The sequence below is a fragment of the Ahaetulla prasina genome, chromosome 1, assembly GCF_028640845.1.
Source record: "Ahaetulla prasina isolate Xishuangbanna chromosome 1, ASM2864084v1, whole genome shotgun sequence".
In the NCBI taxonomy this organism is placed as follows: Eukaryota; Metazoa; Chordata; class Lepidosauria; order Squamata; family Colubridae; genus Ahaetulla; species Ahaetulla prasina.
Genome location: NC_080539.1, coordinates 114,407,054 through 114,551,232, shown reverse-complemented (window position 1 = coordinate 114,551,232; position 144,179 = coordinate 114,407,054). Strand labels below are relative to the sequence as shown.

At 41.7% G+C, this 144,179-nt stretch overlaps 1 protein-coding gene across 1 annotated transcript; it reads right to left on the bottom strand.

Annotated features, from left to right (window-relative positions):
* Window positions 1-50,464: 50,464 nt before the first annotated feature.
* FRK (fyn related Src family tyrosine kinase) lies at window positions 50,465-143,977 on the bottom strand. Its single transcript, XM_058173623.1, has 8 exons — window positions 143,234-143,977; window positions 90,712-90,833; window positions 87,338-87,501; window positions 79,323-79,491; window positions 66,957-67,115; window positions 63,260-63,441; window positions 53,570-53,735; window positions 50,465-50,852 (listed from the first exon to the last, which is right to left on the bottom strand). Exons 1-8 carry the CDS (start codon window positions 143,614-143,616, stop codon window positions 50,638-50,640), a joined length of 1,560 nt encoding a protein of 519 aa, XP_058029606.1. The 5' UTR covers window positions 143,617-143,977; the 3' UTR covers window positions 50,465-50,637.
* Between the last annotated feature and the right edge of the window lie 202 nt (window positions 143,978-144,179).

The following is a 144,179-nucleotide window of genomic DNA, read 5'->3' as shown; positions in this document are numbered from 1 at the left end:
CCTGTCATTTTCAAACACCTGTAGGATAGGGATTAGGTCAGCCTTCTCGGCGCAGAGCTTTCGTGAAGAGTAGTCGAAACGTCTCTGGAAAATACCAGTTTGGGAATGCTCAACTATATCCTTCCCAATTCCTTCGGAATTAGACTAAAACCAAACGTTCTCCATTATTAAAATAAATTCAAATGTGTGGGAATGATAATAGCCAAAAATTAAAGCTATGATTATAATTGGAGAAAAAAGATTGTACTAATATTGAACTTGTATGGAGTCAGACATCAAACTTTTATTTCCCTCTGCTGTAATTGCTGTTTTTAATCAGCTGGATCCAGGAACAGGTGGACCCGAATATCAATTTATATAGTTCCAGTAATTTGTTATTCTAATCTTGGCTTAAAGAGTTCTAGTCGGTATGTTGTGGTGTCGTGTGGTATGTTTGGATTGCAGATATACTACACTCTAAGCTCTCCCGATGCCTGCAAAGAGAACATTTGTAGGAATGATGGACCACAGTATAAGTCAACAGAGAAAATCGAAAGGTTCAGTTTACAATAGCTCTCTGCAGCTCTCTGACTGAAGGCCTTGGTTTTTTTTATTCAGGTCAGGCCTTACTGCAGTCTCAACACACATGGGAGAACAGAAGCTACACCGAGTGGATATCAAGCATGAGAATTCTGCACAAATAATCGATTGCAGCTAAGCACAAGGGGATGGAGGGGAGAAACACGGCAATAAGAATTGGAGACTAAATTGTTTAAGCATTTTACTAACAAAGCAAGCAGACTTTCCAAAGGCATGCATGAGGTAGCATGCCCATAATATTATTTTCACACTTCTCTGAACTTATTATAATACAGTTCTACGATTATATGAATTATGCAAAAAAGTGTAGATCTGCTGAAACTATTAAAATGCCTGCATACACTATGCCGAATAAACAGTGGTGGGATTCTACCGGTTCGGACCAGTTTGGGCAAACCGTTAGCTCCAAGTTTCAGCCATGAGTGAATTGGTTCGCTCCAACTTTGAAATGGGCCTGGGCCCACCCACCCCTGCATTATATTCACCTATATTTCTGTTTCCGAAGCCCAGCTGATCAGTGCGGCAGAGTGGATTGCCATGCCTCAGCTATTTTCCTTGCTGGCAGCAATGCAGAAGGTGACTGTTTCCCAAACTGCGCACACACACGCTCAGCGAACCAGTTGTTAAACCAGTGGAATCCCACCCCTGCATATAAACCATGTGTGTTTTAGTTAAACTTTCTTATATAACACATTTAACTATTGAGGCTAATCACTTCTTTTCCCACAAAGTTTGATAAACACTAAATGGAAAAGCCCAGGGTCAGTAATTGAACTATGAGCACTTCACAAACTGTTGATTTGCAAATTCCAATGCAAATCTCCCAAAAAGGAAGGGACAAGCTTTCCATAACCTCTGTTTTTTCTCTCATGTTACTCAACTCAGGGTCTTCTCCAAGTGCTTCGCTCTGCTTCTCAGGGTGATAGAAAGAAAGATACTCAATCCATGGGGTAGAGGATCTGAACTTAGAGGCAAGGATGTCATGGCTGGTTTGAAGACATGAATTTCAGATAAATCCTCCCATTCTTTAAACATGTTGTCAATGTTCTTAATAGTCCCATATTAACACACAAGTTAGTAATTGGATAAATAAGAGGCTGAGAGGGATAGCCCATGTCTAGACAACAATGACCTTTAAGAATATTAGAGATAGTGCTCCACTTAACAATCACAGTTGGGACTTTATCTTCCATCGCTAAGCAATACAGTCATTAAGTGAGTCATACTTGGTTTGATTACCTTTTGGCTGCAGTTGTTAACCAAATTACTACGGTCATTAAGTGAATCCAGCTTCTCCCATTGACTTTTGCTTGTTGGAAAACTCATGGGAAGTTTATAAATTGTGATCACATGATCTCTAGATGCTGCAACTATTGTAAATACGTGCTGGTTGCCAAATGCCTAAATTTTGATCATATGACCATGGGGGTACTATGACAGTCTAAGTGGAGGACCAGTCATGTCACTTTTTCAGCACTGTCATAACTTTGAATGATTGTTGGATGAATGGCTGTCAGTCGAGGATTACAAATATCTCTAATGCTAAGCATAACTGCTTTGTGATCTTAAATTTATTGGAACATCCCACTCCCTCACTAAGCATTCAAATGACAACGGTGTTCTTTTTCCCTTATATGGTAGATAAAAATAAATTTGGCTATCATTTCACTGGTCTGAAAGAGCTATTCAGAGTTATTCCTTGTTGTATAGCCATACAGTGTATAAGCCAAGTTAGAGAATTAATTAGCTTTTGGAAGCTAATTAATGTTGTGCATGTGTGTAGCTATTCCATGATTCATCAGAGTCGGCCCTAAAATGAGCAAAATTAATTTCCTAACTTAAAATGTGAATGCCCATAGATTAAATTGTTTTAGTGAATTAATTATTAATGTTTTAATAATTGTTATTAATAACCATTAACATATTCATATTTATTACTGAAAGAATAAACCGGCTTTGGGATTTCAATCTCTTAAGAGTTCTCAATCCATTTCGATCATCAAGATGTAAAGGGAGGGGCAGAGAGAAAAGGAGAAAAAGACATGTAATAATATATAAATAAACTTTATAGTGAAGCCAATTGTGCACCAAAGGAAGAAGATACTTCAGTCCCAAAGTACTTAAAATGTTGCACTCAAACATCTGAAATCCACTTCAAATGCTTATTGGGGTGTATGTTTGTGGGAGGGGGGGGTAGGTGCTTATCAGCTCTCTTTCTCCTCCCCGGAGAATGTTTTTTAGTACAAAACATCTGTTTTGCATTTAGCTTTCTCTCCCCATCCTACCTTCAGTGGCTTCCACCATCTCTGAAGATGAAGGTTAATATTAAACATGGTCTTAATGGTTGTCCAATCAATCATGATTTTTTTCTCTGAGTTAACGCCAGGCAGAGCAACACACTTTATAAGAAATCAGAGACAGGAGTGGATGAGATAATGTAAAATCACTTATGTCGGCACTCTAGAGACATTGCCCGTTAAATATTTAATAAAGTCATTAACCTGATAGAGAGAGGAAGAGGGTAATGGATGGCCTTTGCTTTTAGGGCAAGGCTCGAAAAGTGCACCATTTTCCCCAGGGCAAGTACTGCAAATGCCCCAATTTTATAAAGAGAGTCACAGATAAAAAGACTTAAAACAGTCTTAAAACCTTTAGTTTGGCTCATTTCAAAACTGCAGAAGTGTTTGGGGTGACACAGTAAAGATGCTGTGTAGCATACACAGCCTTCCCAAAGCAATCCAAAGGCTCACTCAAGGTCTTTCTCCACCCACACTTCACTGTGGCATAACACATATTTTTCTGCCGTCTCCATGAAATTGTCTTTATTTTATTCTCACCCATAATGGGATTGGCTTAAGTCATCCTTCTAGCTGCATTAGTGTTAAATAGCATTTGCCCCTTTAAGCCAATGGCATCTTAAGGTCAGCCACAAAGTGTGTCAAAGCTATGAGGTTTTCTCACCCATTTCCTTAGAGTCAGGACTTACAGGAGAGGAGTGACAAGAGAAGAATCAGAAGCAGGACAGGAAATTTCATGCTCAGATATGGTTTTCTGCTTATTGAAAGATGGATGAAAAGAACCAGCTCAGCAGTTCTGAAAGATCTTTAATGTAATAAGGCAACAGCACATGTGTACATAGTGAAATGACAAACATATTCGGAGAAACAATCCCAAATAAACTATTATTGGAGAGTGAGAAAATATTTTCCAAAATAAATGTGAATCCTGCCTCAAACCCCTTCCATATGTTCAAGGATTTATTTGTTTTCAGTTTGGCAAGAAAAGCCCATTCTTAATTGTTACTTTATTGTTTCTTTCTTTCTTTACAGTGAGTGACCACTGATACAATAGAACACAACAAAATAAAGCATTTTACAATGATGTCTTACAATCCAAGAAGTAGTAAATGACACACAGGGGATTCTTTCTCCCTTCCCTCTAACCAGGTCACAAATACACTTTAAAAATTGCCTTTTTAGGTCACATGTTGAGGTTATCTGTAAGCGATCCAGTTTCAATGTAGTATTTTCCCTTTCCCTCTCTTCTAGCACAGTGTTGTGGCTCCAGCCCCTCCCCCCCCCGGGCCTGGTCCCCTGCCAGAGAGTGACTCAGAGAGTGAGGGGGAAGGGCCGTCAGGGCTCACTTCTGCAGGCCGGCTTCCCTGGCTCAGCTCCAGGAGCCAGAGGCAGGCCAGGTGGAAGAGGTGATGAGGCCTCTGTCTCCTGTATCTCCCCCCGCCCAGGAAATGCTTCCAGACCCAGCTGAGGACTATCAGTCCTGGTTAGACCCCAGGTTTCGTAGACAAGAGAGGCAGGAACAACAGAAGCAGGGGTGGGGCAGGCCTAGAAAGTGCTGAGTCACGTAGCCACACCCCACAGGGTATAAAAGCAGGAGGGACTGCTATACTGCTTCGTGACAAACAAATCCAATTGCCTGGAGAAAACTTGAGCTGAAGTGCTGTTTATTTCTGACTTCCTGGTTGACACGACAGCATCAAGAAAGATTACAGAAAAACCTTGGCAGACACTCACTGGGTTGCTGCCAGAGCTGATAGCTGCCATGGACTCAATTGCTGGCTAATTGAGCCATTTCTCCTGCCTCCTGGACTGAGGTGGGGGGACAGAACAGACAGATTTTGGGACAGGTATGATCTAGGACACCTCACAACAGGAGCTGTGTAAGAATATAATTCAGATGGGTGCACTTCAGCAGCAACCCAGAACACCAGAAAAAGGAAACAGATCAACTATACAATACTTTCTAACAAAATGGATACCTACACAACTTTATCAAAAAGTGCCTAACCACTTAACCCACTACAGCACAACCAACACAAGCTATGACAAAGATAACACTACCATAGATCTAAAATATATTAGAAACCACCAAAGACTATTATAACCACATGACAACCTGCTCCACCTGGTCAGGCAAAGAAGGTATGTTACAGACCCCATCTGTTAAAGAATGCCAGCTGACAGGGTCTAAGAAGAAACACTTGTCTACCAGTGCCCTTGTCTTATGGAATTTCTTGTTCCCAAGTGGCAAGGTTGGCACCCACTTTCCCAGCCTTCCAGCAGAATGTGAAGATCTGGCTCTGCCAATTGGCATGGGGTTGATGAGAAGCCTGCAATCTTGATGGTGGTTGGTGGTCTAAGAATACTTCCTCTACCTTTTCACTTATCTTTTAGCCTCATGTGGCATATTGCTTCCCTTTTGCCTTTCAACTCCAAACCCAGGATCCTTCAGGCAGTTGCTTTCACAACAAACTATTTTGTACCAAATTTGTGTTTTGCTGATAAAGATATAAAGGGAGACTAGTATAGATCTATTTCAAGCTATTTAGCTTTCATCAGCTAGCCATACCCTTACTTGGATTCGAACTTGGGCTGACTGCCTATTAGACAGTTGTATTAACCTCTGGACCACAAGTTCTCCTCCCTTTATCAGCTGAGCTAGGGGAGAGATTAAGTATTTTTCTGTTGAAGCACCTAGTCTTCCCCAATATGGGAGGGAGCATACCGCTTCCCTTTTACCTTTCAACTCCAACCCAGGAGCCCTCGGGCTCCTGTTTGCTTCATGACAAACTATTTTGTACCAAATTTGTGTTTTGCTGATAAAGAAATAAAGGGAGACTAGTATAGATCTATTTCAAGTTATTTAGATTTTATATAAAATCTCCAAATCACCCCGAGTCAGTTAGATAGAGGTGGGCAGTGCCTAAATTGGTGCCTATCAGAAAATATTTAATGTCATTAAAGACTGACAGCACTCAAGATATTGTTCCAGGCAAGTTTAGCATTTCTCGGCCAATCTTATGGTAAGCATTGGAGGCATTAAAATGAAATACTAAACTCTCTAAAGAGGTTAGGAGGGGAGCAAGGGCAAAACAATATTTGTAAGCACAGCAAGTCCTGTGGTTTGTTTTATATGCTTTTCAAGTTATACTTGAAATTGATAGCAACTTCAGTGCTGATAAAGCAGCATTGCTTTTTAGCTTGCTATGCTTTTCCTGTCTTTCAGAAATTATGGCCAGCTAAAGTCTAAATGATGCTATGAGCCATTTATAAAATGCAATTCAGTGACAAGAAGTTTTATTATTGTTGCTTGTTTGTTTTGGAGATAACGGCATAAATACTCAGAAAGAAATTCAAAGTACTTCATTTTTAAGTTCAGTTCCCCCCAAGAATAACATCGCAAGATGTCTTTGGGAGTTATCATGCAGTGCATCTTCCAAATGTAGAGGGAAAAATTACCCTGTTAATTTCCTTATAAACAGATTGCATTAAATCTCAGCCAATGGCAGGGCTGCCAAAGAGCTCGGCTATTATAGATTTCAGATATGATTTCAAATAACTGTTGACTGTTATTTGTGTATCTTCAAAACAAATTATTTCCTGGGAAGTAGCTTTCTCTTTGGGGTATTATTGCTCTAATCTGCCCAGACAAGTTGAGAAATTATTTTTAAGAACGTGTGAGAATTTTATTTTTCATAAGAACTTCCTAAAATTGCCAAGAACTTGGAAAGGTTTTTTTAAAAAAACACAGCCATTTTTCATTATTTTTCTGTCAGTTTTCCCAGCTTTGCCCTCTTTCTTGCTCCATTATTAGTGATGCTTCTTCTAATAGCTAAGCATAAGGCAGGACAGTGGACACTCATCGGTATACAATCAAAATATAGCAGAGCTGAAAATGGCATCAGGAGGAAATGCAAGCAGGTGTTGATAGCCTGCTGAGTTAAAATGGTACAAAATTACATCAACATAAAAGAAACAACATAAAACAACAGGACAGCAAGAACTAAAAATGGCATAGACTATAACAACACAGATTCAAACCAATTTTCGATATGTATGAGGCTTTTCAACTGCGCCAACAAGAGAGGGATCTAAATCGATCCTAATTAGATTCTCTGTTATTCCATGAAATCCTGTGTACAGCACCAATGGATTATGAGTTTTTGATTTATCCTATCTGAATGTCCTCCAATTTATAAATTATTAGCATTGTGTCATTCTTTTTAGCACTGCATATTCTTTCAGTCTTTGAAGTACATTCACGACATTCTTAAAATAGATCTAATTACAGATAGTCCTTGACTTATGATCACAACTGGAACCAAAAATTCTACTGTGAGTCAATGCAGTTGTAAGCCGAGTAAGAATCAATTCTGTAACAATTTTTACAGTGGACATTAAGCAAATCACATGGTCGTTAAGCAAATCCAGCTTCCCCAATGGGCATTTTTTTGGTGGTAATTGGAAAAAAAGGGTTGCAAATCACAATTACATAACTCAAGGATGTTGCAACTGGTTGTAAATGTAAGCCAGTATAAACACCCAGATCATTAGCATGTGAACACGATGGGTTGCAACAGTCATGAGTATGAGTACAGGTCATAGGCTGTTGGAACCATTGCTAAATGAAAGATAGTATGTCAGGAACTATCTGCATGTGCGATCAAATCAGTGCTGATTTTTAGTGATGATATAAATTTTCTCCAAGGTGATGTGTCTCTAAAATGGTCTTTCAGGTTTTCCAACTAGGCAACTGTTCACCACTGTTATTGAGTCTTATGATTTCTTCTTCTCTTTCCTTCTACCTTTCCCAGTATTATAGACCTCTTCATAGAGTATCAAAGAGAAGTATTTTCATAATGTCTCCAAAGTATGGTAATTTGACCCTGATCATTTATGCTTCAAGTCAGAACTTTGGTTTGATTTGTTCACTGATCCATCTGTTTGTTTTCTTGGTTATCAACGGTATCCTCAGGAGTCTTCTCCAACACCAAAGTTGAAAAAGTATCAAGTACTCAGAAGCATCAGTACTCTTTCTATCTTGGTTCTTCAAACACTCCCATGGAGGGTTGAAGGGAAAACGTGCCCCAAATTTATTAGCTATATCATACAGTAATGGAGGCTGATTGTACCTTTGAATGTATGCTAACTATACCACTGAATGAATAGTTGCAGCAAATGTTCTGTGGCATAGATGACAAAGTACAGCTATTAAGATGAATCTTTAGGCCAGGCTGCATATGTTACTATGTGATTCAGCCCAAGGGTGGCTTCTACTCAGTGGTGGGTTGCCCCTGGTTCAGACTGGTTCTATAGAACTGGTAATAAAACCGGCGGGAGGCTCCGGCCACTGACCCGAACGTTATCAAAAGTGATCTTCCATGCGCAAAAGCTTCTACTTACCTTTGCATCATGCCCACACAGAAGCTTTTGCGCATGCGCAAATCACTTTTGATGATGTTTGGGTCAGTGGGAGAAGCCTCCTGCCAGTTTTACTACTGGTTCTATAGAACCGGTCCGAACCGGAGGCAACCCACCACTGATTCGGCCCAACAGGAGAGACAAACTTCCACTAACTCTTCTGACACTTTCTCTGGCAGACCCTGCTTCATTTAACCCAATGCCACATCACATCACTTTCAGGGCATAAGAATTTTAACTAACTCCAGTATGTTTGGATAGCCTATGTAGCAAATGCCCTTTCATTTTCTAGTATTTAAAGCAGCATCTTATCTCTTACCGACATATTTCAAAGCGGTTGTTTTAATTTTTTTCAACCCTTTTATGGTTTAAATTGGTTAGTTACATTCTCATATCTGAAATCATTCCTTGTTGCACTGCATTCCTATTCTCTTTCTAAAGACCATCCCATGTTAATAGCATTGACACAGGGAATAGGTTCATCTTGTTGTTATTAAATTTTTCTGCAAAGCACTCATAGTTCAGTGATTTAAAAATAGAGAGGGAAATCTGCTTGCTTTGAATTTTTAATTTTTGCCTGCACTGGAAGGGCCCAAGCAAGGGAGGAGCACCAAGTACCAAAAATTAATGGATTGCCATGACATTTTCTCCTAATGGTATTCAGAGCAACTCTGCAGACCTTTAGATAAAACTTCTGAAAGAGAATTTCAGTAAGATTTCAAGAAGGAAGGAAGGGAGGGAGGGAGGGAGGGAGGGAGGAAGGAAGGAAGGAAGGAGAGGGGCGTGCATAAGAGCACAAAAGTGCCTACCGTTCCTGTCCTATTGTTCCCTTCATCATATCAAATTGATATAGTTGATGCATATTTTTTTACATATATGTATATATTTTCTTCAAAATATGTTGTTTTATCTATGACAATTGTTTGTGTATACTGTTGTGACAAAAAGAAATAAAAAAAAGAGGGAGGGAGGGAGTGGGGGGAGGGAAGTCAGCGCTATATATTCCAAGTCATGAAGTTTAATTTTAGACATAAGTGTAGTTAAAAACAAGTTAAAAACTGACAAAATAGGAAAACAAAAATATTTATGCTTTCTATTATGTCCACGCAGTCGCAAGCAGAGGCTTTTCCTTCTGCTGCACAAGTGTGGGACGTATTTTAAAGTTATTGGTTAAAGGCTGACAGTTTCCTATAAAAAGGGGCTGTCAGTAGAGAACTGCATGTTGGTTTATAATGAATCCTTATCTTAAATAAACATTGCTGCTAGAAGTCTGGTTCCTCATCAGTGTTTCCACCCACAACATTCCACTTCCAACACTAACCTTAAACCTTGACTTATAGTCTTCAAACATGTGCTTTGTAGCTGAACAATAAACATAATCCCAAATCAATGGTATACACTGCTTTGACTGCTATGCAACGCATTCAAATTTTCTGTTTGTTTTTAATTACAGTAAAAAAAGACTTACAAATTTCCATTTCATCTAGTATCATCTTTTGTTCTAGAAGTTAATAAAAGCAGAGAAAAATAAAGTGGTAGTCCAAAGAAATAATTACTCTTAATCCTCTGAACTAATATAATTACTATGTTATAACAAAAGATGGAAGCAATTTTTGTGCATTAAATAACTCTTCATGCAGAAAACATGGAAGCTGGTGTTTACTATCTTTTGAAAATTTTTATACCATACTCTGTAGAGCAGACGAAAAAAATGAATAATATGCATTTCCAATTCATGAAACATATTCATACATGAATAAATGGATGGATGGAGGAATAAATACATCTTAGGAGCAAAATAATATGGTGAAGTGTTTGAATAATTTAAGGTTTTTATTTATTTAGATTTTTTATTTGAATGAATAGCCCACTTCAAATTCAGTTAAAATAATAATGGCTATAAAAATTCAGCCAATGCTGATGTAACCCCATTCTATAAAACTGTTCCAAATGAAAAAAACGTAACTTGCAGTTCACATTGTTTTGAGTAGCACGGTAACTCTGTTAGTTGAATAAATAGAACATGAGAAATGCTTTTCTGTAATTCTTTCCTGACAAGATTATTTAGCAACATTTTCACTTCATTTTTTTTTCTTTTAATCAAAAAGCGAATCAATCAATACCAATCTTGGGTCATTTTTTTTTAAAATGACATCAATAAACTCACATTCCTCTCCAATAAGAATGTGAAGCATTGGATTGACATACTTCTGCCTTTATTTCAAAGAGAAAATGAAAGCTAAAGAAACCAAATGCAGCCCACATCTTGAACTGGACAATAGATGATCCTCGAGTTACAACAGTTCACTTAGTGACTGTTCAAAGTTACGATACTGAAAAAAGTGACTTACAACCATCTTTCACACGTATGATTATGAAGCATCCCCGTGATCATGTGATCAGAATTCAAATGCTTGGCAACTGACTCATATTTATGACAATTGCAGTGTTCCAGGGTCATGTGATCCCCTTTTGTGACCTTCTTATAAGCAAAGTCAGTAGGGAAACCAGATACACAACTGTGTTATTAACTTAACAACTGCGGGAATTAAAAATGGGGCAAGTTCACTTAACCAGTGTTTTGCTTAGCAACAAAAATGTTGGGCTCAACTATGGTCATAAGCCAAGATCTACCTGTATTCGCTCTGCTGTTTCCAGCTCTCCTTTCTTTTCCCTATTGAAATTTAAGAATTTAAGAATGCATTCACCTGAAATGCATTGGGGGTTCTGGCATTGTGGAGAAATAAGTTTCCACACAGCATTCTCTCAAAGTTCCTCAGGGAGTTGAAGTCCACAAGTCTTAAAAGAGCCCCTGTCTCAGACAATGCACCAACATGAGACGGAGCTGGAGGCTCCCACCCAAGGAAGGGTTGGTTGACCACATACTTGGGCAGAAACAGGCAGGCAGACAAAAAAAATCTATTCCAAGAATGTCTTATCCAGGAAATATACTGTAGGTGCAGAAGGTGAGACAATCTTAGCAAGCAGGATAATGAAAAACAGAAAGAGGAGATTACAATACTTACGACAGTTCATTTAGTGACTGCTCAAGTTACGACACTGAAAAAAATGACTTATGACCGTTTTTCAAACTTATGACCTTAATAGAATAGAATAGAATAGAATAGAATAGAATAGAACTTATGACCATTGCAGAAACCCCACAGTCACATGATCAAAATTCAGCCATTTGGCAACTGATTCATATTTATGACGGTCGCAGTACCCCAGATTTGTGTGATCACCTTTTGTGACCTTCAGATAATCAGAGTCAATGGGGAAATTCACTTAACCAACCGTGTTACTAACTTAACAACTGCAGTGGTTCGCTTAACAGCTGTGACAAAGAAGGTTGTAAAATGGGGCAAAACTCGCTTAACCAATGTCTCACTTAGCAACAGAAATTTTGGGCCCCATTGTGGTCATATGTTGAGGACTACCTGTGTTATGTATCTAATTTTGGAGGAAAAATTAAGCGGGAAAAAACTCAATGATCATTGGCTAGCACCCAGGCCAAGAAAGTATAGAAGGAGAGTTTCTCCCCTTGCACAGTTGCTGGATTCTCACCATGTAATAAAGAGCCGTTGTTCACAAAGACCTGGCTCCTGTCTCCTAAATTGCCCAAATTAACAACCTGTACTCGCCTCCAAGATCCAAATCAGACTCCATAGGGTTAGTGGGGAAAAATTAGAAGCAAGCTCCATCTTCCTGTCTGGTCCTTTAAGAAGGAATTGCTGAAATCTCCATCTACAAACTAATTTTCTTCTAATTTGATTCTCATGCCACTCACGGAACATATTGAAACTGCTTTTAAAGTGCCTTGAAAACAGCTTTGTTCTTCTACCTATTGTGAAAAATTAAGCTATCTAGATGAGAGTTACCTCATTTCAAGGCACGCATTTCCATCTTTTAAAATAGTTTCTCAGCTGTTCTTCCTTTGGGCCATAGCACTGCTAGCAGGAACGAAATCTCTTTTTTTAACACTAAACCTAGCAGGAGATTACAGATGGAGTGATAATTTCACCTTTTCAATTTGCAAAGTCAGGGCCACCCTCAAGGTGTCGAACATTGGTGTAAAGTTTCAGAGAGAGATATAAAGCACCTTCGTGGGTTTTAGGCATTGCAATACACAATAACCACATATGTTCACTTCTTGATAAGAACAGCATGGACTACTGTATATGCTTCACGACAGTCCCAATCATAAATTGTGTTACGTTAGCTTCCTACAGTGGTGGGGTCTCTAGAGCCTCTATTCACAACCCTTCTGCACCCCTCTATATTCCTGGGAAGAGACTTTTTTTTTTAATCCCAGAGAAAAATCTGATTCTGAACAGTTTATTAGAAAAAAGGGGGGAAACACTCATACCTTAATCCAGAGGTCCCCAAACGTGAGTCCATGGACCAGTACCAGACCATGGCATCCCAGAAACCAGTCCACACAAGCAAGTGAAGCCCCATCAGTGGGATGCAGGTAGCACAAGAAACCACATCCCCTCCAGTCCATGGAAAAACCTGTCTCTACAGAACCGGTCCCTGATAGCCAAAAGGTTGAGGGCCTCTGCTTTAAGCCCTCTCCCTCCCTCCCTCCCTCCCTCCCTCCTTCCTTCCTTCCTTCCTTTCTTTCTTTCTTTCCTCTACATTGAAAGATTGGCATGTAGGCTAAAAAAAAAAAAATAGGACAGGCTACAAATGCATAGGCCAGGCCAATCTATGAAACAGATCCTAATCAACATGTAACTCTACTACTGCCTGTGGCTATTTTCCTCTGTGTCTTCAGCTCTTCTCTGAGTTGTTTTCTTAATTGGCTGGTGTCAGCCCAAAAGGAGGAACTTTCTTCTCCTGTGATGGAAGACAAAACAATAAAGATAAAATGGATCTGACCCTCTTTCCCTTTTTAAAAACTCACTAGAGTAGGTAGGGGGGGAGTGAATCTTCCCAATCCAAGTTGACAAGTTACCATTTGAGTTTGTCTTGACTATGGTCACCTCTACGGTATCCACTCTCTGGATTGGCAGGTCTAACTTAAGTTTCCTTTAGCTCTTTATTATTAGTATTATAATTAGTATTATAGTTATAGTATATTATACTATATATTTCACTATATTATTATAGCGTATAGTATAATTAGTATTAATAATTAGTATTAATGGAGCTTGGGATTTCACCCCTTTGCTACATAGCATAGACTATATGTGCAACACTTGAGAAGAACTAATTATAGTAGAATGGATATTTCCACAATTCTTCCTTCCCATTGCTTTTAGTGAAATCAGTTCTTTTCTTCAATATTTTGTAAAGCTGAAAACCAGTAACAGGGAACATTCTCAAATTATTTTTTAACTATACTTTTAAAAAACAACAACTTCAGTTTCTCATGTTATTCTTTATTCTCCAAGCTTCTTATAGGGCAGGGAAGAAAGAAGAAATGGTAGGGATTAAATAGGACTTCTACTGAATAGGAGTTATTATCTATTTGTTTCTCTCTTTTTAAAAAAATTGGATCAAATATTAATGCCCAGCCTGTTTGCGACTGTTCCCATATCTCTCATTTTCTGAATGTTCATTTGAGGACACAGACACAAACAAACACACACAGACACATTCTACTAGCAAGTTCCTAAATAAATAGCTGGACTATTGAGAGTTTCCCCCTTAAGCACGAAAGGCCTGTGTGAAAAAGATTCTCATCTGTGGTTTATCACAATAGCCATCAATTGTGACAGAACACAAGCTCATTACCATCAACACAAGAGGCCGTTCTTTGCAGACGTCATCCTGTTATGCTTTTGAGACACTGACATCTGTTGTGCAAAACCAAACAAATGTTTGGGAACTAGCTGGCTCCATCAAGTGATTGTTGATGAACATTGCAAAGCGAAGACATTTTAAGGGTTTACTTTCCAAAAACCAACTTTAGACACAAGGTGGGTTTGTTTAATGATGCTGTTTATTTTTAAAAGGGTCTTGCGTGGGTATGTTAATGATAAAACCCAATGTGAATTGCTATACATGCAAAAGAGACAACACGGACGCTCTCCTCTTTTAATTGTTTAGAAAAAAAAGTGGGAGAAATTTGGTCATATATTTTTTTCCCTATAAATTTATCTTAAAGGAGTTTCCACCCAGCTCTTCAACGTCCAAGATAGTAGGGAGAAATCAGAGATACAAGATTGGAATCAGGAATTAAATCTTGCAAACAAAGGCCATTCTCATGGGCAACAAGACCACATTATTTATCTAGCAAGAATTCAAAAGAGGAGTGGCAGCACAAATGGCTCAGCCACAAAGAAAATAATTTCCAGGAGCAAGATTTATATTATTATTATTATTATTATTATTATTATTATTATTATTATTATTATTATTATTATTATTATTATTATTATTATTATTATTATTTAATTTTTATACCGCCCTTCTCCCGAAGGACTCAGGGCAGTTCACAGCCAGATAAAACCAACAATAAATGGATACAATACAAATAAAAACACTGATAAAAAACTTATTAAATTTGGCCCCTAAATTAAAATACATAAAACCATAAAACCCCATTTAAAATTACAAATAATAGTACTACTTCTATGCCAGTCCTGCGCGGAAGAATAAATACGTCTTCAACTCACGGCAGAAGGTCCGGAGATCAGGAAGTTGACGAAGTCCTGGGGGAAGCTTGTTCCAGAGGGTGGGAGCCCCCACAGAGAAGGCCCTCCCCCTGGGGGTCGCCAGCTGACACTGTTTGGCTGACGGCACCCTGAGGAGGCCCTCCCTATGGGAGCGCACGGGTCGGTGGGAGGCAAACGGTGGCAGAAGGCGATCCCGTAAATAACCCAGTCCTAAGCCATTTAAAAACTTATCTGAAAAATCTCATATTAGATCAATTAGAATCTCTAAACAATGGGTTTTTTTTAAAAAAAATGTTCTTTTCTGATGAGAAGGGAATAAACGTTTTAATGAGAAATCAGTAAACTAGGCAACATTACAACATGTGCCTGTAATGGTGAAACTATGGCACGCATGCCCAAAGTGGCATGTGGAGCCATTTTGCCTGGCACGCACGGCCTTGCCTGTTTGTTTTCTGGATTTCTGGCATGAATGTGGACGTAATGATCAGCTGTCTTTTGCACACGCAGCAGTGCCGAAAACCACTATGTGCATGCGCGCCGGTCAGCTGATCATTGGGCACACATGCGCTCTAGAACCCAGAAGTTCGGCTTTTCCGGAGTGCAGCCCCGACAAGGGCATGCTTGCGTGTGCGCCTTTTCCACACAAACTTTTCGGCACTTGATGCCGAAAAGATTTGCCATCACTGACATATGCCATCTTTGATGAATCTTCCAAAGAAGTCGCAATCATAATGTATGCTCCTACAACAGATGTGAATGGCATTTCACTTTCTGACAGTTAATACCAGTTAATCAAGATGGACAGTTAATACCATCTATATACTACTAAAACTTTTGGCTACAAACGTTCACTGGGCAAAACAGTCCACCATAAGCAACAATTTTTGAACTCAAAATTTACTGAATGCATCCAAAATCTAGGACCTATGATTATCATGGGATTAAAATTTGGCAAATTTTGGCTTGTTTCAGTGCTGTTGTGTTGCCACCTGGATGTTCCATCTTGCCCTACCCTCCAGAGGCCAGGTAGTCTGTCCCTTCCTTTGGCTGCTGGAGATCACATAGATTGGTCCCACCTAGACCTCCAGAGGCTGAGTAGACTGGTCCCACCATTGGCTGCTAGAGGACAGTCAGTTGAGGTCAAGCTAGTAGAAAGTCAGAAGTTGCTCCCGCTTCTTTTTTGCCCTTGGTCATTCCATTTCTCAACTTAGTTAAGAAAATGTCTCTGAAACAGTGACACAATGATCACAGGTTGTCTAGTTTTTTTGTTAAATTTTAGTGTGAAAATGATAATTAAGAATAGATTCCATATGCAAGAATTATATCTGGTATGTAATTTAAGATAATACTAAAATTAGGGGGCTGGAGGCTAAAACATATAAAGAACAGTTGTTGGAATTGGGTATGTCTACTTTAATGAAAAGAAGGACTAGGGGAGACATGATAGCAGTGTTCCAATATCTCAGGAGTTGCCACAAAGAAGAGGGAGTCCAACTATTCTTCAAAGCACCTGTAGGCAGGACAAGAAGCAATGGGTGGAAACTAATCAAGGAGAGAAGTAACCTACTGTAGAACTAAGGAGAAATTTCCTGACAGTTAGAATAATTAATCAGTGGAACAACTTGCCTCCAGAAGTTTTGAATGCTCCAACAGTGGAAGTTTTTAAGAAGAGATTGGATAACCATTTGTCTGAAATGGTACAGGGTTTCCTGCCTAAGCAGGAAGTTGGACTAGAAAACCTCCAAGGTCCCTTCCAACTCTGTTATTCTATTCTATTCAATTTGATTCGATTTAATATACTCTAAAAGGAAGTGTCCATTTTTAGGATGTGTTCATAAAAAGGTCACAGTATTGAAACTTATCTGTGTCCTACTTATATTTAAAATCAAACTATTACAGGTAGTCCTTGACTTACAATAGTTTATTTAGTGACTGTTCAAAGTTACAACAGCACTGAAAAAAAGTGACTTATAACCGTTTTTCACAGTTACAACCTTTGCAGCATCTCCATGGTACACATGATCAACACTCAGATGCTTGGCAACTGGTTCATATTTATGATGGTTCTGGGTCCCAAGGTCATGTGATCACCTTTTGCGACCTTCTCACAAGCAAAGTTAATGGAAAAGCCAGATGTACTTAACAGCTGGGTTACTAATTTATCAACTGCAGTGATTCGCTTAAAACTGTGGCAAGAACAGTCGTAAAATGAGGCAAAAATTCACTTAACAAATGTCTCACTTAACAACAGAAATTCTGGATTCAATTGTGATCACAAGCTGAGGACAACCCGTATTTTATTCCTACCTTCTATTGGTAACCCTCCTTATTCTTACTTACACTTATGGCAATGTGCCATTCCCCAATTATAGAAGAGATCAGAAGATGAGTCTATAATTGCTATGTCATTGTAACATTGTTTTATATTTTTTCAACAAACTTCTTAAATATTCATCTCTCAAAATATAAACACTTTGTACTATGCATGAAAAAAATGTCATTGGTTTTGAGCCTTAGTTCTTATGGGGATCCGTAAATCAAATCCACACACTTTTTAGAGTGTGCAGTAATTGGAGCACTAAGTGATTTGAATGATAGTAATTGGCATGTCATGCTTAACGTGAGTTGAAAGGAATGCATAAATAGGAGTAATCTGTTATTATGCTATATACATTTTGCATATGTAAGGGAACCTGGCTACAGTTACCTTTATTATAATCCCACCTGTCCCAGTTATTTAAGTTTCCCATTACTGGTGCTCCAGTTTCAAGGTTTAACTCCAGATAACCTTTTGTGCGTGGAAATGTTCTGAGCTCTTAGCATTAGCTGGGCTTCCTCTTTCTCACAGTGATCGAAGGGTAGAAGTCAATTGAGGTTTCAAGTTTTGTAGGTGAGAAAGGACTGAAGATCTGAAAAAGTCTGAAACCTGATAACCCCTGTGGTTATTTCTTGGACCCATGGGAAACCGACTAGTCCAAATTATTTCTCTGTCAGAACATGCTTTTAAAGAGCATGGAAAAGATCAAGGAGATGCAATTGTTACTCTGAAATTGATTGGATTTCAGCTTTAAAGAGCACCATGAGGTCAGGCAAAGAGACCATTACATGGGTTAACCTGTGCTCCTCAAGCTTATTTGAATAACTCTGTGATAAATCGAGCAAGTTAGCCTAATTTAATAGAGGGAAGATCCTTATATTAAAATATTAATATAAATTTTATAATAATAAAAATATACTTCAGGAGTGAAGAAGATCCTAAAGTCCAAACTCATTGGAGGAAATGCCATCAAGGCAATTAATACCTGGACAATCCCAGTCATTAGACACACAGCTGGAATAGTGCACGGGGCTCAAGCTGAATGAAAAGCCCTGGTAGGAAGACCAGAAAAATGACAGTGAAAAATGACATGCTCTTCACCCTCACGGTGATGTTGACAGAGTCTACGTATCAAGGAAAATGAGTAGGCATGGAATGTCTCAAGTACATCAGACTGTTGAAGAAGGGGGAAAAAACATTAGAAAAATATCTGAAGGACAGTGAATAATGTGCACTGAAGCTAGTATACCAGGGAGACTTACTGAGTACTGGAGAGACCAAACTGGCCTACAAGGAAGACCAAGTGAAGAATAGAAAAGAGACATAGGAAGACTAAGTATCACATTAAAACAAAATAGCAGACAACACAGATAATAATAAGACCCAGCAATGGTTAAGAGCAGGAAAGTTGAAGAAAGAGACAGAGGGGCCAATTGTGGCTGCATAAGACCAGGGGTCTGCAACCCTAAACACTCAAAGAGCCATTTGGACCCATTTCCCACAGAAAAGAAAATACCGGGAGCCACAAAACCCTTCCCCCCTGCCTGACTATTTCTTGAGCAGCCACAAAACTAGCATATGTAGTTGAATTAAACATTCTGTTTTCTTCTGAAACTTTTATTTTCTTGGATTTATCCACGGTTGGCCTACCGGGGGTTGAAAAGCTCAATAAATCACATGCCGGCAGGTCTCGCACATTGGCGGTTGTGCATATTTTGAGTCACAGGGAGCTGCAGCAGAAGGGTGAAAGAGCCACATGCGGCTCCAGAGCCACAGTTTGCTGACCCCTGCACAAGACAAAGCCTTAAGAAAAAATGCATACAAAACCAGAATTAAGAAGACGGCAACAGTGCTGGCTCTGCAAAAAAGCTGAAGAAATAATGGATCATCTGGTTAGCTGCTGCAAAAAGATGTAGTTGGTACAGACTAATAATCACATGACAACATAGCAACAATAGTACATTGGAAGATCTCCAAGAAATACCATTTGCTTGCAAGCAAGAACTGGTAGAATCATAAAATTAAAAAAAGAAGAAGTAGAAAATGAAGAAGTTAAAGTGCTCTGGGACTTTGGAATTCGAACTGCCAGGCATCTATCACATAATGATAGATCCCAAAACAAGTGGACATTTGAACACTATTGCCATTGACAAATTCAGCACCAGTCAAAGCTATCATTCTCCTCAAATTTGTTCAGTTCAACTTCCAATTGTAAAGTGAGACACAGAATATCAATATTGAATATAATTTAGGTATATAGTTTGGCAGATATCTGATTGCAGACTTCTGGTAGAATGGAATAAGCAGAGGAATAAAAGGTCTGTTCAACGTAAGTAGGTCCACATCTTCCAATAGATGTTCCATTCATTCAGTGAGAAAATTAAGCATATGATTAAATATTTCCCATTTAATTCAATGTAATGTTTAAGACACTAAACTTAAGGTCCCCCATGTTAGGGAATTTAAATGTGAATAAAACAGAAAGAACTAATTATGGTACCTGCATAGTGGATTGAAACTAACAAGAAATATATTGTGCAGGTCATATAGAACTTTATTTGTAGCTGCATACACTTCTCAGATAGAGAAGAGATCAAAAGTTAATTAGGAATATAATTAGTACTGGCCTACATCATCCTAGAAACACATGGTATACTTTCACTCCCTTGCTTCTTCCACTCTCAACCCATTCAATATTCTTTGACAAAGTGACAGAATTAGTGGACCAGAGGAATGCTGTCAATATAATTTACTTGGACTTCAGAAGGCATTAGGTAAAGTAGACCATAACCTACTATTATATAAAATAAAAAAATGTGGGTTAGACAGCATCACCACCAGATAGATTTGTAACTGGCTAACCAACTGCATTCAATGTGTATGGAACTGCATCTACATGGAGGGAAGTATGCAGTGGAGTACCCCAAGGCTCTGTTTTAGGCCCAGTACTCTTCAACATTTTCATCAATGATTTGGATGAGGGGATAGATGGGGAACTCATCAAATTTCCAGACGACACCAAGCTAGCAGGAATAGCCAACACTCTGGAAGATAGGCTTAAGATACAGAAGGCTCTTGACAGGTTTGAACATTGGCCGCTATCTAACAAAATGAAATTCAGTGGTGAAAAAAGTACATTTAGGCAAGAAAAACAAAATGCACAGGTACAGTATATATGGTACCTCACTCAATACTAGTATTTGTGAGAGGGATCTTGGAGTCCTAGTGGACAACCATTTAAATATGAGTCAGCAGTGTGCAGCAGCTGACAAAAAGGCCAACAAAGTTCTAGGCTGCATAAACAGAGGGATAGAATCAAGATCACATGAAGTGTTAATACCACTTTATAATACCTTGGTAGGGTCACACTTGAAATACTGCATTCAGTTTTGGTTGCCACGATGTAAAAAAGATGCCGAGACTCTAGAAAGAGTGCAGGGAAAATTTCCTGACACTTAGAACAATTAATCAGTGGAACAACTTGACTCCAGAAGTTGTGAATGCTGCAACACTGGAAGTTTTTAAGAAGATATTGGAATATTCTCTTCCTGCAAAATTGCTAGCAACATTGATCCAGCAACCAGATCACTGTAAAGACCAACTTAGCAATACCTCTTTAAATCTGTGAGAACCTCCATTCCTTTGCTGAATCTTTTTCTGAACACACGGAGGATGGTGGGCCCAGCACTGTGACCCATGTCTCAATCATTTTACACATGTATCAATGTCTCGTGACCATAACAAAAGGGGAAAGACTATGTGTTCTGACCTGGGCTTCCTGAGTCAGTAAAACACATGACTAGTCCCAAAAACCTGTTTTATTTTAACAGCTGTGAATTCTGTTCATTCACAGATGAGTCCCAAATAGTTGTAAAGAGTCTTTTGGGATAAGGCTGATAATTAACAGAGTTGGAAGGGACCTAATAGGTCATCTAGTCCAACCCCCTACTGAAGCAGGAGACCCTATACCATTTCTGACAAATGGCAGTCCAATCTCTTCTTGAAAGTCTCAAGTGATGAAGCTCTCACATCTTCCAAAGGCAAACTGTTTCATTGGTTGATTGTTCTCATTGTCAGAAAGTCCCTCCTCATTTCTAGGTTAAATTTCTCCTTGATCAGTTTCCATCCATTATTCCTTGTCTGGCCTTCAGGTGCTTTGGAAAATCACCCACCTTATCTTCCTTGACACGCTGCAAAGCCACACAGAGTCCAGAATCAAACAGACTTTAAACTGAACAGAATTAAGAATGTTGCTTCCTGCAAAAGCCCACATGCCTTTGCTCCTCTTTTAAGGCTTATGTATAGTGACCAGACGTCCCGCTTTTGGCGGGACAGTCCCGCTTTTTAATAATTTGTCCCGCGTCCTGCAGCAATTCCAAAAAGTCCCATTTTTTTTTTGTTTCACTTCCATTCTGAAAATGGGAGGCGGCAACGCAAGAGGAGGAGGCGGAGAAGGGGGAGTGGCGGAGAAGGGGGCGCGAGAGGGAGGAGAGACACTGCTTGACTTCACCCGAGAGGAAGAGAAGAGCGGAGAGGAGAGCCGAGGAGAGCCGAGCCTGCCTGGAAGAGCCGAGAGGAGAGCCGAGCCTGCCTGGAAGAGTGGAGAAGCAGCAGCCGCTCCTCCTCCTTCAGGCAGGTGGCAAGACTCAGCGCGCATGCACAGCCCCCCCTCCCCCCCATCAATGGTGTCCCGCTTTGCCATTGCTGAAATCTGGTCACTTTAGGCTTATGGAAGGGGCCAATCATCTCCAAGCCCTACTCCCGAGTTGTTCCTTTTGTTTTAACTGTTCTTAGATCTGGCAGCTCTGTGCATGTGTGCACTGGGAACCCTGTTCCTCTGCCTTGCTGAAGTCTGACTTTGGAGGCTCCAGAGGCAGCACGTACCTCCCAGATGGCCCTTTCTCTGCCTCCGACGCAGAGCCCTCGTCTGAGCCTTCCCCAGACTCTAGGACTGGCCCATGTTCCTTCCCAGCCTCCTTACTTTCCGACTCTGTTGCCAGCTCTGCAGGCTGCTGGCAGACCATAACACTACAGTAAGATCATGCTGCCATTGTGCCATCCGTCTTCCTCCTTAAATATGCCCATGCTTGAATTCCATATGGCAAGCCTCCCAACTGAAGTTCAGTTCCTACAATCCCTGCCCGTTTGGAATTCTGAAAGTTGGAGTCCCAATATATCTCAATGGTACCTAGTTAGAAAAGTTTGGTATAGTAACTTCATGACAATTCTGAGCAAGCCAAACTCTTCCTCCGAACCATATATAAGCAATTTCTGTCAATCTGTAAATTGCTGAACTACATCTCTGAGACTTCCCATGAAAAATGGCTGCTGGGTTAGGTTTCTGGAGTTTTACTGAACTAGCCATCCGGAATGTTGCAATATGTAGGGCTACCACATCTGGCTACAAACATACAGAGGACTATAGAAGTTGGCAAAAAGACACAGGAGCCCCAACTACCTCTAATAGTCTTCCAGATTTATTTATTTTTTCAGTTCATATTTTGTAGCCCTGACATGTTGCTATTCTGGATGCAACAAAACCTGCTTCATCTGATGTGGCATCTCATGTGCAGCCCCAGGAAGAAGTATCCCTGACAGCTTCTGGGTTGACAAGTGGGAAGACCAGTTTCCATATCATAGAAAGCCATAGGCTACCTGGTTCAATCTGTTCAAAAAAAATGATGCACAACCAGAACATAGGGAGGAAATGAAACACCAAGCTTTGCTATGATTTATGTTGCAAACCTCTCAGCAATTACTCCTAAAAAACATCAAGAAGAAAGGGAAGATTTTCCCTGGAGAAAACACTGACCTTGAGAAGGCAAACTAAACTTATTTGGATAAATATATCATCTTAGAAAACTAACATCTGCATTAGATGAAAAGTTATTTATGTGTTGCAAAGACAAAACATCACTGGAGAAGATGAGAAAAGCAAGTCAAGAGACGGCAGTCTTTGTCAGCTTTACCTCTTTATGCAGTCACCTTTCAATAAAGTGCATTAAAATGCAAAATAGTGCATTTTATTTTGCCTGGGGCAAAATATTGCAATATTCCCAAGCTTCTGTTTCTGGATACAGTCACAGCATTTTCCCTTACATGGCATTCCACTACCCTCCATTCAGTGATGGGTTGCAACCGGTTTAACAACTGGTTCTGTGAGACCGCATACATGCGTGCAGCGTTCAAAATACAGCAATTTGAAGCTCAGCTGCTTACCTTCTATGGCAGCCCCGGTAAGTAGAACAGTGGAAGCACAGAAATTACCTGTACCATGCAAATCAGCTGAGCCAGAAAGGAGGAAATATAGGACAGGATAGGGCGGGGGCAGATGGGCAAGGCGAGCTAATCGCCAGAACTACCAGTTCACTAGAACGGGTCCAAACCAGCAACAGCCCACCCCTGCCTCCATTTTTGTTTCTTCTCCCCTGTGTACCGAGTGGCATCTACAGCAAGAAGAGGTGTAGATGGTTCTACCTTGCATATTTTGACTGCTTGTTAGGACACCCCTGAATGTACTGCAATTTATGGTTTTTAGCTGTCAACATTTCATGACCAATGAGCTGAGCCAGAAAGGCCAATAGCAGAAGACAGAAATATGTTGCCCAATGGAGGACTAATTGGAGACAACCCTAGAGAGTAATGGAAATCTCAAGGAATCATCCACATATTATAGAAGGTCTGCTTTTTCACATGAGGTTACTGGAGATTTTGAGGCTACTTCATCTGATGAGATAGGATCATTTGTAAGATCTTAGGTGATTCAGGGGACATTCTATAACAAGATCATATGATAATATATTGCAGTAGGGGGGAAAAATCTGTTCTCCCATAACTCTTTCTTCCATCAGGCCTTCCTTCTCTGACACACATTCACAGATTAACACACAGAAACATTGCTTTTCTTAGGCAGGAGTATAAACTGATTCTACTGGAGATAAAAGTACGGAGAAAAGAGTTCATTGACTGAACTGTAACTTCCCAGTGTTTCTAAGGGTTTCGGTTAATGCTGGTAGAAATCAGTCCAAGAATAATGCAGGTACAAACATCCCACTTAATTCTTCCAGTTACATATGAATTATAAATTAACAAATTAACAAATGCATATGAGGTTTGGCAATGCAGAACATTCTATTATCACCACATCAAATAGTTATAAGTACTTAGCCCTGCCAAAACATTGAAGCCAAGTTTTACCGTGTTCTATATTCTATTTTAATAACTCTTCCCGACGTATATGAATAATTTATTTTTGTTTAAATCCATGGAAAAAAAAATACTTGTAGTCTTCTAGTTCCCAGGCAATAGAAACATATTTCCTTGCAACAATTCCCAGACTCTTTCGTTTCCAATGACAGCCAAAATCCACTTTAAAACTTTTAGTTGCAAGCAACTCACTGGGGAGCAAGCGCAAAGGAACATTTGGACCTGGGTTTTACCATATGGAAGAAAAATGTTTGATAGCAATTTAGAGACAGCTGTTAGTTTCTCATATGTTTAATTGACATCTATTATAGCAATGGATGGTGCAAACCTAAGGTCAGAACTTAGCCCATTAAAAAGAAATGGCTATGGAAAGGAAGACATGTAATATGGGGTGATGTCCTGTTGGTTTTCAAAGGCACAAATGAGCCTTTGTTTATTCTGTCTTACAGTTTCCAAGAGCTTCATTTCTTTTTAACAAGAGATTCCAGCATTACGCTAATCAAAACGTGTGTCCTTCCAGATACTTCCCCCCCCCCCGCAACTTGCTCCCTCCCCCCCCCCCCCAGTATCCAAATCGGGTTTGGCAGGCAATTCCTGCCAAATCGGCCTGATTGGTAGCCATCTTCATGAGTCACAACACAGCAACTCCAGATGGAAGGCAAAGAAAACTGTTCCCTCCAGAGTTATTTCCAATTCAGTTCTATCAATCAACCAGCAGCTGGGAGTGAAGAACCATTCAGTGCTTTAGCCAGCTCACTCATGCCAACAATTCTGCACATTATGGGCTTCCTATGCTCATCCCTTCTGGGAAAGGAGAGGAGAAAAAGGCTTTATTTGCTCATGATGTCCCCAGGAGATGCTACAAGTATCAGGCTAATCTCAGGATGATGTCTGTTCGTGTCTGAATGTGAATATGCTCTGGTGAATCTAATCATGGTGGGTTTCGTCATGCATTTGTTGTAAGCCTTGATCTGTAAGATTTATGGTAAATCAAGAATGGAAATGTCTGTAGAGATGTGCTATTTAAAAATAACTTGGCTCCTTCCAAAAGAAGAATCTGTCTTTTAAAATGGAAAGTAAATGAAAACAAGGGCATCGGAACATGGAACTATACTGGGGACAGCCACTCACTGCATATGCTTATTATGAAATTGGCATTAATAGAGGAATTGGCTTGCCTTCTGCAAACTAGGTCGAAACCAGGTTGTTATCTCTGGAGACAGAAGACATGGCAAGAAGTTCGTCCATCCATGAGCCAGGATTAAAATGGAAAGTAAACAATTACACTATCCAAGCAAAATTGTGAAACACATAGCTATAAAACTAGCACAATGTGCAGCCAGAGAAATCCAGTGGGTATTAGATCTGGCGGGAGTGCAGGAGGTAAGGGATGAGCTTTCAGAAGTCAAGTACTAAAAAAAGGAGCCTTAGGTCACAAGTATTGCATGGTTTAGGGCACTTCAATTTCACCACTGCAGACTTTGATACATTCAGCTAAAAGATCGCACAAAGATCATCATCATCATTGCCTTTTCAGATATTCAAACCAATTCCCATTCATTATAATTATTTGTTAACTTTATATTTCCTTTTTAATAAAGGTCAATATTATTATTTGCCAGAGTGCTGTTGGGGAACACAACAGCAGTGAATTCATGAAAGAGGCAATTGCAAAGGTGCTGGGGGTTTTTTTCAAGAGACAACTGGACTTTCTTGTTTTTCTCTGAAGATGTTTCACTTCTCCTGCAAGAAGCTTCTTCAGCTCTGACTGGATGGTGGGGAATGAAGGATTTATACTCCTTGCAGATAGCTGGTCATTTGCATTCTCTCAGAGAGTCGGTAAGGCCATCTGGAACTTCATCTGTGTCGTCAAGGTCATCTGAGTGGTGCAAATGTGTGTGGAGCCTTCTTGGAACTGTTGAAAGGACTATGTTATAGACTAGCTTAGATGATGTTGTATCCCTCCTCCTCTGTTGAGAGAGGGCTGCTCAATTTTTACATAGATGGCTTCTTTGACCCCTCTTTCAAACCAGTGGTTTGTTCAAAATGTGGACTTTGCTCTCTTCAAAAGAATGGCCTTTGCCTTTTAAATGCAGATGGACTGCTGAATCTAGTCCTGATGGGTTTGTTCTCCTATGTTGTGCCATGCGTTTATGAAGTGGTTGTTTTGTTTCCCCAATGTAAAAGATCTGCACATGCACTGCATTGTACTGCTTATTCCACATTGCTCAGTTTGCATCTGGGTGATTTATTCTTGGGGTGGACAAGCTTCTGCCCTTAGTGTATTCTTGGGTTTGAAATGTGCATGTAGCTTCTGTTGGCTGAAGATCCTCCTGAGCTTTTCCAATATTCCTGCTAAAGAAGATTCTTGGATGAGAAGTGAAACATCTTCAAAGAAAAACAAGAAAGTCCAGTTGCCTCTTGAAAAAGCACCATTGCAGCAATCATGATCTGGATGACTGAGGATTCCATAGACATGAAAGAGGCAAGTTTTAGATCAGGGATTTTGTGGTTCATGGTTTTATTTTAGCTACTAAGCTGACGTAAAGTTGAGAAAATTCTGTCAAAGATTCTGGAAAGTTTCTATTATTGCAAACAGAACTAGATTAGCCGAACTGATTGTTCAGATTTATGACAATATCATTTCAGCATACATTTGAAATTTCATCATGCTAAGTGTATGGGACTGCCTCGAATCTCCTGAATGAACAATAGTTTCAATAGTTGTTTGACATTGGCATGACATCTGTTGCCTGATGTCTTGCTTCCCGTTACAATAGATAATGTCCTCACTAGTTTATTTTAATGAAATCAGTTGACATTCCTTAGCATTGTTACTAACGCTTCAGAAGAACCTTAGAAAACTATTTTTTTCCTTGTGCTGGAATAAAACTAGGGATAAATAGGTTAAAGCTCAGGAAGTGGTTTTAATAGGACCATGACTATTCAACTTCATCTCTCCCACAGGTGGAGTGTGTTAAGAATATGTAAGATGCAACAGGCAAAGTTTGTTTGTTGGTGGGATTTATATAGCTACCATCTCAGCTATGTGATTCTAGGCAAGCCCACAATACAAAACACCACAAAACACAGTATTTCATAAAAACACATTGCAATAAAAATCCCCCCTGTATGTCAGACTCAATTATTAAGGTGGCTCCAGTTCCTGGCGGGGAAAGCCAGGTCTTCAAGGTTTTGTAGAAGGCTAACAGAGCCTTGGAGATCTGGATCTCATGAAAGATGCTTTTCTAGCAAAAGACATGACAGGAAAAGCATTCTTCCTGGGGCTCACTAGATCACAGAAGTGGTGGGTTTCAAATTTTTTTACTACCAATTCTGTGGGTGTGGCTTGGTGGGTGTGACATGGCTCGGTGGGCGTGGCTTGGTGGGCATGGTAGGGGAAGGATACTGTAAAATCTCCATTCCCTCACCACTCCAGGGGAAGGTTACTGCAAAAATCTCCATTTCCTCCCGATCAGCTGGGAATTGGGAGGCAGAGAATAGATGGGGGCGGAGCCAGTCAGAATTTTTACTACCGGTTTTCTGAACTATTCAAAATTTCCACTACCGGTTCTCCAGAACTAGTCAGAACTGCTGAAACCCACCTCTGGATCACGGGTGTCAAACTTGATCATGTCACATGATGTCACGTGATGTAGCGTGATATTTTTGTCTTTGCGGAGCTAAGATGGGCATGGCCTGAACATAATAGAATAGAATAGAATAGAATAGAATAGAATAGAATAGAATAGAATAGAATAGAATAGAATAGAATTTTTATTGGCCAAGTGTGATTGGACACACAAAGAATTTGTCTTGGTGCATATGCTCTCAGTGTACATAAAAGAAAAGATACCTTCATCAAGGTGATGAACATGATGCATCTGGCTCACAGGCCACCAGTTTGACACCCCTGCACTAGATGATACTGCATCGTGAAAGGAGCCCAGAGCATGCTCACTCAGCCAGATCTGATGAAACTAGACTGGGGGTCAGATGGTTCCACAAAATAACCTGGCCCTGTGCCACATAAGGCTTTATAGTTAAGCACCAGATATTCATTAATAATATCCAATAGTATACTAATATTTATGTGCTGTCTTATGCGCTGAGTTCAATAACTCTGGGCTCAGAGTTTGGACAAAATCTTCATCTTCTCTCAAGGCCCATTCATTTTTGGGACCCTATGCACAACATGAAAAGAGAGTCTGAACTAGAACTTCAGATAGTGTGGAATCAAATGCAGGAGCCAAAGTGAATAATCAAGGCTTACTGCAATGTTTATTAGATAGCACAAGCTGGTGGGACTCCCTCCAAAGAATATTGAGAGAAAAACCCATACACAAAAAGGGACGTATTCATATTTATATATGTCAGAAAAGCAGAACAGACTAATGTATAAGCAGCTGGTGATATAAGCATACAGCATATTCGTAGGTAAAGGATCTCAAGTTACTATAAGTAATGGAGCTTAGGGTACTTCCTACAGCTGTTTTCCTTCAGAAACCAAAAGGAAAGTATAAAGCAATAAAACAGAGCGGGAAACCTCTCCCACGAATTAAGAAGAAGGGACAGTTTAGTAATGCCCGACACCAAAAGAAAAATATTTCCCTTTGCAAATCCATTGTTTCATTGTTCTGTGGCTTTATATCTCTATATATGTCAGCCCTGGAGGCCATCTTCTTCTTTGGAACTTCAGGGCTGCCACATTTAGTGCTGTGTGAAACTGGGAGGGGGATTGCATGGAGTTGGGGAGATATCTAGCCATAACAACATTTCTTTCTCTGAGAGTCAAGGACATTCTGCCTGTATATGGAGGGGTGTGACTGGGTGGCATCTCCAGTTGGGATGTTGCATTGATTGGACCATGTGATGGACATGTGGGTGCTGGGCAGGGACTGGCAGGGATGGGTGGGGAAAACCTGGAAGTTTTCAGATTTGGATTTTCCCAGATGTGCCAATATGACATCTCTAATAAAATGGAACTTTGAGGAACTTCTAGCCTCTGAGTCTTCTTTCGTTGGGGGTGTTACTTGGAACCCTGACAATATATCAACTTGATTTAACTGACTCCACTTATCCAAGAACTGATTTTTCTCAAAATGGAAAAGGGGCAGGTATTGTGGAGAGAGGCTCATCCCTGGTTTTCACAGGTTATAAGTGAGTAACATTCAGTTTAACAGCATCAGTTAGTAAACCAAGGTTACCTTAGGATGTTTCAGGGTAAAAGTCACCCTTTTTGAAACCTCTAGATCAAGGGGTTTCAAACTCACGTCGTCAGGGTGGCATCACATGACGTATCGGGACTTTTTTCCCCTTCACTAAACCAGGCGTGGGTGTGGCCAGTGCATGTTGCATCTGGCCCGCAGACCAGGAGTTTGACAGCCCTGCTCTAGATGGTGTAGTACCCTTGGTTTTACCAGTAATTGAAAATGAAATTAAAAAGTATGAAATATAGCAATGAAGGAAAAAGAATGTGAGGTGATACTTAGAAGACCTATTCAATCTTTAGCTCCACGGATCCCAATGGCAACAGATTTCTTTGGCATTGCTCTGAGAGTTTCTTCATGCTATATCCAAAGTAATATTTTAGTTCTAAAAAGCCAGAATGTCATTAAATAGAATGACATTTGACATTGCCTTAAGCTGCCCTTGTGAAAAAAAGTATGCCCAGGGAATTGGGCAAACCTGTATTGTCTAGTGAGGTTAAAAACCAGCCATATCTTCCTTTACATCTGCTCTTTTCAGTGGCACCAGGGAAAATCAGTGAGGGGCACAAATGAACCAGGCCTCCCCCTTTTCAATCAGAACTACTAAACACTATTTAGGATGTTTTATTTCTGAAACAGGACAGACATCTTACCTTTCCAAAGGTGAGAAATGGAAAATAGAAGACCGGCTCTACCTCGGCTTTTAACAGCAGCGTGAAGCTGGACAAAAGTCATCCTTTAACTGACAAGCAAGTTGACCTGAATATTGTTTGTACCCTTATTCCAAAATCAGTAAGGGACTTGTGTGGAAATAAGCAGCCAGGGTGTGTGTATATGTTCACAGCTAAACACAATTCTCTATCCACAGAGCTCAGCTCTCTTCACTCATCAGACGTCTCCCAAACCACCTGTCACTACTTGGAATGTCATGTTAATGTTTTATGGTCAAACCACCTTTCTTGCTTCCAGAAATGGCAGCACCACGTGAATAATTTACAGCACTGCATTTCTGCTCTACTTTTCCCCTCCAAGCTGCTTTAGACAGACGGTGGGGTTCTAATGGGATGCTGGTGATTTGTTCGCTTGCACACTTTCCCAGTGTTTTGCAGAAGGAATGAATTTTAAAAAAAAACATGTTCCCAAACAAAAAGAAATAGATTAGGGCAAAGAGTTGTAGTAGATCTATGAGTTTAGTTTCCATCAGGTGCAGGAAGGTTTAAATATGGTAGAGAGACCTCCAGCAAAAAACGCTTTCTCTCAGGCTCTCACAACTTCTGCTGCAAATTCCCATTGCCCAGCTGCCTCCGAGATCAGATTTGCCCTTTTGGCCAAACACCAAGCTTAAATAATAACTTTATTCTGCTCAACTTTTATATTCATACATCATTCCACCATGTTTCGGTAAAGGGGGTAGTTGTGCAAAAAGTGATTACACCTCCGTCCATAAAAACTCTTTTGCTAGTGCGTCGTCATACTATCCCATTTCTCTTGGTTGCCCCACTGTTGCCCATATAGGCCCATGCAAACTCTTCAAAAATGCTGCTACCCATTATTGCTATCAGAATAACAAAGTTAGAAGGGACCTTGGAAGCCTTCTAGTCCAACCCCCTGCTCAGGCAGGAAGTCCTATGCCATTTCAGACAAATGGTTGTCCAATCTCTTCTTGAAAACTTCCATCGTTGGAGCATTCACAACTTCTGAAGACAGGCTGTTCCATCCCCACAGAAGTTACTACACCAAGTTATTCATCCCCACTAAAGTTGCTGCTTTGTTTCCAACCGTTGGTCCTACGGTGGAATGTCTGTCCTTCAAATTCTTTGTTAGTATCCTGGGAGCCATTGGGTTTCCTGTAGACTAAGACATCCAGGAAGGGAAGTTGGTTGTTAACTTCTGTTTCCATGGTGAACTGTATTTTGGGGTGTAGGCTATTGAGGTGTGTGAGGAAGTTGTCAAGTTTTTCTTTCCCATGTGGCCAGATTATGAAGGTGTCATCTACGTATCTGAGCCAGAGTTTTTCTAGAGCTTGGGTTTCAAAGTGTTCCATGTAGAGGTTGGCAATGACAGGTGAGAGGGGTGATCCCATGGGTGCTCCTTCTATTTATATTTTGGTCCATTATAGATGAAGTATGTGTTGGATAGGCAGTGATTGGTCAGATCTAGGATGTGCTTGGGGGGTTTATATTTGTTTTGGATAGCTGTCAAATCAAAGAAGCCTTGCTCCCAGAAGCACGAAGCTGAAGCCTGAAGATGACGAATGAGACTTCGTTGAAACGTCGCCAAGACACTTCCAATTTTACACGGGAGAAAATCCGAACAACCAAAGACCTACATATATATATAATATGTAGGGACACGAGGAATGACACCAGACCCACACTCACAAGGTCCACACAGGATGTCACCACCACACATCCACCCAGAAAGCAGACCCAAACCCACACTGATCATGAAGCACGACCAAGGACCAGAAGCCAGACTGCAGCTGCAACATTAGCCATTTCAAACCCCTCCGATCCATACATGCAGTAGACTGACACCCACTATGAAGATGTAGCACGACCACAAACACGAAGCCAAACAACAGCAATGCAGCTCACCAGCTCAAATCGCCCTACAACTCAGACTAATCTGAGCACAAACAAGCCTCCACCCAAACAGGACACACCCCCAGCCAATCAGAGCACAAAAAACCCCACCCAATCAGAGCACAGCCAAGCTTCCACCCAATCAGTTCAAACCCCCACTAGCAGTTAAAAAGGAAGAAACAGCTGCAATCACACATTGCTCCCAGAAGCACGAAGCTGAAGCCTGAAGATGACGAATGAGACTTCGTCGAAACGTCGCCAAGACACTTCCAATTTTACGCGGGAGAAAACCCGAATAACCAAAGACCTACATACAAACACCCGCAAAAACCTCAGAAAACATATATATATACATCCAATCAGAGCACAGCCAAGCTCCCACCCAATCAGTTCAAACCCCCACTAGCAGTTAAAAAGGAAGAAACAGCTGCAATCACACATTGCTCCCAGAAGCACGAAGCTGAAGCCTGAAGATGACGAATGAGACTTCACGAAACGTCGCCAAGACACTTCAATTTTACGCGGAGAAAACCCGAATAACCAAAGACCTACATATATATATATATATATATATATATATATATATATATATATATATATATATATATATATATATATATATATATATATGGTGTGTGTGTACACACCATATATATACATACATATGTATATGTACATGTATATATACACATACATATATATGTATATGTCCTCACACATACATGCACATATACATATGAAATATATATACATATATACATACTTTATATATACATACACACATCTATATACATATATATATTAATCTCAGACCATTTAGAATACAGCGGAAGCAGATGCAGCCAAGCAAGGCACCTCCATTTTGAGTATTTTGTTATAGGCAGTCCTCAACTTATAACTGTTTGCTTAACCATGGTTCAAAATTAAGACAACCTCAGAAAAAGTGAGTTATAGGCATGTGATTGTTATGCAGGCACTTGGCAACTGGCTCACATATATGACCAGTTGCAGCATCCTGTAGTCATGTGATCACAATTTTCAATCTTTTATGCTGATTTCCAGAATCAGAATGGTGGCCTAGTGGTGAAAACACTCACCTCCCATTCGGAAGATTGAGAGTTCAATTCTAGGTAGCAGAAGATGTTTCTCTCCTAGGGTGCAAAGAAAAAATATCTGCTGTGAACTCTGTGTGGTGTCAGGAAGGGCATCAGGCCAGTAAATGCTCAGCTCCACCCAGTTGTTCTGACTCTACCCCAAATTTAGGAATTACAGGATTGTAAAAAAGGAATTTGTTATGCCGATTTCCAGAAAACCCACTGGGGAAGCTAGATTCACTTTACACCCAATGATTCACTGAACAGCTGACTTATGATTGTTTTAAAACTGGGTCTGATTTGAACTTACAATCGCAACAACCTACTTCAGAAATCCCAGACCCCATAAGTCAAAGACTACCCTTGATAGGACAACCACTCAATCTGATAGATGCATTGGCACTGCAACTTCGGTCATTCTAGCTCAGTGGTTCTCAACCTTTATAGTGCTGTGACCCCTTTAATACAATTCCCCACGATGTGGCGACCCCCAACCGTAAAATTATTTTCGTTTTGAATTTATCACGCCTGAAGCCATATTGGCTAGCGATCTGAACTGCTTGCGATTGCCTTGAGGACGGAGGCATTAAAGCGGAGACTCCTCCCCTATTAAGTTTATCGTGCCTGAAGCCAGATTAGGCTAGCGATTGAGAGTGATTGCAGCTGGCTTGAGAGGGAGACATCAGAGCAAAGATTTCTCTCTTTTTTAATTGATCACGCCTGAAGCTGAATTCGGCTAGCGATTTGAAGAGCCTGCAGCTGGCTTTTGAAGTCAACCATTGGAGCGCGATTCTTCAACTCGCAAGTATACTTCCCATATTTCTGATGGTCTTAGACGACCCCTGGCAAATCGTCATTCAACCCCCAACGGGGTCCCGACCCACAGGTTGAGAACCGCTGTTCTAGCTGGCTACTGAGGAAACTGCAGTGTCAACACATCTATAGCACAGTGAGGCTTACTGCTTAAGGAAACAATGACTGCATGTGACACAGAATACCTCTGGAGAGAGAACCTGAAAACTTTTCTGAATTCAGGAAAGGAAAGAAAAACACCAATAGCCGGTTGAAGGAAAGGTTTTAATATATATTTTTTCCAGTGGGGAGAAATGCATTTCTAATCACAGGGTATAACTATATACACCTCAATTCTGGGGCTGCAGTTTAATTTTACTCATAAAATATAAAAAACAATAAAGTATAGAGGTCAACACTGCTTAGCTTTAGGAAATATTATCATTAGGTTTTAGACCCCAGTCATAAGTTAACTCAAAATCAATATTTGATGCCCGCACTTTATTTAAATTACCACACTGAAAAGTGCATTAAAATTTTAATGTTTTAAAAAAAGTCCTCGGCTTCTCATATAAAACCAAGAAAAGGCCAGGCAATAAACAATTTATATTTCTTTAACACATTTTTTTTCCAATTCCATTGTGCCCTGTGGGTATATTTCATAGCCTAGCAGATTGCTTAAGATATCTCTCATTTTCCATTCTTTGTAGAATTTATAAGGTTTAGTGGCCTTGAATTAGATCCAAATCGTGCGCTTGCCACTTGTAACCCTCAATGGGAAACATTTTGCCTACTGCTTTAGAAGCCACATCCAGCCATTCCTATGGGATATTGTCATTCAGATGCAACTAAACATCTGGATGTAGTTTATAATTACATATCAGATTGCCGTTTCTTTTTCTGCTGACTTTTGGACAAAAAGCTCTACCAGGTAAGAAATATATATATATATATATATATATATATATTCTGAGGTTTTCACGGGTGTTTGTATATAGGTCTTTGGTTGTTCGGGTTTTCTCCCATGTAAAATTGGAAGTGTCTTGGCGACGTTTCGACGAAGTCTCATTCGTCATCTTCAGGCTTCAGCTTCGTGCTTCTGGGAGCAATGTGTGATGAAACAGCTGCGATCACACATTGCTCCCAGAAGCACGAAGCTGAAGCCTGAAGATGACGAATGAGACTTCGTCGAAACGTCGCCAAGACACTTCCAATTTTACACGGGAGAAAACCCGAACAACCAAAGACCTATACACACACACACACACACACACACACACACACACATATATACACATGTGTGTTTGTACATTTGTTTTATTTGTAATTTTCCTTTAACATCCATACATATTTTGAAGACAGTGTATTGATTGGATCAATACATTTTTACACAATGCTAGCAATAATAATACAATTAATAAATACCGTATTTTTCAGAGTATAAGATGCACCTTTTTACCCCCAAAAAGAGGGTGAAAATCTGACTGTGTCTTATAGTCCGAATGTAGCCCCGCCCCCACCCTTCAGACATTTTCGGGCAGTTCCAGGCGGCCGGAATCTGGGTCGGAGCACAGCCTGAGAAACAAACCTCTTCAGGACAGTCGGGGAGGGGAGAAATCTGCCCGGCAGCTTTGGCAAACAAGGCGGGCCCCATGGTTCGCGGCTGGTCACCCGTCTGGCCGCTCAGCGGGCAGCTCAGGGCAGACAATAGTCGTAATGACTTCACTCCCAAGCAACATGAGGAGCCACTGCCGCCACCGCCTAAGCCCTCTCCACGCCTAGGAGTCGAGCAGAAGCCCCTAAAGTGAAACATCCCTCCTTCCAGCCATCACTGCCCATTGGCCCGATTCCCCAATGCAATTCTCAGAGCCACATTTCAGATGGCGGCCAGTTTCCCTGAAATATGCAGTGGGAAACCGGGAACTGTTTTGGATTCGGGGAGGGGATCGCAGCACTGCCGCCTGACAATGCTTTCCTTCCCATTGCACATTGCAGAGCCACTTGCTTCTCAGCAGACTCACCTTCTCTTTCCTCCTGGCCAGGTCTTTTTTTGCCTCTGCACACCCCATTTTTGGAATCGGTAAGGGGATCGCAGGTCTGCCACCTGAAAATGCTTTTCTTTAGAATCAGGATTTTGCACTGGAACAGCACAACACTGCTTTCCTAGGTTTGATAAAAGCACCACATCTCACAGACATCTCTGTTATCATATAGAACACAAAAATCAAGGCATTGTGTATATGTGTGTGTGCGTTTGTGTGTTTGATCATGCTTTTTCCAGCTTTAAAATTGTATCACACCCATTCAGTTTTTATAGTAATAGTTCTCACTGACCTGAGTAGCACTACTCACCAACTTCAACCCTTGTACAAAATGCTGCCTAGTAATTACAGGAGTTGAAGTCTGACATATTTAAAGGACATCGGTTTGGGAAATGCTGTCTACTGTGCCTCATTCATTGGTTGTTTATTAGTCTCTGGACCTATCATTAAGTACTTTGTTTACTGAAGCAAAAAGCAATTGTGCATAGTTATTTGTTTGTTTGTTTGTTTCCACTGTGGTGGCGCAGTGGTTAGAATGCGGTATTACAGGTAATTCTGCTGACTGCCAGCAGTTCGATCCTGACTGGCTTAAGGTTGACTCAGTCTTCCTTCCAAGGTTGGTAAAATGAGGACTCAAATTGTTGGGGGCAATATGCTGACTCTGTAAACTACTTAGAGAGGGCTGTAAAGTACTGTGAAGCACTATATTAGTCTTAATGCTATTGCTATTTGAACCAATAGATGGGCACCTTTACTTTTTGTTGTCCTTTGTTATTGGCCGAATAGGTTGTAAAAAAACCCTGCTTTTAAAAGTTAAGAAAAAAAGCCTCCGATGATCGTGCGGCTCAGCTGTGATCATCAGAGTCTCTTTTTTAACCTTTTAAAAGCAGTTTTTTACAACCTATTCGGCCGAATGCATTGTAAAAAAAATGCTTTAAAAAGTAAAAAAAAGGCTCTGACGATCAGGCAGCTTAGCTGTGATCATCAGAGCCTTTTTTTTACCTTTTAAAAGAATTTTTTTAAAAGAAGCGGCAAGCGGGCGACCAGACGATAGAGTGGGCATGGGTAGGGGGGCAGGGATTTTTTCTACTGGTTCTCTGAACCACCTGCCGCCATCACTACTGGCTAGGCCAATCCAGTCTAAACCGGGAGCAGTTCACCCCATCTGGAGATCATCCTGATGGGCATGACCACTGTAGGCACAGTAGAGTAATGAGGAGGTTGTTTGCACAGCACCACCCCCGTCCCTGTTTTGGGTCAATGCACGGCATCACCCCCATCCCTGCAGCCTCCTGGGAGCGAACTGGGCCGTGGGGGCCCTCCCCACCCATGCCCCATTTTGGGCCTAGGATGACTCTCTGCACTTACCTGGGAGTCAAAATGGGGCACATGGGGACTCCTGGGAGGGGCAGGGCAGGGAGGGGCATGGCCAGCCAGCAATTTAACTACCTGTTCACGTGAACCAGCCCGAACCAGCTGAATCCCACCACTGCTCCAGAGGCAGAAAATATCAGCCATACCTCAGCTCCAGAGGAAAAGCAGCGTAACTCAACCTCAGTCTCCTGTATCCCTCAAAAATAGAGAACCAGCAACTGTTTCTCCCAGAAAAGCTGAATGTAACATGGCCTATATTTTATGCCATTTAACACCCATCCCAAGGAAGAGTAAACAAGATTAACAACACTTAGATACAAAACATTGTCAGAATCGGGAGTCTTAATTTTCTTTGCACCTTTGCCTCTCACTTCTGCACAGCCTGTCATTTCCCCAGTCATTTGCATCTGGCCTGACCTTGCCAAATATCTAGTTATATGTCAACATGATTGTAATGAATGGGAGTTGTTACATATTTTCCTTTGCTTTGATGTAATTGAATAGCAAGTCAATGTGAACTGGAACCTCATCTACATTACCCATTTTGGTTGTGATTTGATTTTTATATAATATAATTTTTGAATTGGAAAGGCCATTGAGGCCACTGAGTCTACTCCTTGTTCCTTGCAGGAATACAAATTAAACCAAGAAAGATTGTCTAGCTTCTCATTGAGCCTAGCTAGTGAACCTATCCAGTGAAGGCTTCCTATAAATCTTTCTGGGACCACACAGAAAACTGAAGTTTGTTTGTTTGCTTTTGAGGGGGGTATGCTTCAAATCAGCTGTGGACTGAACAAGTCCCTGTTTTGGGAAGTATGTTACCATTACATGCTTCCTAGGACTAATTGAGTGACTGGTCCAAGGTCATTCAGCTGATGCCTAAAGTGGAATTAGAACTCATAGACTCCTAGGCTTCTAGCTTGGTATCTTAATCCTTCCACCAAACTGGTTCTCTGTACATTCTGAGATACTTGGTAGACAACAATGATCAGAATGCATTGCTTCTATGCACCAACTACTGTTGGTCTGAAAGATATAACATGCTGAATCTCTGGTTCCAAACTGGTCTTTCTTCAGAAAAGTATTCTGCATTCAACTCAATTATTATATTCAGCATCTATGGAGATTCTCAGTCATCCAGGTTATGGTTGTCCCAAAGGTACATTTTCTAGAGGGAACTAACTGGACTTTCTTGTTTTTCTTTGAAGACGTTTTGCTTCTCATCCAAGAAGCTTCTTCAGCTCTATTATATTCAACTGTGACTACTTTCCTTCCACCATTCTTACATACAGGACCAATAATTCCTTCATCTCTTTCTCCTCCTAGCCTATGATCATATGCATAGTAAGCTGTGGGATCCATTTTTCTCAGACAGCAAGGATTATGTGGTAGCAAGTGATTCTCTCTCTCTCTCTCTCTCTCTCTTTCTCTCTCTCCTTTCTCATTATCCTACTCCAAGCAAGGTACTTGAGAGAGACACCTACATTCCTTAATCAGCTGCCATTTTCCCAGATTCCTGTTTGCATTATATTTGTCTTTTAACTTTCATTCTGGGTCAAGGAATATAAGATGAGCCTGCCTTTTTAAAGATAACTTATATGGGATTTTTTAAAAAAAGAAAAAAGAAACAAAAAACACTTCACCTTCTTTTCAGAGAAATGCTTCTGTCTTTTCTCTTCCTCTCCACCATCTTTTAAAGCCCAAACTTTTATTTGTATGATTTGATGGATCCCTTTTACTTCTACAAACTTCCTGAGCAAGAAGATTCAACTGGAGTTCCTATTGGCTGGCTTTTCAGCCAATAGATTCCTGAGCTTGACACACATAAGGACAGGACATTTTTAGTTCTTGAACCCACAAGTACAAGGACTCAAGATGGCTTTAGCATTGCTAGTGTAAAGAATGCTTCAGAATGCATGCTTATATTTAGCCCCTACCCTTGTTCATTTGGGGGTGGGGGCTTTGAAGTTTTGTTGTTTTCTCTGTGCTGATATATGTTCATGTGTTCCAAAGTCCTGTAAATTGATGGAATATTTCTTGTAAGGCAAATACATCTTTTCACTCAACAATTAATGAATGAATAAACTTCAGCAAAACAATATATCACATCTATTTGTCCGTCCATCCATCCATCCATCCTAGATATTTAATCTTCACATATTGAAAGACATAGCGATTTCATAACCTTAGGATGAAACCCAGAAATGGGCTTTCATCCTAAGGTTATAAACCTTTCACAAGCAAACGTTGAATCTGATGGTAATCGTACGGATTTGCTTAATTGCAAGTCTGCTATCTGCATCTGGATTCGCCTGGGTAGTCTGTGAAAAAAATGTTTTTATCTGCTACAGTTTATATACAGTGTCATAACACTAGAAATCTATGTAAGCTCTCTAATGTGACTGCTTTCAGGTTCACCTCAAAATCTGCAAGCTACAGCAGACCTATCAATAGGGTGCCTACAAAGGATGTAAGTGTATTCCTTTTAGTTATATTTGAAGGTGTTTTAAGATGAAAATCTTTACCTCCATCTACTGGGGATTTTTAAAATTGTTTAAGAAATGTCAATGGTACTTCACATTATGCTTTGTATAATTGAATTAAAGGTAATGCTGCGGAAAAAAAGCAACCAACTGCATTGCTATTCTCCTTTCTAGAGCAATTGTTCATATTATTAGGTTTTTGAGTGACACTTTATATTGTTATGTTGAATCTATTAAAGGTACTTTGTTTTAATGGAAAAACAAAATCAATGTCATCTGGTATTTTACTTTATTCTTATTTTATTTATGAGATTTAGAGCCTGTCCAACTTCAGAACAAATCTAAGTGACTTACATTAAAAAAAAGATACATTTTAAAAAGCAATAAAAAGAAAAGTCTATGTGTCTAGACAAACCACACTCCCTAAAACATAAAACACAATCAGGCACAGCTCCAAAATTACATGAGTCCAAAGTCTGGGGAAATTGTTATTTCCCTCTCTCTCAGTCCAACAAAGTTGCCATTGGGGAGTTTAGAATAAAGATTCTAAACCCAGGTAAGCCTTGAATTCCTCAAGAAAAAGTGTGACTCTAACCAAGCATTGAACCCAATCTCAGTTGACCAGTTGCTCAGTTGCAAAACTACTTGGAAGATGACCACTTGTTCAAGTGACCTAATGCCATTCTTTCCACCTGCCATAAACATGTCCTTCAAGGTAGACATAGAAAAGTACATTTCATTTGTTTCCAACAGTATGTCAAACATTTGAGGTAAAAAAGCACACCATTATATTTCAGCTTGTATGTGAAATGGCAGGTCAGGGAAGTGGTATTGCTCTAACATATATCAGCTTAGACCAGTGTTTCCCCAACCTTGGCAACTTTAAGATGTGTAGACTTCAACTCCCCAAATTCCCCAGCTAGCCATACTGTTAGAATTTCTTAAATCAAACTGTTGGCTGTTTGATTAGCCATTAAACCAAAGGATCCTTCTCAAACTTTTCAAAATCACTTATGGTTTTTACCATGGTGAATAGTTTCCTACTATCTACCAGCTCACTGCTTAAGAGTCAATATCAGTTTTTAATAACTTAAAAAGCACTGGTTGCAACATGTCTTCTTTTTTTTTTAATTGAAAAAGTTTTACAAAACATTTTCCTCACGTTTCCCCCCCCCAACCCTCTACCCCCTCCCTTCACAAATCCCCCTCCCCCCCCCACTTCCCAGAACAAACACAAGGTGTAGTTAAAAATAAAACAAACATATGCTAAAAAAATTTCCCTCCTAACTCAATTATACTCCTACAATTCTCATCAATTCCTAACCTCCCCCAAAACAATCAAAACTAATACATCCTAATCATTCAAAGGCAGTCTGATAACTCTTAGTCTGATATCTGTTTTGAATATAGTCAATCCATTTTTTCCATTCATTTAAATATCTTTCTTGAGTATTGTCTTTCAAAAAGGCAAGATGTCTTCTTGAAGGGCTCTGGGTTTTTTTCCCCTCCAGTCCTAGTTTGAGCTTTATGTTTTTGAACCCATTAGTAATCCATTAAAGAGCATGTCCTCTTGTTCCATGACCGTTGCATTTACTCAGGAGCTTCTAATGAGGGATTTTGCCAAAGGCTTTTTGAAAATTCCAAGTACAGAAGGTCACATGTGCATCCCCATTCACATTCCTACAAGATACTCTCAAAGTTGGTTAATAAGACAGGATTAGTCTTTGCAAACTCCATGCAGATTTTCCTTTAAAAAGACCTGTACTGCTATTTTTTTCTTTTGATTATTGCTTGCAACAATGTCTAGGAAACAGTCATAAAGCTCATGGATACATCAGTCCCTCAATCTGCCTTGGTCTCCATTTTTTTAAACTGTTGCCACAAATGAAGGTCACTCTTTCCTTTCTTTGGCCCTTTTCTTAATTTGGCTATTTACCAGCCTGCCACGGAGGCCTAATGAAAGACACGGGAATTTTCTTAGAATTTTTCCTGCATTTGGAAGGTGCATTTCATGGAAGCTAAGAAAGCCCCCCTCTATCCTTAAAAGAGAAGTGATGAATCAGATTTGGAATGCCCATGTGAGAAAGTATTCCAGCCCTTTCAGCACTTCTCCATCAGCTGAAGAAATGCTGACAGGCTGTCAAAACAAAACATTTTGAAAAGTTATAATAGGAGACCGGCCTTGTGCATGCTTTCAACTGTTCTACAAATTGAACGGATATCTTTGGGGGTCTCCCATAATCTTCCCACAATGTCTCTAGAAGTCCACTACATTAGCGTTAGAAGCATTGTGGACAAAACAAAAGAGAGAACACAGAAATATATGCACATACATGCATGGATGGACTGAGGCAGAAAAAAAATTATTGAGATTTGGGGAGCATACAAGTTTAATTTTATTATGGTTGGTTGCTTAGTCAGCCAACTGTTTAGACTGGCATTTGGCAATTGTGGCATTTTTATTCACTTATCAAGCCCTTCCCAAGGACCTGGGATAGGCAGGTGTCGTTGTTCGGTGCTGATGAAGGTATTGTCACAGGATGTAAGCTGTTCTGAATAAAGCTGCCTTGTGCAATTGACTGGTGGAGATTTTGTCAATTGCACCCAAGGTGCCTATCACTATTGGTATCCTCTTTGGCAGTGGTGGGTTTCAAACAATTTTTATTACCGATTCTGGGGTGTGGCTTGGTGGGTGTGGCATGGCTTGATGAGTGTTGCTTGGTGGGCGTGGCAGGGGAAAGATACTGTAAAATCTCCATTCCCATCCCACTCCAGGGGAAGGATACTGTAAAAATCTCCATTCCCTCCCCAATCCAGGGGAAGGCTACTGCAAAATTCCCATTTCCTCCCGATCAGCTGGGACTTGGGAGGCAGAGAATAGACGGGAGTGGGGCCAGTCAGAATTTTTACTACCAGTTCTCCGAACTACTCAAAATTTCCACTACCGGTTCTCCAGAACTGGTCAAAACCTGCTGAAACCCACCTCTGCTCTTTGGGTTTTTTGCCACAGTTGTTCTACTTCTATTTGCAAATCTCTGTATTTTTTCCCCCCAGTTCTTTCTCTTTTATTCTGCTGGCTCCCAGTACTACAAAGTCCACTATCCAGATTATTTTTTCTTATCAAGAGTTGTTAAATCTGGCAGGTTGTGTGGCAGGTGCATTGCCAGACTAATACTCCAGATGTCAACTTCAAACTGAACCTGGCTGCAGCCATCTCCCTGTTCCTCAGTTGCCACATGGGGGGGGGAGGAGCGAAGGAGGTTGGAATGCATTACTAGACACAACAAAGATCTTTTTTCATGAGAACTGAGAACCACTGGCAACAGATAAGATTGGGAAAGGAGTGCCTGAAGAGCCCACCAATGAATTCAATTGGCCAATGTGACCTGTGACACTTGGGGATGGGGTTATTTCCTAGTTTAATTATACTGAATCTGCGAGAAAGGTTTAGATTTGGTTTTCCATTGAAGCTGTGTCGATATGATGTACTCATTAAAGAAGACCTTTGAGAAGGAGCCAAGTCTCAGGGTTCTGATTTGCTGGAGTTCATTAGTCAGAGCCTTGACATCAGATTTATTACTATTATTTTGGATCTCTTACATCTTACCTAACTTCATCTTTATTTCTTAATGAAATGTTAAGTTAGTGTCATTTTACTTTCTTTAGTAAGCTAGCTGAGTGACTAACCTAAATGTTATGGATAACTTAAATACTGGGTATTATCTCGAATAGCTTTAGTTACTCGAGATAATTTGCAACCCAAAAAAAGCCATACTCGAACATTCTCTGTAGTGAGTTTCATAGGGTATTTGAGAATAGATCATTGTAATGGATATTATCCATTATTTATTAGGTGTATCCATCAATACTAGAGTATTCTCTTTAATTCAGTATGGTATATATTGGATGGGTTATTTGTGGACTGTGTACTTTGCTTTCACAGCAAAGAAGGGAAGAATTTTCTTTAGAAGCATTAGGCAGTGCAGTAAAACTACTTCTTGTTGTAGTAGTTTTGACTGGTGATTGATCCTCTACTTGTGACCAAAATCATTTCTGTTGTCTCTGGCCAGTTCTATTGCCAATTAAGATTCTGCATTCCTTGGCTCTGCCCCAGGGTACTGTATCAAACTGGAATTTATATTCTATGTATGTAAAACAATAATTGTTTTTCTTCATATGGTAATGCTAAAATGTGCTTCAGAAGAACCATGGGAGGTTACAACAGAAACCTCTGCTGTTTATGCATCCTATTATTTACTTGTTTATATAATTAGCCACTCAACTCCACTGGACTCATATGCTGAATAAATCCTAAAGAATTTGGAATAAAGTTTCTGGGGAAATGAGCCCATTCTTCCAAGTTTGCGCACGTGGAAGCAGGAAGGCTCCTGTCTGGTCAGTCTTATGATCCGTAAATATGAACGTGAACGAACTTTATAAAATCAAGTTAAAACTTAATTAAAGCTGAACCAATGTATTTCAGCTGCTTTTTCTATTCTTGCATAAATCAGACAAATGTAATTTGCCATTACAGGTATAAAATAGCAATGTGAACTTTTTGATGGAACCAAATCCATCAACCAATCTAGGAATTCAAGTACACATTAACTGAGCACAAAATGAAGTGACTTGCTCTTATATGTCCTTCTTTCTTCATGTGTATCTCAAAGAAAAAAGAAAACTACACCAGTAGAATCAAGTACATTAGAGGAGTAGCTATATGAAAAATACATGCAGGTCTCCATTCGGCCTGATCCATATGAAGAGAAATTTGGAGGACTGTTACCTTGACTTTTTTTCAGAAGGAACATAAATTCCCAACAGCAGTTAACAGCAGTCATAGTGACATAATTTGTTTTCTTTCTAAGATCTGTTAGGTTTTAGTTTTGTAGATAGCAGCTGCAACAGATGGGTTTGTGGGAAGCCCCTTCCCCTCCTAGAAGAATGAAATATTTTGAGGAATATTAAAAAGGCAGAATATTATATTTCCCCAAAGGGAGAAAAGAAGAAACATGTTTTGTTAGAGGCAGAAAGCAGCCCCCACTTTTTCTTAATAGCCCACAGCAGATGTCAGCACTTAAGAGATAAAGATCTTACTGAAAGAAGAAGCCAACCATCAAGATGGATCTATTCATAAGCAAAGCAAAGCATACTACAGGCTGAAATCCATTCAAGGCAGGATATTTTGAAACTGCTTGCAGCAAAGTTGCAACAAAAGAAGGTGATAGGATTAGAAGCAGCCCCTCACCCAAGATCCAACACAGGATGAAAGTCATTAGCCACAATTGGAATTGCCCAAGACCCTTTCAGAACATAAGACTCTTCATTGCATCTCGAGGGCAGTCCAAACTTTAAGTCACAGAAACCTTGGAACTGGTAAACAATATGTCAGAGGTTGACCAGATTAGCTCAGACAAACACCTAGGATTAGCATTTCCTCTTTTGCCTATAAAGCCAGCTATGACCCCTACATGACCCCATAGGAATCTGGCAACAGCCAATAGAAGACATGTTCTTGCACAGAAAGAGGGAATTCAAGTGCAAAGCCCAAAGAAGGTACTTAAAAAAACCACACTCTTAACTCCATTTTGTCAGCTGCACCAGAACCATAAACACTGGTGGCTCTGTTCATCATTAAACCATCTTTCCAATCAGCCTCCATGTTTCCAATGTCTTTCTCCCAGTTTGGAACTGAACCAGATGGATACTTCTTCCAACAAGTTCATACACCTCATTAAGATTAAATCATAATGTGGGTTATTTAGGTGTCCTTTAGCATGTTTTATGAACTAAATCTCTGTGGCTTTTCAATCAACCAAGGTTAAAAAAAAACAAACCACAGCTTAGAATGGTCAAAGAGCCAGGTAACTTTGTTGACAGCCTGGCCACTCAAATTCACTTAATGCTAGAAATTTAGCTTCATTCCAGGACCATTTGGGTGGGAAATACAAAACTGAGACAGAATATTTGGAGAAAAATCTGGAAAGCTTTTTTCTCCAACGGGAAATATATAATAGAAGTCTTGTTTTGTTATATTTTTTTTAGAAATGTCGACCTATCTTTAGATTTTTATTAGAATCCCTTTACCTCTCCTGCATCATTCATTCACCATCCGTTACACAATTGTGTTGGTTAATGGTGCTTACATCTTTTCATTTACATATGTTCTAGCCCATCAAGGACAGAAACAAAGCGTTTTGTTTACTCCCGAAATAAAATATAGCACGAGTGCATGCAACTATTTATGTGAGTAAGGCTACATTTTTATAAGCAGTTCCTCACTGCCAAATAAATACATTTCTTTGATACAATATTGAGAATGGATGACAATTTTTTTTTCTTAGAATGGAATAAATCTGAATATGCAGTTGCAGATGGTGGTACCTTTCCTAGCGGAAAAGAAACAAAGCAAATCAGTGACATTTTTTGTTCATAGATAATGGCTTCACTGGTATTATGCCACCTTCTCTGCACTGCCATTGAACTGAATAGTCTCGTCCATCTCCAGATAACTGACTGGTGTAATTTTTTTCCCGGTGACCCCAGTAAAAAAACCTGAAATGTAGAACCTTGGCTTCAGAAATCAAGTTCATTGAATGATATTACACTTAGAGGAGATTTGTGCATCATAAAAGAATCATTTCGTATAAAGTTATTGCAAAAAATAAATGTAACCAATTTGAGACGAAGATTTCAGTCTATACTTTATTTTTACTGCAAATGAATATTTTTAACCATATCAAAGGGGGATGCTTTCAAAATGCAAGTTGATCATTGATAATATCTGCAGAAGTTAAACACGATCTCATTGCATGCTATGCTACGTACAGTATAATATACTTTCTCTTTTAGTGTCAGATAGTAGTTTCATAGTCTCACTGGATTTACCATATATAGAAAATGATTTGCCAAAGATAACTGGCATTGTGGTTCTCAATAAAGCAAACTAAAAGAATACGCAATGAAGAAAAAAATAAGCTAGACGTCTAACCAAACAGTAACTCTATCTGGAGTTTTATTTAACATGCCAACGTTTTACATTAGATTCTTTCCACATTCCTAGAAGTACAATCTAACAACTTCAAGTAGGCATTTCATAAAAAGGATGAGTGGCCCAGGGGTGAAATGCTCCCGGATCAGACCGTCTCGCGCGATCCGGTAGTGATGGCAGCTGCTGGTTCGGAGGACCAGTAGCAAAAATCTCTGGCACCGCCCACCTACCCCCCGCCTCTGCTGAGCTGCACCATCTGCAGAGGGTTGTTTTTTTTTACTTTTAAAAGCCGGTTTTGCTTCAGCCAAAACATGCCTTTAAAAGTAAAAAAAAGCCTTTGAGGATCCCGCCCCTCAGCTGAGATCGGCAGAGAGTTTAAACTTTAAAAAAAAAATTAAAGTCTCCTCTGGGGATCTCACCTGAGTTCCTCATCAGCAGAACCTTACTTGTACTCTTACTTGTAGAAAACATGTTTTCTACAAGTAAGAGTAGAGATTCTAAGGCACTTACCTGATTACTGATGAACGCATGGCTCTTTTTCTAGCCCGAAAGCAGTTTCAGTTTCAGCCAGACAGAATCAATCGCTTAGCTAATCTATTTCCTCTGTGATCAACTGGCTGGCTTTGCTGGCTGAGGAACTCTGGGATTTGAAGTCCACAATAAAATAAAGAGATTTTGAAGAGAATGATCCGACCATGACAAAGGCTCGACAATTTTAAATCATTTAAAATCAGATCATTCGACCACTGGCCAGAGATAAAAATCAGGTCTAGAGTGCCGGCTGGGGAGTTTGGGAGTGGGAGGCACCGTTTATCGGTGGTTCTCCTCCTATCTCTCTGACCGGTCGCAGACAGTGTTGGCAGGGGGGGCAGAGATTGACCCCGAGGCGCCTCATGTGTGGGGTGCCGCAGGGGTCAATTCTCTCGCCTTTCCTGTTCAACATCTATATGAAGCCGCTGGGTGAGATTATCAGTGGTTTTGGGGTGAGGTACCAACTGTACGCTGATGATACGCAGCTGTACTTTTCCACCCCAGGCCACCCCAACGAAGCTATCAAAGTACTGTCCCGGTGTCTGGAAGCCATACGGGTCTGGATGGGGAGGAACAGGCTCAAGCTTAATCCCTCCAAGACGGAGTGGCTGTGGATGCCGGCACCCCGGTACAGTCAGCTGCAGTTGCGGCTGACTGTTGGGGGCGAATCATTGGCCCCGATGGAAAGGGTGCGCAACTTGGGCGTTCTCCTGGATGGACAGTTGTCGTTTGAAGATCACTTGACGACCGTCTCCAGGAGAGCTTTTTATCAGGTTCGCCTGATTCGCCAGTTGCACCCCTTCCTGGACCAGGATGCCCTATGCACAGTCACTCATGCTCTTGTTACCTCTCGCTTGGATTACTGCAATGCTCTCTACATGGGGCTCCCCTTGAAGAGCACTCGGAGGCTCCAGTTAGTCCAGAATGCAGCTGCGTGGGTGATAGAGGGAGCGTTTCGGAGCTCCCATGTAACACCCATCCTGCGCAGACTGCACTGGCTACCTGTTGTCTTCTGGGTGCGCTTCAAGGTATCGGTTACCACCTTTAAAGCGCTCCATGGCTTAGGACCGGGATATTTACGGGACCACCTACTGCCATCTTGTATCTCCCAGCGACCTGTGCGTTCTCACAGAGAGGGACTCCTTAGGGTGCCGTCAGCCAAGCAATGTCGACTGGCGGCCCCCAGGGGAAGAGCCTTCTCTCTGGGGGCTCCTACACTGTGGAACGAGCTTCCCCCTGGACTCTGACAAATACCTGACCTCCGGACCTTTCGCCGCAAACTTAAGACTTATTTATTTCGTCTTGCTGGACTGGCTTGAATTTTAATTTTAATTGTTTAGCTGATTTAGCTGGTTTAAAATTTTTACTAATTTTTAGGGTTACTTGTATTTTAATATTGGGCCAAATTTAATAAGTTTTTTAATGTTTGTTTTTAGTATTGTATGTGTTGCTGTATTTTATTTTGGCTGTAAACCACCCTGAGTCCTTCGAGAGAAGGGCGGTATACAAATTAAAATATTATTATTATTATTATTAATAATAATAAAATAAAATATTTGTGCAGCTTTCTGAGATTTGGTGTGTTTTTGTAGTGTTTCACTCTAACAACACAAACACACAAAATCTCAGAAAGCTGTATATGGCATTTTGTGTGTGTGTGTGTGTGTGTGTGTGTGTGAGTTGTGTGTGTGTAAAGTATGAAAGTTGGTTTTTGAGCTTTTTGTGGCTGTGTGAAGTGTGAAGTGCAGCTGCTTTTACATTGTGTGTGTCAGTTGTGTTGTGTTGTGTGTGTGTGTAAAGTGTGAAAGTTGGTTTTTGGTACCTCTTATTGTTTTTTATACTTTGTTAATTATTGTTATTATTTATTGTTATTGGACACACCCACCCAGTCATCTGACCACAAGCCACACCCACCAATTAAGCCATGCCCTCAGAACTAGTAGGGAAAATTTTTAGATTTCACCCCTGGAGTGGCCCCAATACAATCAGTATTGTGGTCCATGATCAGACAAATAAAAACAGAAATCCACATCAGAAAATTGGTTGACAGAATTATTTGAAATCATTGCTTGGAAGCAGCTGATCCCTATTCAGAGTCTGTTAAAAGAAGTAGAAACTAGCATTCTATTGCAGTGGGCTCAGTCTGGATCTCACATATAACTGTGTAATATTTGGTTGTTATAAAATTACAAAGGCTATATTTATAAACTGAAGCTCATCACTTGACTGCAAAACAGATACTGTTTGAAGAAGCCCATTATTTGTGTAGATTGTGTTTCCCCAAAGTATACTCTCTCTTTTTTTTTCTAAAGTAAATATATATCCATTGCATGGGTGCAATCCCAGATTCTAATTCAGCGTGGCCAGAATTGTAGCTGTAGAATCTGTATAGAAAAGTGGGGGAAAGTACAGGAGACAAAAGTGTTTTTATGGATAGGCTATCCGAAAGCACAATCACATGCTTTCATAAAAACAAATCAATGTGATTTAACAGATTACTTGTGGAATCTGGAGAATAACGCATAATCATTCTGAAGTATTAAAAGTAGTGTTAAATGTCTTTTGTGAGGCAGCTGTTTATGATTTATGTTCTTTGCTATTTCTTGTTCAGATAATAAATAGAAGAATAACCTCATTGTACAGCAGGGGAGGGGGAAAGATCCTACCTATATCAGTTTTCTTAATTTTACAGTACCAATGACTGCCATCAAGACAGTGGCGTAATGTCACAGATTTTAATAAACACACATTCCTTGGCATTCGCCACTATTTTAAGCTCACCTTTTATCTACTCTGAGGTTAGATTGATCTCACAGTTACTTTGGTGAAAATAGCAGCTTTTGTTTGATGTAGCATGTAATAGCCTAACAAATGCATTACTCTTAGAGAAAAGGCTTTCTTTCTTCCAGTCCCATTGCACAGAGTAGGGGTGTGTGTGTGTGTGTGTGTGCATATATGGACCTGTCCACACACACACACATACACATGTACACAGGGAGATTTTCCTTCATTCTACAACGCTGACTTGAAATGATTTTTAAAAATTCCTAAAGGAAAGTTGTTCTTGAGCAGTAACAACATGTATTCATTCAACGTACAAAAGTATTTGCATCTGCATAAGATGTGGAATCCATGTCATAATAATCTTCCAATCTCCAATGCAACGTTTCAAAGGTTGGTCGTTCTTTGGGTTCGGCGTTCCAACATTGCAGCATAGTGTTGTACAACTCTAGAGGACAATTAGCTGGTTGGGGGATTCTGTATCCTTGATCCAGTTTCTGGAGCACTTGAAAACCCAACAGACCTACGATGTAGTTTGAGAAGATTAGCAATTATGCATCATAAACATGCTAACTTGAAATAAATTGGGAAGATGATGCATTCTCAAGGATGCATTCTTTTGCACAAGACCCTATTGTTTTCTAGCATCCCTGCGAGTTAGTATCTTTAATGCAAGAAATAATTCTACCCATTTAAATTTAATTTTTAGTTTGGCAAATTGCTAAAATCATGGAAAAACTCACATTGAGAGTTTTGGGCTTCCCAAAGGGATCATATAACTTTAATATTGAGAAATATTGCTGCCTTTGCTGAAATGATAGAAATCTCTCCCGGTTTATTGTAAGGATGCTAAGAAAATTATCCAGAAGCTCCTGAAGTGATCAGTTTGCCTAATGGTAGAACCAGCATTGCTTCTATGAACCAAATATTGTCTGGACTCAGACAGAGCATGACACTAATGTTTTCCTTTTATTTGATTTGGGGGGGGGGGACTTGACACAATAGGTATCTTTCATAAACCAATGACAAAAAATGTGCATTGCATGTCACAGTGTAACCCCTAGGCATTCATATTTCTGTTCTTGTATCAAACACAAGTACATAAGCCTGGGGATTGATCTTACACTATCTCAATGGGGTTTTTTTTACACTTGACTCCCTTCTACCACTCCCCCTGCAAATACTTATGATTCTTGCAATATATGAATACAGCTCCCAGGGCTTAGAATTATGTATGAACCAGGGGATTCTGGCTTAATCCATAAACAATAACTAAAACTTGACTTAGAATTATTAACAACCATAGCAGACGACATAAGGCAAGATTGGGAACACGAATCATTTTAGGTGGTGGGATGACTGAACAACTGTGCACAATAGTGAGCGGATTCCATAATGAACATTGTGTTTATATATCTATAGGGTATTTTTCTGATTAACAAAAAATTTAAATATTGTAAGTATAAAAATATATCAGATCCCAGATCTCGTATGAGAAAATAGGTATCCTGTAAAACCTGGCTCAACTCAGTGGGGCTATTTAGATGCTATCTCCTGGACATCTTATGGATTCTATTGTTTTCAGCAGGGACTAGGGGAGTTTCCTGCAATTTGGTCAGCCGTTTTTTTTTGAGTGCATAGATAATCTTTGGAATTCAGAGGCAAAAGGCATTTGCAGGATAGCTCTTGAGCCTCCCTCCCCAGGTGTCAATCAAAGGTTGTTCTTTGTAGAAGAAATGCTACAGCTGATGATTGGAGTGACACTGTGCAAAACAAGGAGTAAATATTCTTATGTTTAAGTGAAGTTTTGAACATACACCATAGCAATAAGGCCAGTGACGTTTTGCATGGGCAAGGGACAGAAACAACACTGATAGTTATTAAAGGTGACCTGTAACAGGACCCCTCCTTCTTCTGTAATTCTCAGCAGAATCTGATACTAGCAAACACACATCAGTCAGCATCAAAATATAAATCAGTCCAAGAAATGAACTCCAAGTTAAGATGAAAACCATTTTATCACTGATAACTAAAACCTGATAAATTCTCAAAGTTGTATAAAGTCGTTGAACTGTATGTTGGAAATGTAATTCTGAAGAAGGTGCTTTTTATCATCTGGTGGATTTGTGATAAAGCAAAGAAATATTGAGACCAGATCCATGTTACAACGCAAAAGATTCTTAAAATGAACATAAAATTGAAAACTGAAGCTTTTCTTTTAGGATTACTGGACAAGGAACTTGGGGGCGGGGGGGTGGAGGAATGGAACTTTGTGGTTGTATATGCTGACCGCAGTAAGAATTCTTTGTGCAATGGAGGTTGAATCTCAGAAAAGGCAATTTAGTCCAGATTGCAAAAGATCTTGTGGAAAAATGCTTCAAAGGAACTCTACTTCAGTTACCTCATTATAACTGAAGCTGGGGAATGATTATTAGAGTTTTCAAGATTCTTCATTTGCCCCAGGCTAGTGTTAAGATACCTTCCTGAAATGTGTTGTTCTTCTGTAGTCTTTCCTTTCTAGCTACATGGAATTTGACAAGGCAGGTGCTAATTTGCTGACGGATGAAAGCTGATGCTGTGTAGCTTCTAAATTGTAGCAGCTACATTGGTCCCCATAGGTTTCCAGGCCCAGTCCTGGTTGCTAGTTGCTAGTTCACCTGCTCCAGTAAAATTGCCCCAAATATGCTGGCTTAGAGCACATCCATTCATCTCTCTTGTTTCAGGTCTCAAAGGGAACACAAAGACTAGCCTTCTCGATTGCAGTCCCATGCTCTTTAATAGCTCATGCCTCTCATTCAGGTCAGACTCGTACCTATTTATCTTTCAGCAAAGGTATAAAAGATGATATTTCTCAGAAAATTTAGCAGAGGATGTCATATAAATGATAACCAGCAGTTTTGGATAATAATGCGCTAATTTAGCTGAAGATCTTGTTTACAGGTTTATAGTTTTATTATTTTATTGATATAAGCTGCTTAGAAACTTTGGAAGAGGCAGCAGGTAAATACAGTAGATGTAAAAATAAATCTAGCAAAATTTTAATTGTTTGAGATTAGTGGTGCTATTTAGTTTAGTAGATGGTACGGCATTTACAATTGCTGCATAGATTATCCAAGAGTTTCTCTTCCACACAGAAAATTGTAAAGTTTTATTAACCTTTCCCATCAACTGAAGAAAAGTGATGAGGTCTCACCCAAAAAAAAAAAAGTTGAAAGCATTATTTTCAAACAAAGCACTCACCTGCATAAGGCATTTTTCCATAAGTGATTATTTCAAAAAGGAGTATTCCAAAAGACCAAACATCAGACTTAATGCTAAACCTATTAGAGCGAATTGCTTCAGGAGCCGTCCATTTCACTGGAAGCTTCGTTTCGTGTTTGGCTTCGTAGACATTTTCATTCTCTACCTATTTTATGCAAACAAGAAACAATATGATAAATAGCCAGATATATCCATTTCCACTATTTTTTTTTTCATTTTCTAACATTTACATAATCCCAGTAATCATTACACAGAAACTGCTTGTTGATTGTTAGCTGATGTTCCCTGACAACCTGAACCAGCTAGGTAGAATTTTTGTCCCTTAATTCCTAGCCCTTGTTTCGTCAAGTATCCATGCAACATCAATTTGGCCATGATTAACTGGGGCTTATTACTTGTGAGTCCTGAATCTATCAGTGACAGCAGTGCAAGCTACCTGTTGGCAGCAGGGCACAGAACTCATGTGAAGCCTTTAGCAAGACAACAAGGTGACAGCAAGAACTAATGCATTCAGAACCTTTGTTTTGTGATTAATTACAGGCACCAACAAAACACTGACTTTGATCATCATCCCTTAAACAGTTCCAGGATTTAAAAAGCTGACTCCAAGAAGTGCAAATTAATATATTTGTTCATAGTGGCACCAATTAATTTAGGTGAAGTGAGCTGACAGAATCTGAAGAATAAATGGAACATTATTTAATTATATACTAGATTATTTTTTCCTGAGGTCATCCTGCTTCCTTTCTCAGTTGATATTGCTCTGAGTTTCAGAAATAGTAATGCTATATATTCTTTTTTTTCCTTATATTACAATACAATGCAATACAATACAATACAGATTCACCATGAAGATCTCGCTATTACTTCAGCGTGCCTTTTAAAATTATGACTGCATTTGTATATCATGTTAAGGCAAATTGGTTGCCTCTGGTTTGGTCTCTCTACTTTCTAGGGTACATAATCAATTCACAGAAATATATGCAATGCAAATATTTAATCCAAAACATTAATGTGAAGGCAGTTTGATAAAACCATTCACCTGAATCCAATATTATAATGAAATCATGAGATCAATCTGATGGATAAAACCAAATCAGATACCTCCAAATTTTAATTCCAAAAAGAAGCAAACCTACTTTTATCCACATCAGTTTAAAAGTATGAATCCATCCAATTGAAAATGCAGATTCATTTCATTTTAAAATGAATCAGTTTGGGTTAGGGTTAGGGTCACTTTTAATTTAAGCTATTGTTAAAGTTGCTAATTCTTTGTAATCAAAATAAGAACAAAAAGATAAATTTGGGAGGGAGTGATTCCATCTTACAGGGTCCAAGGCAGCCTGGACAAATATAAACATTATTTTGCTGAATATCTACCAGTATATCTTTATCTCTGAAAGGTCTCACGCAGATCGCATCATAAATGCTGCCAATGCTGCCGCTTGAACCTACAGTAATCCACCTACAAGTTTTCTGTAGTATATTGTCTTGATTTGCTGGTTCCAGACAGCACCTAATCCCAAACAAGCCTAAAGCAAAAAAGCCAATCTACGGAAATCAACTCACAACCTCTTGCCCTTTCACAAGTCAGCACATCAGCAGGAGGTGCAGCAGATCAAGGAATGAGCAGTCAGTGTTCTAAAAGTGCACGCTAAACAAATCACAGAAGGAGTTTTTATTTAGCCATTGCTGCTGTCAGAAAAATCCAGCTAAGAGAAACTGAGCAAGGTAAAACACTACATTTCATGGTAAATTAGAATTGTGTCTCGCTGTGATTTCCAAACATAGCCTTTTCTCTAGCTACAGCCAAGCAGCTGGTTCTTATGCTGGAAATTCCACTACAATGATTATGGTTCTTTATCCCCAAAATTAGTCACCCTATATAGATGCTGCCTCTGCGTAAAACAATTCTATTCTTAAATACCACATTTGCAGATGCTGTATCATTTAGGGTGGTGTTTCTTAAAGTGTATGTGAGGACAATTTTTTTATTTATTTATTTATTTTGTCACAACAATATATGTAGGTATCACATAAAAAAAGATTATATAGTATATAAACACATATATGAGTAAATATAAGGAGGTATAAGCATTTATATATATATAGGAAGAAGAAAAGAAAAACAATAGGACAGGAACGGTAGGCACGTTTGTGCGCTTATGCACGCCCCTTAATTGGGGGAAGGTTCCTTTAAGACTTTCTCATGTGTCATTGAAATCAAAATTATTTGCCAGATATTGAAGATATTTGCCAAAAGTTAAAACCAGTCACTCTTCTTGTTACTTTTCTTTATATATATATATATATATATATTTATATATATATATATATATATATATATATATATATATTAATATATATATATATATATGTTTTCTGAGGTTTTCGCGGGTGTTTGTATGTAGGTCTTTGGTTATTCGGGTTTTCTCCCACGTAAAATTGGAAGTGTCTTGGCGACGTTTCGATGAAGTCTCATTCTTCATCTTCAGGCTTCAGCTTCATGCTTCTGGGAGCAATGTGTGATTGCAGCTGTTTCTTCTTTTTTAACTGCTAGTGGGGGAATTGAACTGATTGGATGGGAGCTTGGCTGTGCTCTGATTGGATGGGGTTTTTTGTGCTCTGATTGGCTAGGGGTATGTCCTGTGGGTGGGGGCTTGGTTGTGCTCAGATTAGTCTGAGTTGCAGGGGGATTTGAGATATATATATATATATATATATATATATATATATATATATATATATATATATATATATATATATATATATATATATATAGGTCTTTGGTTGTTCGGGTTTTCTCCGTAAAATTGGAAGTGTCTTGGCGACGTTTAAGTCTCATTCGTCATCTTCAGGCTTCAGCTTCGTGCTTCTAGGAGCAATGTGTGATCGCAGCTGTTTCTTCCTTTTTAACTGCTAGTGGGGGTTTGAACTGATTGGGTGGGAGCTTGGCTGTGCTCTGATTGGATGGGGTTTTTTTGTGCTCTGATTGGCTGGGGGTGTGTCCTGTTTGGGTGGGGGCTTGGTTGTGCTCAGTCTAGTCTGTGCTGCAGGGGGATTTGAGCTGGTGAGCTGCATAGCTGTTGTTTGGCTTTGTGGTCGTGCTACATCTTCATAGTGGGTGTCAGTCTGCTGCATGTATGGATTGGAGGGGTTTGAAATGGCTAATGTTGCAGCTGCGGTCTGGCTTCTGGTCCTTGGTCGTGCTTCATGATCAGTGTGGGTTTGGGTCTGCTTTCTGGGTGGATGTGCGGTGGTGACATCCTGTGTGGACCTCGTGAGTGTGGGTCTGGTGTCATTCCTCGTGTTAGGGACTCGCTTTGTCAATAAGGGCAGGTTTCCAAATGGCTGGTAGGCGGAGGTATCATCTCGTTTGTTCATGCTGTGTGGGCGTTTTCTATCTCAATGGCTTCTCTGATTATTCTGTTGTTAAAGTGTTCAGTTTTGGCGATAGTTCTGGTCTTTTAAAGTCAATATCATGTCCTGTGACTTTAAAGTGTTGGACCAGGAAGAAGTTGGTTCCTCTTTTTTGAATGAGTTCTTGTGTTCTTCAATGCGTGCACTTATTCTTCTGTTGGTTTGTCCAATGTATGTGGTGGGGCAGGCGGTGCATGGGATTTCATATACTCCTTGATTTTCTAACTCAATTTTGTCTTTGGGGTTTCTTAGGATGGTGGATATTTTTCTGTTTGTGCAGAATGCTGTCTTGATGTTGTGTTTGTGGAGGATCTTGCTGATTCTGTCTGTGGTGCCTTTTATATATGGGAGGAGGGCTGTGCCGTTTTCTTGTTCTCTGTCTTGGATTTTAGTGGGGGGTTCTTTTTGGATTAGCTTGGTAATCTTATTTGTTTGGAATCCATTGGATGTTAGTACGTTAGTGATAGTGTCCAGTTCGGGTTTTAGGTGTTGTTCATCAGCTAAGCATTTTGTTCTGGAGATGAGTGTCTTGGCTACGGAGTTGATCTGTGCTGGGTGGTGGTGTGAGAGTGCGTGCAGATAGCGGTTTGTGTGTGTTTTCTTCTGGTAGATGGTGTGTCCTAGGGAGCCATTGGGTTTTCTGTAGACTAAGACATCCAGGAAGGGAAGTTGGTTATTAACTTCTGTTTCCATGGTGAACTGTATTTTGGGGTGTAGGCTATTGAGGTGTGTGAGGAAGTTTTCAAGTTTTTCTTTCCCGTGTGGCCAGATTATGAAGGTGTCAAGCCCCCACCCAAAGAGGACACACCCCCATCCAATCAGAGCACCAAAAAAAAAACCCCATCCAATCAGAACACAGCAAAGCTCCCACCCAATCAGTTCAAACCCCCACTAGCAGTTAAAAAAGAAGAAACAGCTGCAGTCACACATTGCTCCCAGAAGCACGAAGCTGAAGCCTGAAGATGACGAATGAGACTGTCAAGTTTTTCTTTCCCGTGTGGCCAGATTATGAAGGTATCGTCTACATATCTGAGCCAGAGTTTGGGTTTGTGATCAGATTTTTCTAGAGCTGGGTTTCAAAGTGTTCCATGTAGAGATTGGCAATGACAGGTGAGAGGGGTGATCCCATGGGTGCTCCTTCTACTTGTTTGTATTTTTGTCCATTGTAGATGAAGTATGTGTTGGATAGGCAGTGGTTGGTCAGATCTAGGATGTGCTTGGGGGGGTTATATTTGTTTTGGATAGCTGTCAAGGCTTCTTTGATTGGCACTTGGGTGAAGAGGGATATGACATCAAAGCCCCTGCGCAGGCTGCACTGGCTACCTGTGGCCTTCCGGGTGCGCTTCAAGGTTTTGGTGACCACCTTTAAAGCGCTCCATGGCATAGGGCTGGGTTATCTACGGGACCGCCTACTGCGACCAGATACCTCTCACCGACCCGTGCGCTCTCACAGAGAGGGACTCCTCAGGGTGCCGTCAGCTAGGCAGTGTCGTTTGGCGACGCCCAGGGGAAGGGCCTTCTCTGTGGGGGCTCCCACCCTCTGGAACGAACTCCCCCCAGGACTCCATCAACTTCCTGACCTTCGAACCTTCCGTCGCGAGCTTAAGACACATTTATTCATCTGTGCAGGACTGGCTTAGATTTTTAAAGTTAGAGGGGTTTTAAATTGATTTTAATATTTTATATTTGATATTTATATTTCTATTTTTAATAATTCGGGCGCTAGAATAAGTTTTTTAAGGATTATTTTAATTTGTATATTGATATTGATGTTTTATATGCCTGTGAACCGCCCTGAGTCCTTTGGGAGATAGGGCGGTATATAAATTCGAATAATAAAATAAATAAAATAAAATAAATAAAGCTCACGAGTAGGTCGCTGGGCTGTAAGTTTTGTTTCTTTATGATCTCTATGAACTGGAATGAGTTTTTTACGTGTGAGGTGATGGATTCTGCATAGGGCTGTAGTTGTTTGGCGAGAAATTTGGCTAGGTTTTGTAGAGGTGAGCCTATGGAGCTGACTATGGGTCTGAGTGGGGTTCCTTCTTTGTGTATCTTGGGGAGGCCATAGAGCTTAGGGCATCTGGATGATTTCTCTCTGGGAATGATTCTTTGTTGGATTTCTTCGCTGATGGGGGAGGCTTTTATTTTGGATCTAGTGGTTTTTTCTAGGTAGGTGGTGGGGTCTGTGTTTAGGGGCTTGTATGCAGGGTCTTGGAGTTTGGGACAAATCCAAACTTTGGGACAAATCCAAACAACTTGCCATCTGGAGAGCCGAAACACAGACCACCCTCAAGACAGACACGCACACCAACAAACTCCGAAGACTACAAGAACGCCAGAAACAAACCCCTCCACCCTCACAGCAACACATGAAACAAACAGTGCATAACATCTCAGATAGGATCCTCACCAAAGCTGAAACCGATATCTTTATCTCTGAAAGGTCTCACGCAGATCGCATCATAAATGCTGCCAATGCTGCCGCTTGAACCTACAGTAATCCACCTACAAGTTTTCTGTAGTATATTGTCTTGATTTGCTGGTTCCAGACAGCACCTAATCCCAAACAAGCCTAAAGCAAAAAAGCCAATCTACGGAAATCAACTCACAACCTCTTGCCCTTTCACAAGTCAGCACATCAGCAGGAGGTGCAGCAGATCAAGGAATGAGCAGTCAGTGTTCTAAAAGTGCACGCTAAACAAATCACAGAAGGAGTTTTTATTTAGCCATTGCTGCTGTCAGAAAAATCCAGCTAAGAGAAACTGAGCAAGGTAAAACACTACATTTCATGGTAAATTAGAATTGTGTCTCGCTGTGATTTCCAAACATAGCCTTTTCTCTAGCTACAGCCAAGCAGCTGGTTCTTATGCTGGAAATTCCACTACAATGATTATGGTTCTTTATCCCCAAAATTAGTCACCCTATATAGATGCTGCCTCTGCGTAAAGCAATTCTATTCTTAAATACCACATTTGCAGATGCTGTATCATTTAGGGTGGTGTTTCTTAAAGTGTAGGTGAGGACAATTTATTTTATTTATTTATTTATTTTGTCACAACAATATATGTAGGTATCACATAAAAAAAGATTATATAGTATATAAACACATATATGAGTAAATATAAGGAGGTATAAGCATTTATATATATATAGGAAGAAGAAAAGAAAAACAATAGGACAGGAACGGTAGGCACGTTTGTGCGCTTATGCATGCCCCTTAATTGGGGGAAGGTTCCTTTAAGACTTTCTCATGTGTCATTGAAATCAAAATTATTTGCCAGATATTGAAGATATTTGCCAAAAGTTAAAACCAGTCACTCTTCTTGTTACTTTTCTTTATATATATATATATATATATATATATATATATATATATATATATATATATATATATATATATATATATATATATATATATATATATGTTTTCTGAGGTTTTCGTGGTGTTTGTATGTAGGTCTTTGGTTATTCGGGTTTTCTCCACGTAAAATTGAAGTGTCTTGGCGACGTTTCGACGAAGTCTCATTCGTCATCTTCAGGCTTCAGCTGTGCTTCTGGGAGCAATGTGTGATTGCAGCTGTTTCTTCCTTTTAACTGCTAGTGGGGTTTGAACTGATTGGGTGGGAGCTTGGCTGTGCTCTGATTGGATGGGGTTTTTGTGCTCTGATTGGCTGGGGTGTGTCCTGTTTGGGTGGGGGCTTGGTTGTGCTCAGATTAGTCTGAGCTGCAGGGGATTTGAGCTGGTGAGCTGCACAGCTGTTGTTTGGCTTCGTGTTCGTGGTCGTGCACATCTTCACAGTGGGTGTCAGTCTGCTGCATGTATGGATTGGAGGGGTTTGAAATGGCTAATGTTGCAGCTGCGGTCTGGCTTCTGGTCCTTGGTCGTGCTTCATGATCAGTGTGGGTTTGGGTCTGCTTTCTGGGTGGATGTGGTGGTGACATCCTGTGTGGACCTCGTGAGTGTGGGTCTGGTGTCATTCCTCGTGTTAGGGACACGTTTGTCAATAAGGGCAGGTTTCCAAATGGCTGGTAGGCGGAGGTATCATCTCGTTTGTTCATGCTGTGTGGGCGTTTATCTCGATGGCTTCTCTGATTATTCTGTTGTTAAAGTGTTCAGTTTTGGCGATAGTTCTGGTCTTTTAAAGTCAATATCGTGTCCTGTGGCTTTAAGGTGTTGGACCAGGAAGAAGTTGGTTCCTCTTTTGAATGAGTTCTTGTGTTCTTCAATGCGTGCACTTATTCTTCTGTTGGTTTGTCCAATGTATGTGGTGGGGCAGGCGGTGCATGGGATTTCATATACTCCTTGATTTTCTAACTCAATTTTGTCTTTGGGGTTTCTTAGGATGGTGGATATTTTTCGGTTTGTGCAGAATGCTGTCTTGATGTTGTGTTTGTGGAGGATCTTGCTGATTCTGTCTGTGGTGCCTTTTATATATGGGAGGGGGGCTGTGCCGTTTTCTTATTCTCTGTCTTGGATTTTAGAGGGGGTTCTTTTGGATTAGTTTGGTAATCTTATTTCTCTGGAATCCATTGGATGTTAGTACGTTAGTGAGAGTGTGTAGTTCGGTTTTTAGGTGTTGTTCGTCAGCTAAGCGTTTTGTTCTGGAGATGAGTGTCTTGGCTACGGAGTTGATCTGTGCTGGGTGGTGGTGTGAGAGTGCGTGCAGATAGCGGTTTGTGTGTGTTTTCTTCTGGTAGATGGTGTGTCCTAGGGAGCCATTGGGTTTCCTGTAGACTAAGACATCTAGGAAGGGAAGTTGGTTGTTAACTTCTGTTTCCATGGTGAACTGTATTTTGGGGTGTAGGCTATTGAGGTGTGTGAGGAAGTTTTCAAGTTTTTCTTTCCCGTGTGGCCAGATTATGAAGGTGTCAAGCCCCCACCCAAAGAGGACACACCCCCATCCAATCAGAGCACCAAAAAAAGAACCCCATCCAATCAGAGCACAGCCAAGCTCCCACCCAATCAGTTCAAACCCCCACTAGCAGTTAAAAAGGAAGAAACAGCTGCAGTCACACATTGCTCCCAGAAGCACGAAGCTGAAGTCTGAAGATGACGAATGAGACTTCGTCGAAACGTCGCCAAGACACTTCCAATTTTACGCGGGAGAAAACCCGAATAACCAAAGATAGATAGATAGATAGATAGATAGATAGATAGATAGATAGATAGATAGATAGATATATTCAGAGAAAAAAATATTATGTTAACATCTAATGTTGTTATTTACATGATTCTATAAATGGATCGATTTTAATGTTTAATATGGTGACTATTCATAAATATAATCATAAATATAAAATATAAATACAACCCATAAAAGGAAAGCTACTTTGATGTTCTTCATAATTTTTAAAAGTGAGGAGGGTTAGGAGAGCCAAAAGCTTAAGAAGCACTTATTTATTTATTTATTTATTTATTTATTTATTTATTTATTTATTTATTTATTTATTTGATATGATTTGATTTGATTTGATTTTTATACCGCCCTTTTCCTGAAGGACTCAGGGCGGTTTACAGCCAACATAAAACAATTTTATAAATAGAATTAAAAAAACATTTTAAAAAACTTATTCAAATTGGCTAACCCCATTTAAAAACTATAATTGAAAGATAATAAGGACCCCAATTAAAAAACTGTAGTGTATTAGGCCAGCCCTGCGCGGTGAAACAAAAAGGTCTTGAGTTCATGGCGGAAGGTCTGGAGCTCAGGAAGTAATCGTAACCCCAGAGGAAGCTCATTCCAGAGGGTAGGTGCTCCCACAGAGAAGGCTCTCCCCCTAGGGGTCACCAGCCAACATTGTTTGGCTGACAACACCCTGAGGAGACCCTCCCTGTGTGAGCGCACAGGTTGGTGGGAGGCTATCGATGGCAGCAGGCAGTCCCGATCTAGGGCAGCCACTGATCTAGGGCATGAATTCTTAAATTATAGCAATAGCACTTAGACTTATGCACTGCTTCAGAGGGCTTTACAGCCCTCTCTAAGTGGTTTACAGAGTCAGCATATTGCCCCCAACGATCTGGGTCCTCATTGTACTGATCTCAGAAGAATGGAAGGCTGAGTCAACCTTGAGCCGGTCAGGATCGAACTGTGGCAGTCGGCAGAATTAGCCTGCAATGCTGCATTCTAACCACTGCACCACCACGGCTCTTTATATATATAATATTTATATATATTATATATTGGCTTTTGAGTCTAATATAGCTAAAGTATCCAAATATCTGAGACATCAACTTAAAAATTATACCTTAAAAACCCGTGCAAGTCCAAAATCTGCCACTTTGTAAACATTGTGATCACCAACCAGGACATTCCTTGCTGCCAAATCTCGGTGGATGAAATTTTGGGATTCCAGGTAAGCCATTCCAGAGGCCACTTGAGCTGCCATATCTACCTGTTCTGGCAAACGGATTCTGGAACCTGCATCATCTACAAGGAAGGAATATTTGGAGAATGTTGGGGAAAATAGTCTTCTCGACATGACTTTCAACAAACACTGTCTACAAGTAGGCCTTGGACAGACAGATTCTACCTGAAATAAACAGACTTACAGGTAACCAGGCTCCAAGCTACTGTATGTAGGACCTGACTTGTATGTGGAAACCAGTAGTGTTTTTCACTTACCTTCGCTACAGGTTCAGAACCGTGAGGGCGCTCGCGCATGGCGCTTCTGCACGCAGCGCTTCTGCACATGCGCAGAGCGTCCGTGATGACATCCGGGTGGGTGGGCGGAGCCTCCCACCGGCGCCACTACCAGTTCACCCAAACGGGGCAAAGCGGTAGAAACCCACCACTGGTGGAAACCTACTAGCAGCCAATTCTGCTCTTGCTGTCAGTCAGGATGCTGACCATAGCATTCTGCATTACAAGCATAATTGCCTATTCATTGCAGAGATGAGGACAAGAGTGGCAATTACCAGGATGTTATGTTCTTGAATGGTAGACAATTAGCATACCTGCCAGAGTTAAGCACAGCTACTCCAGCAGGAACTCACCCTTTGTAGCTTTGTAGCCACTTTCTCAACAATCTTCTCTAGAAAGCAAAAGGGAAGTGACCGGACTCTAATTATGTAATAGAGCTGGGTCCAATTTTCCAAACTCGTCCAATAAAATTATTGGAGGTTTTTATTTATTTTATTTAAAACTCTTATACAGTTGTCCATCCTATCTCCAACTCTAGGCAGTTCCCAATCGACAATTAAGACACTAATAAAACAAAATACATATTTAGGAAAACCATAAACATTAAAAACTGGCTGCAGAGTTAAGGTTCCACATGCAGTCCCTTGTTAAATCTTCTCATCCACCTCACCTTATCCCAACACTTAGAGGAAAAGGCAGGTCTCTTAAGATCCCAAAGGTACTTTTTCAAAAGGCAACTGGATTTTCTTTTTCCTTGAAGATGTTTCACTCCCTGATCTAAGAAGCTTCTTCAGAATTGAACTGAACTGAACAGAACTTCTTGGATAAGAAGCAAAATGTCTTCGAGGAAAAACAAAGTCCAGTTTCCTTTTGGAAAAGCACCTTTTCCAAACCATGACTTGGATGTCTGAGAATCTCCATAGACATCTAGGTCTTAAAAGCTTTTCAGAAGGCTTAGAAGGGTGGAAACTTCAATAGAAAAGGCTTTCCATAAGGCAGGGTCTGCCATGGAAAAAGCAGCCTTCCTAGAGTCCACAAGATGGCAAAGTTTTGATCTACAAGGCTGTCATTAAGGGTCTACTGCTCCTTTTCCTTCTTCACCTAGCCAGACTAAAGTTGCAACAGGATGACTGTTCTGTATTGTGTTTCGTTTTTTAACTGCTGAAGGAAAGTAGAACAGCTGCGAGACAAGAATAGAAATGACTGACAAGCACTGTAAGTGTTTCAGCAGATATCAAAGGCTAAGTAGCAGAAAGAAGGCATTGTAATCGCCGACTGCTACTGTTCCTTGAGATATGTGCACTTGCTTTTTGCCCTGACCTTTTTTTCTGCTGCAGTAGAATTTGTTTATTTCATTAATTCTCTTTAGCGAAAGCATTGCAGGACTTGCTTCAGCTTCACCCAATTCGCTGAATAACCAGCTGCAGCCATCATGGTAATACTACAGCTTGGGAGGTGAGAAGGAAGGCGGATGAGGATTTGTGGTTTTAAGAATCAGGTGTTATAGTCAAGTTACATTATACAGTACTGAACATTAATTATTGAGAGGATCTTAAAACAGTCCTATTGTAGTATGCAGTTGGGAGGGAATTTGTTGGGGTAAAGTAACTGATGAACATCGTACAAAATATCCCGCTGTTAGTATTGCAAGTCAAAATGGGACTGGATCTACCCTGCTATTTTTTTTTTATTTTTTTTTTATATTTTTTTGAAAAAATTGAAATTTATTGAAAATTGCATTTGTACCTATAGAGAGGATGTTATTTGCATCCACTTTTCCCCACTAATTTTTTTATTGGTGTAGATCCCCATGGATATAACATGTTCTCTTCATATTGTACTTGTAAAGTCCCACTATACTTATTTTAATAGAAGATGTAAAGACTAGAGCTGGCAAGGAAGAAATGAGAAGCTTGAGACTCATCATGGCTGTTTTGTAAACATTGCTCATCTATAGCCAGGCTAGGATGAAAAACAGAATACAAACAATCTCTTTCCCAAAAGTGTGTGCGTGCGCACACACACACACACACATTCTGGCTTTAAACCTCAGAGAGATGGTGTGTGTGCCTATGTGGGCGTGTGCACGTGCAGTACTTCTCCTGGGGAGAGAGACAGTTTAGTGTAGTAGTTAAGACACCAGGCTGGAAACTAGGAGACTGTGAGTTTTAGTACAGCCTAGGCACAAAGACCTCTGGATGACCAGTTACTTTCTCTCAGCCTTAGCGGGAAGAAAAGGGAAAGCAACTTCTAGTATCTTGCGAAGAAAACTGCAGGAACGCCTCCCAGAGAGTTACCAGAAGTCAACACTGAGTCAAAGACACAAATAACTGTCCATCTGTCATCCAACTATTTGTCTGCCTGTCTATTTATCTATCTGTATCTCATTCTGAAATGATACATCCGGTGAGGAAGAATTCAAGAACACAATATGGACCAGAAAAGCCTGGGTCAGGGCCTTTTCTCAGTCATGGAGTTTTCTGGATACCTTCGAAGCAGCTAGTTTTATACACTGAGGATCCAAAGCAAAGACTTCTGCGAGGATAGTCCACTCTTTAATATACTTCTAATATATTATAAAGTTTTGATTTGTTATCAGAAACAGAGACAAACAGATAGGCATCTACATAAAAATAAAATGCAAAGTTGCATCCTTTTTCTAGAAATCCTTTCCCATAAATGTTTAGGTTTACACAGCATTTTTCAGGCTTTCTGAGACAGCACATCCAGATAGTAGAAAGAAAGACAAAGAGATCTTCTTCAGGTTTTCTGGGACATGTATAGACAAAGAAAGACTGTTTTTACTATGTAGAATTAACAATGACCTTGTATTTTTATTTGTTTGGGAGAGCATTTTGTGACATCTTTGAGTGGCTATTGAGGCTCCAATAGAGGGTTCACATACCTTCCCAAAGCTTTGAGAGGGACTTTGCCACACCATTCCAAAATTCCCACTAAATTAGAATGTTAAATGAGACCGAAGGGGCAGAAGGAACAACCATATTGACTATTTCATTTCATTTTGTTAAGATTAAATCTACTTTAGCTTTTGTCTGCCCCATCATTTCTTAGTATACATCCCCAGCATGCCATTCAAAGTCTAAGTAGTTTGGGACACACACACATGCACACATACCATGTACAATCCTTGCCAGTCATTACTGGTTTCATATCCAATCACACTAAATTGATCTGCTCATCTCTCTTTCTTCTCTTCCCTCCTCCCCTTTTTTTTTAATACCAGTGTGTTTGCTTTACTGCAGACTGCCACACTCTATCTAAATGAAATGTTTTCTACTCACTTTGGAGGTATTCTAGCAGACTCCCATGTCTCATCAGCTCTGTAACAATATAAATTGGATCCTGTAAAGTGCAAACAGCATAGAGCTGTATAAGCTTAGGGTGCCTCAAATTCTTCATTATCTGTGCCTCCCTGAGGAAGTCTTTTGGATCCATTGAACCTGAAATGAGAATAGCAGTGAAAGAAAATTAGTATGTGTTATTAAGGGCTATTCTGGTTTGCCCCACAGTCTTGTGGAAATAATCAGGGAGATTGTCTGCCTCTTCACAAATCCCCCCTTACATAATTCAGATAAGGAATTTATGAAATTGAAATAGCAAAGGAAAACACATTACTTTTTGCCCCCGAAAAATGAATTCCCCAAAAAATTCAGCAATAATAGCAATTGTAGTTCTGGTCCTCTCAATCCCCCCATATATGCTATTACCAAAGATGAAATCACAGCATTATTAATGGTTTCACTGTTCATCTGAATTCTCAGAATGGAAGCATGATCAGAAAAGGTGAGGTAATTTTCAACAACTTAGCTATCCAAATTCAAGCTCTAGCCTCAGATTTAATGCATAACAAAGATCTCCTCACCATCTTCAAGATATATTGTTATAGCTCATTGTATTTTGGAATTATTCTATTACATGTTATAATGAATAGATATTGCAAGTTTTGGTATGAAGAAATGAAACACAGTGTTCTGCTGCCCTCTCATGCAGTAAATCCATGCCAGGGATAAATGAGATTTCACGACAATTTAGACATCTAGATTAGTGTTGCATTGAATGTTTTTTTCTGCCTGTGTCTTGTCAATATAGTTCATTTAAGTGAGGATGAAATTCATTTTTTGTTATTGTTGTGGAGGTGGGTGGGTTGAAAAGAAATATGAATAGCTCCATTCTCTTCCATCACTATCACAGTCTGAAGCTGATTCCACGAATTGATGAAAATATCCATTTCAATTTGATCAAATTCTTATTTTATACATTTTGAATTCTTTATGACCCAACCGCAAATTTGCCCCAAAATAGTAACAATCCACTTGCAGATTTGTTTGCATTTTCAGGGATTGTTTTCTAATATACATATATTCCAGATATTTACATTTATTTACATTTACATATACCGTATATACTCGAGTATAAGCCGAGTTTTTCAGCACGTTTTTTGTGCTGAAAAACGTCCCCTCGGCTTATACTCGGGTCTATACGGCTTATACTCGAGTTTTTTTTTAAGCCCTCGGCTTATACTCGAGTATATACGGCTTATACTGAGTTTTTTTTTTTTTCACATTTTACCGGACGGCGCGGAAGCCCTGCGGTGCAGTGAGAGGGCGGGCGGGGGCCAGCCTTCTCAGCTGAGGGAGGGAGGCTTTCCCCAACCGGTAGGTGCCTCATTTCCCACCCTCGGCTTATACTCGAGTCCCCAGTTTACCCCAGTTTTTGGGGTAAAATTGGGGACCTCGGCTTATACTCGGATCGGCTTATATTCGAGTATATACGGTATTTACATTTTTTGCAAATAATACAGCATTATTGTTTCTTTTTCTTCAATAAATCTTTTTAGCACTATTTCCATATCTGAAGCATCTATATGTCTTAGATTTTAGATTTCATTTGGCTGACAAATCTGAGGTTCTGACATTTCTGGAGCTATGAAAGTGACAAAAGTTATCCTATAAATTCCATTGGGACAAAAATGTTAAATAAACAAATACATATATATAGAATGTGTTTGGCTATTCTAATGGAAAGCTTTATTTAACTACTATAATCTTGGTGGTGCAGTGGTTAGTGTCCACTACTGCAGGCTACTTCTGCTGACTGCCAGTTGCCTGCAATTTGGCAGTTCAAATCCTACTAGGCTCAATGTTGACTCAGCCTTCCATACTTCTGTGGTAAGTAAAATGGGGACCCAAATTGTTGGGGGCAATATGCTGACTCTGTAAACTACTTAGAGACGGCTGTAAAGCATTGTAAAGTGATACATAAGTCTAAGTGCTATTCCTGTTGCTACCTTCTCCAAGCCATTTACCTTGGAAAATCAGTGTTTTATTCACTTATTGTATAGTCTTCTCATCTCATATGAGAACGTCACATATTTTTAAAGTGAATGAAGAAGACTACTGAGAATTTTATGGGAAACATTTTATATGGAACCTTAGAAAATATACGAGGAGCATATGGTTTTGGGGCATTGTTGAACTTCAGATCCCAGCATTCTTCACCATTGGCCTTGCTGGCAAGAACACAAGGGATCTGGGCTCAGCAAAATTAGAGGGCTGCCAAACTAAGCTTTACAGAGATGTGTAATTTCCCTTAAAAACTCCTCTTAAAATATTATTGCATGAGCAAATATACCGATAATATGGAAGTTTTTAGACCCCCTGTGCTTAGAGATATTGTAGTTAAATTTTAAAGTTATGCTTGGCACAATCTGGTTAAAATTTATTTAATTATTTTATTGATTTGTCAAACATGTACAAGATAGCAAGTATAAATATGAATATGGACATGAACAAAGGAAATGAATACAAATAAATGGGGACGGTAGGACAGGGATGGTAGGCACACTGGTGCGCTTATTTTTATTTATTTATTTATTTATTTATTTATTTATTTATTTATTTATTTATTGAGTATGTATTAGATAATATATATAAGTATACGCATGAATTGAATAAATAAAATGAATACAATTAAAGGGAACATTAGGACAGGGATGGTAGGCATGCTGGCGCTCTTATGCCTGCCCCTTATAGACCTGTTAGGAATGGGGTGAGGTCAACAGTAGCCAATCTAAGGTTAAAATTTTGGGGATTTTGGGATGAAACCACAGAGTCAGGTAGTGCATTCCAGGCATTGACCACTCTGTTGCTGAAGTCATATTTTCTGCAATCGAGTTTGGAGCGGTTCACTTTAAGTTTGTATCTATTGTGTGCTTGTGTATTGTTGCGGTTGAAGCTGAAGCAGTCATTGACATTGTAGCAGATGATTTTATGAGCTATGCTTAGGTCATACCAAAGGCGGCATAGTTCTAAATTTTCTAAGCCCAAAATTTCAAGTCTGGTGGCATAAGGTATTTTGTTGCAAGCAGAGGCGTGGAGGACTCTTCTTGTGAAATATTTCTGGACATGTTCAATTATATTAATGTCTGATATGCAGTGTGGGCTCCAGACAGATGAGCTGTATTTGAGAATTGGTCTAGCAAATGTTTTGTATGCTCTGGTTAGTAGTGTAATATTACCGGAGAAGAAGCTATGCAAGATTAGGTTTACAACCTTTAATGCCTTTTTGGCGATGTTGTTATAGTGGGCTTGGGCTTTAGATCATTTGATATGAGTACTCCAAGGTCCTTGACAGAGTGAGAGTCATCTACAAGGTCCATGTATGCCCCCTTTACAGACCTCTTAGGAAATGGGGTGAGATCCATGGTAGACGGTTTAAGGTTGAACCTGTGAGGGTTTGAGGGTGTAACAATGGAGTCAGGTAGAGCATTCCAGGCTTTGACCACTCTGTTGTATTTTCTGCAATCAAGTTTTGAGCGGTTTACCTTGAGTTTGTATCTATTGTTTGCCTGTGTATTATTGAGATTGAAGCTGAAGAAGTCGTTGACAGGTAAGATGTTGTAGTAGACAATTTTTTATAGAATGCTTAGATCAGACCACAAGCAGCGCAGTTCCAGATTGTCCAAGCCCAAAATTTCAAGCCTGGTGGCATAAGGGATTCTATTGTGAGTAGAGGAGTATTCTTCTCGTGAAATAACTCTGGACCTGCTCAATTGTATTAATGTTTGATATACAGTGTGCATTCCAGGCAGATGAGCTGTATTTGAGAACTGGTCCAGCAAAGGTTTTGTATGCCCTAGTTAGCAATACAGTGTTACCGGAGAAGAAGCTTTGCAAAATTAGGTTAACGATTCTTAATGCCTTTTTTGGCAATGCTGTTACAGTGAGCTCTGGGGCTTAGATTGTTTGAGATGAATACTACAAGGTCCTTGATTGAGTGAGGGTCATCTACAAGGTCATTTCCGCCCAACTTGTATTTGGTGTTCTGATTTTTATTGCCAATGTGTAGGACAGAGCATTTTTTGGTTGATATTTGGAGTTTCCAAATGCGTGACCATTCTGACACATGGTCAAGATTGCTTTTGAAGGGCAGCAGCATTGTCAGTGGTGTTAAATAATTTCACATCATCAGCGAAGAGGACGCAGCTGCTTTTAATATGATTGCATAGATCATTGATGTAAAGCAGAAAGAGTGCAGGTCCTAGAACGCTGCCTTCGGGGACACCGCTGTTAACTGGTGCCAGCTTTGATTGGGCCCTCCCTGTTTTGACTACTTGTTGCCTGTTTGACAGGAACGTGGCTATCCATTTGTGCAAGGATCTGGAAATACAATAGAAACTTATACTTATACTTGTAAGTGTGTGTGTGTGTGTGTGTGTGTGTGTGTGTGTGTGTGTGTGTGTGTATGGTGTTATGAGAAAGAAAGAAAGAAAGAAAGAGAGAGAGAGAGAGAGAGAGAGAGAGAAAGAAAGAAAGAAAGAAAGAAAGAAAGAAAGAAAGAAAGAAAGAAAGAAAGAAAAAGAAAGAAAGAATAAAAAAATCTATTGTATCTATCAGGCATTTTACCAAATAATGACTAAAATCTCACTGCCGGATATCTTCTACTCTTCTTTCCTTTACTATCCCTCCCTTCCTTTTCAACAGCATCAAGAAAATTCCTCAGCGATCAGAAAATACAAGGTCAAACCTAGTATTGGAATGCATTAAAAATGTAAAATGGTTAAAGCCCATAATGAGTTAGTAGACTTATGCAGTTGGCAGTTTTTTTAAAAAAAACTATTCCAATGCTGATATATTAATCAAAGATCTCACAAATGCTTCATGGGACTACTTTTGTTCTATGAAGATTGGGGCCAGTTTAATTAGTATGGTGTGTGGATGTGTGTGGATGTGTGTGAGGTTAATTGAAGGCCTTTCAAGTTGTAAAAGCTGCAGTTTAATCATTTGTCCTTTTATATAACATTGGAAGGATCAAAGATCAATTTTTAAGCAAATGGAGAAAATGGTTCAAATGGTTTTATCAAGTGAAACTTTTCAAATGTGTAGCATTCAATAATCCTAGCGATTATTATTTATTTAATTAATTATTTAATTTATTGATTTATTGATTTTGTCAAGCATGTATTTTATGACAGATATAAGTGTAAACATAATTATAAATACATGTAAAAGGTATGAATAAAAGAAAACATTCGGACAGGACGGTAGACACGCTGGTGTGCTTATGTACCCCCCTTACAGACCCCTTAGGAATGAGGTGAGGTCTACAGTAGACAGTCTAAGGTAAAAGTTTTGGGGATTTGGGGAAGAAACCACAGAATCATGTAATGCATTCCAGGTATTGACAACTCTGTTACTGAAGTCGTATATTCTGCAGTCTAGTTTGGATCAGTTTACCATGAGTTTGTATCTATTGTGTGCTCTTGTATTGTTTTGGTTGAAGCTGAAATATTCATTGGCTGGTAGGACATTATCCCTATGTTCTTTTTTAAATAAATAGTTCAGGTTGCTCTCTATGTTACTATAATTCTCTATCCTACACTAGGTCTCAATAGCTCTCGATCCTACAATATTTATTTAACTGTGCCTAAAAAATAGTGCAAGTATTTTTTTGGTTAGACTAAGTGGGTTTTTTAAAAAAAAATCAAAACAAAATTTATTCATGCTATCCATTGCTTGAACAAAAATGACTTTCACATTGAAACTCACTATTCACTGTATAATGCTATGAGATTTTTCCTTGAACATTCTTACGATCCATCTGATTTTTTTAAAGCCTTCCACTTTGCTTTCCACTTTGACAAAAAGAATTTGTCACTAAATCCCATGGCTAATATTTCAGTCCTAATATTATTTGATTCAAAATAATGTCATGCCACTAATTCCGTTCGGCATTTACCGAGAGAATTCAGGATTAATAGGAACCAAAGTCCCTACTGGTATTTCAGTGAAATAAATCTGGGTTTGCTTTTACCAATCTATTATGGAAAAGTTCACTCTAAGCAATCTGCTGTTATTTCTGTGGAATGATAAGGAGGTGTGCCCCTCCTTAGAGGTAGCAGTCTCCCCCAGTCACCTCAGGCCTGTCCCAATTTCTGATATAGAACAATTCTCCTATTGTTCTCTGTGTTTGTTCCTGCTGTCTTTCAACATTCCAATCGAGACAGCAGTAGCTTAGCAATGGAGCTGCTTGATACCAACTACAGTCACTATAAGAACCAGATTGGTTGTTCCTCGGCTTCTTGCTCTTCCCATTTGTGCAAATTTCTGGGAAGGCTGGCTTCTGTGAGGGGAAAATTTCCATCTTTGACTTTTCCTTTCATTTTTATTTCCCAGATGCTTACTCATTGGGATGCCTTGGCACCCCTTTTACCACATTCTTTCCTCTGATGGTAATGCCAAACCCTCTTATTGTGGTATCAATGTTGTTTTGATGCTGTAATGATTAAAGCAAAGGGAGAAGGTTCCTTCCTTTCTACCTTCTACCATTAATCCATGGGTCACTTGCAGCAAGGAAGAAAGGTTCAACTTCATAGAAAAAGCAGCACTTACTGAAACTGTGCAGCTCCGTTGCAATTTAAAGGAGGGCAGGACTGGGAAAGCAAGGAGAGGGTGATTCATCCAATCTGGGCAGAAACTCAAAAGATACACACTGGGAGATTTAAGGACTAAATGTAGTAATGAGCTTCTGGAGAAGATGAGAGGGTAGGAAAACATAGGGTGATGAAAGTTGACTTAATGAATCAGCCATAAGTTAAATTTTAAAAATGGAAGTTGCTAACTAGTGGAGAACAGCAATAGCATTTACATACTACTACTAATAATAATAATAATATTTTAATTTTTATACCGCCCTTCTCCCGAAGGACTCAGGGCGGTAAACAGCCAAGTAAAAACAATACAATATATTACAATAAAAACTATTTAAAAAACTTATTCGATAAGGCCTAAATTTAAATATAAAATACATAATATAAAATATAAAATAAATTAAATTAAATTAAATTATTTATTTTAAAATAAATTAAAAACCCCTATCAAGCCAGTCCTGCTCAGAAGAATAGGTACGTCTTCAGCTCACGACGAAAAGTCCGGAGGTCAGGAAGTTGTCGAAGTCCTCTGGAAGCTCGTTCCAGAGAGTAGGTGCCCCCACAGAGAAGGCTCTCCCTCTGGGGGTCGCCAGCCGACACTGTTTGGCTGATGGCACCCTGAGGAGACCCTCTCTATGGGAGCGTACCGGTCGGTGGGAGGCATGTGGTAGCAGAAGGCGGTCCCGAAGATATCCCAGTCCTATGCCATGGAGCGCTTTAAAGGTGATAACCAACACCTTGAAGTGCACCCGGAAGACCACAGGTAGCCAGTGCAGCCTGCGCAGGATTGGTGTTATATCTATCACCCGCGCAGCTGCATTCTGGACCAACTGAAGCCTCCGGGTGCTCCTCAAGGGGAGCCCCATGTAGAGAGCATTGCAGTAGTCCAGGCGAGAAGTGACGAGGGCGTGAGTGACCGTGCATAAGGCATCCTGGTCTAGAAAAAGGGGCGCAACTGGCGGACCAGGCGGACCTGGTAAAAGGCTCTCTTGGAGACGGTCGCCAAATGATCTTCAAAGGACAACCGTTCATCCAGGAGAACACCCAGATTGCGCACCCTCTCCATTGGGGCCAATAATTCGCCTCCAACAGTCAGCCGCGGTTGCAGCTGGCTGTACCGGGATGCCGGCATCCACAGCCACTCAGTCTTGGAGGGGGTGGGCCTTATTTATTTATTTATTTATTTATTTATTTCAATTTTTATACCGCCCTTCTCCCGAAGGACTCAGGGCGGTGTACAGCCTAGTAAAAATACAGTGTATAAACATTAAAAAGAAGTTAAAAAGAAATATTATAACGTGGCCAAAATTTTTAAAACCATTTAAAATCATAAGACATAAATAACCCAATAAAATATCAATCCAGTCCCGCTTGAATAAATAGGTGCGTTTTCAGCTCACGGCGAAAGGTCCGAAGATCAGGCACTTGACGTAAACCAGGGGGAAGTTCATTCCAGAGCGTAGGAGCTCCAACAGAGAAGGCCCTTCCCCTGGGGGCCGCCAGCCGGCATTGCTTGGCGGACGGCACCCTGAGAAGGCCCTCTGTGTGAGCGTACGGGTCGGTGGGAGGCATGTGGTAGCAGAAGGCGGTCCCGAAGATATCCCAGTCCTATGCCATGGAGCGCTTTAAAGGTGATAACCAACACCTTGAAGTGCACCCGGAAGACCACAGGTAGCCAGTGCAGCCTGCGCAGGATTGGTGTTATATCTATCACCCGCGCAGCTGCATTCTGGACCAACTGAAGCCTCCGGGTGCTCCTCAAGGGGAGCCCCATGTAGAGAGCATTGCAGTAGTCCAGGCGAGAAGTGACGAGGGCGTGAGTGACCGTGCATAAGGCATCCTGGTCTAGAAAAAGGGGCGCAACTGGCGGACCAGGCGGACCTGGTAAAAGGCTCTCTTGGAGACGGTCGCCAAATGATCTTCAAAGGACAACCGTTCATCCAGGAGAACACCCAGATTGCGCACCCTCTCCATTGGGGCCAATAATTCGCCTCCAACAGTCAGCCGCGGTTGCAGCTGGCTGTACCGGGATGCCGGCATCCACAGCCACTCAGTCTTGGAGGGGTTGAGCTTTATTTATTTATTTATTTATTTATTTCAATTTTTATACCGCCCTTCTCCCGAAGGACTCAGGGCGGTGTACAGCCTAGTAAAAATACAGTGTATAAACATTAAAAAGAAGTTAAAAAGAAATATTATAACGTGGCCAAAATTTTTAAAACCATTTAAAATCATAAGACATAAATAACCCAATAAAATATCAATCCAGTCCCGCTTGAATAAATAGGTGCGTTTTCAGCTCACGGCGAAAGGTCCGAAGATCAGGCACTTGACGTAAAGCAGGGGGAAGTTCATTCCAGAGCGTAGGAGCTCCAACAGAGAAGGCCCTTCCCCTGGGGGCCGCCAGCCGGCATTGCTTGGCGGACGGCACCCTGAGAAGGCCCTCTCTGTGTGAGCGTACAGGTCGGTGGGAGGCAAAAGGTAACAGCAGGCGGTCCCGTAAGTACCCGGGAGAAACAGCTTGAGCCTGTTTCTCCCCATCCAGACCCGCACGGCCTCCAAACACTGAGACAACACTTCGACAGCTTCATTGGGGTGGTCAGGGGTGGAAATGTACAGCTGGGTGTCATCCGCGTACAGTTGATAACTCACCCCAAAACCACTGATGACCTCGCCCAGCGGCTTCTTATAGATGTTGAACAGGAGAGGCGAGAGAACCGACCCCTGTGGCACCCCACAAAGGAGGCACCTCGAGGTCAATCTCTGCCCCCCTGCCAACACCGTCTGCGATCAGTCGGAGAGATAGGACGAGAACCACCGAAACACGGTGCCTCCCACTCCTAAACTCCCCAACCGTCGCAGCAGGATACCATGGTCGATGATATCGAAAGCCGCTGAGAGATCTAGGAGAACCAGGGCAAAGGAACAACCCCTATCCCGGGCCCTCCAGAGGTCATCCACCAACGCGACCAAAGCTGTCTCCGTGCTGTACCCGGGTCAGAAACCGGACTGGAACGGGTCTAGATAGACAGATTCATCCAGGTACTGAGGTAACTGATATGCCACCACACTCTCAACAACCTTCGCCACAAAGCGAAGGTTGGAAACTGGACGATAGTTACCGAAAACAGTCGGTTCCAGGGAGGGCTTCTTGAGGAGGGGCCTCACCACTGCCTCTTTCAAGGCGGTGGGAACAACAGGGAAGCGCTGACAATTCCCTGGAGCCAGCCTCGTGTCACCTCCCAGGTGGCCAGCACCAACCAGGAGGGACACGGGTCCAATAAACATGTGGTGGCATTCAGCCACCCCAGCAACCTGTCCATGTCCTCGGGAGCCACAGGATCAAACTCCTCCCAGATGGTATCAACAAGACTAGCCTCCGTCACCTCGCCCGAAACTACCCAATTTTGGTCCAGACCGTCCCGAAGCTGAGCGATTTTGTCAAACAGATACCTGCTGAAATCCTCAGCACAACCCTGTAAGGGATCATCGCCCCCCCCCCCTGGTGTAGGAGGGAGCGAGTCACCCTAAACAGGGAGGCTGGGCGGTTCTCTGCTGACACAATGAGGGTCTGCTTCACAGTGTTTTAAAGCCCTCTCTGAGTAGTTTACAGAGTCAGCATATTGCCCCCAACAATCTGGGTCCTCATTTTACCAACCTCAGAAGGATGGAAGGCGGAGTCAGCCTTGAGCCTGGTGAGATTTGAACCAGGCTCAGGTAGAAGCCAGCAGTCAGCAGAAGTAGCCTGAAGTACTGCATTCTAACCACTGCACCACCACCATCTTTTTAGATGAGAACATAGATCTTTTCATCCACTAGTTGCACAATGGAGGGCAATACAGGGCAGTGACCTGCTGCTGGAGGAGATGGAGCCTGCCTGGCACTATAGTGAATCAGACCTAGGATCGTCGCTACATTAGAAGGAAGACCATCAATCTAAGTCTTAAGTTGGTTTAGCAGAAGTGTAGGATGAGATCATCTGTTCCCACACTCAAGAAATAGTGGGCAATCTGTACTGATTAATGATGGGAAGTCGTATGTGTGAATTGCACATAGTCACTTCAGGCTGCTGAATCAGAAGGTCATAACAAAGCAACACATGTTAAGTAGTTAGTGTATATTAATATTATTATATTTTCTTACTTGTAAGGAATCAATTTTTGTTTACTTTTATACTTCAGATGTCAAAGCCTTGGGGAAAAGGAGCCTTGAGGGGTGGGCAGGTACAGGTAGAGTGGACTGTATCAGTAGTGGGTTTCTACCAGTTCGCCCCAGTTCTGATGAACCAGTAGTGGTAGTAGCAGGAGGCTCCGCCCACCCACCCAAATGTTATCACAGACGCTCTGCGCATGCGCAGAAGGTTTTGCACACGTGTGCGCACCCAACTTCGAACCGGTAGTGAAGGTAAGTGGAACCCACTGCTGGACTGTATACTTTTCTGCTCTATGTCCAATGCAGTCAAATGCCTTGGTCTGAATCCTAATTATTAGGAAAAAAGGATATAATATAAAATGTCAACCAAAAGTCTTGCTACCTTAAGAGAAACTGAAAACTTTGCTTGGCAACATTTATGTCACACATTTTTCCTTGATAAGAAAATGAGGTAAAATGCGCAGGAGAATACAGCCAATACTGTATAACAGCTGTATAGTACACCTAATATTTATTTATTTATTCATTCATTCATCTAATTTATATGGGTACCTATTTATCCAAGCAACGCTGGATAGTGAATAAAATAAAGAGAATTTCATTAAAACCAAAAGCTAAAAATTAAAACTGCATCAAAGTTCAACAGAAACACGAAACCATTAGACTCAGAGATCTATGCCGGTGCTCCCATGCTGATATTCTCACCCCAATGTCTGTGGAAAAATCTAGTCTTGAAAAGCCAAGAGAGCCAATATTTCTTTAATTTCAATAATTAAAACATCCCCAGATAATAACCAACATTAATTTTAAATGATAGTTATTTATTTTTATTTTTAAAGAAGTGAATGCATTAATTTAGTGAAAACCCTCTTGCAAATATAAGGTAGCCTAAGGGAACTTACACAGAGTTAGCAATTTTACTTTCCAAAACTCGAAAGCGCACCATGCTTTCTTCAGCCCTGCCATCCTCACAATTTTCTGTGTTTCTATCAGCCAGCCAGAACCAAAGCTTTCTTCAATCACTTAGTGGGGGTAGCACAAAAATTAGCATCCAGCTAGGCACCTTGCGCACCCTTGTTCTTTGCCTTGACATTGTTGTTTGTGCAAGCAGAAGAAAGAAAACATCTCATGCTCTTCTTCTCTGTTTCAAAAACCTGTTGAAATGGTCTTAAAGCATCAGAGCACTTTGGTTTCACCAGGGAGAGGAGAGAGCTATACAGTTGGGATGTTGTCTGAGTTTTCACATTCGGGGAAAAAATGACCAACCTAGAGGTCATGAATTAAAACTGCAAAATTATCTTTGCAGCATCAACACTTAGAACTGAATTGGACGTTTAAAGGATTTAGCTGCAGAAGTGCTTATGGCAGGGGTCTCCAACCTTTGTAATTTTAAGACTTGTGGACTTCAAATCCCAGAATTCCTCAACCAGAAAAGCTGGCTGAGGAATTCTGGGAGCTGAAGTTCACAAGTCTTAAAGTGGCCAAGGTTGGAGACCCCTAGTTTATGGTGTTGACAACATCAGGATTGTGTGATTGTCTAAGAAAATTATAGAAGTGTTCAACTTACCTGGTTTTAATGTTTTAACTGCCACTGGTGTTCTGTTATTCCATAATCCTTCCCAGACCTCACCAAATTGCCCGGAACCCAATCTGTTTAAAAGTTGTAGAGAATTTCGGTCAATCTCCCAGTGATCTACAGTTTGATATGATAAATCATATGGAGTTGGGACTTCTGTCTGGATAGAAATAAAACAGCATACATATAAACATCTATTTTTGCTTTGCCTAAGAATGCCAAAATGGCAAACTTTGCAGGTTTTCATTAATAATCAGCCCTCTAAACAAAAAAGCTTTGAACAGCAAATAAAGCCGCGCTTTTAACAAAAAAAAATGCCTATTCTTACAATGACTACCAAATACTTCCTACTATAAAGACAGCATGTTGCCTTGCTGAAAGTCTCATTTCACTAAAGCAGCATGAAACAGTTGCTTTGAGCACTAACTTCCAGCAGGGAAGGCTATGTTCTTATTGTCACACTCTCATTTTATGATTTTTTTTATTTTAGATGTGTTTCATTTCAAAGCCAGAAAACATTAATTCAATGTTTTCAAATTCAAAAATACCTAGGATGAGCCATGTGTGTTGGGGTGCTTCCAGATAGATGGCTCCTAACATCCTCCTTTCCCCCACCCCAGTTTTACTGGTGAGATGTTCCACATTTATTTCCATAGTGGAATTGTTTTCCTATCAAGAAACAAATGGAAACGGTGGAGAAACTGCGATGGTTCCAGATAGAGGATCATGTCTGAATCCTCTATAAAATTTGGTAAAGGGAACAGGATGATGACTTGACTGGGTGATTTAAATTCATCCAAAGGCTTTACTGACACCCTTCACAATATGAGTCCAGCAGGTGAGAGATGAGTATGCATTGTTTATGGCAGAAGATTATATTGGGTTATTCAGTTGCCATGACAACATTGAAACTATCATTTCATCATTCATTCCTGAGCTTCTGAAGTCCTCTCAGGGCTTCCTTCACCTACTGGCATTGACACTGGTGTGGAGATGCAGCAAGATTCCTGCACAGTCGGAAGATCTTCTGTATTAAGCCTTAAAGTATGTGTGAGAATAGTGCAATTGCTATTTCCTTTGAAACAAGAGAAGAACTTAGTCAAGATAATCGATACTTGGTGTAGAGACCAATGATCTCCAGAAGAAGAAAAAATCTACCAATCTCCAATCCACAGAGTTTAAAGTCTGAATTAATTATTTCTACTTAATAAATCATGGAGAAAATCTATCTATGTGGTTGCTAGGACTCGAAACTGACTTGATGGCAGATAATCAATCAAACAATTAATCACTTGATAAAACCCTGATATTTCTCAACTGATTTTCCTCCTTTCTGAAGACTAATTAAAAGTTGTACAAGCAATGAAAAAAAACTTTCCAGACTGTTTTTTTTTTTTAATGTAAAAGATATCTACCTATGCCTCCACACAGAACCTTTTGGTGCTACAATTTTATTAGAGGCACGCACAGAATATCAGTAGTTGTATTTTTTTGCATTTCCAGAAAGAATGAAGACAAAGGTATCAGATTCAGAGATGGCAATAAAGGTGGCCAGCATTATAAAAAAAAGATTTATGGGAAAGTTTGAAGAAACTAGAACTGTTCAGCATGAAGAAAAGGTTGTTAAGAAGATACGAAGAATTATTTACAGATAAAAACTGGAAGAATTTATCTCTGGATATGCATTAAGATGTTACCCGCAGATAGACAACAACAATCTCTCAGGCATTTTCCCACTGCAGAGTTATAGCACTACCCATCCATTCTTGAGTCAACAGAATGCTATACTGGTAGTCCTCGACTTACAACAGTTCATTTAGTGACTGTTCAAAGCTAAAATGGCACTGAAAAGGTGACTTACAGCCATTTTTCACACTTATCACCATTGCAGCATCCCATTGGTCACACAATTTACATTCAGATGCTTGACACCTGGTTCATATTTACAACGGTTTGCAGTGTCCCGGAATCATGCAATCACATTTTGTAATCTTCTGATCAGCAAAATCAATCGGGAACCCAGATTCACTTAACAACCGTGTTATTAATTTAATAATTGCAGTTAACAAACATGGCAAGAAAAACGGGGCAAAATTCGCTTAACTAATTTCTCAGTATCAAAAATTTGGGGCTCAATTGTGGTCGTAAGTCAAGGTACCAGCCTGAAACATCCTATCCCAGCTGCCTACCCCTATTTCTCACTTCTGTTTCCTGTCAATGACAGAAATCCAACTTTCCTCCAGAGTAATAGTAATAAAGCCTAACCGATTTTATACATCTTGAGACTGCCCTGAGATGAAGGTAATATCAAAGAAGCACAGCAGGAAAAAAAAATATCTTCAGAGCATGTTTGTGCCATGTTTAGATATAGGCGGGGGGGGGGGGGAAAGTCCCATTTTTTAAAAAAATCTAACAAAAGTAAGGCAATTGAAATCGAATCAGTCTTACCATACTAAAATTGGATGTCAATAATTGTCCATCCAATCAAGAATAGAACTTGGCACTATCAAGCAGATTGCCCTCTCTTCCAATCACCATCTGCATTGCACAGAGATGTTCTTGGATTTATCATTCACTAGAGATGCAGGGAGCTCTGCTCTTCCGTCACTTTTCATCACTTATGACTAATGCTGATCATGTTATTCCTGAGACATCAGTAATCCTCTGGTAATTACTTCTACTTTGATCATTGCATGCTTTGCTTATTGCATTGTGCTTATTGCAACATGCTTATGGCAAAGCCCATTATGCATTGAAAATGGTTTAGAATCGTCACTTATTCTATAGCTAGAGTCCACTCAATGCAATTACAGTGTGACACTTCCACTAATCCATCTCTTAGATTAATTCAGAACACTGGTGCTAAACTTTACATCCCTAAACAATTGGCATCAGGTTACCTTTTGAGCCCAGACTGTCTGAAGGAATCCCCTCTTTCACTTTTTAGCTTTGTTATCATTCATGTGGGCCTTCAAAAAGCAAGCAGTGCTTTATCACTCCTGTAAAATATCCCCTTCAAATAGGTTTGCTTGGTACCTACATTGTGGTATTTCCAACACTTTTTTTTTGTGCTTTCGTCCCAAAGGTGCTTTTTCAAGAGGCAACTTGACTTTCTGTTTTTTCTTTGAAGACATTTCACTTCTCACCCAAGAAGCTTCTTCAGTTCTCCCCACCATCCAGCCAGAGCTGAAAAAGCTTCTTGGATGAGAAGTGAAACGTCTTCAAAGAAAAACCAAAAAGTCCAATTGCCTCTTGAAAAAGCACCTTTGGGACAACCATGACCTGGATGACTGAGAATCTCCATAGATTTTATTGTACTTTATTTTTCCAGGTGACACACAGGCTATCGTATTATATGTACCTTCACCTTAATTTTATCACAAGCTGCTTTATTCATAAAATGATAGATGACCTTTAACAGGGAGATAGACAGGGTATTATATTCAGTGGAAAAACAATAATAGAGCACATCTACAAGATGAATAATTCGGGAATTTGACCGGAAGTGTCGTGGTGAGACAGTCAGGGAATAGCGAGCTCTGATGAGCTTTGCGAAATCCCGGGCTGACGAACGAGGACCAGATCTGTCCTGTAGGGACGGGGAAGAAAGAGAGGCATCTCAGAAGACCAAGAGGAATCAGCAAGTTCCTCAGAGATCAGAGAAAACTCTTTGACTCGGCAATGGGGGAGGTGGCCACAGCGGCCATCATTAAGCTGGGGCAACTGGACCAAGATTTTGAGCGGGAACGGTGATTTGGACAGAATATTGAAGCCGGGTGAGTGAATACCAACTCACAGGAAAATGAAATTAACTTTAATTTGACAAAAGATGTCCTGGCGGTGAAATAGTGGCCATATTGAGTGGGGAATGTGAATACAGCAGGAAAAGATAAAATGGAAATATCAAGCCCTAAAGCCTGAAATGGAATTTGGTTTTTTGAAATATAATTTTGGAGATACCCAAAACAGCAGAAGGGAGAGAAAAAAACCCATAAACAGATTTGGAAAGACTTGAGAACTTTCAAAATGTCTTTTTGTTTATATTAAAAGCCTGGTGAAATCTCTTTTTACTTTCCTCTTTTCCCTTCAAATTGGATCTGGATTGGATTTTAAAATGAATAGATTTGGACACGGACTTTAAATTGAATTTTTGGGGAAAAAAAGAAAAAGAAGAAGTAAAATGTGATTGTAAAAAAATGGATACTTTTGCAGCTTTTTGATTGGAATTGTGGATTGAAGAGAGACATCCTCAGGTGGAAGAAAAAACTACAACGACTAACTTGTGTTTTGGAAAAAGTTTTTTTTTTTAAGTGATAAGACCAGTGGGAACTTTGGGGGAGGATTTGTGTGCCTGCAAGCTGTTTGACTTTGATGAAGGAAGGTGAAATACAACCCAGAAAATACAGAATGGCGCGGGAAACAATTGGAATGATGAAAAGGATGCATATGTCTTTAAAACAGGAAATAAAGGAAATAATCACAGGGTCGCCTGGAAAACTGAAAACAGATGAACCAGGAACTGTGTTGGAATATACCCAAGAAAACATGGAAACTATGAAGAAGAAACAAGAGAGTGTTATTGAAGATAAAGGAAAAAATACTAATTGTGAAAAATTAAATGATTGTGTGGGGAGTAATGATGAAAAAACTAATGATGATAAAAATAGAAAGGCTGGAAAGAGACAAAGGGAGAAAGAAGGGGGGAAGAGAAAAAGCACAAAAAACTTAAATGATTACACAGGGATTAATAGTGGCAAAAGAAGAATAATTAAAAGGGGAATAAGGAGAGCAGTTAGAAACATAGTGCAAACTAGGAAAATAGACAAAAATGGAGAGGGCAGAAAGAGACAAGGAGGAAAAAAGGGGGGAAGGAAAAAAATACAAAGCTAAAGGACCACTTTGGGAGTAACAGTGAGAATATAAGAACAAGGGGAAGGGGAAAGAGGAGAGTGTATAGGGCAAATAAAGAAAGTAAAGGATTTTAAGAGAAAGAAGAAAAAAAGAAGAAAGTAAAAAAAACAGTTGACAATATATTGAATGATTTAAATATTAATAATGGAATTTGAAAATATAAAAAGTCTTTAATTGCAATTATGGAACTCACTTAAAGCATTAAAAATGATATGAGGCTCCAGCTAGTCCAGAATGCGGCCGCGCGGGTGATAGAGGGAGCACCGCGTTGCTCCCATATAACACCTATCCTGCACGGCCTGCACTGGCTGCCGGTAGCCTTCCGGGTGCACTTCAAGGTGTTGGTTACCACGTTTAAAGCGCTCCATGGCTTAGGACCGGGATATTTACGAGACCGCCTTCTGCCACCGTTTGCCTCCCAACGACCTGTGCGCTCCCACAGAGCAGGCCTCCTCAGGGTGCCGTCGACCAAAAAATGTAGGTTTTAAATCGGTCTTTGACCGTTTTTAGTGATTGGGCCATTAACTTTTTTTTTATTATTTACATTTATATCCCGCCCTTCTCCGAAGACTCAGGGCGGTTCACATTGTGTAAGGCAATAGTCTCATTCTATTTGTATATTTATATACAAAGTCAACTTATTGCCCCCCCAACAATCTGGGTCATTTTACCTAGCTTATAAAGAATGAAAGGCTGAGTCAACCTTGGGCCTGGTGGGATTCGAGCCTGCAGTAATTGCAGGCAGGTGTGTTTAATAACAGGCTATCTTGCAGCCTGAGCCACACCGCGGCCCTATTTGGTTTTAATTATTTTTAATATTGTTATTTATTACTTTGTATTTATCGTGTATTTTAATATGGCTGTAAACCGCCCTGACTCCTTCGGGAGATGGTGCGGTATAGAAATTTAATAATAAATAAATAAAATAAATAAATAAATATTATGTTATGAAGATTAACTAAGCTTTTTTCTCTTTTTTGATTATGGTTTATTATAAAGAGTTATAAATTTATAAACAGTTGAATATTATATGAATTGTCCTGAATTGTAAATATATGAATGATTTTAATGTTTGATAAGTAGTACATATACAATTTTATAAATACCAATTTTGATAATGATTGATTTGGAAATAAAGGGTTTAACTTATAATATATAATATATAACAACAGAGTTGGAAGGGACCTTGGAGGCCTTCTAGTCCAACCCCCTGCCCAGGCAGGAAACCCTACACCATCTCAGTCAGATGGCTATCCAACATTTTCTTAAAAATTTCCAATTTCCAAATTTCCAACTTAGAGGGAGGAATGAGAAGTGGGGGGAAGAGGGAAGTTGATAAATGATTAGAATTAAGGGCAAAGGGTAAAATTAGATATAGAACATAAATAAAGGAAAGAAAACAAAAATGAGGGAGAAAAAGAAAAATATATTAATATAAACATATAAAATCTGTTGGAAGAGAATCAAAAGTTGTATAAATCTGAAACCTGACCAATATTCTGTTCAGAAAAAATGTAATGTATGTTTGTGTGATTGTTAAAATAAAATAAAAAAACTTTTTACAAAAAAAAGAATTCATGGCTATATCAGAGGGGCATAGATGCAGTCACTAACAACAAGCTGTCAACATTGTGACGTATTCTAAAACACAGTTCTGGGATGCTTCAAGAAGTATTGTGTCAAAGGCACATGAAATTCTACCCTGCAAGTTTACTAGAGTACAATATGTGATTCTGAGTACCACATTTCCATAGGAATATTGAAAGTGAGAAGGTGCAGACAACAAAAGTGATACAAAAGTCCTATCCTATTAAGGACAGGTTGGCTGAGGAGCTGAAAAAAATTCGGATGTTTAGCCTGGAGAAAGGAAGACAAAATATAAATGTTTACATGGTCTTACAGGGAAGATTGTGAACTACTTTCCATTGCTAGAGAAACTAGGACTGGAAGTAATGAGTAAAAAAATTAGCTACCTAGATTTCTTCCTTATTTAAACTTAAGGAGGAACTTATTGATCATGAATCTATACAACAATGGAATAATCTGCTAACGAAGTTTATAGGTTTTCCATCTCTGGAGGGTTTTAGGAAGATGTTCAAAAAAATATGAATTAATAACTTAAATTCTCTGGGCAATTACAGGTAGGTCAAAGCACAACTTATTTAATTAATCTGATAAATAGAAGAAGAAAAAGAAGACACATGGCAAGAATCATCTGAAAATCTTGGGCTTTGCATATCCTGTACTGCATGAGGACCGGGTGTGTTTTAAATACAACACCCCTCAACTTGGACAGATTTATATTTTAATGTGAACCAATCTAATTTATACATCCAACTGTTAAACTCTGACCACTATAGAACAATATGTGAAAAAAATGTGAGTCTTCGGAGAAATGTATATAAAAGGGCAGATTTGTTTTTACCAAAATAAATACCAAAAGTGGATGAAGAAATAGATTGTTTAAAAAAACCAAAACGTATTTGCTTATTCATTGGGCAACTCTGCAAAATGCAAGGAATTAATCTTCATGCTGTCTCCATTTCATAACAAGTCTTTTGATTCAGTGAATCAAAAGAGTAAATGTGAACATATTCACATCCTGATGCAATTGCTTTTGAAATGATCTATAATGTAGGAAAAGCTTCAGATATTCAAGTAATAGATGATTTTGTTCAAGTGTTTCTCTTAGTATCTTGGAGATTAAAATATCCCTAGATGGAGACAAGAGAAAGCCAGCAAGCTTATTTAAGTACTGTCTCTACCACCCTGATCGGATCTGTGGCTTCTGTTTTTAGGCACCACTTAGAGACAGGAAGAGTTATGAGCTTAGCGATTTCATCTCAATATAAGTTTATACTGTGACTTCATAAATCACACAGTGACATGCGTCTTTTCCACCTCAATTGCACATTTATTTGCCCGAAATGATATGATGTTGAAATGCCCAAGGAATGGAATGATACAGTTAAGTGCATTTCTTACAGCCGTGATCACAGCATGTAGGGGAATCATACCTGTATTAACTCGATAATCAAATACTAATCTCTGTATTTTCAGGGGGAGAGGAGAAACAGTCAGACTTCATACTGTACCTTTATGCAAGGCTTCCCAAGCCTTACACACAGCCCATCACTGGATTTACTGTAGTGCATGACAAAAGCATTCAAAGTGTGAAATGTTGCCCTCCGTGTCAAAAAAAAATCACCATTGTCCATTTGTTTGATTCGGTAATGCTTCACAGTTGCTCCATCCCGAACTAAGGAAATAAAAAGATACAAAAATACCATCTTTTGGTTTTCCAATGCCTACAAAGAAATCTGAGAAGGCTGTTGTATAGTCTCTTCCACAATGGTTTATAAAAACTGAAACCTTCAAGTGAGCTTCTATACGATCATGCCTCTCTGCAGCAAACATGGATCTTCTACAGCTTGCAGACTCCCCAGGTTCTACTGTTAGCCACCAGGCCCACACCCCCACAAATTGTACCTTTGATATTCGGCCATGTAGTGCCTTTTTTCAGAATACAGGTAGTCCTCGACTTACAACAGTTCATTTAGTGACAGTTCAAAGTTACAACGGGATTAAAAAAAGTGATTTATAGCCATTTTTCACACTTATGACCATTGCAGTATCCCCATGGAACAGAGGTGGGTTGCTACAGTTCTCCCCGGTTTGGGCAAACCAGTAGTGGGGGCAGGAGAAGGAAGGTCCAGAAGTGGGTTTCAGCAGGTTCTGACCAGTTCTGGAGAACCGGTAGCAGAAATTTTGAGCAGTTCGGAGAACTGGTAGTAAAAATTCTGACTGGCCCCACCCCCATCTATTCTCTGCCTCCCAAGTCCCAGCTGATCAGGAGGAAATGGGGGTTTTGCAGTATCCTTCCCTTGGAGTGGGGTGGGAATGAAGATTTTACAGTATCCTTCCCTACCATGCCCACAAAGCCACGCCCATCAAGTCAAGCCATGCCCACCAAGCCACACCCATAGAACTGGTAATAAAAAAAATTGAAACCCACCACTGGGTTGGCCATTAACCAAAATAAAGGGATCACTGACTGCATTAAAAAAAATAATAACTGCCTTGATCCTCAAAAGATTGAAAAGAAAGAAGCAAATGCGGTATCATGATACAGAGGGAAAAAAGAGATCAACAGTATGCTATTGGGTATATATAATTTTATTCATATAGGTTATTATTCCCCAGATATAAATATAAATGTATATGGGTCCTTGATGAACGTATCTTTTCTTTTATGTACACTGAGAGCATATGCACCAAGACAAATTCCTTGTGTGTCCAATCACACTTGGCCAATAAAATTCTATTCTATTCTATTCTATTCTATTCTATTCTATTGCTGCACATCACTCTTCCAATTTTCACTGACCAATGTGGAGAACCCTGTTTTTAACTCAGACTTGTATATTTAACATATGCAGGGTTTCATTAACAATAATTCTATGTTAATTGAATTCTTAACCCTGCTTTTTTAAACTGATTATTTTATCAGGAAGCTTTGATTATCTACTATGGTTTCTAATCATCATTATAACTGTTTTAAAAGAAAGTCAGGAGTAATTTCTTTGTATTTCTTTTTCTTTTCATTCTGCACCTTTGGCTTTGCTTTCTCTTTAATTCTTTACTTTTTTGTCTTTTCCATCTTAATTATTAATTTTTGTGAGTTTTTATTTTTCTAGTTTTCAAAAATCTAATCTGAAAACTTTTTTTTTTTAAGGGAAAATATGCCTTGAACATGCAGCTTCCATCAGCTGCCACAAGAGGGTGGAGGTCATGGAAAGCTACTGCTGTGCTTTTAAAGTTTATTTCCAGTTTTCAGGTGTGCTTTCTACATCAATAAAGCAGGCTTAGCGAAAATCATTGAATTATAGTGTCTTTTATTGCATATCACACTTACGTACACTTCATGCTACTAGGATCAGAATAAGTAATGTTGTACAAAGCACAGAAAATAGTAAGACATAGTAAGCCAAAGAAATTAAAGAGATGAAAACAAAAGAAAATATACATAAACTAAATGTTTATTGTGTATTATTTCTCTCCAAAGAACCAATTAAGGTGTTGGTTAAGGCATTAGGCTAGATATCAAGAATCTGTAAATTCTAATCCCATGAAACCAACTGGGGGTGGGGCAGGTAAGGGCAAACGACTTAGCAAAACACCTTGCTAAAGAAAACTGCCAGGAATTGTCCAGGAAGTTTCCAAGAATCAGCAATGACTTGAAGGTATCCCCACCAACCTTGTAAACCACCCTTGTTTCCATTACTTCTTCTTATTGTCTATTTTTTTTTCTTAAACTTGTTACTTCTGTTGTTTGTCATTTGAGCCACAACAAGCCCAATATTCTATACAAACTAGGATCTCTAATCAATAGGCTGTCTTGCAAGCCAACATAAGTGACCTGCATCCCATCAGAAAGTATAGGCAATAAATAACAAAAACTCATGATGTATTATCCATATTCCCTACACTCTATAGGTTTGAAGAGAAACCATAAACATTTTAAACATATCTGATTATATTCAGAATAATTTCAAAGCAACCATTGTTATTATTTTATGGTGGGGTTGATATTAGAGAAAAGCATCAAATTTGCCAATAAAAATATATTCCTTGCTTCTTTTTTACATTTTTATTGGACTTATTATTTATTAAAGTCTTGAATCAAGATTGATTCCTGGTGGACACATATGGACACATCTGTTGTTTCTTTCTGTTTTGTTTTTTCTGCTGTATGGAAATAGTTTACCATTGCTCTCTTCACAGATTAAAAAAACAATCTACCTTTCAGCACAATTACATGTAGATAAAAAGGTTCATGAGATGAATCGTTTTATAAAGTTTCACTTGCAGGGGTGTCAAAAAAAAATCAAGAGGGAAGTCTTGCTGAAATGGAAATATTTTTTTATCAAGAAATATCTGGGCTGTAATCTTATGGATGACCACTAGATGTCAGCAAATATAAAAAACATTCTTAACCCTCTGCTGCAGTATAATGGTTGTCTGGATTTTGGCAACCAAGATTCCACAAGTATCCTTGTAGAAAGGAAAGCAAAGGGCTTGGGATATATTTTGGGATAATATTTTGAGTTAAGGTTGGGATAAATAAAGTTTTCTATAATTTGGCTTCCCTGTCCCAAATAATCCAAGGAAGGAGTTTATGAGGTAATCTTTTTTCTTTAAAAGAACCAAAAGCACTTCTGCTAAAAGCATGCTCTGCTAAAAACCTAGGTGACCTAGGTTTTTAGCAGAATAACAGAGTCTCAAGTGCTTCTCAAAAATATTCATTTATAGACATTCAAATCTGTATGCATGTTTATTTCTAAACAATGACCCACTCACCAGATAAAAAGTGTATGTGATCATCAACAACAGCTGCCAGTTTATCTAAACCAAACTAAGGAAAATCTAATTTAACAACATTTCTAGGATAGAAAAAAGTGGAGGGTACCTGAAAGGGAAAATTCACCCTTTTGACTTTCACTCTCTCGGATTAGGAAGGCTCCTGTCTCATTCTCATGATAAAGGAGTTGTTTCTCGGCATCTGCTCGTTTAATAGCCCCAAAAAACCACCTAAAAGAGAAAGACGTAGATACAACTAATTAGCAGTCAGAACTAGGTTTACAAGAATAATCATATGTTAAAGCGAAGGACCAGTTCTGAACGAATTATTTATCTATGGAGTATAATCTTAATAAGTAATAATAGAAACAGGAGGTCCTTCCTCATACAGGCTGGGAACAGCACAAATGAATATACAACAGTATTTAGAAACACATCTGATTCCAGTGTTTTTCAGCCTCAGCAAATTTAAGATAAGTGTCTCAACCAGCAAATGCTCAGTCTTACATATTGGAAAAAAGAACCCTAACATCAAGTACAAACTTAATGGACGTTACCTAACAGATGACCCCCATCCTGTCAAAGATCTTGGAGTTCTCATATCAAATGACCTTAATGCCAAAGCCCACTGCAACTACATAGCAAAAAAGGCCTTAAGAGTTGTAAACCTAATTCTACGCAGCTTCTTTTCTAAAAACTCTACACTACTAACCAGAGTATACAAAACATTTGCCAGACCTATTCTTGAATACAGCTCATCCGTCTGGAACCCATACCTCATCTCTGACATAAATACAATAGAACGAGTCCAGAAATATTTCACTAGAAGAGTTCTTCACTCCTCCGAAAACAACAAAATACCTTATACCAACAGACTTGAAATCCTGGGATTAGAAATTTACAACTCCGTCGACTCCGACATGACCTGTGTTTAACACACAAAATCATCTATAGCAATATCCTTCCTATAAAAGACTACTTCAGCTTCAATCGCAATATTACAAGAGCAAAAAATAGATTCAAGCTAAATGTCAACTGCTTCAAACTTGATTGCAGAAAATATGACTTCTGTAACAGAGTTGTTAATGCTTGGAACTCACTACCTGACTCCATAGTCTCTACTCAAAATCCCAAAATCTTCAACCAAAAACTGTCTACTATTGACCTCACCCCATTCCTAAGAGGACTATAAGGGGCGTGCATAAGAGCACAATAGTGCCTACCGTTCCTGTCCTATTGTTTCCTTCATTATATCAAATTAATATTATTGATGCATATTTTACTTATATATTTTCTTCAATACATGTTGTTTTATCTATGACAATTGTTTGTGTATACTGTTGTGACAAAATAAATAAATAAAAAGTGGACTTCATTTCCCACAATTCCCCAACCACCCTTGGTTTGTTGAAGTCCATACATCTTAATGTTGCTGAGGTTGAGAACACTGTGGAATAACACTGTCTTATCAGTGTCACGTCAGCTATATAACCAATTACACTTCCCCCAAAATACAAATTAACTAAAAAGTAAAAAAGCCTAGAAGTAGACACTCATGCCCTAATGTCATGCAAGGTCCTTGATCTAATTTCAAAAACTCGTGCAAGGTATCTTATTCAGGCCTCAAAAACAAATCTTTCCTTTCAGAGTATTTTGGACATTTTTGAAACATTTTCTGGGGTCAGGATATTATTAAAAAGGCCTACTGAGCTCTTGGTTTAATAATCCGTGTTGTTCTGCTGTTTTCCCAGTTTATGGATGCTGACGGAACTATAAGTAGGTTAGTGAAAAATCTCTTGGACAGTAAATCACTGCAATAAAGCTGATAAAATGATCAATCCCTCTTGTAGCTGCAAGAGATCATGAAAGCTAGTTATTTTGTTGAAAGATAACACAATGCTTTAAATTAAAATAAGGAATTAAAGGTAGAAAAGAAAACAAGTTAACTCTGCATTATCCTAGCCTGGTTGTAGAACAATGTATGCCTAAACAGAATTACTTTTAATTAAAAGAAATGAGTAGAAAGGATTATGAGAAGTTTTTAAATCGTTTTAGGGTAAATATATTTAGCTTTGCACAAGTTTTTTTTTTAATGAGTTTTCTCACCGAGCTATGTTAAAATTTAACAGTTTATGATAGCCTTTCTTCACAAAGGAACATTGGGATTTCCAACGGTATCTAACCTTTGTAATTTTGTAAAGTACAATTTCCTTTGCTGAGTTAAATAGCAATCCAATGAAATAGCACCAGTCTTTTATTATATTACTGTAGTATTCTGTTTTTTTTATTTTTAAAGCTGAAGTTTTAAAGCTCCAATGAATAGGAAAAATACCAATGAAAATTAAAGAGACTGGAGGAGGGAGGTTGACCAGAAGGAAAAATGGTGGATGGACCAATTTATGGCTTTTGGTTTTGGAATGGAATGATGGGTAAGATGGAGCAATTAAGGAAGGACAGAGGATAAAGGAATTGTGATTTATTGTTCCAGTTGTTAATGAATATGGTGTCAATTTTGAGAGAAACTGATCCAATTCACCAACAGCAACTGAACAGATTACCCACATATTTTGCCAAGTCACCAGGAATAATGGGGCCGTTCTGTGAGATATTGCTTCATAAAAAATAATTAGACTCTTAACAATAGTCTCTGCTGTTGGATTTTAGTTTCTGGCATCTCAAGATGGAGAGACAGACAATTTTATTTTTGAAGTATCTTGAATAATTCTTTTCTCCTGTGCTACAACTTCCCTTCTCTTCTGATCTCCTTAAAAATAAACTCTTTCTGAGCTGATCTTTTCCATTTTTTTGTACAGCTCTTGCTTGTGGAACTTTTTAATTCTTTTAGACACTTTCCTTGTGTTTTAATAATGATCTCAGAAGACTGAATTTTTCATTGGAATTTTTCATGGAACATTAACTTTAATACATTTTAAATTGGATTTCCTTATTGCGTGGTTCTGGTTTAATGATCACTTTCCATAAGTTATCAGAAAAAAATAAGAATTTTAAGTCCTCTTTTCAGTTAATAAGGAATCAGAAGGAGGGGGATTGAGAGAGAGAGAGGGAGGGAGGGGGAGAGGGAGAGGGAGGGAGGGAGGGAGGGAGGGAGAGAGAGAGAGGCGGGGGGGAGAGGGAGGGAGAGAGAAAGGAAACAGAAAGCAAGTGTCCATATCCATTTCTGGATTTTTCTCATTTTATTTTAGTCCTGCCTATCTTGAGATCCCAATGTACTAATCTTGTGAGAATGAAGACCTATCAAAAAAGTAATTGGCCACCCTCAGCCTAGAGAAAACAAAGGATGATCAGCTTTTTAAAAGATTAAAACATACTAGCTGGAGCTAATCTAGTTTTACTCCAATATTCATTGTTTCCTTATGCACATCCTTATAGAATTGTGTATTGTATATGCTTCTCTTTCAACACACACACATTCAAGCTCTGATGTAGACAAAACAACTCTTCAGGATTTTGATTTCCTGTACATTGAGTCTTTATATTCTCTGTCTGACAAAGAAGGCATTTAGCCTCAAGAAGAATAGTCTTGAAGATTAGTCCATGATATGTTATTGAATTTCTTCTACTGTTGTAAGGTTGCTGTCTTTAGAATGGGAGGGGAGGACATTCGGACCCTTAGATTAGGTACCATTGCTGTGCTTTGTGTAATGTATCTTTAAAAGTTTTGGCGGGAATTAGCACGATGCTGATTGGTTGAGGCCACCGGCCGAACTGTATATAAAGAGAGGTTTGCCCCAGTACTGGTTGCTGGGTTCACTGTATATTAAAGAGCTGTTGTCACTACCCTGGTCTCCTGCCTCGTTATTGCCCAAACTTAACACTGGCGACGAAGGTGGGATCCCGAGGCTAAAAGCACCAGGAAAGAGCGGAACGCACGACAAGGACCGAACCCAGCAAATTCAGGGCGGAAACGCAGCGATGGCCAGCTACACACCGCCCGCGCCGTTTGACCCATCCAAGGAGAAATGGGGAACATACATGACCCGTTTCGAGAGCTTCCTCGAGGAGAACGAACTGCAAGGAGTTCCAGATAACAGAAAAAGGGCATATTTCCTGAGCCACTGCGGTCCCGAGGTCATCGACATCGCAGAAGCCCTGGCAGAGCCAACGCCGGTACAATTGGTATCGTGGCAAACTCTGCAGAACCTATTGAAGAACTATTTCGCGCCAACACCGTCCAAATACGTGCAACGTTTTGAATTTGGAGAGTGCAGACAGCAAGAGGGCGAGTCCATCAGCGAATACATGGCCGCCCTAAGGAAAGCCTCTAAATATTGTGGGTACCGAGATTTGGATGAGGAACTGTTGGAGCAACTCATCCGTGGGGTCAGGGACATTCGTTTGCAGAGGCGACTGCTATCCAAGAGCAACCTAACGCTGGCAAACGCTCTGGACAAAGCCAGAGCTCATGAGATGTCCACCCAAGCAGCGGAAACCCTACAAAAGCCGCTCACACCAATGGCGAGCGCGAAATCAACTCCGGTCCACAACGAAGAAATCCAGACCGAATCAGACGGCGAGGATGAGGAAGGAGTTTTCCACACCGGGAGACTGAGAAAAGAAGACCGGGATGACTGCGGAAGTTGCGGAGGGCAACACCAGCGTCAACAATGCAAGTTCAAGGACGCTACATGTCGGCGGTGCGAGAAGAAGGGGCACCTGGCTCAAGTCTGTCGAGCACCCCAACCTTCCCGCCGAAAATTCAAACCAACCAATCAGAGCGCGGGATCGGCAAGGCGACCCGTGATTGGTCAAAACAAAAAGGGCGCGAAGTCAAATCGAACGACCGTGATAGTGGGTCGTGCAGCAACCCGCGTAGAGAAGAAAATCTTCACAAAACCGAAAATCGAAGGAGTGCCGTGCCGACTGGAGGTGGACACAGGGTCAGCGATCACAATCATGTCCTGGGACACTTTTGCGAAAGCTTTGCCGAACATCGCCAAGCGCAAACTGCGAACACAGCGGCTAAAGTTCAAGACTACCAAGGGAATCGCATCCCTGTTAGGACAACATCCGTCGGCGTCGAGTACGGACCACACAAGAAAACCCTGCCCATCACGATAGTCGAGGGACCCTGCCAAGCTTGTTGGGACTAGACTGGTTTCGAGCATTGGGCATGGGAGTGACTGGCATCTACAGAAGTGACTTTAACCTAAAGGGCGCCTCATGGAAGAGTTCAAGATGTTTTCAAAGACTGCCTGGGCAAGTACAAGGGACCCCTATTTCTTTCAACTTAGATCCTCAGGTAGCCCCATACGGTTAAAAGCGAGGAGGTCCTTTGCCCTTAAACCCAAGATTGACCGGGAAATAGACAAACTAGTCAGTCAAGGGATACTAGTACCAGTCGACCATGCGAAATGGGAGACACCAATCGTCACCCCAGTAAAACCAGATGGGTCAGTTCGAATTTGCGCTGACTACAAGGCGACCTTAAACAAAGCCTTGCAAAAAAGCGCTTACCCGGTTCCAGTGGTGCAACACTTGCTGCACTCACTGGGGCAAGGGCACATTTTTGCCAAATTAGATTTGGCCCAAGCCTATCAACAGCTCCCCGTAGATGCCAACACAGCCGAAGCCCAGACAATTGTAACACACAGAGGTGCCTTTAAATGTACCAGATTACAGTTTGGGGTAAGTGTGGCACCTGGCCTGTTTCAAAACTTAATGGAGCGACTTCTGCAAGGGCTCCCGGGGGTGGTACCATATTTTGATGATGTGTTGGTATCCACCGAGAATTTGGAAGAACTAGGAGAGCGTTTGAGAAAAGTTTTGGGCATTTTCCGGTCAGCCGGTCTAAAAGCTAAAATGAACAAATGCCAAATAGGGGTAGAATCCGTTGATTTCTTGGGTTACCAAATAGACAAGGAAGGAATTCACCCCACAGAGAGCAAAATCAAGGCAATAAAAAAGGCCCCAGCCCCCAGAAACAAAACAGAGTTACAGGCGTTTTTGGGTCTATTGAACTTTTACGCGGTCTTTTTAAAAAATAAGGCAACTGTTGCCGAGCCGCTACATAAGTTACTGGGAAAGAATGCTGTTTGGTCTTGGGGAAAGGCAGAAGCTAGAGCATTCGAGGCAGTAAAAAACCTACTATCGAACGATAGTTTACTGATCCAGTACAATAGCACAATGCCAGTGGTGTTAGTTTGCGACGCATCCCCCTATGGGGTGGGGGCTGTGCTCAGCCATAGACTCCCGAATGGCACAGAAGCCCCAATAGCCTTCTACTCCAGAACGATGTCCTCGGCAGAGAGGAACTATAGTCAGTTGGATAGGGAAGCCCTAGCCATAGTTTCAGGAGTGAAAAAATTTCACAAATACGTTTTTTGGTCGAGACTTTGAAATTATTACAGACCATAGACCACTATTAGGGTTGCTGGCTGGCGACCGGCCAACACCCGTGGCACTCTCGCCCCGATTGACCCGATGGACTATCTTTCTAGCTGCCTACTCCTATAAACTGCGGCATCGGCCAGGAAAGGAGTTGGGGCATGCGGACGCATTAAGCAGATGCCCACTGCCAGGGGCGATCGAGGACCCCACTCCGGGGACACCCATACTGTTAATTGACTCTCTGGACTCTGGCCCAGTCACGTCTAAGGAGGTGGCTCGGGCTTCATACCGGGACATTACTGTGAGAACTGTAATTGGTTGGGTTCAAAGAGGGTGGCCCGCTGCGCCGGGCGAGCGTTTCAAAGAATTTGTTAAGAAAAGCGGGGAATTATCAGTGCAAGGGGGTTGCCTGCTCTGGGGAGATAGGGTGGTTGTTCCAGAGAAACTGAGGGGAAAAGTTCTGGGACTTCTGCACGAAGGTCACCCTGGGATCGTGAGAATGAAGGGTTTAGCTAGGAGCTATGTGTGGTGGCCCCTAATGGACAAAGAGATTAGCGACAAGGTTGGCAGATGCCAAGTGTGCCAGGAGTCCAGACCACTACCACCTACGGCCCCAATCCGGGAGTGGGAGAAACCCCAAGGCCCATGGTCCCGTATACATATAGATTTCGCCGGCCCCTTCCACGGCCAAACGTTTCTAATAGTGGTGGATGCATTCTCCAAATGGTTGGAGATCATCCTAATGAAATCCACAACCGCTGAAGCTGTCATTTCAGCACTAAGGCACCTTTTCGCCGGACACTCTAGTGTCAGACAATGGGCCACAGTTCACTGCGACACTTTTTGAGGGGTACTTGGCCGAAGAGGGCATCCGACATGCCCTCTCGGCGCCTTTCCACCCTGCGACGGCCTTGCTGAACGTTTCGTCCGGAGCGCGAAAGAGGCATTGTCCAGAAGTGGCCCAGGCGATTGGCAATCACAAATTGATGCATTCCTAACGGTACAACACAGAACCCCTTGTGTGGCCACTGGCCGCAGCCCAGCAGAACTACTGATGGGACGAAAACTAAGATGCCCATTAGACATTAGTTTAAACCCGAGTTACACGCCAGACGGGTACAAAACAACACCAGGCAAAACAAGAGAACTGGCCATAGGAAGCTATGTATGGGCACACAATTACGGTGATGGCCCAAACTGGCTAAAGGGAACAATCATAGACACCACGGGCCCCAAGTCGTACCTCGTGGAGATAGAGGACGGCCGGGTGTGGAGACGCCACATAGATCAGCTAAGAAATAGAATTAAGACTAGACCAGAGATAGAGGTGACAGGCCCTGACTACTCATTGATTGAACCCGCAGCTGACTCAAGCCGAGAAAAAACGGGGGACTTATCTGGCTCAGACGAGGTCCAGCGACACCATCCGGTCCTTCCTGAGGACAGCGGGCACGACTCGGCAAGTAATCCAAGGCCGGATGGCCCGAAGGAGGAGCTGAGAGGAACGAGCAGTCCCTCCCGTCAGCTCGACTCACTCCCAGATAATGAACTGCGCAGGTCCGGGAGAGTTAGGAAACGCCCAGTGTACCTGCGCGACTACGTAGAGAAATAATATGCTAAATGTATGCAAATATGAGTGAAGTGTTTTCTGGGGGGGAAGGAGTGTAATGTATCTGTTATGTATTCATGTATGTACCTTTAAATATTTGGGCGGGAAATCAGCACGTTGCTGATTGGACGAAGCCGCCAGTAGAACTGTATAAAAGGAGAGGTTTTCCCCCAGCCTGTTGCTGGGTTCACCCTATATTAAAGAGCTGTTGTCACTACCCTGGTCTCCAGCCTCGTTACTTCCAGAACTTAACACTGGCGACGAAGGTGGGATCTCGAGGCTAAGGAGAACCAGAACCGAGCTGAAGCACGATAGACCCGAACCCAGCAAACACAGGGCAGAAAAGCGGAGATGGCCAGCTACACTCCGCCCGCACCGTTTGACCCGGCTAGAGAGAAATGGGGAACGATATGACCCGCTTTAAAGCTTTCTAGAAGCCAACGAACTGCAAGGAGTTCCAGATAACCGCAAAAGGGCTTATTTCTTAAGCCACTGTGGTCCGGAGGTCATCGATATCGCGGAAGCCCTGGCAGAGCCAACGCCGATACAATCGGTATCGTGGCCAACTCTGCAAACCTTACTAAAAAACCACTTGGCAACGCCGTCCAAATCGTGCGGCGGTTTGAATTCGGAGGCGAAGGCAGATGGAGGCGAATCCATCGGTGACTACATGGCCGCCCTAAGGAAAGCGTCCAAGGACTGCGGATACGAGACCTGGGCGAGGTGCTGCTCGAGCAACTCATCCGAGGGATCAGAGACATCCGTTTACGGCGACGGCTGCTAGCAAAGAGCAACCTAACGTTGGCCAACGCTCTGGACGAAGCCAGAGCACATGAAATGTCCACCCAAGCGGCGGAGACAGTGCAAAAGCCTCTCCCACCAAAGGCGAGCACAAAGCCAATTCCAGTGCACCAGGAGGAGATTCAGACCAAATCCGACGGTGAAGATGAGGAAGGGGTCTGCCGAACCGAGAAACGCGACAAAGAGGACCGAGACGAATGCGGAAGCTGCGGAGGTCAACACCAGCGCCAACGCTGCAAGTTTAAGGACGCAACATGTCGGCGGTGCGGAAAGAAAGGGCACCTAGCTCAAGTCTGTCGAGCGGCCCAACCTTCCCGCCGAAAATTCAAATCGGCCAATCAGAGCGCGGATCGGCAAGGCGACCGCGATTGGCTCAAACAAAAAGGCGGATTCAAACCAAGCGACTGTGGTCATAGGCGCGCCCCAACCCGAGTGGAGAAGAAGATCTTCACCAAACCTAAAATAGAAGGAGTAAGGTGCCGACTCGAAGTGGACACCGGGTCAGCAATCACCATCATGTCTTGGGACACTTTGGCGAAGTCACTGCCATCAGTCGCGAAGCGCCACCTGCAAACTCAACGGCTCGGGTCCACGACTACCAGGGAATCGAATCCTGTTCGAGGACCACCTCTGTCCAGCGTCAGTACGGACCTCACAAGAAGACCCTGCCCATCACGATCGTCGAGGGACTCTGCCCAGTCTGTTGGGACTAGACTGGTTTCGTGCCCTGGGCATGGGAGTGACTGGCATCTACAGAAGTGACTGTAACCTGAAAGACATTCTCTTTAACGAGTTCGAAGATGTCTTCAAGGACTGCCTGGGCAAGTACAAGGGGACCCCTATTTCCTTCAACTTAGACCCCCAGGTAGCTCCCATTAGGCTTAAGGCGAGGAGAGTCCCTTTTGCCCTAAAACCAAAAATTGACAAGGAGCTAGATAAGCTCATAAATCAGGGGATTTTGGTGCCAGTCGATCACGCAAAGTGGGAGACGCCAATCGTCACCCAATAAAACCAGATGGGTCAATTAGAATTTGCTCTGACTACAAGGCGACGCTAAACAAAGCCTTACAGAAAAGCGCTTACCGGTTCCGTGGTGCAACACTTGCTGCACTCTTTGGGGCAAGGGCAAGTCTTTGCAAAGTTAGACTTGGCCCAAGCCTACCAACAACTGCCGTGAGCGCCAACACAGCCGAAGCCCAAACGATTGTAACTCACAGGGGTGCATTCAAGTGCACCCGATTGCAATTTGGGGTGAGTGTGGCACCAGGGCTGTTCCAAAACCTAATGGAACGACTTCTGCAAGGGCTCCCAGGGGTAGTCCCCTACTTTGATGATGTCTTGATTTCAGCGGAAAATGTAGAGGAATTGGGGGAGCGTCTGAGAAAGGTTCTGGGCATTATCCGGACAGCCGGATTAAAAGTCAAAGTAAACAAATGCCAGATAGGGGACGAATCCGTCAATTCTTGGGCTACGGATAGACAAGAAGAATTCACCCACTGAGAGCAAGGTCAAGGCAATCAGAAAGGCTCCAGCGCCCAAAAACAAAGCAGAGCTACAGGCATTCCTGGGGCTAGTGAATTTTCTGTGGTCTTTTAAAAACAAAGCGACCGTTGCTGAACCGCTGCATAGGCTTTTAGGAAAAATACTGTTTGGTCTTGGGGAAAGTCGGAAAATAGGGCTTTGAAGCAGTAAAAACCTGCTCTCGGTGATAGCCTGCTCATCCAATATCATAACTCATTGCCCCTAGTGCTGGTTTGCGATGCCTCCCCTTACGGGGTGGGGCTGTACTCAGCCACAGACTTCCAAACGGCACAGAAGCCCCTATAGCCTTCTACTCTAGAACAATGTCCTCCCAGAGAGGAACTATAGCCAATTAGATAAGAAGCACTAGCCATTGTGTCAGGGTAAAAAATTCCACGAATATGTTTTGGGCGAGACTTTGAAATTGTGACTGACCACAGACCGCTGTTAGGAATACTGGCTGGCGATCACCAACGCCTGTGGCACTTTCGCCACGCTTGACCCGATGGACTATTTTCTTAGCCGCTTATTCTTACAAGCTGCAGCATCGACCAGGAAAAGAAGTGGGGCATGCGGACGCGTTAAGCAGATGCCCACTACCAGGGGCGATCAAGACCCCACTCCGGGGACGCCCATCCTGCTTATTGACTCTTTGGACTCTGGCCCAGTCACATCTAAGGAAGTGGCTCGGGCATCATACCGACATTATGTTGAGGACTGTACTCGGTTGGGTACAAAGAGGGTGGCCCGCTGCGCCCGCTTAACGTTTTAAGGAATTTGTTAAAAACGTGATGAGCTCTCGGCTCAAGGGGTGCCTGTTATGGGGTGATCGTGTGGTAATCCGGATAAATTAAGGGAAAGGTACTGGACCTCCTCCACGAGGTCACCCAGGGATCGTAAGGATGAAGGGCTAGCAAGAAGCTATGTGTGGTGGCCACTCATGGACTCAGAGATTGCTGAGAGGGTAGGGAAATGCCAGGCTTGCCAAGAGTCCAGACCTCTACCCCAACGGCCCCAGTCAGGAATGGGAAAAACCCCAAGGGCCCAGGCCAAGAATCCACATTGATTTTGCTGGCCCTTTCCATGGCCAAACTTTCCTAGTGGTTGTCGACGCATTCTCTAAATGGTTGGAGATCATACTTATGAAATCCACTACGGCCGAGGCAGTAATCGCAGCCCTGCGCCACCGGTTCCGTGGTGCAACACTTGCTGCACTCTTTGGGGCAAGGGCAGGTCTTTGCAAAGTTAGACTTGGCCCAAGCCTACCAACAACTGCCCGTGAGCGCCCGCTGGCGAAGCCCAAGCGATTGTAACTCACAGGGGTGCATTCAAGTGCACCGATTGCAATTTGGGGTGAGTGTGGCACCAGGGCTGTTCCAAAACTTAATGGAACGACTTCTGCAAGGGCTCCCAGGGTAGTTCCCTACTGATGATGTCTTGATTTCAGCGGAAAATGTAGAGGAATTGGGGAGCGTTTGAGAAAGGTTCTGGGCATTTTCGGACAGCGGATTAAAAGTCAAAGTAAACAAATGCCAGATAGGGGTCGAATCCGTCAATTCTTGGGCTACCGGATAGACAAGAAAGGAATTCACCCACTGAGAGCAAGGTCAAGGCAATCAGAAAGGCTCCAGCGCCCAAAAACAAAGCAGAGCTACAGGCATTCCTGGGGCTAGTGAATTTTCTGTGGTCTTTTAAAAACAAAGCGACCGTTGCTGAACCGCTGCATAGGCTTTTAGGAAAAATACTGTTTGGTCTTGGGGAAAGTCGGAAAATAGGGCTTTGAAGCAGTAAAAAACCTGCTCTCGAGTGATAGCCTGCTCATCCAATATCATAACTCATTGCCCCTAGTGCTGGTTTGCGATGCCTCCCCTTACGGGGTGGGGGCTGTACTCAGCCATAGACTGCCAAACGGCACAGAAGCCCCTATACCATTCTACTCTAGAACCATGGCCTCCCAGAGAGGAACTACAGCCAATTAGATAAAGAAGCACTAGCCATTGTGTCAGGGTAAAAATTCCACGAATATGTTTTGGGCGGATTTTGAAATTGTGACTGACCACAGACCGCTGTTAGGAATACTGGCTGGCGATCACCAACGCCTGTGGCACTTCCGCCACGGTTGACTCGATGGACTATCTTCTTAGCCGCTTATTCTTACAAGCTGCAGCATCGACCAGGAAAAGAAGTGGGGCATGCGGACGCGTTAAGCAGATGCCCACTACCAGGGGCGATCGAAGACCCCACGCCGGGGACGCCAATCCTGCTTATTGACTCTTTGGACTCTGGCCCAGTCATGTCTAAGGAAGTGGCTCGGGCATCATACCGGGACATTTTGTTAAGGACTGTACTCGGTTGGGTACAAGAGGGTGGCCCGCTCTTGAGCGAACGTTTTAAGGAATTTGTTAAAAACGTGATGAGCTCTCGGCTCAAGGGGTGCCTGTTATGGGGTGATCGTGTGGTAATTCCGGATAAATTAAGGGAAAGGTACTGGACCTCCTCCACGAGGTCACCCAGGGATCGTAAGGATGAAGGGCTAGCAAGAAGCTATGTGTGGTGGCCACTCATGGACTCAGAGATTGCTGAGAGGGTAGGGAAATGCCAGGCTTGCCAAGAGTCCAGACCTCTACCCCAACGGCCCCAGTCAGGGAATGGGAAAAACCCCAAGGGCCCTGGTCAAGAATCCACATTGATTTTGCTGGCCCTTTCCATGGCCAAACTTTCCTAGTGGTTGTCGACGCATTCTCTAAATGGTTGGAGAACATACTCATGAAATCCACTACGGCCGAGGCAGTAATCGCAGCCCTCGCCACCTATTCGCAACCCACGGGTTGCCTGACACTCTGGTGTCCGACAACGGCCCGCAATTCACGGCAGCCCAGTTTGAAGAATACTTGGCAGAGGAGGGCATCCGACATGCCCTCTGCGCCTTTCCACCCTGCGTCGAATGGCCTTGCAGGCGTTCCGTCCGGGCGCTAAGGAGGCATTGTCCAGGCTCAAGCCAGGTGACTGGCAAACAAAGATAGATTTCTTTCTGGCCGTTCAGCACAGAACCCCAAGCACTGCTACAGGCAGAAGCCCAGCCGAATTATTGATGGGACGGAAACTCCGGTGCCCACTTGACCGTTTGAATCCCCATTACACACCAGAGGGTTACAAGGGGGAAATAGACAAAACAAGGGAATTGGGCATAGGCGACCGAGTGTGGGCCCGCAACTATGGGGACGGCCCAAGTTGGCTCGCAGGGCAAATCATAAAAGCAACCGGTCCAAAGTCATACTTGGTGAATTACAAGACAACCGAGTATGGGCGCCACATAGATCAGAAAAGGAGACGAATAACTGAACAACCCGAGCCAAATGAAACAGATCATGACCACTCCTTATTTGAACCCACAGCTGACCATGACCCGGGGGAGGCGCAAGACATAGCTGAGGTCCCGGAGGTCCAGCGACACCATCAGGTTCGAGGGAAACGACAGGAAAATTACAAAAAGTAATCCAAGGCGGATGGCCAAGAAAAAGTCTGCAAATAATCCAGGGCCCGATGGCCTAGAGAAAGAGCTGGGAGGAAAACAGACCCTCCGAACAGCTCAAAACACCACCAGGACTGAACCGCGCAGGTCTGAAAGAATTAGGAGACGCCCAGGTTATTTGCGTGACTACGTCGAAAAATAACATGTAAATAATATGTAAATAGAGGCAAAGTGTTTTCTGGGAGGGGAGGAGTGTTATGTATTCATGTATGTACCTTTAAATATTTGAGCGGAAATCAACACGTTGCTGATTGGTGAAGCCTCAGTAGAACTGTATAAAAGGAGAGGTTTTCCCCCAGCCTGTTGCTGGGTTCACCCTATATTAAAGAGCTGTTGTCACTACCCTGGTCTCCAGCCTCGTTACTTCCAGAACTTAACAGTATCTTTAAAAGTTTTGGCGGGAATTAGCACGATGCTGATTGGTTGAGGCCACCGGCCGAACTGTATATAAAGAGAGGTTTGCCCCAGTACTGGTTGCTGGGTTCACTGTATATTAAAGAGCTGTTGTCACTACCCTGGTCTCCTGCCTCGTTATTGCCCAAACTTAACACTTTGAATCTAACTTCAGGAAAACAGCAGTGGATTATTTTGACTGAAACTTGAATGTGTAGGAATTCAGGTATTGGAAAAACAGTTCCAGGTTCTAGTCGTCCCCCACAAATGCTCACAAGATAACTTTGGGCTAGTCAGTCTTTCTTAGCTAAACCCACCTCACAGGCATACAAATGCAAGAGAAAATAGAAGTCAGGAATGTTTTGTATATTTCTTGAGGTCCTGAACAAAAGGAAGGCAGAATATAAATCTTAACACATAAATCAGTCAAGGAAGAAAGTGGTGGGTGGGAGTGAACAGGCTCAAATTAAATCCAGACAAGAGTGAGATATTATTGGTAAAAGGAAAATTGAAAATTGGAATTGTAGTTCCATCCGACTTGGATACAGTATAGTGTGTTTTTAAGGAATGTTCAGAAATGTTAGCTCGTGTAAAACCAACTGAAGATGCCAAATGGTGAACGATACAGGGAAGATTTTATTCTATTGGTGAAAGAGTTGCCAATTGTTTTCTAGACTTTTTTTCAAGAGGGGAGTGCTTGATTTTTACTCTTAACAAACTAAACAGCCTGCGGTCTAGTGGTTTGTCTGAGGGACTACCTATCTTGATATGAATCAGTCTGGATGTTAAAGTGAGCAGGGAAGTCTCTTTATATATAGCAGTGGTTCTCAACCTTTATAGTGCTGCGACCCCTTTAATACAATTCCCCACGATGTGGCGATCCCAACCGTAAAATTATTTTCGTTTTGAATTTATCGCGCCTGAAGCCGTATTGGCTAGCGATCTGAACTGCTTGCGATTGCCTTGAGGACAGAGGCATTAAAGCAGAGACTCCTCCCCTATTAAGTTTATCGCGCCTGAAGTCAGATTAGGCTAGCGATTGGGAGTGATTGTAGCTGGCTTGAGAAGGAGACATCAGAGCAAAGATTTCTCTCTTTTTTAATTCATCGTGCCTGAAGCCGAATTCGGCTAGCAATTTGAAGAGCCTGCAGCTGGCTTGTGGAGTCAACCATTGGAGCGCGATTCTTCGACTCGCAAGTATACTTCCCATATTTCCAATGGTCATAGGCGACCCCTGGAAAATCGTCATTCGACCCCCAATGGGGTCGCGACCCACAGGTTGAGAACCGCTGATATATAGTCTCACTTTCTTCAGTCCGTTTGTTAAAATCAAGCTTTCAAACTATGGTTTTTTTCACCCTTTTAGTGAAGAAGTCCAGACTTTCCTCATAAGCTAGGTACTTATGATTTGAGGGAATTTAGTACCATGCTTGCGGAAAACAACCTATGTTTTGCCTAAATAATCCCCTGTGGATTGACACAGGGCAGGTCAGTTGCATTCATTGAGAAGAATAGAAGACTGTTGAAAACAAACAGCTAGGTAGGAGGTACAAATGGCTGTAGAATTTATTGCTGATAAGCATGGATGCCTTTGAGGACAAGCTGATCTTTAGCAGATGTTTGCCTACTGAATGTCAACCCATTTTGTAATACCTAAAACATCACTTCCTTTCTTTCTCTCTTTCCTTTCTCTACTGTGCAGCAGCTATCCCTTTCTCTTACCACAAAACTTCTATTCCTTCTTCTCTTGATTTCTTCTTCTTGCTCACTGTTTGTGCTTGAAGAAGAGAAAGGAACATATTTGTGTAATATATTTTTTCATGCTTTTGTTTATTGGATATGGTTTATAATGTATATGGGGATGGGGACAGTTCACTTTATAAATTGGGTTCATACAGGCAACTTGTTTTAGTCAGTTAGGAATTCACAGTAATTTTTTTGGGAGTGTCATTTCCTTCCAGCACGTAACTTATACATGTACAGAAATCAAGATACACTCACATTTATTGGGTAGAATTATTTTCAGATGGAATTTGCAATGTTAGAGTGGCAAGGTTGGAATGCTGGGAATTGCAAGTGACCTTTTCTGTCTTCTTTCTTTATGCTCATTTTAAATTGTTGTTTTATTACATTGCAGTGTAACTGTTCATGTTTAAGTTTTTCTGCTTAGCTCCCTTGAGTGACCTCTGAAGAGGAAAATGGGCTACAAATCTGATCAAATTAATAAAACAGTTAATCAATAAAATTCCATATAGTGGACTGCGCTAAATATGTCTGCAATCCAAGTCATGAGGTAATTCATGTTTCACAGATAGGTATAATGAGGTCAAAATCTAAAAAGATCTAAAATGGACAGCTAACATCAAAAACATCATCAAAAAAGGACAACAAAGAATGTTCTTTCTGTGCCAACTCAGAAAGCTCAAACTGCCCAAGGAGCTGCTGATCCAGTTCTACAGAGGAATTATTGAGTCTGTCATTTGCACCTCTATAACTGTCTGGTTTGGTTCTGCAACCCAACAAGAAAGACACAGACTTCAGAGGATAATTAGAACTGCAGAAAAAATAATTGCTACCAACCTGCCTTCCATTGAGGACCTGTATACTGCACGAATCAAGAAGAGGACATAAACTGTTTCAACTCCTACCCTCAAAACGACACTATAGAGCACTGCACACCAGAACAACTAGACAAAAGAACAGTTTTTGCCCGAACGCCATCATTCTGCTAAACAAATAATTCCCTCAACACTGTCAAACTATTTACTAAATCTGCACTACTATTAATCTTCTCATCGTTCCCATCACCAATCTCTTTCCACTTATGACTGTATGACTGTAACTTTGTTGCTGGTAATCCTTGTGATTTATATTGATATTGATTGTTTCCTGATTCCTTATTTGTGCCCTGTGATTATCATTAAGTGTTGTATCATTAAGTGTTAATTTTGTACCCTATGACCATCATTTGTGTTGTAAATGTTGTATCTCGATGAAGGTATATTTTCTTTTATGTACACTGAGAACATATGCACCAAGACAAATTCCTTGTGTGTCCAATCACACTTGACCAATAAAAAATTCTATTCTATTCTATTCTATTCTATTCTATTCTATTCTATTCTATTCTATTCTATTCTATTCTATTTTAAAATATTAATCCTATGAGTCAAACCTTCCTGAGAGCAACCTGTGAAAAAGCAAAGGGGCATCAACAAATTTAGATTGCAGCAGAAACATGAACCCAAACCTGATTCCAAGGTGAAGCCCTTGCAATAACAGTGATAAGCCCTTGCAGTAACAATGATTTGTTTCTTTAATCAAGCTGTTGAGTGAGTACTATTGCCAGGGTGAGGTGAGGAATGAGGAAATACTAAAGGATTAAATGAAGACAGAGGATCATTGGTTTCATCCTCAATGCAGTAAGTGATTACTAACAACTTCCCGTCATCTTATGATTTAAAGATACACTTTGTGGTGAACAAACTGCAACACACCTTTTTGTTTTATTTATAATATATTATAAAAATGACCTTTAGAAAAGGGAAGGTGCATCATAATCTTGACAGTTTTTGCCCTTTAATTGTACTGGAGAAAGGACTGTTTAGGATTCTGTAGCTTAGAAAAAAGAAACCTTGAAGTGACACGATTGAGGTATACAAAATCATGCATGGTCAGGGAGAATACTAAGACTTGAAGTCATCCAGTGAAGCTGACTGAAAGGAGAAGCCCTTCTTCATACAACACATAGTTCATTCTCATGACAGCCACAAATGTGGATTGTTGTAATACCAGACTAGATGTATTCAAGGACAATAGATCTCTATCAAGAACAATTAGACCATATTGTTTTCTGGTTGGAGGAAGCCTCTCTCTAAAGGCCAGTTGCAGGAAAACTACAAAAAGAAAGGATGTCCTACATGGAAGGATCCCAGAGATATCTGGTGGGCCACTGTGAGAAACAAAAGGCTGGACTATAAATGGACCTTGACTTGCTTGCAGTGTGACTCTTGTGTTCTCATCGCAAGCCAGCCTCATTCTATACAGTAAATCAGGGGTTAAATCTAGCAGGTTCTGGAGAATCAGTAGAGGAAATTTTGAACAGTTTGGAGAACCGGTAGCAGAAATTTTGAGTAGTTTGGAGAACTGACAAATACCACTTCTGGCTGGCCCCAAAGTGGGGTGGGAATGGGGATTTTGCAATATCCTTCCCCTGAAGTGGGGTGGGAATGGAGATTTTGCACTATCCTTCTCCTCCCATACCCACCAAGCCATACCACGCCCACCAAGCCACGCCTACAGAACTGGTAGTAAAAAAATGTATTTCACCACTGCAGTAAATGGAATAATATCATTATTTATTTATTTATTTATTTATTTGATTTTTATACCGCCCTTCTCCCGAAGGACTCAGGGCAGTGTACAGGCAAAATAAAAACAAACAAGACAATATACAGTATAAAATGCAAGATTAAAAAACTTATTATAATTAGCCTAAAAATTTAAAATGTACAGAAAACTAAAACCCCATTTAAAATTAATAATAAAAATTATAGAATCAATAAAATTTAAGCCAGCCCCGCGCGAATGAAAAGATGTGTCTTCAGTTCACGGCGAAAGGTCCGAAGGTCAGGTATTTGGCGTAAACCCGGGGGAAGTTCGTTCCAGAGTGTGGGAGCCCCCACAGAGAAGGACCTTCCCCTGGGGGCCGCCAGCTGACATTGCTTGGCGGACGGCACCCTGAGAAGTCCCTCTCTGTGAGAGCGTACGGGTCGGTGGGAGGCATGTGGTAACAGTAGGCGGTCCCGTAAGTACCCAGGCCCTAAGCCATGGAGCGCTTTAAAGGTCATAACCAAAACCTTAAAGTGCACCCGAAAGGCCACAGGTAGCCAGTGCAGTCTGCACAGGAGCGGTGTTACATGGGAGCTACGCGAAGCTCCCTCTATCACCCGCGCAGCTGCATTCTGGACTAACTGAAGCCTCCGAGTGCACCTCAAGGGGAGCCCCATGTAGAGAGCATTACAATAATCCAAGCGAGAGGTAACGAGTGCGTGAGTGACTGTGCACAAGGCATCCCGATCAAGGAAGGGGCGCAACTGCCGAACCAGGCGGACCTGGTGGAAGGCCCCCCTGGAGACGGCCGTCAAATGGTCTTCAAACGACAGCCGCTCATCCAGGAGGACACCTAAGTTGCGCACCCTATCCTTTGGGGCCAATAACTCGCCTCCAACAGTCAGCTGCAGCTGCAGCTGACTGAATCGAGATGCCGGCATCCACAGCCACTCCCTCTTGGGGGGGTTGGGCTTGGGCCTGTTTCTCCCCATCCAGACCCGTACGGCTTCCAAACACCGGGACAGCACTTCAACAACTTCATTGGGGTGACCTGGGGTGGAGAAGTACAGCTGAGTGTCATCAGCGTACTGATGGTACTTCACCCCAAAGCCACTGATGATCTCACCCAACGGCTTCATGTAGATGTTGAACAGAAGGGAGCAGAATCGACCCCTGCGGCACCCCACAAGTGAGGCCCCTCGCGGTCGACCTCTGCCCCCCTGTCAACACCGTCTGCGACCGGTCGGAGAGATAGGAGGAGAACCACCGATGAACGGTGCCTCCCACTCCCAATCCCCCCAGCCGGCGCAGCAAGATACCATGGTCGATGGTATCAAAAGCCGCTGAGAGGTCTAGTAGGACCAGGGCAGAGGAATAACCCCTGTCCCTGGCCCTCCAGAGATCATCCACCAATGCGACCAAAGCTGTCTCCGTGCTGTAACCGGGTCGGAAGCCGGACTGGAACGGGTCTAGATAGACGGATTCATCCAGGTATTGGGGTAGCTGTCGCGCCACAGCACTCTCTACAACCTTCGCAACAAAGCGAAGGTTGGAGATTGGCCGATAATTTCCCAAAATAGCCGGGTCCAAAGAGGGCTTCTTGAGGAGGGGTCTCACCACCGCCTCTTTCAAGGCGGCAGGGAAAACCCCTTCCAACAAAGAAGCAATTATAATCCTCTGGAGCCAGCCTCGTGTCACCTCCTGAGTGGCCAGCACCAGCCAGGAAGGACACAGGTCCAGTAAACATGTAGTGGCGTGGAGCCTCCCCAACAACCTGTCCACGTCCTCGGGAGCCACAGGGTCAAATTCATCCCAAACAGACTCAACAAGACGTGCCTCCTCTCCCTCGCTTGGATCATCCCAATTTCGGTCCAGACCATCCCGGAGCTGAGCGATTTTGTCATATAGATAACCACTAAACTCCTCGGCACGTCCCTGCAAAGGGTCATCCCGCACCTCCTGATGAAGGAGGGAGCAGGTCACCCGAAACAGGGTGGCCGGGTGGTTATCTGCCGATGCAATGAGGGTGGAGGCGTAAGAACGCCTCGCCTCCCTCATTGCCACTAGGTAGGTCCTAGAATAGGACCTAACTAGTGTCCGATCAGCTTCGGAATGACTGGACCTCCAAGTGCTCTCTAGGCGTCTTCTCCGGCGTTTCATCTCCCTCAGCCCCTCGGAGAACCAAGGGGCCGGACGAGATCTGCGCCGGGTCAGAGGCCGCAAAGGCACGACACGGTCCAAGGCCCCAGCCGCGGCCTGTTCCCAGGCCGCAACTAGTTCCTCAGTCGTGCCGTGGGCCAGATCCTCAGGGAATAGCCCAAGCTCCGTCAGGAACCTCTCAGGGTCCATCAGGCGCCTGGGACGGAACCAACGTGTAGGTTCTGTCTCCCTGCGATGGTGGGTGGCGGTTCGGATGTCTAGGCGAAGGAGAAAATGATCGGACCATGACATTGGTTCTGTTACTAAATCATCTAATATCAGATCATTTAACCACTGACCAGAGATATAAATCAGATCCAGCGTGCCTCCCCCCATGTGCGTAGGGCCATCATTTACTCGAATCAGGTCCAAGGCCGTCATGGAAGCCTGGAACTCCCGAGCTGCAGTCGATAATAAGCCAGCTGATGGCAAGTTGAAATCCCCCATAACTATGAGTCTGGGGGTCTCAACTGCCACAGTGGCAAATAACTCCAGCAGCTCGGGCAGGGCTGTGGTCACGCCAGGTACGCGATCAACAAGCCCAACTGATTCCTATGGCCCCACCTCACATATAGGGATTCACAGCCGGCAATCTGAGGAACAGTGGCCTCCCTCGGCTCTAGATCTTCCTTAATGACAACCGCCACCCCTCCACCCCTACCCTGGGCCCTCGGCTGATGAAATGCTCGGAAACCTGGAGGGCACAGTTCAACGAGGGGAAACCCCCCCCCTCTGGCCCCAACCAGGTCTCCGTAATGCCCATAAGGTCCGCGGACTCCCCCTGAATAAGATCACAAATCAAGGGGGCTTTATTTGCCACGGACCGGGCATTACATAACATCAACCGAAGATCCAGGCTCTGAGGATCATGGCCGCTCGAGGAACGGGTAGGGACTGAGGGGCCGGAGCACGTGATCGCTTTCAAACATCGAGCACATGCTCCCCACACTCGATACGCCCCCCCCTCCGCCATATCTGCCTCTCCCACTTACCGTACAGATTGGACCACCCTCTAATCCTGGAACAAACCCCTCCCCCCCTGCCTTCAGACCAGATGTAGTAGTGCCGCGAACAGGCACCGGGGCGGGATCCCTCCCCAACGGGTTCTCCCCCCCACCCGTCTTGTCCCTCCCCCCCTTTAAAAAGCCCTTGTTTAAAAATCTATTTAAAAATCCCCATACATTCTTCTTAGCAGCATGCCACCTCTCTGGGTCCCAAGACCCTTCGTTGAGGTAGGCCCTCGATAACTTGGAGGGACATTCCTGCGAGGCGGGGGAACCTCGCAGTCGAAGGAGGTCAATAGGCGAGTATCTCATGGAGAAGAAATAATAAATGGCAGAAAAGGGGTCCGTCCCTAACCGGCATAGGCATCACAATCCTTCAGATGACCCGATCAAGACCCGCCGTAAGATGTTAAAAATTTGGGGAAGTTCACTCTCCCATAGGACAATAATAAAAGAGTCCCCGGGTAAACGCCACATCAACGAGTCTTGAATCCTACAACCATTCGCACCGTCTGCTTCATCCCCTGTCCGTATTGTAGATGGAAAATGCGGCTAACATTCAGGCTATAGCCAAAAATCAGGCCGGGAACGGTCGATGGATATCACGGTCAGACATCAGGCCCCCCCACCAGTTCCACCGCTGATGGCAATCGCGGCCTAGGAGTCGGCCAAACTCGCCAGAATGCCGTCCCGTGCCACAAAATGGCCGCCAATACCGTCGTAAGAAGAGGAAAAAAACAGTCCGCACCACTGATGTTACTGGTGCTGCCGCCGCTATATCACCAAGCTGTTAATGGAGATAGAAAACGCGGCCAAAAAAGCCACCAGCGTGCCTCTGATGAAGAAACGCGGCCGAAGGTAACGCGGCAGAAGAAGATAAACGCGGCCGAAACCAAGGCCGCCAACATGTCGTCGATGGAGATCGTGGCCGATAACGGGGCCACTAACGTACCTCCGCTGCAGTTAAAATTCGCAAGGCCGCGGCCGGGAACAGGCTGGGGGGTCGGCCAATGTCCAAGGCCGATAAAAAGTCCGAAATCAGCTAGGATCGGCCACCACACCGCTGCTGATGGTAACCGCGGCACAAACGCCGCAGATGGTAACTGCGGCTGGGCCTCAGGCCGCACCAGGCCGGAACACCCCCCCATCGCCCGAAAATGGCCGCCGCCATCCGCTGCCGCCATCCGCTGCTCGTCCGAGGGTCCGTTCTCGGCAACCGAGGGTCTTCAAAAGCCCAAAGACCTCTCCCTCGGTTGCCGACATGCTGTTCACCCGGAGCCAGCGACCCAAGCAAAAACAGCGCCTCGGCCAGGGAATGCCCCGCTTGCCATCTTCGCGAGATCAGATCGCCGCCATTTCGCACATGCTCAGAAGAAGATTTCATAGGTATATTGTGGGGTCTATAACCATAATACATATTTGATTTGGCTTGATTTAGGATCAAAAGATAGAAGTTGGGTAATTAAACATCTGCAAGCAAACAACCAAGCTCAGAAGGCACTAAGGACTTCACAGTTCAATCCTGAGCTACAAATATTCTCTTCTATTGGTAGAAAAGTCTAAATAGTTGCATTTTAATAAAATGAATGGCAGAGCTAGTTAGAAGATCGAGGGGACATCTGCATTTATACTGAACACTGCAACTATTTTTAAAGGTAACAGCAAAGTGTGAAAGGAAAACCATATATTTCATTTATTTTTGAGCAAGATAGAAATCTGTTTCAAAGAGTCCGCCATCAAAGTATATTTTAGCTGAACATTGTAAGATTATTTTGTTTTCATTATTCATAAAAGTAATGAAAAGGGAGTTCTTTTTAAATTTTTAAGATCAATTCAAAAGTTATTATATAGCAACCAAACTTAAAAAATTTAGAAAGGAGGAAACCTTATCTCAGAACTCAGGAGAACTATCTCTTCCTCCAGCTATTGAAATAATGCTCAGTGTAAACATTTCCAGGTTATGAAAGAACAGGTTGTAATTGTATTCTTCGTTTTCTTCTTCTCATCAGCTCTGTTAATATGTAAACACCACATGAATATTTCCCTCAATAAATCTTTGAATAAGAGTCTACCAAAGAACTGCATTTTTTAATGCTATGCTGTGTTTTTTTTTAGCTGAATCCATTCTTCTGCCTCATATATTGTACTTCTTTCAGATAAATATTTAACCAGTTAATAGCCTGCATACGCAACTATTTGCCTCCAAAATAGTCAGGGATGCCAAGTGAAATGAGATGAAGTTTTGGCATCCGGAAATTGACAGAAATAGGCATAGGAACATGGGTACCTGCAGCTCCAGCTGCTTTGCTAAAATGATTAAAACTATATGATACGGTAATCTCAGTCCAGCTGGGGTGTGTAATGATGCACAATAAAAAAGGCAGGGGTTGCATCACAGTGCCATGACATTGCTTTTGTAATGGCAGCTTGCCACTACTTCTGCCTGGCAAAGATTGCTGTGTGTCAAACAGGCCAATATTTTTTGTTGATAAAACAGATAGTCCTTGTTGAACGACTACTCATTCAATGATTGCTCAAAGTTACGATGGTGTTGAATGAGGGGGCCTTACTGTTATGTTCGGGCAATGAAGAGGCAGGAGACCAATGAATGGCAACAGCTCTTTAGTTTATTGTGACCCAGCAAAAAACAACCGGCAAAAACCCCTCTTTAAATACTCTTTTGGTTGAGGCTTCAACCAATCAGCAACGTGCACATTTCCCGCCCAAAATTCCCTCTCAAAGTTCAAAATACATTACACTCCTTCCCTCCCAGAACGCTTAGTACCTCTATTTACATAATATTTACATGCTATCTCTCTACGTAGTCACGCAGGTAGACAGGGCGTCTCCTAACTCTTTCTGACCTGCGCAGTTCATTCTCTGGGAGAGAGTCGAGCTGGTCGGAGGGACTGTTTGTTCCTCCCCGCTCCTCCTCTAGGCCGTCCGGCCCTGGATTATTGGCTGAATCGTTCCTGTTGCCTTCAGGAGGAACCGGTTGGCATCGCTGGATTTCATCGGAGTCAGATAAGTCCTCCGCTCACCTCGGGTTTGAGTCAGCTGCAGATTCAAACAATTGGTAGTCAGGGCTTGGTTGTTTGGTTTCTAGTTTGTTTGGTATACGTTTTCTTAACTGGTCTATGTGGCGTTTCCATACCCGGCCGTCCTCCATGTCTACTACGTATGATTTGGGTCCGGTTATGCCCAGAATTTCCCCCTTTAACCATGTTGGGCCCTCGCTATAGTTGTGTGCCCATACTAGGTCACCCACTGTCATTTCCCTGGTTTTTTCTTGAATACCCTTGTACCCGTCTGGGGTATAAGTTGGGTTTAGTCGGTCTAGCGGGCACCTGAGTTTCCTGCCCATTAAAAGTTCCCCTGGGCTGCGGCCAGTTGTTACACAAGGGGTCCTATGTTGGACGGCCAGGAAAGTGTCTATTTTCGTTTGCCAGTCGCCTGGACTTATCCTAGATAGCGCTTCCTTGGTGCTCCGAACGAAACGTTCTGCAAGTCCGTTCGTCGCCGGGTGGAAAGGCGCCGAGAGGACATGTCTGATGCCCTCTCCCGCTAAATACCCCTCAAACTGATTTGCCGTGAATTGCGGGCCGTTGTCAGAGACTAGGGTGTCGGGCAGGCCGTGTGTTACGAATAGATGCCTTAGGACTGTGATTACTGCTTCGGCCGTTGTGCTTTTCATGAGGATTATTTCTAACCATTTTGAGTAGGCATCTACCACAATTAAAAAGGTCTGCCCATGGAACGGCCCCGCAAAATCTATGTGAATCCTGGACCAAGGCCCCTGGGGTTTCTCCCACTCTCTAACTGGGGCTGTAGGGGGTAGCGACCTCGACTCTTGGCAGGATTGGCATTTCCCTACCCTGTCGCTGATGTCCTTATCCATTAAGGGCCACCATACATAACTCCTTGCTAAACTCTTCATCCGCACAATCCCTGGGTGGCCCACATGCAACAGTTCCAACACATTTTCGCGTAATTTGTCTGGGATAACTACCCTATCCCCCATAACAGACACCCCCCTTGAACAGACAGTTCTGATTTTTTTTTCACAAAGTCTTTGAAATGCTCGCCCGGCGCAGCGGGCCAACCCCTTTGCACCCAACCGATCACAGTCTGAATTGTAATGTCTCTATACGATGCCCTAGCCACCTGCTTGGATGTGACTGGGCCAGAGTCCAAAGAGTCAATTAGTAAGACGGGTGTCCCTGGGGTGGGGTCCTCAATTGTCTCTGGTAGAGGGCATCTGCTCAGAGCATCCGCATGCCCTAAGTCTTTTCCTGGGCGGTAGAGCAATTTGTAGGAGTATGCCGCTAGGAAAATAGTCCATCGGGTCAGCCTGGGAGAAAGTGCCACGGGTGTTGGACGGTCACCCGCTAAAAGCCCTAGAAGGGGTCTGTGGTCCGTGACTATCTCGAAATCTCGCCCGAACAAGTATTCGTGAAATTTCTTAACCCCGGAGACTATGGCCAATGCTTCTCTATCTAACTGGCTGTAGTTCCTTTCCGCAGAGGACATAGTCCGGGAATAATACGCTATAGGGGCTTCTGTTCCATTCGGTAACCTATGGCTGAGCACCGCCCCCACCCCATATGGTGAAGCGTCGCAAACTAGCACTAGTGGCAACGTGCCATTGTACTGGATGAGGAGGCTATCGCTGGACAAAAGGTTTTTTACCCCCTCAAATGCCCTAGCCTCTTCTCTGCCCCAGGACCACACAGCTTTCTTTGCTAGCAACTTATGTAGCGGCTCGGCTACTGTTGCTTTATTCTTCAAGAATACCGCATAGAAATTAACAAGCCCCAAGAATGCCTGTAATTCTGTTTTATTTTTGGGGGCTGGGGCCTTTCTAATGGCCCGTACCTTGCTCTCCGTGGGGTGGATCCCTTCCCTGTCTATTCTGTATCCTAGGAATTCTACAGATTTCACCCCAATATGGCATTTGTTGAGCTTAACTTTAAGCCCCGCAGACCTAAAAATGCCCAACACCTTCCTTAGTTTTACCCCGAGTTCCTCTAAGTTTTCAGCTGATACCAATACATCGTCGAAGTATGGTACCACTCCTGGCAGGCCCTGTAATAATCGCTCCATTAGGTTCTGGAAAAGCCCTGGGGCCACGCTGACTCCGAACTGGAGTCGCGTACATTTGAAAGCCCCATGGTGCGTGACAATTGTCTGCGCCTCAGCTGTGCTGCTATCTACAGGTAGCTGCTGGTAGGCTTGGGCCAAATCGAGTTTGGCGAAGACCTGCCCTTGCCCTAATGAGTGTAGCAAATGTTGCACCACTGGAACGGGGTATGCACTTTTCTGCAATGCTTTGTTAAGCGTTGCTTTGTAGTCAGCGCAAATTCGGACCGAACCGTCCGGTTTGACTGGGGTTACTATGGGTGTCTCCCATTTTGCATGGTCGACGGGGACTAATATTCCCTGGCTTACTAGCTTGTCCAATTCTCGGTCAATTTTAGGCTTTAGGGCGAATGGAACCCTCCTAGCCTTTAACCGGATGGGGGCGACCTGGGGGTCAAGGTTGAAAGAAATAGGGGTCCCCACGTACTTGCCCAGGCAATCCTTGAATACGTCCTCGAACTCCTTCAGTAGTTCGTCCCTGAGGATGACGTCACTCCTATGGACCCCGGTCACTCCCATGCCCAAAGCTCGGAACCAGTCCAACCCTAGCAAACTCGGTAGAGTTCCGTTTACGATGGTGATTGGCAGGGTCTTTGTGAATTGTCCATATTTGACTTGGACGGATGTGGCTCCTCGAACAGGGATCCGATTCCCCTGGTAGTCCTGCACTCTCAGCTTCTGGGTTTGTAGCTGACGTTTAGCAATCGCTGGCAAGTCTCTCATGATGGTGTCCCAGGACATAATTGTGATTGACGACCCAGTGTCTACTTCCATGGGGCACTGCACCCCTTCAATGTAGACTTGGGTAAATATTTTCTTCTCTAGTCGTGTCGATGCGTGGCCCACTCTCACAGTGGTCTGGTTTAACTTCACGCCCTTTTTAAATGGGCCGCTCCTGCTCCCGCACTCTGATTGGTCGGTTTGAATTTTTGGCAGGAAGGTTGGGGGGCTCGGCAGGCCCGAGCTATGTGTCCTTTTTTTTCACACCGCCGACAAACCGCGTCCTTGAATCTGCAGTTTTGCCATTGGTGTTGCCCCCCACAACTCACACATTTGTCCCGGTCACCTCTCTCCAGCCTCCCGGTGTGGAACACCTCTTCCTCTTCCTCACCTTCCGATTCGGCCTGGACTTCCTCACTGTGGACCGGTGTAGTCTTTGTCCCGGCGCCCTGCACGTTTGGCTTTTGCAAGGTCTCCGCCGCCTTGGTGGACATTTCATGAGCTCTGGCTTCGTCCAGGGCTATCGCTAGAGTCAGGTTGCTTTTAGACAGCAGCCGCCTTTGTAGTCTGATGTCTCTGACCCCACAAATGAGCTGTTCGAGTAAGGAATCCTCCAAATCTCTGTATTCGCAGTGGTTCGCGGCTTTCCTCAATGCGGCCATGTACACACTTATTGATTCGCCTTCTCGCTGTACCCGTTGCCTCAACTCGAAACGTTGGACGAACTTTGAGGGTACCGGTGCATAGTGCGCTCGAAGTGTTGTTTGTAGTGTCTGCCACGGTACCGATTGTACCGGCGTTGGCTCTGAGAGTGACTCCGCCGTATCGAAGACCTCTGGACCGCAGTGGCTCAGGAAGTATGCTCGCTTCCGATTGTCCGAGACTCCCTGTAGTTCGTTCGCTTCGAGGAAACACTCGAAACGAGCCATGTACGACCCCCATTTCTCCTTGGCTGGGTCGAATGACGCTGGCGGCGTGTAGCTGGACATCGCTATTTTCCGCCTTCGCAAACTGGCTGGGTTTTTTGAATTCCTGGTTCCTTCAGCTCTTTCTTTCGATCTCACTGCCTCAACATCCCACCTTCGTCGCCAATGTTATGTTCGGGCAATGAAGAGGCAGGAGACCAATGAGTGGCAACAGCTCTTTAGTTTATTGTGACCCAGCAAAAAACAACCGGCAAAAACCCCTCTTTAAATATTCTTTTGGTTGAGGCTTTTACCAATCAGCAACGTGCACATTTCCCGCCCAAAATTCCCTCTCAAAGTTCAAAATACATTACACTTACGATGGAGCCTTGTAGTTGTGGCTATCACAGTATCCACAATCACACGATCATGATTCAGGTCCTTGGCAACCAGCTCACAATTGCAATGGTTGTAGCATTCCAGAGTCACACAATCACCATTTGCAACCTTCACTGCCAGCTTCTGAGAAGCAAAGTCAATGAAGAAGACAGCTGAAGATCACAAATAGCAATCATGTGATAGTGGTATGACTATGGGATTCATCTAACAATGGCAACTGGGAATACCATAATTGTCTTAAGTCAGTGCATTCATATGACAACAATCATGTTGCTTAGCAATAGAGTTGCTTGTCAAGTTTCCTTTATGAAGGGAGGTCTGCCTGTAAATAGAACAAGTAAGGAAAGTATGCAGCATTTCTCCACTTCCTTAAGAGCAGCTTTGTCACATGACAAAGAAGGAAGTAGGAAGAGGTGGTTTGGAATGGAGCAGTCAGCAGTATTCTAGGTCAATGATCCATTGATATCTTTTTCTGGATCTTTTCCTCCACAGTCCCAAACTGAATCTGGCCTACATTTATAATCTCTTTCTTTCTTTCTTTCTTTCTTTCTTTCTTTCTTTCTTGCTTGCTTGCTTGCTTGCTTGCTTGCTTGCTTGCTTGCTTGCTTGCTTGCTTGCTTGCTGCTTTCTCCTTTCTTACTTGCTGTTCTCTTTCTGGGACTTATTTTGATGATGGACATATGGATGGACAGACAAAAGTCCAAAACATCAATACAATTTTTGCACCATTGTGTTGGAATGAACAAAAATCCTAAATTAAATGATGCTGAATGTGGAAAGGACATGGACCAATTATATCCTAATTCATGTGTCTAGGTCAGGGGTGTCAAACTCAAGGCCTGCGGGCCAAATCCAGCCCACAACTATAAGGGTCTGGTCCGTGTCACTTCGGCCATCCCAGCGGGTGTCCACGTGCACAGGCCAGGTTCTCCATCGCCGCATGCAGAGCAACTAAAGTAGTCTGTGGGACTACAGTAAAAAAATAGTTCAGACCTTCCAAACTTGCAAGATCTTTTTTTTTTCCCAGTGAGAAGTTGCAAGGTCTGAACTACATTTTTTATCATAGTCCCAAAGACTACTTTGGTTGCTCTGCATGCAGCAGCAGCGAAAGGAGCTGGAAAGGTTAGTGAAGGGATGTGGCTGCCCTGGGTGGCATGGAGGATGAGGGTTTGTCCTGGCTGAAGGGCCCTCAGATAAGCCTGGACAGGGTGGAGCAGATGAGGCCGTTCTGCATCCCCTGCCTTGCTTCGTCCCCCACTCCACCCCACCCCCATCTCATTTCATTCTTCGCCACTTCTTCTCCAGCAGCTTGGGTGCCCTGTATGGTTTGCTCTTTCTCCCATACACACACACACACACACACACACACACAATTGGATTGCTCTCTTCCTCACTTTCTCCCTGTGTCTCTCTCCATTTGCATGCAAGTGTGCTCTGTGGGACAATGAGGTTTCATTAAGTAGTTAAGTGGAAAGTAGTTTTGGGGGAAGGGAGGAGCAGGAGAACAAACACTTTTTGCACAGAGAAGGAAAGTTTCTGGGTCCCTGACTCTGCAAAAGAGGATGGGTGCCTGAATCTCTGTAATATTATAGCACCCAGGAGTGTCCATTCTCGGCACGAAAATCATGTCCCAGTCAATTCTCCTCTCCCTTCCTCAAAGAAAAGACAAAGAAATAGAGAAACCTAAAGAGGAGACAGATGTTTGCAAGGTAAGCAAATCCTTGTGGCAGGAAAGGAGGGAGAAGCATGAGGTATTTTAGTGGGTCAGGGAGGCCTTGAGGGCCACCAGTTCTATCACTAAGCCCTGTGTGGCCTTCCCCACCCTGAGATACCTCACGTGCACATTGGTCTTCTTGAATTGTGAGCTCTTAGGAAAGTATCCCCTCCTTGTGTGTTGCAAACAGCTATTTCCAGTGGGGAAAACAGGACAAGGAAAAAAGGGAAGAGAGCAAGGAAGGAAAAAGGAAGAAGGAAAGAGGGGAAGGAAGAAGAAAGAAAGAATGAAGAGTGAAGAAAAAAGGAGGCAGGGTGGGAGGGAGGGCGGGAGGGAAGGAAGGAAGGAAGGAAGGAAGGAAGGATATAATGAGACAGAATGAGGGTAAATCCTGCCTTAGCACTTGGCTACCAGCAGCTCTGCTGCCTTTTGCCATCCCCTTGCCCCCTCCTGACCTCTCCTAGTGCTCTCCTAGCCTATGAGCCCTGCCCGAGCTGCTGGAGATGATAGCCGGGACGGCGGTTGAGACCCCCAGGCTTATGGTCATGGGGGATTTCAACTTGCCGTCGGCGGGCGACTCATCAATGGCAGCTCGGAGTTCATGGCTTCCATGACGGCCTTGGACCTGACCCAGGTAGTTGCGGTCCCCACCCACATCGGGGGTAACACACTGGACTTGATTTTCGTCTCGGGACAGTGGCTAAATGATCTGGAGTTAGGGGAATTAATATCTCAACCCTTGTCATGGTCTGATCATTTATTCCTTCAGCTAGACTTTCGGACCGCTGCACCTCACCACAGGGAGACGGAACCAGTTCAATGGTTCCGTCCCAGGCGCCTGATGGACCCTGAGAGGTTTCTGACGGAGCTTGGGCCATTCTGACCCGGCGACGAACTCGACCAGCTCCTTGGTATAACGAGGAGCTGAGAGAGATGAAGCGCCGGAAAAGAAGCCTAGAGAGCGCCTGGAGGTCCAGCCGCTCCGAACCAGACCGAACAATAGTGAGGTCATATATTCAGACCTACCTAGTGGCAATCAGGGTGGCGAAACATAACTATTTCTCCGCACTCATCGCATCAGCAGATAATCGCCCAGCCACCCTGTTTAGGGTGACCCGCTCCCTGCTCAGGCAGGAGGCTCGGGAGGACCCCTTACAGGGACGTGCTGAGGATTTTGTGCAGTATCTGTCTGATAAAATTGCTCAGATTCGGGACGGCTTGGACACTGATTGGATAGATTCAGGTGGGATGGCGGAGACGAGTCTTGAGAATGTTATCTGGGCTGAGTTCGATCCTGTGACTCCTGAGGACATGGACAGGTTGTTGGGTAGGTTGAATTCCACTACATGTTTATTGGACCCGTGCCCCTCCTGGATGGTGCTAGCCACCCGGGAGGTTACACGAGGCTGGCTCCAGGAAGTTACCAACGCTTCTTTGTTGGAGGGTGTTTTCCCTGCCGCTTTGAAAGAGGCGGTGGTGAGGCCCCTCCTTAAGAAACCCTCCCTGGACCTGGCTATTTTAGCGAACTATCGTCCAGTCTCCAACCTTCGCTTTTTAGCGAAGGTTGTTGAGAGTGTGGTGGCATATCAGCTTCCTCAGCACCTGGAGGAATCTGTCTATCTGGACCCGTTCCAGTCCGGTTTCAGGCCCGGTTACAGCACCGAGACGGCTTTGGTCGCGTTGGTGGATGACCTCTGGAGAGCCCGGGACAGGGGTTGTTCCTCTGTCCTGGTTCTTTTAGATCTCTCAGAGGCTTTTGATACCATCGACCATGGTATCCTGCTGCGACGGTTGGAGGGATTGGGGGTGGGAGGCACCGTTTATCGGTGGTTCTCCTCCTATCTCTCTGACCACTCGCAGACAGTGTTGGCAGGAGGGCAGAGATCGGCCCCGAGGCGCCTCACTTGTGGGGTGCCTCAGGGGTCTGTTCTCTAGCCTCTCCTGTTCAACATCTACATGAAGCCGCTGGGTGAGGTTATCCGTGGTTTCGGGGTGGATTATCATCTGTACGCTGATGATACGCAGCTGTTTCCACCCATTTCCACCCTGAGCCACCCCAATGAAGCTGTTGAGGTGATGGGCCGGTGTCTTGAGGCCGTGCGGGTATGGATGGGGAGGAACAGGCTCCAACTCAACCCTTCCAAGACAGAGTGGCTGTGGGTACCGGTGTCCCGGTACAGTCAGCTTACACCATCGCTGACTGTGGGGGAGGAAGTACTGACCCCCAGGGAGGGAGTGCGCAACTTAGGCGTCCTCCTGGACGATTGGCTGTCCTTAGAGAATCATTTGACAGCCGTCGCCAGGGGAGCATTTTATCAGGTCCACCTGATTCGCCAGTTGCGCCCCTTCCTTGACCGGGACGCCTTACGCACAGTCACTCATGCCCTCGTCACTTCCCACCTGGACTATTGCAATGCTCTCTACATGGGGCTCCCCTTGAAGAGCACCCGGAGGCTCCAGTTAGTCCAGAATGCGGCCGCGCGGGTGATAGAGGGAGCACCGTGTTGCTCCCATATAACACCTATCCTGCGCGGCCTACACTGGCTACCGGTAGTCTTTCGGGTGCAATTCAAGGTCTTGGTTACCACCTTTAAAGCCCTCCATGGCTTAGGACCGGGATACCTTCGAGACCGCCTTCTGCCGCCGATTGCCTCCCAACGACCTGTGCGCTCCCACAGAGTGGGCCTCCTCAGGGTGCCGTCGACCAAACAATGTAGGTTGGCGGCCCCCAGGGGGAGGGCCTTCTCTGTGGCGGCACCAGCCCTGTGGAACGAGCTTCCTCCAGGTTTACGACAGCTACCCGACCTCCGGACCTTCAGACGTGAACTGAAGACTCTATTATTTCAGCATGCGGGACTAGCCTAAGATAAAATGTTTTAGCATATTTTAATGGGGTTTTTATTGGTTTCTATTGTTTTAGTGATCAGGCCATGATAATATTTAGTTTTAACTGGGTCTTAATGTTTATTTATTATATTGTTTTAATATGCCTGTGAACCGCCCTGAGTCCTACGGGAGATGGTGCGGTATATAAGTTTGATTAATAAAATAAAATAAAATAAAATATGACTGAGGATGCTTTGGTTACAGGAGATGGAGTGGGCCCCCCTCTGACCCACACACTTTGCCCTCCTGCATACACCATGAGCAACCTGGCCAAGGAGAGCGAGCACAGCAGCAGTGGGAGCTAGCCATGCCTACCCTGGCCACATCTAGCCCAGCCCCCCGAAATCAACCACAATCCTGATGCAGCCCCCACTGAAATTGAGTTTGACACCCCTGGTCTAACTCATCTCATATTTGTTGAGGGAGACAAATATCTCCATGGTTACAGGCTTGGCACTGCAGGATCCTTTTCTGGAATTGCAGTTTGCACTTTGAATGGCTTAAGTTTCCAGATAGGCTACTGGCTACTTGCTTGGACGTTTGTTCATTCATTCATACATTCATACATATATACATACATACAGTTTCTGTAGCTACTGGTCTCAGTCCAATTGACTGTGGGCTGCAAACAATATCACAGTGTGCTATATGCCTTCCCTTGAGAACAGTGTTTGTTTTGGTTTTGGTACTTGCATGGTATCTGGACACTGAAGCTTTCCAGCTTAAAATCCTGCACCTGCATTCAGGTCATACAGCTGCTGACCTTCCCATTCCAACTTAGTACAATAGCTTGAACTTCTTCTACCCTGAGTTTCATTCCTCTCTCCCATTTGCTCTTGACCTTCAAATTGCATACTTGATATATTTCTAAGCTGCTTATTTTAGCTCAATCAATTGTGACCAGATAATAATGCATTCCATTGGGATTCTGCCTTCTGGAAATAGCCATACCTTCTATCTGTTCTGCAAAAAGTAAAGGAGCAGACAAACCTGCATTCAAAAGGTTCTATGGATGCAGCATATATCAGATTGTTATGAGAATTCAGAACATGCCATAATGGATGCGGCTGATTACAAAATATTCACGAACAAAGTATTAGCCACAGCTATCCAAAGTTTTATTTTCTAAGAATGTCTCTTGAATCTCTCAAGGTCCCAGAGACATTGCTGAAAATATAGATTAGGCTGAAAGTTGTGTCTTTGCTTTGTATCATGCTGAGTTTCTCTTTTTTTTAATGCAATATATCTTTAAAAATTAGCTAGAGCAGGGGTGTCAAACTCAAGGCCCACAGCTGAATCAGGCCCACAGCTGAATCTGGCCCACAGATCTGGCCCGCGAGGCCAGCCTGGAAATAGCAAAGAACCAGCCCGCGGTGCCTTTGCTAGCAAAAACAGGGTGCAGGGTTTTTTATTTTTATTTATTTATTTTATTTATTTATTTTGTCACAACAATATATGTAACTATCATACAGAAAGGTTATATAGTATATAAAGATATAGAAGAAAAGAAAAACAATAGGACAGGAACGGTAGGCACGTTTGTGCGCTTATGCACGCCCTTATGTCCCTCTTAGGAATGGGGTGAGGTCAATAGTAGAAAGTTTTTGGTTAAAGCTTTTAGGATTATGGGAAGAGACCACAGAGTCAGGTAAAGTATTCCAAGCACTGATGATTCTGTTACAGAAGTCATATTTTCTGCAATCTAGATTAAAGCGGTTGACATTAAGTTTTTGACCTGGATGGCCTCCTGCAGCACTCTGCCAGCTAAAACGGGACGCAAGGGGCCCCGTGGAGCCTCTTTATGCCCCGTTTTGGCCAGCAGGGTGCTGCAGGAAGCATCTGTCCTGTCTCCCCCCACCCTCCCAGCCGACCCACAGAGGACAACTACAATGCTGATCCAGCCCTTGAAGAAATCCAGTTTGACACCCCTGAGCTAGAGGAAGGAGCAAGATAGGCAGCAAGGAACATATGGTCCCATATTGTGCTTACTTTCCCTATCTTCTTTTGTGGACATCATCAAAAGTGTAGGCATCATTCTCATTCTTATTTTTGTCAGATATCAACATCTCGTTTCAATCATCATTTCTTAACAATTTGGAAGCAAACTATACTGTATATTTGAGCTACTGCATATAGTTATATTCAGCTGAAAGAATCATAAAAGATATGAGTCAAAAGAATGTAAATAGCTAAAACAAAACCAAGAGCATAACATACATTTTTGTAGGTGGATTCATGCTGGGTTCACAGAGTATATATGCCAATATAACTGTATCATCATCTGTATAAGAAGTGATGAATAATATTACTGGGCATATGGGAAATAGTATAATCCCAACTGTCAATGCACATTTATATTTTTATTGGCAATGTGATGTTTTATCTGTACTCACTAAGTTTATTGGCAATATCTAACACTTAAATGTTAGATGCCCATGCCCCAAAAATACTGACTTATCATCCAAAGTGTGACAAAGATTTGAGGCAAAAGATCATCCACATAAATTGACTAAGATGTGAACTAAGTGTCATCCTATGCCTCTGGTTTTATGCATTTCTGATTTCTGGATAATGTTACCCAGAGGGCATCTTGAGTGAATCCAGTGGTTGAACAACACAATCTAAATAACAGTGATCCTACAGTCTATATCGGGGTCTCCAATCTTGGCAACTTTAAGACTTGTGGACTTCAACTCCCAGAATCCCTCAGCCAGCAAAGCTAAGGAAAGTAACCACAGTATGGGACCATATGTTCCTTGCTGTCTATCTTGCTCCTTCCTCTACCTCAGGGGGAGACAGGACAGATGCCTCCTGCAGTACCCTGCTGGCCAAAACGAGCATAGGAGGCTGCACGGGGCCCCTTGCGTCCCGTTTTGGCTGGCAGAGTGCTGCAGGAGGCCATCCAGGTCAAAAACGGGGCATGCTAGCATGTTTTTCCTAGCAAAGGCACCGCAGGCTGGTCCTTTGCTATTTCCAGGCCAGCCTCATGGGCCAGATCTAATTTATTATTTATTTATTTATTTATTTGTTCATACTTTTATACTGCCCTATCTCCCTAGGGACTCAGGGCGGTTTACAGCCAAATAAAAAACATAAATATATACAGAATAAAACATTAATTTAAAAAACTTATTCAATAGGCCAAATATTTAAAATAGAAATATAAATAATAAAACCCCATTAAAACCCGAATTAAAATTTAAAAATTCTAGTCCAGTCCTGCGCAAATAAATAGATGTGTCTTAAGCTCGCGGCGGAAGGTTCGAAGGTCAGGAAGTTGGCGAAGTCCTGGCGGAAGCTCGTTCCAGAGGGTGGGAGCCCCCACAGAGAAGGCCCTTCCCCTGGGTGTCGCCAGTCAGCACTGCCTGGCCGACGGCACCCTGAGGAGTCCCTCTCTGTGAGAGCACACGGGTCGGTGAGAGGCAATCGGTGGCAGCAGAAGGTCCCGTAAGTAGCCCGGCCCTATGCCATGGAGCGCTTTGGAGATAATTACCAAAACCTTGAAGCGCACCCGGAAGGCCACAGGCAGCCAGTGCAGTCTGCGCAGGAGAGGTATTATGGGGGAGCCATGAGGGGCTCCCTCTATCACCCGCGCAGCCTCATTCTGAACTACCTGGAGTCTCCGGGTGCTCCTCAAGGGGAGCCCCGTGTAGAGAGCATTGCAGTAATCCAGACGAGATGTCACGGGAGCGTGAGTGACCGTGCATAGGGCATCCCGGTCTAGAAAGGGGCGCAACAGATCTAAGCACCCTATGGGCCAGATTCAGCTGTGGGCCTTGAGTTTGACACCCCTGCTCCTACTAATTTTTAAAGATATATTGCATTAAAAAAAAAGAAAAACCCAGCATGACACAAAGCAAAGACTATATGGCTTTCACCAGCATACACTTCAGGAAACATATGAAAAGGCTGAGTTCAGATTCAAAGGGAAGTTTTTTTTTCCCCGCCCAAATTGTGATCTTAACCATTTCTCCTGTGTTTCCTAGATTGGACTGTTCCTCATTCTCAAGAGCTTTTTATGATAAATGGTGATAATGTGAATGGTTGTATGGAGCAATATGATAACTAATAAAATGCTCATAAAAACTTTACCCCTTTTCCTATCGTTTATGCCATTATTCTTATCTGTATGCTTTGGCAGTATATTAATTTATTAATGGCTAACTTGCAGCTAATTTACGCCCTTTGATTTGTGGACTTTGTTCTTTCATGGCCTGTAGCGTCATCACTGACAACAAGAAAAGTCCACAGAAGCCCAGAGAAATGTGTTTCAAATGCATTCCGAAGACTCATTGTTTAAGAACTGGCTAAGGAGGTCAGAGTGGAAAACAGCTGATATCTCAAAAAAAATTAACTAAGCCTTTTCCAGGAAAAGCATAAATAGCCATTAAAGAAAGAAACAGCTTTAAAGCTCACAAATGGATCATTTTGATTATTTAAATGCATGCTCAAAGCAGAAATTTTGATATTTAAAAAAACACTTCAAGTATTCAGAGATAGGTACGTCATGACTTCACCTTCTTCCTATCTGGTGCACTAGCTATAGAACTATGAACCATAGAATTACAAGATCGTGACTTATTCAGTTGGAGCAGCGAAATAAAAACTGCAAAAAAAAAAAACCCTCTGTGCTTCTCAAGCATGGGACCTAGAGAAAATTAATCATTACCACCTGCCCAAGCTTCTTACTAAAGGAAAGCTATTTTTATCACAAAGTGGGTGAAGGCAGAAAACATAAGGAAGAGAGTGGGAAGAGTAACAGTGAGCAATTCCAAAAAAGAAGCAAGAAGAACCCCAACATCTCTATTATTTCATCTCCCATTCTCTGTACTGAAGCTTTAATTTCTCTCTCTAAACACCAGTAAAAATAGATTGGATAGAAAGTCAATTCAAGATCTAAATGAGAGGGTTTCATCTCAGAGCAAAAGTATTGACTGCACTGGGTCTTCCTGGAAACAAAGATACAATAATGCAGGTCACACAGAAGTTGCAAAAAAAGATTAGTTTTAGTTTAATAGATTCTTTGTCCTGTTTTCCGATGTCATTTCCCTAGTGAATAGGGAGCACAGTGATTCATGTGGTTAGGATGCTGGGTTTGAGATTAGCAAGCCCATGTTTGAGACCCAGGTGCTACCATGGGGTGGGGTGAGCTCCCATCCTTCACTCTAGCTTCTGCTGGGAACATCAGCATCTCCCGGGCAATAGTGATGTCATCAAAGCACCCTGAGGCACAAGTGCTCCATACACAAGTGCCCTAGTGAATACACATAGAATTGCAGCCCTGACAATGCTACACAGACATTGTTCTTTATATTCAAACAGTATTAACCACAGTTTAGAGAACCATGGTTTACTGACTCAGTCATGGGCTAGACCTAAATTAGGAATGAGCATTGTTCTCCAAATTTAAAGACGCAGGATACTGTAAGCAGTATCAGTGCTTTTGAACTTTGGAGTTGGAGAAGACTCCTAAGAATACTGAAAAGAAACAAATGTATCATTAAACAAATGAACCCAAAGTTGAGCCACAAATGATGAGGTTCAGATTATCCTACTTCAGAGATATTATGTGAAGAACTAGAAGATTTCTGGAAAAGACTCTAATTCTGAAAGAAGTAGAAGGAAAGAAAAAAGGACGATCAGCCACAAGGTGAATGGGCTCAGTTACAGAAGTAATGGAAGTATTGTTAGAAGAGCTGAAGGACCAAGCTAGGGACAGATCAGACAAGAGGCGGTGGTGAGACCCCTCCTCAAGAAGCCTTCCCTGGACCCGGCTGTTTTAGGTAATTATCGTCCGGTCTCCAACCTTCGCTTCGCGGCGAAGGTTGTAGAGAGTATGGTGGCATATCAGTTTCCCTTACACCTGGATGAAACTGTCTATCTAGACCCGTTCCAGTCCGGCTTCCGGCCCGGTTACAGCACTGAGACGGCTTTGGTCGCGTTGGTGGATGATCTCTGGAGGGCCAGGGATAGGGGATGTTCCTCTGCCCTGGTCCTATTAGACCTCTCAGCGGCTTTCGATACCATCGACCATGGTATCCTGCTGCGCCGGTTGGGGGGATTGGGAGTGGGAGGCACCGTTTATCGGTGGTTCTCCTCCTATCTCTCCGATCGGTCGCAGACGGTGTTGACAGGGGGGCAGAGGTCGGCTCCGAGGCGCATCACTTGTGGGTGCCGCAGGGTCGATCCTCTCGCCTTTGTTCAACATCTATATGAAGCCGCTGGGTGAGATCATCAGTGGCTTCGTGTGAGGTACCAGCTGTACGCTGATGACACCCAGCTGTACTTTTCACACCGGGCCACCCCAACGGTTATCAAGTGTTGTCCCGGTGCTTGGAGGCCGTACGGGTCTGGATGGGGAGAAACAGGCTCAAGCTCAATCCCTCCAAGACAGAGTGGCTGTGGATGCCGGCATCCCGGTACAGTCAGCTGAGTCCTCGGCTGACTGTTGGGGGCGAGTCATTGGCCCCGATGGAAGAGGTGCGCAACTTGGGCGTCCTCCCGGATGAACGGCTGTCTTTTGAAGATCATTTGACGGCCGTCTCCAGGAGAGCTTTCTACCAGGTTCGCCTGGTGCGCCAGTTGCGCCCCTTTCTAGACCGGGATGCCCTATGCACGGTCACTCACGCCCTCGTGACGTCTCGCCTGGATTACTGCAATGCTCTCTACATGGGGCTCCCCTTGGAGGGCATCCGGAGGCTGCAGTTAGGTCAGGATGCCGCTGCTGGTTATAGAGGGAGCCCCTCGTGGCTCCCATATGACACCAATCCTGCGCAGACTGCACTGGCTACCTGTGGCCTTCCGGGTGCGCTTCAAGGTTTTGGTAACCACCTTCAAAGCGCTCCATGGCATAGGGCCGGGTTATTTACGGGACCGCCTACTGCTACCGAATACCTCTCACCGACCCGTGCGCTCTCACAGAGAGGGACTCCTCAGGGTGCCGTCAGCTAGGCAGTGTCGTCTGGCGACGCCCAGGGGAAGGGCCTTCTCTGTGGGGGCTCCCACCCTCTGGAACGAACTCCCCCCAGGACTCCGTCAACTTCCGGACCTCCGAACCTTCCGTCGCGAGCTCAAGACACATTTATTCATCTGTGCAGGACTGGCTTAGATTTTAAATTTATAGGGGTTTTTAAATTGGTTTTTTAATATTTATATTTAGATCTTTTAATAATTGGGCATTAGAATAAGTTTTTTAATGATTATCTTAATTTGTATATAAATGTTTTTATGTGCCTGTGAACCGCCCTGAGTCCTTCGGGAGATAGGGCGGTATACAAATTTGAATAATAATAAATAAATAAATAAATAAATAATCATCATGGAGCGAGTGGGGGGGAACCTTTGTGGTCAGTAAGAGACAACCATTCTTGATGGTACATAATCAATATCATTTGCAGTAAACATGTAGAAAACCTCCCATAGCTTTCTGAGTGGAATCAGTCATGGGATGCAACTGAATATAAGTGAGCAATTCAGTGCCCATTCTTTCTTTAGAATAATAGAGACATGTACAGATTTACTGCAAATTAAATAACAGTTATCTTATGGGGCCTCCTAACCTCTCTGTTGTAATCAGTGGTGTAATTCTGTGAAGTCTGCTTAATCATAATGAAGTCATGATTCCACCATGAGTCATTATCTTAATCTGAATTCACATGTTGCTCATTTTAATCAGTCAATTACATTCTTAATGCTCACTTACAATAATCAGATTTAGCTTCTTAAAATTTTTTTCAAAGAGTCATCTCGCCTGTTATTTTATTTGATATAGAAGCTTTTAGGCTCCTTTAAAATATCCCATTTGCAATGTGAGGTAAAGTACTCTGGGATAAATTACTGATATCACTTAAAGTAAAAGCTGATACTGTCTGCTATTGAAAGATTTAAACCAGCTTCTTTTTCTTTCTGAAATTATGATGTAACCTTCCCTATGTTTGCATTCATGAGACATATACACACAAAAATTCTGCCCAGCATGATTAGCAAATTAAAGATCATAGATGATTCTTATTAATGTGTATGTTTGATTATTCCACTAATCACCCAACTCACCTGTTTCTTAAAAGGCTAAAATTTACTACTATCTTCCAATATCTGCTCTTTAGCCATAGCTATGTATTTGAATATTCTACTTTTCAATTGCTCAAGTTTTTAGAATCTTTAGTTTTCTCCAGCCGAGGCACAGAGAATTTAGAAGTAGTTATTATACCACTGAACAACTCTTGAGACTATCTAATTTTCATATATGTCACCACAAATTGAATGAAAAAGTATTTTCCAGTAAGTCAGATTAATATTAAAGTTTAGTTTATTTTCTTTTAGAATTTAAGCTTAAACTGAGATATTCAGTCTGATTCCAGTGGAGCCCATCATGGACTCCCTCTTTCCATTATCAGTTGACATTATAAACAGAACAGAACGGGATGTTAGCATGTTGTAAAGTAATTTCAAAGGATTACTTTTACTATCAATACTAATACTGGGCCTTTCATGGTACAATGGGCATCTTTGGAAATTAAAAGCAGGGTTTTTGGTTTGGAAGAGATGTTCCCAACCTAGGTAAAAATCATACAAAGAAAAGAAGAAAACTGCAGCATAAGATGTATCCAGGACAGGGGTGAAATGCTCCCGGTTCGGCCTGGTTCGACCGAACCAGTAGCAATGATGGCCGGGTGGTTTGGAGAACTGGTAGCGATGGCAACTCGAGACTCTGCCCACCCTCCCAGTCATTGTTACTTCCTGGTTTTAACCAAGAAGTAACCTGTTTTTTACCCTCTGAGCATGCTCAGAAGGGTTTGCGCATATGCAGAGGGTCGGCGCACACATGTGGCGCGTGCACTTCCAAACCGGTAGAGAAGATAAGTAGATTTCACCTCTGATCCAGGGGAATTACTGGGACCTGATTCTTATCACCAGTTAAGTTCTGGTATATTGGGATTTGGTCACTGGCCGCCACCACCATAGTGGCCATTTTATAAATGGAGAAGTTAGTTTATAAAAGAGTAAGAAAAGAACCCAGAGGATGCTTTCAAAATTCCAACTGTGCTCAAAAGGCTTCACAATCTGAGGGAGAAATTTTGATTACTGTAATTCTATTTTGACAACTATCCCACCAGATCACAATTAGATCTTAAGGCAAAAGTAATATAAAACATTTATGCTCTTTCCACATACCATTTTCCCAAACATCAACATTTAATAATATTTAAATGCTATATCTAGGCAACTATGACACCTTTACCCATGCTGTTTTGCAATGATGCTTCAGAAATATTTTATCATCATTTTTTTTTGCAAATCTGTATATATCTATACATTTTTCAGCTACCTTTCTTTATGAAATTGAATTATGAATTCAATTCTAGTATTCCAGATACTCGTACCAGAATGATTCTTCACTTCCTATATCATGACTAAAATCTTTATAAGAACTTAACTGATTCAAATAAGGTAAAATTGCTCATTCAAGTTGAAAGCATTGCTCGATAGATAAAATATATACTAGAAATCCAGATGTATACTGTAGTTTTCATTTTTCATATAAAAACTATCTGAGATTTTCATATAATAACTATCTGAGATTTCCATTTACTGGTATTTGTTTCAAATTGCTGAACTTTTATTGTTTTATAGTGTTTGTTCAGTAGATTGTTATATTGATTTTGCTGCTGTTATCACCCTGAGCCACTTTGGAAAAAGTTTGCATTAAAAACTTACGCAATTATGCAAAATTAAAATTGCTAGAATTTTATTTCACAAATGAAAACAGAACTTAAAAAGTGCCTCTGAAAATATGCAGAACGTTGTTATTGTTATTATTATCATCATCAGAATAGAGCGGGAAGGGACCTTGGAGGTCTTCTAATCTAACCCTCTGCTCAAGCATTACCCCTATACCATTTCAGATAGGTGGTTGTCCGATCTTTTCTTAAAAACCTCCAATGATGAGGCACCTACAACTTCTGAAGACAAGCTGTTCCACTGATTAATTGTTCTCACTGTTAGGAAATTTCTCCTTAATTCCAAGTTGCTTTTCTCCCCTTGATTAATTTGCATCCATTGTTTCTTATCTATACCTGTAACTTTGGTTTTTCCTGCCTAGGTGTAAAACCTTGCTTTTCTCCACATTAAATTTTATGTTGCTGGATAGAGCCCAAGTCCGTCAAGATCTTTTTAAATCCTGAGCTTGTCTTCTGGGGTGTTGGCTATTCCTGCTAGCTTAGTGTCATCTATAAATTTGATGAGTTCTGCTTCTATTCCCTCATCTAAGTCATTTATGAAGATATTGAAGAGTACTGGGCCTAAGTTGGAACCTTGTGGTACCCCACTGCTTACTTCTCTCCATGTACATGAAACTGCCAACACAAAGCAGTGAAGTCATGTTGATGTTTTGCTTAATGATTACATCACTTAACAATGGAAATTTTGGTCCCAATTAGGGTTGTTAATTGAGAATTACCTATACAAACTGATATTTGATTTAATTTTTATTTGTGCACCCTAGTTTTTTTTCTGAGTTTGTACAAAACATACACTACTAGAATACCATCAATAGTGAAAGACCAGGACCACAAGCAAAGTGTCAATTAAACTGATTTATTATTACTCATGCCTGGCACAAGAATCTACTCAACTAACAGATAGCACTATTGTTATGCTAGATAAGAATCAACAGAATTCAAAAAGGGATTGGGCTTAGTCTGTTTGTGCCTACATAGTGACTCTAAGCTGATTCCTCTTTTGACTCCCCCTCAGGTTCTGCCACTACTTCTCCTATATAACCATCTTTGTATCTCATGCCTTTTATTTATAATTATCTCCCCTTATACTGCCATGCTCTTCAAACAATTAATATCCCCTTTAATAATTCCATTCCTCTCTTCCCTTTTCCCCTAATTAGTCTATTCCCATATCTCAAAATTCCCCCCCGATAATAACCCTTATAGCATTGCAATGTTCTTTTCAATATGATAGTTCTTTCCATGGGTAGAAAAACCTGAAAAACAATTGTGATTGTGGTTTTTCTTTTTTCTCCTGAAAGGAAAGGAAAGGAAAGGAGACACATCTTGCTGCAGAAATGGAAGTCTTATTTTTGCCTCACTAAACTGTCCTTGCAGTATATTAAATTTCTTAAGAATGCTTACTTTTACAGATTCCCCTTGTCACAATGTAACATCAGTTTCCTTTCAAACCAACCACTCAGATGTATTTGCAAAAAAATCAAAAACCCACAGTATGCTCTGAAAATCATTGAGGGTGGAGAGAAGGAAGGCTAGCAAATATGTAAGAAAAGATACTAAGCCTTTTTTTTTCTCCTTCATCTTTTAGAAAACAAAGGAGGATTTGTTGTGAACCAGCAATTCCTACCTGGACTCGGTTATTACCGCAGTCCAGCTGGACAGCATTTGTTGTCTATAATACATTGGCAGAGGGTTATTATCATGTTTAGGTAAAACAGTTATCACTAATACATCAATGGAAGATGATTTATTGTTTCTCTGATATTTGTTTTGCAGTGCAGATTATTATAAAAAGAAATGAAGGATGAAAAAGAGGGATCGAACTTTTAATTAGCACACTTTGAAACCCCGAAGTGCTAATTTACATGCATTGTTAAAATAAATCTACCACTAGAAAATTCAGGCTTTCCTTCCTTTCTGAGGACAGCAGATAGTTAGGATACTTAAAGTAAATATTACTGATGGGATTTAAATAATATATGCATTATATCTATATCCATACCACTCTCATTTAGGTCATTAAACATAAGCCACATCACACACAGCAAGAACTTATTTCTAAATATGTTTCTTAAAATCTGAAATATTAGCGGAGGGGGGGAAGAGGGAAGGAAGGTAGGTATTAAATTTTTTAAATTTCAAAAAGCAACAAATACAAAATAACAAAAAAGGGTGTTAGGAAGGGAGGGGGAAATCAAAAGGAAAAAGAAGTTAAAAAGTGACAAAAAATAGAAGAGGATATTTTATTATATACAGTAGTTGTAGAGCTGTTTTGATTGTTATATTTGTATATTTTACATTACAATTTTGTATTTTTGTTTTACTGTAGCAATAGCAATAGCATTTATATGCAATAGCATATAATGCTTCATAGAGCTTTACAGCCCTCTCTAAGCTGTTTACAAATGTCAGCATATTGCCCTTAACAATCTGGGTCCTCATTTTACCAACCTCAGAAGGATGGAAGGCTGATTCAACTTTGTATAGGTGAGAATCAAACTACAAAACTGCTGGCAGCAAGCAGTCAGCAGTAGTAGCCTGCATACTGCATTCTAACCACTGTACAAGTACAGCTCTGTAGAGTAGTCAGTTATATTATTATATACTGTATTATTATATCTTTACTGAAGAAAATCTGAATAATATATAATCTTGATGAACTGAGTTATATAAAATAATCTTCAATGGAAAAAAATCATTCAGATATATTTTAGAAGAATCAAAAATATTTTAGAAAAAAATATGTCCTTTGTGTTATTTTAAATTTGTAGATAAGTAATTAAAAGCCATTACTTAAAAATACTCCTGCTCTTTGTCTCAACTGGTTAAGTACTTTAGAAGGCAGTTCTACTTTTAACTGCTCAATAAAACTTTAGTTTTATAATAAGCTGAGTTAAAACTCTAAAATCATCATATTCTTTAAAAACTCTTATTAGTTATAATCATATTTCATGGTTCCAGTATGTAGTTTTGAAAATTAGATATAATAAATTACTTATGTTAGTAAAACCTTCAATCTCTGAATTGGCTAATATAGACAAATGTCTCCAAATCCCCAATAACTTGTCATTCAGTCAGCTCTTGGAAAAATTGCATTTTTTCACCCTTTCTCTATTTTGGTACATATTTCTACCTACAATAAAAACAATGGAAGTTATTACTAGGTTTCTAAGGTAGCACAGTGGAAATTGCTTTTGTCTTGATGAAAAGGCTGGATACACCCGGATCACCAATCTACCCACACGAGGAGCCAATATATAAATGCTAAACAAATGTGAAAGAAAACAATCCCTGAAAGATCATATATTATTTTTAACTTTTTGAGCCTGGTCAGGGTTTGTTTTCCAGTTGCAAAATAATAGAAGACAATGGCATCAATAGCGGGATGCAAATACAGATGGTAATAGAGCTTTCTCCAGATTGGTCCTTGTCAATCTATTGAATAAAGTTCCCATATTCCCAGGGGAAGCTCCTAGAGGTCACCCTTTCAGCTACTGATATATTCAACACTGGGCTAATAAAGCATTTCTCTCTGTGAAATAAAGATCAGGGGTCGTTAGAAGAAAGTGTTCCTTTTATGGAGAAGTTTTTTTTCTACATTCACATTGATTAAATGAATGAGAGTCTGAGACCCAAGAATGAGAGAGAGTGTGTAAGGGGCAAAGAGCTACCATATTTCTGGAATATAAGATGCACTTTTCCTCCCCTAAAAGAGGTTGAAAATGTGGGTGCGTCTTATACTCCAAATGTAACTTTTTTGAAGCTTTTTTCAGCCCTAATGAGACCCTAGTGAGTGAATGTTTTTCTCATTGCTTCACTCTCCAAAGATCAGCTGTGCATTAGGGCTGTTTTTCAGGCCTAACAAGATGCTAGCGAGCAAAGTGATCTTCCGGGCTTTGCCCGCTTTTCTCATTGCTTCTCTCTTCGAAGATCAGCTGTGCTTTAGAAGCTGTTTTTTATCCCCAAAACCAGCGAACTAATGTGCTGAAGCTGACCAGACTAAGGACGCTAGTCAGATGAATACCTGGTAGGTAGAATTTTTTTTCATATTTTCCTCCCCAAAAACTAAGGTGCGTCTTATACTCCAGTGCATTTTATGCTCCAAAAAATATGGTAGTTCCACACAGAAACACTTCGAAATTACTGATTTATTGCTTTAGCCTATGCACTGGTGAAACGAATGGTTTGCACCTGTGTAAAACCAAGGTTCAACAGCATTCAAGAGCGGTTGGAACTTAGTTCTCTTGTGACAGTGTAGAGATTCTAAGCTGACTCCCCTTTGGACTCCTTCTTCTGGCCCTGCCAATCTCTCTTCTATGGGAAAAGACAGAAGTTATACTTTAGTGGTAGATGCTACATACACCGTAGACTACTCATGGATGGCAAAGTTTAATCAATTTCTTGGGCATGGCCTTTCTCTTTCCTACATTTCATATTGCATGGAGTGATTCCTCAGCATTATTTCTATCTCTAGCCAAGTAGCTGATTCTATATAGCTCTTGTTAGGAACACATAAAGGTAATCCACAACTTGCAACCATGCATTTAGTAACCATTTAAAGTTACACCAGCACTGAAAAAGGTGGCTTATGACTGGTTTTCACACCTTCAATGATATTAGGTTCCCCATGGTCACATGATCAAAATGCTTGGCAACTGGCATATATTTATGACAGTTGCAATGTCCCGGGTCATGTGACCATCACTTGTAATCTTGCCAGCTGGCTTCTGACAAGCAAAATCAATAGTGGAAAGATTTGCTTAACAACTGCCTGCTTTACTTTACAACCGCAGTGATTTGCTTAACAACTATGGCAAAAAAGATCATAAAATAGGATGCAACTCACTTAACAATCTTGCTTAGCAAGAGAAATGTTGGCCTCAATTGTGAGTGTAAGTTGAGAACTACCTGCAGTGATGTAGGTCCTGGTCTATAATTGGAATATTACAATATTCTTTATTGGTCAAGTGGGATTGGAATTTGTCTCCAGTGCATAAACTTTCAATGTACACACAAACAAAATGATAAGACATAGATCATAAATCATAAAATACAATCATAAATCATAAGATACAAACAACAGGTGATAAATCATAAAATACCAATAGGGGAAGGTAGTAGGAAGGATGAGAAGATGAGAAAGATAATAGCAATACAGGGCTAGGTAAATATCTTTAAGCATAAGACAGTGCTGTGGGAGTTAGATGTTTAGCAGAGTTGCTCAGCATGGGGAAACCAGAGACTGTGAGTTCTAGTCTCACTTTAGATATGAAAGTTGGCTGGGGGACTCTGGGCCAGTCATGCGCTCTCAGCTCAACCCACCTCACAGGAGGTTTCCCCCACATATTGTGGGGAAAACACAATATTATATTACTTATAAAGTAATAAAGATGGGATAAAAATCTAATAAATAAATCTGTTTGGGCTTCTGGCAGAAATTGCCTTGTTTAAGAGAGATATAACACTGCATGTATACTATTTCACAATATTGTATAGATATAATAAGCTAAGAAAAAAATACAACAACTGTCCTTAAACAACATGATTTATTTTGTAGCTTGATCATCAACATGTCAAACAGTAGTTTTTGTTTTTTAATTACTGAGAACTACTAAATCTCTGGAGCATTAGAAAAGATTTGTTTGGATATGGAACTCATCCATAAGCCCATCCTTCCTGTGAATTGCATGTCTTCATTAACAGCTCTGAATAGTGTGACTCCCCAGGTTTGCTCAAGTTTAGATAAAGATAATAACAAAGGAACTACGTAGATAGGATGTTATGAACTGCCTTGGCTTAACAGGGGAATGGAAATCCTGATGTTAGTGAAAAATATCACACAGCTAGTTCTGTAGCATTTTGTGGAAAATAAGCATTTTATTGTTTAGTTGGCCTGATGTGTGAAAACACTAAGATAGATAATAATGTAGCCTTCCCCAGCTAGGCACTTGAGGGGCATGTTGCATTACAACTCCCATAAAAACAAAATACTTTTTTTTTTACATCCACATTGTGCTCCTCAAAATGACAAGAGATGAGTGAGCCTCAGATACTTCATGACATATACCGGTATATTGTGCTGTAATTTTCTTGTCATGAATCAATTGCAATCGGTGCTAAATTTTAAAGGGTGATTTTTGAGGTACATATGTGCTTGCATCAAACTTAAATCCTAATGGGTGCATGGAGACCTCCCGTCCTTTATTTAACTAAAAATAATAAAGACGTTTGATATTGCCTTTGCTCAGGATTTTTTTTAACCTTCCCAGTCTTGCCTAAAATAGGACCCAGGGAATTCTCTGGCCCAATCCTGCTTAACCTCTGAACTTAGGTAAGATTGGCCTGATAAGCCCATATCTGAGAGCTGGCAGCATGCAGAAATGGTCATTATGTAAAGAGTATTACTTCCTTTCCAGGAATAAAAGGCCGTGCTAAGAATAAGAAGTCATTATAAGCATTTTTTCCTAATGAAATTTCCTAATTCATCTGCAGATGCTTCCATTGGCAGCAAGCATTCCTGAAACAGACGAGTGACACACACCTGGTATGTTTCTGATAACAGCAAGAACACCTAGCAGACTACTGATATCAACAAAATCTTGTTTATGTGAGGCACAGAACAGGTGTGTTGAATTAACTTCAGCCAAGTAGTTAAGCAAGAAGACATTATTTCATTTGTTTTACCAAACAATAATAATTAAAACACATTTATTTCTCATTTATTTATTTCTAAAATGGACTATATCTGAACATATTTCCAAACAAATATTTTCCCAGGGAATCTTACAAAATCCTTAGAAATCAACATGGGGAGAACCAAAAAGGAAGGGGAAGAAGAGGAGGAAGAAAAAGAGCAAGAAACGTAGTGTGTACAAAAAGCAGTAAGTAATCTTTTGAATAGCATTTGAATATATGGCAGGCGGTAACACACTATTCATTAAAAAGTACAGTTGTAGCATAGATGAAAAGTTGGCATGAAAAACCCTCAGAGTTAGAATGTCTTTTCCTCAGCGCATCAATTCTCAAAGTCAATTCCAAACAATTTCTCTAGGACAGTGTATCTCAATCTTGGCTGGCAATGTTAAGATGTATGGACTTCAACTCCCAGAATTCTGAGAGTCAATGTCTATACACTATATAGTTGCCAAGGTTCAGAAATGCTGCTCTAGAAAAAAATTCCAGAAACAGGGGAGCAACTGTGAGAAGGCTCAGTCCTGGATATTCATGACTTATGTAACAGAAGGCATATTAATCATATGCTGCTGAAGATCGAGTCATATACCAATGAGCAGGATTTATGAAGTCTTAAAGCTCAGGCCTGCATTTGGCTTAGGGCTCACACACATTATTGAAACATGTATAATGGCAAAAGATTATATTTATTTCCTTCAGATTTCACTCCACCCATCTTTTTCTTTAGAAGGTAGCTTAAACTCAAGTAGCTAAACAGCTCCATATGTTTGTTCCAATGAAAATAGTAAAAACTCATAACTTCTAGTAGCTGGGTTTTTTTAAAAAAACTGATTGTATAGATGATTTTAATCCCAATTAAAAGTTGGGGAGTTACTGTATATGCTGCTCAAAATTGGCAGATTGGAAAGTTCTACAGATAGTTCTTGATTTATGACTGCTCATGAATTTTAAAGCAAGAAGTTAATCTATTTCATATCTGTAACTCTATTGAAGAAAATTGGAAATTACTTTCCCCCTTTCTCTGTGACTTTTTTTTTCAGTTCTTGTGCCATGAATTATGCTACAATGTATTACTTTTTAATAATATCAAAACACATTTGTTTTTATTTTAGTGAATTAAGTTGAGTATGCACAGCACCTAAATCCTCAAATGCCCTTAAAATCAGAGCAGATGTGCACCAGTGAATCATATCCACTTCTTAAAACTCCCTGTAGTAAGACAATTTCTTTCAGCATGTATTTCTTCATTCAATAATGAATGCAAATTGCAATGAGGAACTTACAGCCTTGTTTTATCTATTCATGCAAATAAAACCTCAAACTTACTGGACTAAGGTAAACAAGGAGCAATCAAGCTGCAATTAAGTCTCACCCGTCTTCATTGCCAAACTAGTTTTCTAAATATTTGAATAATTAAAATAGCAATCCTAAAACTCAGGAGATCTGGAATGCTTCACTTTTTAATGGGCATAGATATTGTATTTCCACTTTAAAAGCCATTCAGTTTCGGCTGTATGCCTCCAAGTCACAGCTAAATAGAAAGTTGTTCTCTTCATGCCTTTGGGCAATCCCAGGGCAACAATTAACCTTTTCAAGTTATGATGGCAGGGAAAAAAAACCACACCGAAGAGTTTTGCAGCCCAGAAAGCCTGTTCAATGAAGGGAAAGTCCATACCTTCCAAGAGAGGTTCACTTTATTGCTATCTAGGTACCTCAATAGTTACTGTTAAATGAGGTGTGAAAGAGATTCCATTTGTCCTGTTTCCTCTGTACTTCATCCCTAAAGCAACAAAGAGTACATCTGCATATACCTATTCCACACATAATAATTCATTAAGAAACAAATCAATTCATTCTGAGAAAGGGAAACATTAATATTTGTTGCCAAAAAAAAATCAGTTTGTATGGACTACTAATATAATATCAGTCCCAATCTCTATTGAAAATAATGGATAAATTAGGTCTACTCAAATGTTATGTTAGACAAAAGCCCCACCCCAATATTTGGTTGCTTCTGGTTTCTCAAAAGGGCATTCTCCATATACTTAGCTCCATATAGTTGACCATTTCCCCAAGACTATTTTGTTTGGTAATTGCAGTATACAGTAGTACATTATCTAGATCAGGGGTCTCTAACCTTGGTCCCTTTAAGACTTGTGGACTTCAACTCCCAGCTGAACTCCTCAGCAAAGCTGGCTGAGGAACTCTGGGAGCTGAAGTCCACAAGTCTTAAAGGGACCAAGGTTGGAGACCCCTGATCTAGATATCTACAGGTAGTCCTCGACTTACAACAGTTCGCTTAGTGACTGTTTGAAGTTACAATGGCATTGAAAAAAGGGACTTATGACCATTTTTCATACTTACAGTCATTGCAGCATCCCTATAGTCACATGATCAAAATTCAGACGCTTGGCAACCAACTCACGTTTATGTGAGTTGCGGTGTCTCGGGGTCACGTGATCCCCTTTTTCAACCTTCCGACAAGCAAAGCCAATGGGGAAGCCAGATTCATATAACAACCGTGTTACTAATTTAACAACGGCAGGGATTCACTTAAGGAATGTGGCAAGAAAAGTCATAAAATGGGGCAAACCCCACTTAACAATTTTCTCACTTAGCAACATAAATTGTGGTCGTAAGATGAATATGGCCTGCATTTCCTCTAGCTCTAGCTCTACATCTGTATCGGAACTTACGGTTCAGCTTCAATACTCTGGTCGGGAGCAACATAGTTAGCTGGGATATAGCCTTGCAGTTTTTGTCCAGGTCCGGCAAGACCATTCTCCACAAGCAGGTTTGCAAACCACCAGCCCTCCTGTGAGGTATCCAGCACTTCAAGCTTATCTCCAGGTTGAAAACTCAGATCATCCTCAGTCCGGGCTTGGTAAGGAAACAAGGCAACAAATCTGCAGCTCTGTTTTACCGTTCTGAGTGGCGGTGATATCGGTGGTCCTACCGGAGAGCCACTTGTTCCATCGCTTGTCACCGTCTTACCTCCTGACCTGCAATCACAAACTTTGAAAAGCCAGAGCAGGTAAGACTCCAAACTTCCACAGTTCTTCTGGCAGCAGTTCCCCATGCTGTGGCTCCTCTTACTTGCTAGCTTCAATTTCTTCAGCTTTTTTCTTTCTCTCTCTCCTGTCCCCCCCGTTACGCATTCACAAATCCTTGAAAACTATTTCTTTCATTATCTGTCATTTCCAAACTCATCCTTCGAGCCCTTTGAACAAGATAGAAGCCAAGGGACTTTGCTGGAATTAGCGAAGATCTTTTACTTGGACTTCTTTCCTCTCAATTTCTAAAAACAAAAAGTCTTCCCCAAGAGTTTCTTCCTCGTCTTGTGGCTACTCGCTCAGGACTGAAACCTGAGCAATGAAAAGCAAATCTTTGTGTCAGGGGAATTTTTCACTTCCTCTTCTGATCATTCAGAAAGACCTGAGCCATTCTCCTGGGAGCCAAAAAAAAAAAAAGATAAAATAACCAAACAGAAGCAGAACAGAATTTCCAGTTAAATCTCCCTACCTTTCTTCCTCCTAATACTCTTTAGTCTCTCAAAGATATACTGTGACTAGTGCAGAGACCAAAACCGTGTCACTCTTGGTAATGAATAACCAATCAGACTGACCTTTTGTGTTAATAAGC

What these genes read in the sequence shown, in the direction of transcription:
- FRK (XM_058173623.1), bottom strand. Translation starts at nt 143,616, where the DNA reads ATGGGGAACTGCTGCCAGAAGAACTGTGGAAGTTTGGAGTCTTACCTG. An exon ending in TCTGCTAGAATACCTCCAAA is followed by an intron (nt 63,442 to 66,956) that starts GTGAGTAGAAAA and finishes CCTTCCTTGTAG; the next exon opens with ATGATGCAGGTTCCAGAATC. An exon ending in GACTTGCACGGGTTTTTAAG is followed by an intron (nt 53,736 to 63,259) that starts GTATAATTTTTA and finishes TGCATAAAATAG; the next exon opens with GTAGAGAATGAAAATGTCTA.